This window comes from Lagopus muta, chromosome 1 (assembly GCF_023343835.1).
Source record: "Lagopus muta isolate bLagMut1 chromosome 1, bLagMut1 primary, whole genome shotgun sequence".
NCBI classification, from domain to species: domain Eukaryota; kingdom Metazoa; phylum Chordata; class Aves; order Galliformes; family Phasianidae; genus Lagopus; species Lagopus muta.
In genome coordinates, this window is record NC_064433.1 from 141,289,289 (window position 1) to 141,417,083 (window position 127,795).

Sequence of the window (127,795 nt, forward strand, 5' to 3'; positions counted from 1 at the left end):
TAATTCTAGTACTTTAAAGAGGTTATAGTAGTAAATAGTTTTTAACTTGATAATACTTTTTGAGAAAGAATATTCAAATAAAATGCACAAAAGATGAAGTCTAACATTTAATGTATAACTAGTATACACCTTGGTACATAAAAAAAATAGTATTAAAAAAGAGAAAATATGCCAGATTCAACCTAAATTTTCCACTGTTATGAAGAAGAAATCAGTGTGACTGTGTTCAGATGCAAACCTCCATCTGCTGCATCAGTTTATGCTTCTGCCTCCCTGTAGTCTCCGCATCACACACAAAAATACCATATGTGACAGAGATGGATCTTCTTATGTAGCCATCTAGTTTTCAGCAAAAAAGAGAGCCACGTGACTAAACATCTGCAGATTTATTCTGCAGATTTTGTCACTTGTTTTAAAACTTGCATAGGGGTGCATGAAACATTAGACAGGAGAAAAATGGACATGGTACAAACTCCTCCTCATTCTGGAAAATCACTTTCAAAATGAAAATGATGGAAAGATTTCCCACCACCTACTTTCAGGCACTCACTTGGAGTTTATATCCAACCTCGGTTTTCCTAAGCTCCCTGTGCACACAATGGGGAGGAGTGATATTGCCACACTAAAGCTCTGCCAGTTTCACTCCAGAGCCCAAATATGCAGGAGTAACACCATGAGAGAATCAAACTGTAGTATGTGACCTCAGAGCACTGAAAATTGTATTTCTGCTTTAAATTACCTCCACAGCAGCCTGTCTCTCTCTAAATGGAGTCTATATTTAGTCTGAGAGGAGAGGCTGCCTGCTCACTTAGGCTGAAGCTTCAGTATCCAGTTAGAAAGCATGAATCCTCCTTTCAGTTTCAAGAAATGTTTTCATGTTGCCTTCTCAGAAATTACACTGAGAAAGTACAGCATAAATTTTAAACTTCATTTAACAGAATTATTCTGTACTTCTTCTTACTTGTTCCTTTCACAAATGCATGAAAAGAAGGAATAGATTTTGTAACAGATTTCTGCTGTTCACTTTAAGGGTATGGTGTTAAGCTAATCATTACATGAGTTCCAGCAATACTGCCTACACTGTACAATCCTGATTTCATCAACTGTTAACTCCATAAAATCTAGAAGGATAAAGTTCAAGATAACCACAGATAAATGAGTACTGCATCATGAAATAAAATAGTCCTGTAGCTACTGTTCATTGGATTTTAGAGAATTTGCAAGTCAGAACTGCCCGAGGTTTACATTCTCAGATACGTTATAGGCATTGCCTTTTTGAGCCAGATAACATCCTAAGGACGGTATCAGTTCATACCACTCGCAGTTTTGAGTACTTAAAGAACATATATGAATATTATTTGAACTTTAATGCACATCATATTGTTACCAGCACCACAACCCAACTGTTATCCTCACAAAATGCTTTAAACAAACTGCAGAAACACAAGCAGTTCCTCCTTATTTGTTGTAAGTGCATGGCTTTCACTCGTATGGGATCTAGAGCTTGACTTATCAGTCCCAGGGACAAGAGCTATCAGTTTGTTATATGAATTAGCTTTGTTCCATGTGACACCTAGGTCAGGTTGCTTCACGGCAAGGAAAAAGGAGATGGACTGTGGATTCTAGGGTAACCACAGTTCATCTAATTGCAGGCACAATGGTATATAGAAAGAACAGCTAAATACAGTATTAAAAAATGAGTGAGAAGGTCAATATCCTACAATTCTGTGATTCTGTGTGAATATTGTGTAAGGGTCATATAAAACGATATGACAGTTTTACAGTCATTGCCTATTGGCTCTGGTCCTTAGCTGAGAAGCTGGTAGGTGTAGAAGTAAGTTTCAAAACACCTTCAAAATGAAAAATCAGACTTTGGATTACATTTCAGATTTCAGAGAGATCTCTACTTTACAGAGTGTCCAATTCATTCTGATGTGCTTATGAGACAGGACTTTGAGTTTTCCTTTGCACTAGTGTGAACAACAGCTTCAAGGTATTTCAGAAACATCTCTCTTCCTTAGAGGGTCTTAATATATGTGCTGTCTTCCTGTATTTCTCTTGACATTTACTTTGAACCCAGATGCTCACGCAGTAGTTTTAAGCAATAAGACGTATTTCTCTGTACTTCAGCTCTGAATCTCCTTTAAATCTCTTTGAAAACTTTTAAAAGCATAGTAAGGATCTCCAACTGTAATGAATGCCTATTAGATACTCCTTGTTAGCCAGTACAGAGAACTGTGGTCCCTACAAATTATACATATACTCATCTGGGTACTATGAATATTTATTTGCTTTTATCATGCGAAACATTGGAATGGGAAGCCTAGGAAAATGGCCCTGTCTTCTTCTCCAGAAATGCTTAAAAGATTGCTTGATATGGTGCTTAGGGACATGGCTTAGTGCAAGAATTAGCAGTTACTGGTTGGACTTGATGAACTCAGAACACTTTTTCAACCTAAACTCTTCTATGATTCTATTCTACGTTATGTAAATGTAATGGGCAACAGAACTTAAACGCTTTGTAACATGATGAAGGCAGTCAGACACAAAGAGCAACCATCTAACTTTAAATATATAAGCAATGAGATCACCGCAGAGACAAGGAAAGATGATTCTTGCTCTATGTAGGATGGATGTTAGTGACAAAAGGCTGGTAGACAAAGGACAAGAAAAACCCAAGGGATCACAGCTGGCAAATGCACAAGAAGGACAACTGGCAAAATCAAAACCCAGATGAACAGAATAAAGAGCAGAGGAGGCCATTTCATGGAGAGAGGAAGAGGGGTAATAGCAGAAGAAAAAAAAAAAAAAAAAAAAAAAAAGGAGAAATAAAGAAATAAAGAAAAGAAAAAGCAGAAGAAGAAGAAGCAAGGTAAAATAAAAAGAAATAAAAAGCCCTCGACAGTCACAACATCTTTCATGGATGAGTTTTCAAAGCACTTCAGCCTTTTTGACAGAGGACCATCAGCAACTGTAGCAATCTGTGCTATCTGGCATCAGTTCCATGGTACTGCATACTCACAGCTAATTAAGAATACGTGTTAAAGACTAACAGGTTTGTATATGCAGTGGTGATGATTAATACTGTGTAAGTCTTGGCCAATGTCAAAAAGCGTGCTGTTAATAAATGAGTTTAGTAAGGTTACATTTTAAAGTTAAAATCTGATGTTTCTAAACACTCCTGCCACAGTGACTGTTAATTCCCTAATGGATATGTATTCATTTGCAGTGTTGTCTTTGGCTTTGCCCTATCCCATGAAGTGGGCAGGAATTATACCATTAAATTAAATGAAAGCAGATCGAGACAGAGATTGTGCTTTTGGATACTAGGCAATATTCACTTCTTGCACACTGTCACTGTTTTTTTTTCTCTCTATCTCTTATGTATCAGTATGAGAGATTTCTCATGCTTTTTTCTTCTCCCTTTTAAAAAGGATGTGCTTTTTCTACCACTCAACCAAAATTATCCTCTGTTTCTTCTTTTTTTTTTTTTCTTTTTCTTGTGACAATTTATTCTACATGAAAATCTACAGAAGAGTCACCCCATACACACGTGTGCACCAATATCTTTTATTTAATCACAAATCCCATAGGGAACAGGCAGGTGAAGTATTTGCCCCACACAGGATGTTTAAAGCAGCTGAGAGACGAATCACATTGTGAAGGTTGCTATTTCTCTTCATCAACAGGAAAGGGAGTCCAGGCATTTAACTCTGAGGTGATTCAAGTTAGTGAAACAAGCACTGTTCAGAGAAAAGGCCTGATGAGCACTGTGTCATAATGCTGTTAGGAGTTCAAGGTTCTTGTTTAAGTGCAGAATAAAGCAGGAATTGAAGCAAGCTGCATAGGCTCACAATGGATCTCTTTATTTCCTCCTCAAGCTTCTTGTCAAGAAATGCTCTAGACTTGAGCTTTGGAGTCCTGACATAACAGGTGATGGAAAATATGAGATGAGGAAAACTATAGATTGCATGGTGTAGATGAAGCAACATTTTTTTCTTATTGGGTGAAACCGTACCAATATCTTGTATGTGACAAAAGCTGGCTGGGCCACATAATTTTTCTCTCACTGCTACATAAATTCATCTGAATTGCTTTCATATTCTTCTGCTTTTTGTAAGAAAGACATTGGTGAACTCCAGCAGAATGGCATTTCTTTGTAGCAGAAGTATTCAAACTTCCTAGTGGGGTAGTGTATTGCCTCATCTAATTACATTTTTGTAGCTTGCTGTAAGCTCACTTTTCATCTGACCTAACAACAATGTTTCACAAGATTCAACTCTTCCTTTCCTCTAAGGATGTGAAAACATACACCTAATTCAGAAAAGCATCACAGCTCAGCACTTATGTACCTGATAAACAAGAAAAAGACGAACAAATTTATCTTATTCTCCTTTAACATAGTGATTTTGGTACATGTTTTTCAGTGAAATGCTAAACCATCTCATATATCATGACCCTCAGTTTTGCATAAAGTATGCTCTATAAAGCAAGCTTTTGCTGATAAACACTTCTGGAAACATAATGAAATGAAATTCTGTACTGTATGTTCAGTTCTCTCCTCAAGAAAAGTGACAAATGTTAGTCACTTCTTTGAATGCATTAAGGGACAGCAGTGGAGCTGTACATTTGTTTAGTTGAAGCAGATTCAGAGCAGGAAAGCTACATGCCTCCTTACCTCTGCAGAAAGTAAAGGGCCAGATGCAAATAACTTTGAGGACTGATTAAAAATGCCTAGTGCAACAAGAATTGCTGTAAGGTACATACTCTGAAAAATGAGAATTCATCTACAGAGACACCTGAGCTACAACCTTCCCAGATTTTCCAGCATCTGCTATTTACAACTAAGCTGATCATTTCAAGTGTCTAGTTAGTGGATGCATTTTCAGACATAGTTTGCCTGGCCTGTGTTTGACACCTCAGTTAGGATGAGTCGACTTGCAGCCTGGCCATGCTTGTACCTTCCCCTTGGCTGGATAAGGAATTTGACTCAAGACTCAGACTTAGAAGTCTTCACAGTCCACATCTATACTTCATTCTCTCTTGGTAGAGAGTTTAAGACAGCCTATACATTTTGGTTTTTAATTCTTGCCTTCTTACAGACAGCATTCTTGAAATCATAAAATCATAGAATCACAAGGTTGGAAAGGACTTACAAGATCATCTAGTCCAACCATCCTCTCATCACCATTACTACCACTACAATAATTTGAGAGGGCATTTTGTTTTGGAGCATGGATAGTAATTTGCCAGTGATACATTCTGTCAGTGCAGCATGTTTCACAGGATCATAGATCTTATCTTTATATATACTGCTCTCTAAGGACGGTGAGCGATCCAGAGCTCAATGACTCTTACCATATGTTCATTCATTGTAAAGTTCAGAATAACCATAAAACTGTCCATCCCTCTTAGGTATTACCACAGAGCTGAAATTAGTGCTGAGATTTGTCTTCTTCGCAAACATGTAAATATTTATACATACTTCATCAGCATTTTTATCCAATTGAAATTTTCTCTAAATGGCTTTTAGGTAACTTTTAAATAAGATGTTCCATTTCAAGGGCTGTCTCATATTAGTAACACATTAGCAAACAATCTGAATGCTGTCTCTGTTTCATGTCTACTAGGTGAGAATTGATTTATTAATACACAATCCATGAAGCCTAATTTGACTTTTAATTTGATTTGTTCCTTAACAGGTAGGAGAGCAGAACTCTGAAAGTGCTTGCTAATCAATGTATTTTATGTTCACTGACAAAAACAAGAGTGCATATGAATGAGAAATTCTTCAGTCTCTAGAATCAGTGCAAAAATCTCCAAACCTCTAGGCTCTGACTGAAAGTTGGTTTGTAGACCCAAAACTCATGATTTACTTTGATCAACAGTCATTATCTCTTCCTTTTTATGCACTCCAGTGGCCCAGGTGGCCTTTTCCTCAGTTCACCTTTGTTTCTTTTTTTAATGAAGAGACTTATGATCTGAAGAAGCTCTCTGTATTTTACATAAGTTACAGTGTCTAAAGTCCCAAGAGGGAATAGAATGCCAAAAGTTAATTTATGGGAGTTCATTGGCCCAACGTTTCTTCCTCTCTTTTATGTACTACTGACATTTCCTGAAGCTGGCTTAATGCTCACCTGGCCTCCTGTCACTAACTCCTGGATTTTCTGGATTTTCATGCTGCAGCTGTATTTTTCTCTGTGTTTCTTATTCTAAAAGCAGACTCACCTCCTGCATTAAACTCACAAGCAGTGTCTTAGCACAGAAAGGTAAAGTATGAACATTGGGTTGTCAAGTCAAGATGATAACTGCTTGCAGTTCTGCAGCAGAGGCCAGATGTGTGGGTAGCAGGTAAGGCCTATTGCTCTTTATTTTGAGATCATGTCAGGTGAGGGCAAGGCTTTGACCCCTGAATGCTGCAGTCACAAGGAACCTGCTTGCTAGAGCACAGCAAGGGGTTTCCTTTCTCAGGAGACAGTGATAAAGGAGCATTAATTTACATGTGTCTCTTGATTATTGCGCAGACATGTTAGAATTGTGGTTTCATGATGGCCAATGGCACTGTAGTTAAAGATACTTTCAACTTAGAGAGAGAAACATTACAAAAGTGCTCAAAGTCCTGAAGGGAGAATGCAAAGAGAATGGCATCAGGCTCTTCTGAGTGGTGCCCAGTGCCAGGACAAGAGGCAGCGGACACAAACTGCAACCTAGAAGGTTCTCTCCGAACACCAGGAGCAGTGCTGCACTGTGTGCACTGCAGGTGCCGGAGCACTGGCACAGGCTGCCCAGAGGCTGTGGGGTCTCCTCCCTGCAGCTCTCCAGAAGTCGCCTGGCTGTGGACCTGGGCACCCTGCTCTGGGTGGTGCTGCTGGAGCAGGGGCTGGGATGCAGGGACACAGAGGGCCCTGCTCGCCTCAACCAGATTGGGGTGCTGTGAAATAAAAGTATGTTTATATTATGAGTCACAAGGAAACAGCTTATAACTGGAATACATCAACTCTGCATATCTGTGGCAACATACAGCTTCAGGGCTTCACTAAGCGAGCTTGCACTAGCTCAAGGTTCACCAGAAAGGCTGTTGTAATGGTGGTAATTTATCCCAGGCATATCCTAAAAGACAAGGATGTAAAATTTTCAAAAGCTAGGATACTCAAAAGGTGGCAATCTAGACCTGCTCATATAAAGTGATCTTTATACAGTTTTGCAAGGGATTTTTCTGTGAATCCATATCTAAATTTTCCACAGTTCAGTAGATAGGGGGAAGAAAAAAAAAAAGAGGCAGAAGTTCCTTGGCAAAAAAGAAACTTTGTTTAAAAAATGACAGCAGTGCATGGTAGGGATGTTTTTCTCTTCACACTCCATTCCCTCTTTCACACCAATTTCTCACACATGCTTATCAATTTATGTCTAAAGTTATATAGTAAATGGCGCATATCATAACTTTCCATATTTTTAAGTACCTGTCACTCTGAACTCAAGTGTCCGTAGTTGCTAATAATGCTATGTAACTGATAATGAGTTAATGAACAAATTTCTTGTGTTTTCTTTTTATTGAAATATTGATATTTAAATATCTGATTATTCTTTAATTAGAACAACCTTCAGATAGCTATTTTAACTTTCCACCAAAGTGAAATATAGTATCCACAACTTTGAATATAAATGTCTGCATTTTATAATTCAAGTTATTTTTATCCATTAATAATGAAACTAGCACAAACATAATTCAAAGCAGAAAAATTTCACAGGTACTGGTAAGGTGTTTCTTAGTGATAATATATAATTCACATCAAAATTAATGAGGAAATTGTTAATATATAGTTATAAACAGATGTGTACATCAAAGTTAGTAGCTAATAGACTAGAAATTATTGAACATCTAAAATTAAAATGCCAAAGCTGGATCAGCTAAATAATGAGAAACTGATTGCCTCAATTACCTCCAAGGAAATGAGTTCAGCACTATAAAAACAAGCAACTGGGTCGATGGGTATCAAACAGAATATTTTATAGATTTTTGAAGAGAGCCAGCAGTCTTTCAGATGAGAAGTATATTGCGGAGCAATGCATGGCCAATGAGATGAACACCTACAGCTGTGATTCCTGAAATGAATAAGATAGAACTTCATTCAGAGTGACAACGTTTGTCTTGTTTAATTAATTAATTGTGCTTCAAAATCCTATCAGGTAGCTTAAAACAGGTCACAGATAAACTAATTCATAGAGATCAGGTTGATTTACTCCATGGCAAATTTATGGCTGGTAATTTGTGTAAATTATCTAATTTAATATGGCAAGTAAATAAATTAAACATCCCCTCTACAGCAATCCCAGATGACACACAGAAAATCTGTAAAAGGCAATTTAGTCACATTCCCCAGTGAACTGATTCCCTAAGGTCTCTTACTAATATTTTATTACTGTATTTTAATGTCACTATCTGCCTTTTGCTAGCATTTGCTTATGTGTATACTAAAGGTGCGGGAAGAGTATTTGGCCCTCCGTCCCCAGATGTTAACCTTGTAACAGAATCAGCACTGATGGAAGCAGTCCTTCTCCCCCAGAGAAACTCTTTATTCCCTGAGTAGTTAATGGAGATCACTAGGTGCTATGAAAGCTTCAGCAACACTGGCTGCTTAGGCTGAGATACCTTGGGTTACCTCTGCCTTCTGTGAGTGTGGCTTGAAAGCTTTGCAATGAGTGCTACTCATTATTTCACACACAGTGACACTGCTGGGGATGGAGCCATGCAGTGAGCCAATCCTTGTCAAAACAAACCAGCAAAAAAATACTCCTGAAAAAATGTGCTGTCACCCTGACATTTGCTTTCCAGAGGAAAACAGGGAAAGGAAATGAAAACAAGTGGTCAGGCTTGCAAACCTGCTGAAGGAGAGAGCAGGCCTTCAGTGTGACAGGCACACAACTCACACAAGGGCTACATGTTTCACCCAGGAGGGATTGACAGGAGAGCTTCCTAGTAAGTGGGCTACTGACTGTTCTCGGTAGGCTACAACCATTCCTGCTGATCTCCATTTGCTTTTTGTAATATTCTAATACTAAAAGTTGAACTAGAATGACTTTAAGGCTCAGTAAGAGAAAAGTTCCAACATCAATTTAGCAAGTCCTCCTTGGCTGAAATGCACAAAGGCAGCAGCTTCAGCAGAGGAGGCTGGGGAAACACAGTCAAATGATCTTTGTGCATACTGCAGAACCCCAGGAAGAAGAGTAACAATCTTTAGGCAGGGAAAGAAGGTGTACCTTTGTCGGCAATATCCTGCAAGAAGCAGAGATACAGACCCAGCTCAGAGACCAGCCCCACCTCCAGTGAGCGACATCTGCTCCAAGGCAGCAAGAATAAAAACAAATCAGCAGTAGAAACAGTGTTAAGTTGCAAAATGTACTGCAGCTTTGGTAACTCACCACTGTGTAGGACTAGGAAGCTTCACATCAGGATTTGAAGGAGAATAAAGAGAGTAAGACGTTAAATGATTAGGAGATAGCAAGCTGAAGAAGTACGAGGAAGAAGAGGCAGCACATCTCTTCTGGAAATCTGGTGGTTGTCCTTTTTTTGCTCTGATCAATATGGGAACCTCACACAGTCAACAAATGTGAGAAACAACCATTTTAAAAATAAGTCTGACTAAACTCTGCCTTTCCTCTACAGCTTGCTGTCATTTTTATGTAAGCTAGTCTCTCAGCAAAACTGAGACAAATGCCATGAATTATTTTCAGCCAGCTTGAATCTCTAGGTTGTTTTTTTGGTGGTTTTTTTTTTTTTTCTTTTTGTAAATATGTTATTCAGAGAGAAACACTTTGCCTCGGTCTAATCAGAAACTAATTAAAATCAGCATATGCTTTTCTGCAGTTACTGTGTCATCTGCAGCAGCTAGATATACAAACCCAGACCTAATCAAACTGAAATGCTTAGCATTAGGAACATTATCAACTGAAGAGTCTTCTACAGTTGACAGAAAAAGAAATAGCAGTGTGATTCAACTTACTCAAAATCTGAACCATCCTATAATAGTCATTATTGGTCCCCCTTGACTATTGAGGAGTCTGAGAGCGTGATTTAGCTGCCTGAGAATTGGTAGCCAGGGCTATTTTGGGTGCCCCAGAGTACCCACCTGGCCTCCACCTGCCTCTTTGGAAAAGCATTGATCTATCATATGTCCTGTGCCATATCTGCCAGGTGTCTCAAGTGTCCTGTAGAATCCCAGAAGGCTTCAGACATGTATGGGCTGCACCTGAACAAGTTTTGTGTGCTTCAGATAAGGCCTGAAACTGTAAAAGTCAAGTCTGGGTCTCTGAAGCACTGCTGTAGCCATGAGTGAGGGATAACAGAAGTGGCAAATGCTAAAGCCATGAAAGAGAGTCAAACACTCAGCTATCACTGAGTGAACTGTAAGTATGGAGCTCAGGTTGATCTTAAATGAGACACTTGTAATGCTAGCAAGTAATTGTTCAGACATTGGAGCTACAAAGCTTGTATTTCAAATTATTTGCGTGAAATTTTTCCTAACATATATGAAGTCATAAAGCATTGCAATTGTGCACAAAATCCCTTGTCTGCAGCATTTTTCTTTCTATACCTATTGACACTGGTAGTTACACAGTTTGCACTTAATGGGAGACAGGTAACCAAAACAAAAATGCAGTATTTGCAAAACTATCATTTTTGGTCACCACAAAATTCTTCTCTCTCGAATTTTTCTACCCATTTGCTGAACTTCTCCCTTACAGTTCTGGGGTTTTCTTTTGAATAGAGCTAAATGTTTTCCTGTAGCATAAAAAATTCTTCATTTTTATCATTAATCATAGAACTAAGACATTCACATGAAATAATTCATTTCATGGCAACATACAAGGCTTTTAAAAGGAGATATGAGAGGTTTTTCATCTTACAAGAATCAATGTCATTGTACAAAAAAGAGCAATTTCTGTCCATTTTTCAAGCCACCCAAAGTCTCATGTATTGAAGAAAAATCATTCAGCAAATATAGTTTCGACTCAAGTAGCAAGTTACGATTCTATATGACTGCAATGACATTTGTAACAGTGGCCACCAAGTTTATCAGCAAGACTTTGCCAAGAAAAATGCAACGGTCTGTCACTACAATTGCAGGTTTTCATTTAAACAAATGTGTGAGATTAGACAGATTATTTTCATGACTGACAACTGTTCATCTGATTTACACTCAGTAGATAATAACATATCTTTAAGCACGTTTAACAACTGAACAATTTCAAAGCATACAGTCAGCTGCTCCATCCTGCTGCAACACAGTACACTTTAAGGAACTGAGGGCAGATTCCTGAGCTGGAAAACAGGTACATCTGCACAGCTAAGCTGCCTCTTACCTTCACAGGCAGTAACTTAGTCACGTACATTAAATAGCTAAAGTTAGATCTCGGGTTAACCCCTTGTCCCGTGGAATTGGGAGGCTGATTAAGACTGGATGGAAGTGTTAATATTGAAAGACCTGTAGGAAATGGCTGGGTAGCTGTAAGCAAGCAAGGATATAAATAATTTGAAAGCATGCACTGTGTCAGGATACCTCAGGATACCAGATAATAAAATCTCAAGATGCAGAAATCTGTGCTGATAACCTTCAAACCCTTTTTTGAGACCGATCTGATTAGGAATCGAGACAATAGAAGTTTAATTTATTCAATTAATATACCTGATGCAAACATACTATTGTTTCCTCTGTGTTCAGCAATACCAAAATATCACCCACGTGTAGTGTGTTTAAATCGGCTCAATTAATCGGCGTATGCTCCAGCATGTTTTAGTTGCTACAATCATTATGAAGCTGGTGAAGGTGAATGTGCTTTGTTTACAAGCTGCACAGAAGATCATTTGTGCATGATATTGAACAAGTGGAAAGAAGATCGTTTGTGCATTGACCAGACGCAATCTATGGAATCAGCCAAAGTACAATGGGTCTGTAGAGGTCCGGTCACTCCAACCTTCAGCATGTGGTACAAGAAACAGCTGCGGTGCATGACTGGTCTTAAAAAAAGACGTCATAGATGGGGCTAAGAAAAAGCTTTGCCCTTTATGAAGATGAGAGTGAGAAATTGCTCAGAAGTCTCAGAATGAGCAGCACAGTTGGAGGCCAAAAAAGAGGACATGATGTAAATGTCCAAAGACATCAGACTGTATAATCTGAAAAAAAAAAAAGAAGAGTATTCACAAATATTCTCTGTATTTGCATCAAAAACCATACAGACACATTGGACAGAAGCCCAGCTTCACACCCCAAGACTTTGGCTGGCCACCAAGAAGTGCTGTGGGCAACTGCTAAGGTTAACTGCTGAGACCAAGAGAAAGTATGAAAGAATGCATAAGTATTTCCCCACAAAGAAGTTTCAGCTGATGGGAAAACTGATACTCTTCCTCTTGTAGCAGCCACACCTGAGTAAAACAAAATAGCTACTAAGAAATAGCATTCTGATAAATATTTATACATATATACATATGTATGTGTATATATATATATATATATATATAAAAAAATGTCTAATGTACCTTAATTCTACTGAATATTTGTGCATATGAGATAGTCTGAACAGATTTTCTTTTTAAATGCTCATAAATTTATTCTGAAGCTTGTCCCTTAAACAAACAGAAACTGAACAGAAATAAAGCAAGGTCAATCCAAAGCTAACAAGATCAGGAAAAAAAAAATCCTTTGACTAGACCTTGAAGCAGAGTGATATGCTGGAGCTACTTACTAGTGAGATATGCAGTGCGTGCACTTGGTGGCAATAATAATGCTGCTATCAATGTGGAAATGCTGGATTTAAACTTAATCTTTTCCCTGATAAACTCTCCCTTCATCCAGCCCAAGGATTTATAGCCTCGACTTCTAAAATCATTTCAGAGTCAAACCGAGGACCAAACTGTGCATCTGTTTGTCCCAGTTTCTGTAGGGATTGGAAGACAGAGCATTTTAAAGACAAATACTTAAATTCCAGAAGCCAGGAGGAGAGCAGCACAGCCAAAAGAGCTGAGGAAATCTTTAGGGAGCCATGCTGTCTGCACAAAACAAATGCAGCCGCCTGTGCTGAGATCTGGCCGTGGGCTGAGCTCCAGGAATCTCAGGCTACTGGAAAGCGAGGGGAGGTCACAAAGGTAGGGACAGCAGGATCCACCCAGCTGCAGCAAAATAGGGGAAATAAAGACAATAAGAAGGCACTTGATGGCCTCACAATGTTTCTATGCTTGTAAGGAAAGTAAAATCCTTAGATTAAAAATAGCAAACACAGACTTTTAATTTTTATTTTTTCAGAAATATGAGAAAGGTGTCTTCTCTCTTCCCGATGCTCTAAGATTCATATTAATTTTGAAAAGTACATGTAACAAATACATACATGTTTCAAGTGTTTACAGTGCTGGGAACATTTTTGTTTAAGAACTATTATTGCAATCAGCTATAGACAGATCATTCTACTTTTATTGATGCAGGATATATTCAAAATAGCTGGAAAACAAAAAGGTGATTTCTGTACACATCATTTTGGGAGATTTTCCATCATTTCAGAGTATTCCTGTGCTTACCAAAGGGACAGACTCATATGACAAAAAGAGTTATTGCCATGGGGTGAAAAAAGTCTCAGAGGTGAGTCAGAGCTACAGGAGACACAGGAATAGACACAGCTCTGCTTTCCATAAATGGAGAGATTCAGTCACTAGGGATCTGTTAATTATGTGCAGTGGGCATCAAGGCCTCAGTATACGCTTTGCACATAAGTATGTAGATACACAGAGACTTGTCAAATGCCCTGGAAAAGTAATGGCAATGCCTTTCTTGTTGCTCCTGATTAGCATGAAATGAGGGGGAAATTTAGTATGAAACATCTAAAGAGCAAAATTCATATTCTTATGGGAATAGCAGAACGTAAAAATCATTGCTTGAGTTTTGTGGTTGGTTTCCTAGTGGTAACATTTTGGTTGCAACATAAAGCTTTATAATACAATAAACTTTACTTTGTTTAATATCTTTTATTAAAAACTGTCTCCCACGTTGCTTTGCTAAATAATGGGCTCGTTTCAGTTAAACAATAAATGCAGTAACAGGAGAAGAGAGCAGTTCAGAGCTGTAGGCAAGGAAAACAGTATTTCAGTGCTGTGAGGACCAAGGAGGATTTTTATTCTTCCTATGTTATAAGTGAGGTCTCTTTTCAGTACATTCATGGCCACTGGCAAGCAATTAGAATATGTTCATCGGGATAAAAAGAGTTCTCCAAGGAGACTTTTGCTCTCTATGACATTTAATTTGCTTTTTGTCAAAACAGCAGCTGTCGGGTCATCTTCCACATAACCTGGTGCAGGACAGTCCAAGGAGGACAAGGAGGAGTTCAAACCCCATGGCAGAGGACAGTAAACCTTAGACTGCACATTCCTTGCCCACAGTGCAACAGGGCAAGGGGGAAGGGCTGTTGCTCTCACACTTTAGTGCTTCTTAGTGGTCTCACCAAGTGCCCATGATCTGGGATATTTGGTCTTTAGGCCAGAAAGTTCAAATCTGTATCTTCTCTGCTCTTCTACCTAGAAGGGGAAAAACTGAACACAATCCCTTATCTGTGCTTATGGAAACAGAACTTTAGCCAAAAGGGGAGAAAGAGCATAAGTGACACATCTCTTAAAAAAAAAAAAAAAAAAAGAACAAAACTCCCCTGAAGCAGTGCACATTTCTACAAGTAAAAAATATAGAAATATAAAACGTACTCATGGACAGGTTTGCAGATGTATTATCATCAAATAAATCAAAGACTTTCACTCTTACTCTCAAATTTATTTTATAATATATCCAGATATACATGCAAAATTTCACTGTGCATTTTCAAATTAAAGTAGAATCCCTACTGCCACGAGTGCCAGTCATCTCAATATTAATTACTGTTATGCTAACACAGGAAACATCACACCCCTCTCTGCTTATGTGATAAGAAACACATCTGCACAAGAAGTCGGTCATTGTCGCTAGGAGCTCATCATCAAGGTAGTGAAAGACAAATGTAGGCAGCAAATGGCAGGGACTGAGAAATGCAACAAAGGAAGAGGCCCTCTTTCGATGAGTATAAAGTTCTGCACCCAGAGCCTTAGAGTAACCGTTTTTGCTTTAAAACCACATCCTCCCAGGTGTACTTCCTCCCTACATCTTCTCTCAGGGAAAAGAGACCTTCTTTCACATTTGCTTGTGGTTCCTTACAAGGGCCCTTTACCATGCTCCTAGCTATGAACATACTTGTAAGCATGTTCTCAGAAGAGATTTGGCATCAAGAATTAAAAGGTAACATTCAAAAGAGACAGCATGGGAGGAAAAAAATAAGTAATGTCACGTCTGTCACAGAATGATACATTTTCAATGAGCTTAGAGAAATACAGGCAATTTTTCCATTCAAGGCCATTCTTTTTAAGAGATTCTAACCTGTGGTTTTCGTGTATGTGTGTGTGTGTCTGTGTGTTTTGGTTTAGTTCTTTTTTTCCTTGGAGACAGAGCCAAGACAAAATGTAATAGAGCATAGCTTAGTTTTATTTGCAGTGTGTACTGCTAACAGGAGCCCATAACAAGCATTTCTTGTTCCATTTCCCCTTATAGGAATGCTCTTGACACATCCTATAGAACTGCATTAAAAACAAACTGTAAACAGTATGTATGTCATCAACAGAGTACTGTTTCTACATTATTGGACACCAAGGAATTCTTTATAACCAGGCTCAATATTTGAGACTGTTTACTAGCGTTTCTCATTTTTCCCTTTTTATTAAAAATAATATAAATTAATGTATTGATTGGGAACTGCTAAGGTGAGTGAAATTAAGCATTTGCACTAACAGCCAAAAAAGCAAGACCTTAGACTGTGAAGTCCTTGGACACATGCTGAGCTCTGAAAAGTCAAATATTACTGACAACCAAGCTGCTCGTGATTCCCTCCACTAAAGCTAGCCTGCGTTTTCTGATGCCAACCACAGCAAAATAAGAACTTACAGTAATAATAAATGGCTAACATTGGAGGATGGATTAATAGTTCTGTGGCACTTTGAAGTCTCGATCCAAGAGTGAAAATGAAGTGCAGTCAGACTCTGAATATCATGGAAGTCACCAAACATAATTCTTTCCCAGTTCTCTTCAAAAGCGAGTTTAAAAGTTGAAGTAGGGAATTAGCTTCAGACTGGAGGCCTGTATTTAGACCTAGCAAGAAATCACTTAAAAGAAAGAATGGCAGCCCTGAGACACAAGTGAAATGAACTGCCAAGCAAATTTTTCACAGTCATGATAATTATTTTTGAAATCTCACAGCTTCCTTTTCTCCAAGTATAAAGCAATTCTCCTCACCATTCTCTTTCATGACAACTTGGGCATCAGCTCTCTCAAAACTGATTTTCACATGCAGTGGTATTGTTAATTATTATAATAAGGTATGCAAGAATCTAAGGCTTAAAAAAAAAATACAAAAAAACAGATACGGTACCTTATTGTCTATTTAATTAGAACACAATGAAGTATAGAATTTATCCTTTTTTATGTTTTGCAGGCAATTTTCACACATGTAGTATGTCTGTTCGAAATTTCATGCATAGTTAGCTTTAACGCTTCCCTGATGTTTGTCAGATACAGCTGAAGCAGTGATTTTGTGTTGTAGATATAATTAGGTGGCATATTGCCATGAGCTCCCTTTTTTTCCCCTCTTCTTTTCACAGCTCAGATGTCAAAGCAAATTATTGATCAGCTGTGAGATGTGAGGGGAGGAGGGTGACTGTAGGAAAGAAAAAATAAGGTTACATTTTATTCTGTTTTTCATTGAAATCTGAATGTTTCCTAAGCATGTTCTTATCTAGATGGACAATGTCCCCTGTTCTGCCCCTGTCATTCTCTAATTCTAACACAGCTTGTCATTGAAATGTTCTCACCTGGGAAATGATTATTTGTTTTAAGTTCTCAGGACTGTGTGTCCTCACAAGAACAATCACCCTGGTTGTTCTTTTTGGATTCTCTTGACAACAGAAAAGCCAAGAATTGAAAGAACAAGAAATATTCCTGCACTGTTTTTGTGAGCTGGCTTACAGCCATGTGAAACCAAGAGCCAAAGTCCCTGCAGGCAGAAGCTGCCTAGGGACAAGTGAAGGGCACCCCAGTGAGCAGAGCAGACCCATCTGAGGGCAGCTCAGCTCCAGGACCCAACCACACGGAGTCTGCAGCCTGTGAGCCAGAAAGCCAATTGCAGGGCCAAGGCACATATTGTGCTAGCAAATGCTCTCAGAGCCCCTTGTCAATGACTGTGCAAACATGGCTGGAGAAATTATCCCAGAACTCCAGTCTGACTGAGCTGTGCAGGGCCTTCTGTGTCCGTGTGTCCCAGCCCCTGCTCCAGCAGCACCACCCAGAGCAGGGTGCCCAGGTCCATGGCCAGGCGACTTCTGGAGAGCTGCAGGGAGGAGACCCCACAGCCTCTGGGCAGCCTGTGCCAGTGCTGCCAGTGCTCCGGCACCTGAACTGCACAGGAGCGCTTCCTGAAAAATTAACCTCCCTCTTCTTTCCTTCTGCACAGCTTTTAGAAACAAAGGGCAAGAGAAAATGGTAGGGTACTTTGGGAAATGTTGTGCTGTCATTTTCAACTATATCTGCTGTGTGGGCACTCAGAAGATAGAAAGAGTGGGTTTTCCTGAGCCTGCTGTGTCGTTCCCTTTCCAGTCACGAGAAAGAAGCAGACACCCTCTGGAACATGGTTCCCATCATCCACAGGTGGGCAGTTAAAGCAAGATCGTTGAACTATGTTTCCAAGCATCTATTTTAAGGACTTGGGAAGTCTGCTCCCTAGCAGAAAATGTAGAAAATGATAATGTAAAAGTGTGAAACTCAGCAAGATAAATCCCAGTCCAGGTCCACAGGTAGTAATCTAATCCTTTCCTGCAGAGCATTCCATAATGGCAGACATTAAATGGAAGTGAAAGGTAATTTACCCTTGTTTTTGTTTTAAATCCATTTGTTGTGCTGCTTAAAACCTTGTTTCTTTCATGAAGAAGGTGAATTTCCCTGATGATACAATCAATGTAATTCTTTACATGTAATTCAACACAGGAATTTTGCATTCCTTTTAATACTTACATATGAAAATCCAAGTGTTGTTTAATATCTAAATGATATTGCATACTGTAAAAGATTTATTCCTATATTAAGATCACATGTAATGTTGAATAATAACAACTCTCTTAGTAACACATGCATTTCTGATTTCCTGCTCGGAGTTCAAATTCTTAAGCTATTCTGCTTGCACCTCCATTGTTTGAACAGTTACAGTACGGATAATTTGAGGATCTCTGCAGTGCTAAATCAAGTCCTCAGAATCTTAAGACTTGTCTGATAAACAAGAACAGTGGCACCTCTTGTTTCCTGTTTTTGAGTGTATCGACTCAGATTTGAGCTGTTTCAAGCTGCACTGAGCCAAACTAATCCTGATGTCCTTGCAGTACCCTATCTCCCAGTGCAACTGCACCAACCAAATGTCATGCCCATTTTGCAAGGTGAAGAGCAGTGGTGAATAAATCCTAAAGGAAAATCTAATCACAGAGTTATATGATATTTAAGCAGTTGCAGAGTGACAACACCACCTCCCTCAGCTGCAGCTGTTATTCCTTGCTCTGAACAGCAAGTAATGATTTTTCTCCTTACCTATTTCTTCGTACATCTGCAGCTTTCCAGTGAATCCTGTAATGTTTCTTACATTACAGCCTTCTTGCCCTCAGTCTCCTGCCGAACATCATGTCAGTAGCTGGCAGCCTATGGCTCATTAAGGCAGTTCTATGGTGTTAAATTCAGAGCAGAGTCTGGATTTACAGCTTTTTCAGTGGACAATTCATTATTTGAATGCCTTTTTCCCTTGTCTGCTATACTGGGAATGATGGAGTCTAGCAGTAATGTGTCTAAATCCAAATTTTACTGCAAATTGCCCAACTGTATGTTTTCTAAACTGTGATCCAGGGTCAGACAATATTGTTCACCATGTACAGTGTATATTAAAAGATGGGCTGGATATGTATAAGCATGTGTTTCTGTAGTATCTGCTGTGGACAAATGAGCATAGCAGTCCAGAATACAGCCCTCAGCAATCTTTTTTAACCAAACAGAAAGATTTGTTTGTTTTTTGAGAAAAATCAGTACAGAAGATGTAATTCTAGTGGGGTCTTTTAATGCCAAGAGAGAGTATTTTGGAAGCACATCCAAAATCATTCATGCTGCAACCAGAATTCCAACCACTAGAATTAAGCCCTGCTAATTGCCCACCCTCTGTGCCTTGACCATACACACTATAAGCCACCAGAGAGTATCTCCACTGCTCTCAGAAGATGGGCAAACCAGAGAAGTGAGTGTTATCAATGAGCTATGCGCAGCATAGGTATATGAATCACTGAAAGTATTTTTCAGTTTTTACCCTCTTTCCAAGCCTTTGTAACACTTGTGATCGAATCCTGTTAAATTGAGGGAGTGGAGATCAAATGTCCCAACTGATGGCAAGATCAAAAGTAAAAATTGTCCATTTGGAGATGGTTTTGTTTTGCTGTAGTTTGATAACGTTAAAGATAAGAAAGTTCAACTTGCAATGGAAAATTGCCACATCTTCAAGATTATGACAGAAAAAAAGTAACCAGCAGAGCAATGTCCAAGTACAAAAGAGCATTTGCTGGCTGAAAGAAATCCCAGCCATTCAGGACAGCCCTAGCAGCCAGGAAAGAAGTCTGAGAATCTATCCCAGCAGTAAGGGAGCCAGGCTTGGAGGCACGTTTTTTCTTTCTCTGTCTGGTACACGGATACTCTAACAGAAAGACAGGACAGTCCTTCCACCTTTGCATGAAACATGGAAACAACTCCACTCCTCACAGAAGCATCCTGGTAAAGAGTATTACAATGTTCCTGCAGTTGCTGGCAATGTTTTGGGCATCTGCAGCAGCCATCAGCTCACACAAGAAGAGAACATCACACAGCCTTGTGTGGCAGTGGAATCTGACATCTGGAGCAAAGCTGGGATCTGACCATCACCTCTCCTACAGAAAAGAGAAACCCTCCTCAACCTGCTTGTATTTCAGGGTTGTCCTTGTTGGAGACAGCAAGCCCTCATAAGGTTAGAAAGGAATAAAAGGTAATAACAAAACAAGGACTGAACCTACTAAAGGGGAAAGCCTGAGAAAGCCTGAGACCAGTTTTTTCCTCTGAAAGCAACCTCATATTAAGGAACTAAGACAGAACATAGTGACACTGAAGACATGAGTTGACACATCCAGTTTGCACCATAACCCTGTCTCTTATGTCTCATGGTCCATAAAAGCTCAAGGTTTTTGCTGAGCAGGGCTCATGAGTGTATGCAAAGATTGCTTGCTTTAATCTGCTCGTCTCCATCAGCTAAAGGTTAGGTAGAGGTTACAGCTACTATTTCAATAGGATTTGTATTGACAGAAAGTGCAGAAGAACATGAACAGCTTGAAAATACAGATCAGGAAGTTTGGGTTTTGCTCTCAGATGTGCCACCATGGTGAACATAGGGCCATGTAAAACAGGAGGTGCATATAGAATGAGACTCGTAATAGATTCCTTAGGACAGTATGCAAGGGGAAGGCAGCTTATGCCATGGCTGTCAGATAACCCAAACACATGGTAACAGCTCAAGCAACAGTTCTTTGAGAAGAAAAAAAAAAAAAAGGAAAGAACTGTTAAAAAAAGACTGGAAAAACTGGAATGCCTTAGAAAATTTAGCACTCAGCAGGAAAACAATATTGGATCAGAAGACAGATGCAGGAAGGAAGACGTTTGCTCAGAATCAATCAATCAGTTACAAATAATAAGCAAAGTCAAGCTCAAGGTATGACACTCTGCATTTGGCCCTGCTTCTCCTGGAGAGTCTCATGTGGTGTTAAAGACACCGATTGATAATGTCTTTAAGGTATTAGAGCTTCTGTTTAAAGCAAGGCTGCTCTTTATACAGGAGTCAGCCACACTTCCTAATCAGCAGCTAGAGAGCTGATTTTCCAAATTATACCGAGGTCAAGATCAAATGTTAGCCATTATAAAAAATTTCCCTTAACACATTGTTCTACAGTGAAATCTTTTTAGTGAATCCCTTGAAAACTATCTTCTCTTCCTCCAAAATCTTTTTTTTTTTTTTCCTGATATGCAAATTGATTTGTAGGAAAAGATTGCATGCACAAAACATTCTGAAAACAGCCAATTTGGCTGCTGAGTTATATTTAATATAACTATATTATACTATAACTATATTAACTATAACTATATATTATATAATAATATAATTATTATCATGCACTTAACTCATGCATGAATCCCGTATTGTCTCTGAAGAAGAATGAATGTGATTCCTCAATATTGAGAAAGCACACCAGCAGTCACCTTTCTTCAGGACTTTCTTAAATGCCTGGTGCTGCCCTTCTGCTGCCTGGTGCTGCCTCATGGCTTCTTTGTCCCTTCTTCTCCAGGTCTGATCTAGAAACCCAAGTACAGCATCCAAGCTTACTCCATATTCAACTCAGACTCCTCCTCCTGAAAACTGCCCCTCTGCTTGACTTTTATAGGATTCAAATGTAGGTAAGGGAATTGCAGCCTCAAATAAGTTCCCACGTTTGATTTTCAAAGAGACAAGCTCAGAAAGCTAGAAAATCAGATCAACCTTCAAAGTCAGCATTTAAGCCTTGCCAGTTATTTCCAGCTGGAAGCAGCAGAGCTCATACCTTGACCCTCACATGGTGTCCTTTGCACCAGCCTCTCCCTTCTGTCTATAATCCTGTTGAGACAAGACTTGCAACAGGGAGGAATTTGTGCCTCCTCCTTTGCGCCAAAGGATCCTTATGGCTTGTGGTACCATCGCCCAGCAATGATACGAGCCTTACACTCATCCCTCTATTTTTCCATTTTCACCTGATGCCTTCTAAAGCATTTTTACACTACCTTTTGTGCAGGGGACACATGCAATGAACTGTCTATCTTCCTTCAAGCTCTAGCTCAGGACTCAATTCTAATGATGTATCGATCACATTTACGCACATAGTGAAGTCAAGTATGTCAATTTTAATGTCGTAACAGATTCTTACGAGTTCCCCAAAGACACCGAAAAACTCTAACAGATAACTTCAGCCTTAAAAATGTGTAGTCTACAGGGCAATACTCTTAAGGGAATGGTCAATGAAACACTCATGAAATCCCCATTAATAATCATTCCGAGTGTTTCTAAATAAAGAGGCTTAATCACTTTGTGGACATTCTTTCATCAGGAAAAATCAGACAGTGCATGTTTTAAAAGGAAATGTCAAAATCTCAAGCTCAAGTTCTTTGCCTCTTTGTTGAGATATAGTGTGTTGCAGACATAAAACCAGCAGCTGCAGCATAGTAACAGAGTCCACACCTACACTAGATACCTTGAAGGGTTGTTGTGCTTTGCACCAGTCCATTACAACTCCAATTTTTACTGACTGCATGAAGACTAAATATCTATGCAGACAGATGAACTTACAGACTTTCACTCTAGGATTTGATTGCCTTTTATCTTAACTCACAGCACACTCATCTTCAAAACATATAAGCTACAACTTGTATTAACAGTGTCCAGAGATGGACATGAGGGTTATTTGCATAGATTATCAAACAGATGTCAAGGTATGTATAAACAGCAGATCTTAAAGCTCAGATGGATTTTTTCTCTATTAAACTGGCTTGTTATGACCTCCCTCGGAAGAAGGTAATTGAGGGACCCTGGCTTCTCTCTGAGACACACCACATTTGTGACCTTTCCTGCCATTTTTTTGCCACATTATGAAAGGAAATTAAAGCAACCAGGCTTGTAGCTTAGGTAGGGTGAGCCCAAACCTCAGTGCTTTCCATAGAAGTGTATCGGTAGATAGAGATGTATGTCAGTCTCTCTGCATTTTTCCTCACTTGCACTTTTCACATGCTGTTTATCTTTAGCTGAAGGCTTTTTGGAGGCAAGATCTGTGCCTTACTGTAAAACAGCTCTAAGGAATAGCTATTAGAGTACAAGAGATGAGATATTTCGTAAGCACTCTGGTATAAGAACTCAACAGATTCTACATCTTTTAAAAAGTTTTTATGTCCTCCAATTCTTATGCTCCATTTGATGTCAGGGACACATAGCTAAGTCTGAGCATGAGCATATGCTAAAGTGTTCTGCAGCAGAAAAGCACTTTATGTATTACCACCAACACTTCAGCATTCCTGAGCTGGCTTCAAGCTGGCAGCTCAACTGCTGACAGCACTGCCACTGCAGCAGCAGCCACTGCATTGGGTGTCAGAACAGTGTGAAGGCCAGACAGTCTAACCATCTATTCAGACAGGTTTTTGCAGCCTTACCTGGTGCCCCTGTTATACACGCAGGTAACAAATTTAAGTCAGGAAGGTTTAGTGACAGAATAGCTATAGCCAGTTTAGTCTCTTGTTTATGTGTCAGTGACCAAGAGTAGCAAAAGCTGCTCTTTGGTCTTGCTCCAGGAGGGTGGGTGCCCAAGGGAGTGTTCAGCTGTGAGCTGAGCATATCATATGTCTTCTGAAGGGCAGATGGTGCACTTCACTGTAGAGAAGGAAAAATGCAAAATTTCAGAAAATCCCCCCAGTACAGTAATCTATTTTCCTACATCCTCAGCTGTGGGATCTCCCAGAGAGATGGTCAGCTAAGAGAAGCAGAGCAGTAACAAATACTCCTTCATAGGAAATTTCCTTCTTTACGCAAAGATGAGAAAACGGGCTCTAGCATAGACCACCTCCTGCGCACCAAACACTTGAAATTTCCATAGCACATAGGAAAGGAACATGTGGGAAGTGGACTCCTACACTATTTGCTCAAAATAAACCTTAAATATGCACAATTTGGGAAGGAAAAAAAAAAAAGTCACATTCTGCAAAAGGATTTTATTGTTTTTATCACACGATTTTCACACCGTAAACATACATATTCCAGAACACTCTGTCTCCAAATCCTTTCCTAGTCAGTCGTTAATTAGTGGTTCTCTCCTTTTTGTAGAGCTACAGTGACCTCCAGAGGCCAGTATGAGATTTTTACTATTCTAAACTTGTAGGAATGAAGTAACTCCCTGAGTACAGTCCACATGTGGCAGGTGGGTCTGGAAATGGAGACAGATCCATGTACTCTTGGATAAAAACTGAAGATTAACTATGTCATCTCGAATTAAGAAGCAAGAAAGAAGTAATGAAGTCATAACGTTGCCACTTTTTTAGCAGGTAAGCCTTTAATCTGACAAAGTTTATTTAACTATAATCTATAAATCTCCCTAGAAGCATCTCGTAGAGTTTTGTGAGACAAATTTCATATTTCCTTATCAAAGATGAAAAACATCAAAAGTTATCAAATAAATCTTGAAACTATAAACCAGGGAGAAGAAAAGTTCAAGTTAAAAGAATGTGCAGCTAATACATGCCAAAAGAATAATGCAGACAAGTCTATGTTAGTACATATTCAGTATCTTTAGATTTAGAAAGTGTTTTGAAAAGTATTTTGTATTTCAACTTCTGATGAGTGCAGCAGCTTTACTCAGATGCAGAAACTTTCCCATGTGGGAGAACAGGAAAAACACAGCCCATTATAAAGACCACTGTATGACAAATTCTATTCTGCTAATAGCCTCTGCCATTTAGAGTCACATAGCTGAACACACATTGCCAAGGCAGCAGGTTCAACCTCGTCAAATTTGGCCTGAGATGACAGCTATTATCTAACTCAACATCCATTTTTCTAGGTAGCTCTCATCATGGTTTCCACATCACTCAAATGTTACTGTCAGGCTAGTGGTTTCCAAGGAGATTTATTGATACAGATAGGAAACTAATTGTTGACAGGCATTAATGAAAAATAAAACGTAGTTTTAAGAAGATATCAAACCATACATAAGCAGTTCTACATGATTTTTATTTATGTATGTGCTATGGAGTTCACAAACATGATCACAAGAAGTGACAGGAATGTTTCTCTTTTGCAATACATATAGGGGCATACAAAGGCTCTAACTTCACAAAATTGCATGCAGTCAGGAGAGTGTTATTTCATGTCCCTCCATCTCAATCTCATATTTCCAGGATATCTTACCAGGCCTCAATAAGACAGATAGGAGAAGCTGCAAAGCACCTACAGAGAAAACACAGAATCTTTAAAAGGGATAAATATTGTTTCTTTCTGATTGCCAACAGGTGCATCCATTGTGCAGGTGACTCCCAGCAGCACACACACCTGAGAAATGAAAGAGATCCTGGATGAATAAAGCACTAAAGGACAAATAAAAGAGAGACAGCATCAAACAGAAATTTTGATGTTGCCATAAAGCTCCAAGTAGTAGTTTGTAAATCTCCAAAATGTAAGCAGCAAAGTTGTTCAGATTGTGACAGAATCCACCTCTAAATCTCACAGCTGATTCTGTTCTTTATAGTTTCCAAAGGATTTTATCTAACCTTTGTCCCAAAATGATAAATCCTCTAGACCATTTAGCTGTAGAGTAGTACAAGCAGAGTCTTCCTGGACAGTCTTGTCCTATCATTACTAAACACCCATGTTACATTCAGTATATATTAGATGCTCTGACACTCTTTGCCTTCATGGGGTCCCTTCCAACCCACATCGTTCTATGATTCTATGATTCATCACTGAAGTAATTTTCACCAGTCAGTATTGTGCCTAACAGCTTTGGGAAAGTGTATTGAGGACAGATATGTACACTGATATCTGACTTCTTTGAGAGAAGTGTCTTGTCCTAGATTTCAAGGAAGGTGAATTTTCTGTATCCTGAGATGTGCCTCTCCTAGTCAGCAAGTGGAGGCTACCATGAGGAACTCATCCAAGACTCAGGGGAATACTACACAGCAATTTATCGAGAGCTTTCTTAACAACAACAACTACTACTTGGAGGTAAAATTGGATAATCAGCTAACTACAATTAATAAGCATTACAGGTAAGACAACTTTAGGCACCAGCTACTACAAAGAGTAAAAGAATAGAAGATAAAGAGAAAGGATAGAAAATGGGCAAAGAGAGACAGACAGACAGACACAAACACAGCAAAGCAAAGTGGTTCAACATTCCCTGATCCAGTGACATCTTGGTATCAGGTACTGATCTTTAGCAGTGGTGGATCATCTTAGCTTGTATTGTTCAGTTGAAAACAACTAATGATGACAGCACTATTACTTATAGTCTGAAGTAGCCTAGCCAGCTCATTTGGAGTGTCAGCTTCTGGCTTTGGGATCTCAGCAGGAACTTCTTCCAGGCCTTGCAAATCTAAGTTAGTAGATAAAAGGAAGAAGGGAGACGCCAACTTGCATCTTGCTTTCAAAGGATACAGCAGTATCATCTCCAAGTCTTCTGTACCAATCTGGTTTCATTTACTCCCAGGCCAATTCTTCAGCCAGTAAACATTCCTGAGCCTTCCCTTTTGAAGGCAAACAACTCCAAAAAGATGCTTCCAAATTTAAAATTATCCACAAAGATAAGTCAGTTGCCTCATGTTAATTTGAGACACTCTTTACCAGTCTCAGACAGGAAGGAGTCATAGAATGATTTGAGTTGGAAGAGAACTTAAAGATCATCCAGTCCCAAATGCTGCAGTGGTCAGGATTGCCACCCATTAGACCTGGCTGCCCAGGGCGCCATTCAAACTGTCCTTGAAGACCTCCAGGGATGGAGCATCCACAGCTTCTCTGCACTGCTTGTGCCAGTGCTTCATCACCCTTTGAATAAAAAATTTCCACCTAATATCTAAAATAAATCTCTCTTCTTTTAGTTTAAAACCATTCCCCCTCATCCTATCACTATCAGTCCATGTAAAAAGTTGGTGCTTAGAAACTCTCTTCAAACACTGGCGGGCAAATACTTCAATACATGAAGTCTCCCCAGAGCCTTCTCTTCTCCAAGATCAATAAGCCCAACTCCCTCAACCTTTCTTCATACGAGAGGTGCTCCAGACTTCTGATCATCTTCATGGCTCTACTCTGGACCTGCTACAACAGCTTCACATCCCTCCTGTATTGGGTGTCACACTACTCCAGATGGGACTTCACAAGGGCAGGGTAGAGGGGGACAGTCACCTCCTTCTCCCTGCTGGCTATCGCTCCTTCAATGCAGTCCAGGACACTGTTGGCCTTCCAGACAACAGTTTCAAGCTTTGAAGAGAGTAGATTTAGGTTAGATATAAGGAAAAATCTTCTACACTGAGGGAGGTGAGGTGCTGGAACAGGTTGCCCAGAATAGTGGGTGCCTCATCCCTGGAGATTTTCAAGGTGAGGCTGGATCAGGCCCTGGGCAAACTGATCCAGCTGTGGATTTCCCTGTTAATTGCAGGGGAGTGGGACTAGATGGCCTTAAGAAGTCCCTTCCAACTCTAAGGATACTGTGATTCTATAATTCTGCGACTGCAAGTGCACACTGATGTCTCATGTTCAGCTTTTTGTCCACCAGAACTCCCAAATTCTTCCCTGCTGGGCTGTTCACTGGGAGTTCTTCTCTCAGTTTGTATAGCTCACAGCACAGTGGTGTTGTGTATCTCTGTTGACACAAATTGGTCCTGAACCTTTAAAAAGATGACCCTGCTCCCATCTTTTACTTCCCAGTGTTTCAGCACATTTATGTGGGGATCATACTTCATGGGAAAGTAGAAGCCATTAGCTGTCTGGGAGCAACTTTCTGGCTGAAGAGAAAGAGTCATCTAGCACTGTCAGCCTAAATAGCAAGGAGTAGCAGAAGAGTGGCATGAAGTCCAAATACTGAGACAAGATTGCATGAGGTTTTTTGCACACCAAGGGACACATTGCCCTTTTGTTGGAGAGAACTCTCAGAAGAAGAATCCCTGCAAAAAGACAGTGAGGAAGAAGGTTTGGGGTTCAGCAGAGACACAAATAAATAGCGCTGTGCAACACTGAGATACTACCAGTTGATAGTACCAACTGTGCCTTTTGTCTATGATAAATAACTTTCAGGCAAAGGAAAACACAGACATTTGCACGTTGAAAAAATGTATCATAGAGGTTTCTGTTGTCAGGAAGGAGGTGAGAAGATAATATTCACAGCTCATGATATGTTGAAGTGTTTGATTTGATTCAGATTACTTGTTGCTCAGGCAAAACACCAGTTTGAGTTTCTGTGGTAACTTTATAGTTTGAGGAAGACAAACATTAGGAAGCGTAAAGAAAAAAGATGGTCAAGGAATCAGGTCAGCTGGAATGAAATAAGAATAACTGGAGATACAGACATTGAGTGGAAGTTTTCTATGCAGCACAAGCCTTCTTTATGTGAAAATTCAATGAAAAAGGAGTGCTTATCTTCACACTTTCCCTTGGAAGACATGAAGTACCCAGATAAGAAATATTTTAACTATCACAGTAAGAGAAAATATGTGTAATGAAGGTGTTGGCTGCATTTATGGAGCTTGTAACACTGTATGTGATACTAGTTAATCAGCAGTTGACAAACATACAAAGCCTATATGCTATGCAGTGAAAGACTGACAAACACTGTTTAGTAGTCAAAACAATTGTCTCTATGCTAAGAAAAAAAAAAAGAACTGTGTTAATATGAGGAGCATTAGCTGCCAAATGTAAATCAGGTTTCAAGCATGATTTAACAGCAGAGTTGTTGGTATCTCTATCTTTCTAGGATAGACACAGCTTCAAGAGATGATGCTTGTCTGCATAAGGAATCTGCATCTCCTGTGGCAAACTGGTCTAGAGGTTGCAGTGCTTCCTTGAGAAGATAAAGGATGGAAGATCAAGTTCTCATCCTGGAGCTAGTTAGTGGGAACAATCTCCACTTTCTTTCTGAGTTTGTACTGCTCCAGGTTTGGGAATACAGGAGTCACAGGATCAGTGATCCCACAGACCCAAGAGTAAGCTTAACCTTGAATGGATTAAAATAAAAGGGGCTCCAGGTCACTCTTCAAGTGCATATACATTTTACATCAAACTATTTTGAAATGGAGGAAAATGGACAATGCCACATGCATGACAAAGAATCCCAGACCTATTAGTTCCCCCTTTCCTAAACTCTGTTTGCCACAACCGTTACAATAGGTGAGAAAAATAAAATTTGGGGACCAAATGCGTTTGTGAGAAAGGGTAGAAGCAGAATTTCTGTTCTTGATGTGAGAACAATGATGAAAGACACACAGTAGATATTTTTGTTTTCCATGACTAGATCATAGTGACACCGTGGATAGCCTATACCTTTTCCATACAAGTAGCATAGAAATTACAAATGGGGATTCTTACATACTTATTAAAAGGCAGATTTCTCTTCACACGAAGTATCAGACAGTTTTTCTTATATGATCTTTCTCCTGCCTGTATTATTCAGTTGTTTATGGCCTGGTATAAAGACTACCTACTGGGAGCTTACTGAAAACTGGGCAGTAGTCTGAAAAAAAGCAGTGAATACTGTTGTGTTATTTTACATGGCTTAGCAATAATTTCCATGTGATTTCTTATCTCTCCAGTCTCTTGCACAACTTGTTCAACAGGTTCCTTCCCATTGAAATTTCCAAACTAGAATTAGCGAGGAATCATCTGACAAACCTATTTTGCAGTACAAAACACAGCTTCTATAGAATATCTCAGTTACAATGAGTGTACTACGAAATTATTTATTTACCTGTTGTGCTGCAAGAAAAAACAGATTTCAAAAGTTAACGATTCCCCATCCAGTTTGTATAAAGTTTTTCAAGCACCTGTGCTACAGCACTGGGTACAGGGCTCCTCAGGCATTCACTATCATCTAGTGATATACCCAGACTCCAAATGATTTGGGTGAACCTGGAAGACTTTTCATCTTAATTCAGATTAAAACGCTTCCCAAAAGTTACCTTTCTTTGATGAAGCACTTCAATCTGGAAGGGAGCAGACTGTCTTGAAGGTGTGCACTTTGAAATATTTTGAAGCCATCCATATCAGGTAGAAGTAGGCAAGAAAGTGCTCTGTCAGATTACAGTTGCTGTGATCTTCTAAATCAGATTTACCATCTACCTCTATCTGTTTTCTCACATTGTAAATCAAAGCAGTGCTGTTCAAAGTTCAATAAACTGGAAGGGAGATGTGTGATTTTCTTAGTTTTTACAGCAGCATGACTGCAGAGTCTTTTGGGATTTCATTTTCAGGGCACTGAGAGCAACTTCTGTGATTGCTCACAATTGTTCCCCAGTTGGAGGATATTGCTAACATTTTTATTTTGATAGATCAGTAGAATAAATCATGAGAAACCATGTGTTCCTAATAAAAATGGTATCATCCACTGTCAAAAAAATCCATTTTGTTACCCTGAGTGTCCATGCACTTCTAATGCTACTATAATCTGATGAACTTCTAGCAGGAACACAGCCAATATCTAATGATACTTTTACTCTGCTGCCAAGGCTGAAAGAAGCAGATATTGTCTCTCACACAGGGGTGTAATAATCACAGGCATCATGAGAGCAACAGCCTCTTCTGATTTCATGAACTGTCTTCAAGCCTGAAAGGAATGTGAGTGGATTCAGTAGCATAGAGGACAGATGACCTATGGCTAATAACAACAATCCGATAACATATAATCCGGATAATCCAATAATGCAATAATCTGACAGTGGAGATTAATCATCTGTAATAGTCAGTGAGTAATGTTCTGTAGAAAAGTTCTGTAACTACAGACCTCTTGGGACATGAGAGCTCAGGATTTCAGAGCATCCAAACCTTATGTCTGGGTAGCAATAGAAACTCTCTGGAATCTCATGCCTTGATTTACTTGTCTCTCAATTTCCAACTAATAATCTTCCCTGAGATAGAAAAAGAGTCATACAGGTATATTGTAGAGCCTTTTCTCCCAGATAAACAGCATAAATGCAATGCTTTTGCTAATAGATCTTAAAGGACAGGAAGAGAGGATGAGGGGTTATGTTCTAACTCTGTGAGACAGTGCACCTGGAATGGGGTTTGAAAATCCTGAGAAGAGTGAGGAAGGCACACAGTGGGATAAAAACATTAGCTGAGGGCTACAGTCCAGTCTGCTTCATCTCAGTTCCTGGAAAGACTGCAATGAACCCACCTGGAAGACATTTCCAGGTACGTATGTCTGCAAACTACGAGGTGACTTCCTACCTGGACGATTCCAGCATTTCATTGTAGCTGCTGCATTCCATGTATTATTACATGGTTGGCTGGAATAACTACATGAAATCTGAGTGCTTACATTCCCTATGTTTTTCTTATTTATTTACAGAGATGCATGGGGTCTTATTTTAGGAAATAATGAATTTAGTTTAAATTTTCCATTGCTGCCATGTGAGCAAATTCTAACAAGAAAAAAAAACCACAGGAAATATTGTTTTTACTGTGAAATAACTTTTTACTGTACTTCGTACTGTGACTATGGTTACATCACTTGACATTTAGCTCAGTTCCCTCTTTGCTCTATAACTGTGTCACCATATTTCCCTTACGTCACAGAGCTATTATGAGCATGAACATATCGATTTCTGAAGTACATCACTGGAGCAATGACATCTCAACAGCCACTATTTTCCTCTCACTGAATTTATTTCAGGTCACCTCATAGTTACCAGTGTAGTATCAGAAATTATGAACAGAAAAGTATCTTATACCTTTCAGATCTCCAAAATTTGAAGGGTTCAGTTCAATGTTTCTACTCCCATCCTGTTCTCAGGATCCTCTATTCTTTGCTTATAAAATGCAGTATTTTTTCAGGTGATAGTCACATCTATCAATGCACTCAATAGATCTTCAGTATCAATCACGATTAAAGACACCCACGGCAGCTAGAGTCTTTGTTGCTCACCTAATACTGACAAGTGATTGTGCAATTAATCAACTGCCATTTATGCCATGGATACTTATTTGGATATTCCCCGGCTGTTGTATTTCATAGTCTGGGCCACTCTTACTACTTCTAAATGAAAATGAGATTTGCTCAAACAATCTGTACTGTCACATGAATGATTTTTCAATGGCTATAGCTTTTTCTTACAGCTGTTATAAGAGGCAAAAGCACAAATCAGTGAATTTAATAACGAAAATGCAATCCAGTCACCCAGAGCTGCAATATCACAATTCAACGAGACAGAAACAAAAATTCAGTATGGTTATATAGAAAAAATACAATGCTGAAAATTTTTGCTACTTTAATGTTTAGAAGCAAAAAGTATGATTTATAAAGACTTTGATTGAGATATTATATGATTAACAGCAAAAGAAATTTATTTAATCTTTTTATATATATACACAGGTAATAATAATAATAATGATAATAATAAATATTAGCATGTGAAAGTTGTGTGGTTAGTAAAACATTTGTGGAAAACCTAGAAAATGCTGTCCAGTTGCTTATGCATGTTGTTGGTATTGTTGTTCAATAAGTTACTGATAGAGGAGAGTACGGAAAACCAAGGAATTGACTGTAATACATACATACATACATACATACATAAGTAACACATACATAAGTCATGTATTACCTAAGTAATGCATGACTTATATCTTCAATTAATATCATTAGCATAACATTCCATAATATAATGTAAAAGCCTGTAAGACTACACAGTCTCTCTAGCGTTCATATAGGTGGAATTCTTTCACGCATAGTTTTATGCCAATGCCATGTGCTCTGCATAACAACTTGAGTTTTGTTTGAAGTTTTAGACCAAAGGGTACGTGATTACTAGAACTATAACCGACTTTAGGAAAATGCAATATCTGACAGTCATCTGAGAGACCTGTTCTCAAAGAGCAGAAATAAACTCCACAGGCAAATGCCACATATAACCTCCACCACCCGTTGGTCATGGCTAATAACCTGCCTATCATAACAGAGGACAAAAGGCCTCCATACAATAGAGCAGCTAGGCTCTGGAGCTTTCCCAGGAAACTTCACACAGTGTTGCTTAGACCAACTTGTGAGAAAGGGGAGCAGTTTTAGATTACACTAAACATTACCATGCTGTCAGGCCTGAAGAGCCCAATTCTGAATCTGCTCTACAAACACAGCTCCTGTTGACTTCAGCAGGAGCTCAGTGGGGGACAGCCTCAGACAAAATAGAAGGGCTCATTGGTATTAAAAGTGATCTCACTTTACTACTTTGCTGGATTCTCTCTTTTCATCCTTAGCCTGCGTTGCTTTGTAGTTCACAGGATATTTTCACTGGAGGATTTTGGTGCAAGCAGAGCTGTCTTGCTCATTATCCAGTGCCAATCCATTTATCTGTGAAATATTTGTAAACAGAGATGCTTTTTAGGATGAAAGGATTTTAGTTTCAATTGCAGTGGATTGGATGGTTGCAAGTAATTGCTGTTACAGAGAATGTCCCCTTTCAATCAGTGGATCCAACATTTTGAAGTTAGTGTCACTGTTGCAACCTCTTCTCTTTCTTCATCTCACCTTTTCACCACATCCACCTTTTTTCCACAACCCTCCTACATCCAGATCCCTCCTGCCAAATACTCACCTATCCTCCCACTACTTCCTTTCAGTTTTAGGGTCCCCAAATCCCACTGGAAAATCTTGGCAGCTTGGATTCTGCTGTCTGCACCACTTCATGTCTAGCGGTAGAAAGTTTTATCTCAGAAAACCAAATTTTATGCTGGGAATAAGAACAAAGGAAAAAATTATGTGCTTAAGTACACTAATCTGATCACTAAAACTGGGAACACATGTTAACTAGGAGAGGCTAGGAGAAAAATGCTCCATTTGCCCTTGCAAAAAGTCTAGTCTGTCCATGTCTCAGCCACACTGTGACAAGCAGGTTTCATTTTCTACCTCCAGCTGCCACCAGCTGACGCTGCAGAATACTTATCCTGATGCCACTGTTGTTTTTCCATTGTTCCCTGAGGTGCAAATACCAGTCTATTTCTGAATGGGCACATAGCCAAAAATTTAAGGTCTTTGCAATGGGGACCTGTGAATGTGATGTACTATTCTTATTCCAGACCTTTGTTCAAGTAACAAAATATTTAACTCCCTGTTGCCTCACATGTGCAGCTGTCTGTTGAAGAATCCCTGAATCTAAATAAAAAGTGGAAGGGAAAGAAATGGCTTTAAACAGGAAGAGGGTAGATTTAGACTATATATTAGGAAGAAATTCACTACTGTGAGGGTGGTGAGACACTGGAACAGGTTGCCCAGAGAGGGTGTGGATGCTCCTATGCTGGAGGCATTCAAGGCCGGGCTGGATGGGGCTTTGAGCAACCTGGTCTGGAGGGAAGTGTCCCTGCCTATTGCAGGGGGGTTGGAACTAGTTGATCATAAAGATCCCTTCCCACATAAACCATTCTATGATTCTATGAAAACACAATCACTAAATCAAGGAGTAACTAATAGTCTCTCTCCCTTTATTGTGATACTATATCTCCCATTTTTCCTTTCAGTTAATGTCCTGTAAAGGGCCATTTGAAGGAAGGATTTGAACGCTATGGTGGGAATGAAGAAAAATAGATTTAACATCACACCTGTTAAATACAAAATGTAAGACTGTAGTAAATCTTTGAAAGATTGGTTAATCTCATAAGACACTGTTTAAAACTGCATTTGAAAGGAAATATTCATTGCACATCCCATAAAAAGAATATTGAGAATTATGAAAGTTATTAGTTTTGTCAATTTAGCACATGAAAGCCAAGAAAACATCAGAAATACATTTCTTCCATGTATAAAACTTTCAGCAAATTGAACTCAGGAATTCCATAGGGATGCACTGGAAAACCAATGTTTTGTTCTAACTTGCTTAAAAAAGGCCATTTGTAAAGATGCAGGCAACTACTTATGTAGAAATTATTAAAAAGAGAACTAGCTACAAACCATCTGAAATGATCACCCCCATATATCTCTTTTTCAGACAGACAATTTGGAAGGTCTGACTTTCATCCTGCCTTTCCTCATTGCCTTATACAGGGTTATGTTCAAACTAGGGAAATTAGAAATCACCTCTAAATCAAAGAGTGTCTGAAATCTGTCCACAAATTGGTTCTCATTGTCCAGCCTAAACTTCATAGCCCACATAATGACAGTATCATTCTTGCACAAGTGGTCAAAAGTTAGTAGGAGCTCATCCAGGAAGGGATGGTGGTAAACTACATCAGCAGCCATAATGTAGTCAAAGTGATATGAAGCTCTGGGAAAGTTTTTTTCCAGATCAATTCCCCAGGACAACTCCTTGACACAGGGCTGGTGCTTGCATTTCAGTTTTGTATTTTGGAGAACATTGTGCTGAAGGTTTCCCAGCAGTTCTGGCAAATCAGTGGCAGTCACAAGTGCACCTGTGACAGGAAGAAAACAAAAACAATCTTTCAATATACTTCAAGACTTAAGTAAAAGCCCACTTGCAAAAGCCACTGCACAAGGAACCGATTTTAGCAAATTTTCTGTCTAGGGGAATCGAACACTGTTATTGCTCCCAGTAGTTATTACTCATTGTACTTAAATATTTGGTAACTGGCAGCAGTTCTGCTGCACAGACTGCAATCTAAAGACAGCTGGGCTTGGGTGGGGATAAATCAAATACCACATCTTGATGTAATTTTCAATGAAAGCACAGTGAGAGATTGGGAATTGAAGAGTAACAGTTACTAATTGCAGAAAATCAACACTAGATTTAGGCATGGCCTCAGGTTCTTTCCTTTTAACATATCAACAAGCTTTCTCAGACTGCAGAAAGCTAAATTCTGTTCAAATACAGGGGTTACTGATTTGAATTACTCTTGAGGAAGGGCAGGCTGTCATGATAGAAAACAAGTTTCTGTAGCACAAAAGTCAAGGATCCGTTGCTGAAAGAAAAGGCTGAACTCAAGTTTGAAGGAAGTGACCTGCATCCAAGAGGTATTTATTTGATCAATGGAAGATGATGTGTTGGTCATGCCTGCGTCTGACTTTACCCTATTGCCACTGACATCCTCTTAGACACTAATTTCTTGTTTGTTGGTCCCCTGTTTAACACTGCTAATGGTAACAACATCCACAGGGACCTTCTTTATTGCATCTACACCTTTGTGTTCACAGTTTGAGAGAGAGAAAAAAAACTAAACAAATTTCTAAGAAACCCTGTTGGAACTCACTTCTTCTTTCTCTTAGAAAATGTCAAACTGTCAAATAACTGTATTTTAGAAGTACTAACATACTTCCTTTGCTTTCCAGTATACTTTTCCAAAAGTATAGGAGCAGTGGTATGTACTCACCCAGTAAACTGGCTACTATAGAGACCAATCCAGTTCCAGCTCCAATTTCAATCACATTTTTGTCGACCAAATTGTACTGTTTAGAATTGGTTTCCAAAAAATAACACAAAACGAGAGCCTGCAGGAGAGGGAATCCATGAATATACTGAATAAATAAATTAAATAAAAACCTTCACTCAATACACATTGTCATTTACAAGCATGCAAAAAAAAAATGTTTTATAATTTCATGTCTGTTTAAATGAGCAATATCCATTCAAACACTGTCCTGAAAGGAACATGACTCACTATCTTTGAGCTCTACAGGCTGACAAAACAAATGCCACCACATGCTTCGATATGGTCTTGCAAAGCATTGCAGCCAGAAGGAATGACTGCAATTATCTAATCTGTCACACTGCATAACATGAGCTGTAAAATTCCAGTCAGCAATTCCCACACTTATTTCTGGTTGAGTTAAAACATGTCTGTCACAAAGACATCTTGATATACAGACTGCATGTGAGAGAAAACCCACAACTCCTGCTAGTTTCTTGCAGTAATTATTTAAAATAATAATTAATGATCATAATGATTCAAAAAGATCCAATAAATTCACCCCTTTACTTTTAGTTCAGTTTCTTTCTAGTTTTAATGTCCATACCTTGTTACATAGCCCTCTACAATTGACTCCTTATGTATACATTTATAAACTATGACTTAAGAAACTTCTCCAGCTTTTCTGTCCTATCTCACACTGACCAGTGTTCTTTAGATCACTCTAGAAACACAAATGGCTATTTTTACTCCTCTCACAAAGACAGTTCCCAGCCTGTCTCCTGTATTATTTCCCACACTTAGAAAATCATATAGTCTACACTGACAAATACATATATCGGTTGCTACAGTATCTTATCTTGCAGTACAGATTACCATTTGGGAAAATAATTAGAAATGATTCAGTTTGGCTCTGCAAAATTTTATTCTTGGTTTCACTTCAACAGATTAAAATATAGAAGGAACGGAGGAGGACTGTTGACTTTGTAAGAGATAGAAAGTCAGTGTTTTTGCTTTCAACCTCTTAAATCAGAGCAAAAAGAACAAGATTTTTCATATGAACACACAGATATCTCAATCAACAAAACTTAAAAATAGAAAGTTTGTGCACGCTGTATTAATAAAAGCCAGGTTCTTTAAGACTGCGCATGATATTGAACTGACTTTCTAAAACAAATCCTATCCTTTTAGCTCCATTCATTCCCATCATTTCGTCCCTTGGTGTCTTGACATGTTCTGCTGTTGAAACCAGCTGGCAGGCTCAAAACTTCTGTGACTTAAATTAGGGAACCTTTGAAACTCAGCTTCCTTTCCATGCAGAAGCTTAACTTCTCTTAAATTTTCAGCATTCTTGACAAATGTGACTGATATTTTTCAGAAGATTTCAAGTATTGCAGGTTGGAACAGAAGGGAGAATATAGAGACACAGTGGAGGTTTCCTTCCTTTCACAGAAAAATTGACTAAACCTCCACAGAAAAAAAATGTGCATTTCAGTGTAGCCCTTGATTTGTGAGAATAATTAACAGCCAGCCAACCTTGACTTGAAGACATTCACTGAGGCTGCTAAGAGATACAGTGTAAACAACTTCTCCAGTTCTGCTAAGGAAAAGTGTTTGGCATCCAAAGCAGTAGAGTACACTAACCCTCCTCAGCTGGATTATGGTCATGCTTCTTAAAAACAGCACAGGAAGCTGATATTGGGACAACAATGGAGCCTCTTGGCTTTTAGTCTTCTTGATTCTATAAGAGAATCTTATAATTCTATAAGATTCTTCTTGGAAATCCATCTATTTTAGAGAGATTCTTTGAGCAATGCAAGTGTCAGTGGTTCATTGTGGCACCTATCCACCCGCAGCAGTGTTTTTTCACTCTTAATTATTTCAAAACAGTCCATTAGCTGCATTGCACAAACTCAAAAGACTGAAGAAAGTTCTTTGCATGGTGGATACGTTGCTAGTTCTTATATTTTTGAGATCCTTCCCAGTCTGAACCATCCTGTGATTCTGTAATATCAAGAGCCAAGAATGATGGTTCCTGAGAGCATGGATTCACTTCCACACATGTTTCTGTCTTTTTAAGAAACTGGAAGTCCTATGTGAATCTTCTCCCATGACTGCATATTTACATGCTAAATTTTTCTCTTGAGTAGCTTAAGTAGCATCTATGAGTGTCAGCACCTTATTGAGTTCTTTCTGAATCTGCTTTCTCTAGGGTCATTTATTTATAACACGTACAGTAACGTAATTTTCATATAAGACCCACATTTCCTTTAAAATTGGCTTCTAATTGGCCAATAGGACCAGAAAGTTTCAACAGGAGAGGAGAAGGCATCACATCATACATGCTGTGTGAAGGGGCACAAACAAGAAATACGAGAGCTGCTCCAAAAGTAATGCCTTCTGTTTTATTATGTTGGCCTAGGACATCAGAGATGGATTTTGGTGGTATGGCAGTAGAGGTTGAACCTTTCCCCAATACTCTGTTACATTTTGTTGCTGTGTGATGATTGGCAGCAGAGGGACAGTTTGACAAAATGACTTCTGACATGGAAGTGCATATGAAGAAATGATGAGTTTAATTTCTCAATGAACAAAAAATTGCATCCCTTGATATTCATTGATGCTTCCTGAACATTTATAGGGACCAACCAGTGGATGGGAGCACAGTGAGGTGGTAGGAAGTGTGTTGCAATAGTGGCAATGACAACACGAAAGGCAAGCTGAATTCCAGACAGCCATGCACAACTGCTACACCTCAAAATAGAGAGTCTCAATCGGCTCATCCACACGAATCAGCAGATAATAACCACAGAACTGTGTATGGAGCTGGATATCAGCTTCAATGCGTTGAAAACGGTAGCAACGCTGGAACATCACAAGGTTTATGGCAGGTGGTCCTCACAAATTCTCACACATGAACAGAAAGAGCACCATACTCAACTTTGTCAAGTTTGTATGAGGCTAAAGGTGACAGTATTCTGGATCACATCATTAGCAGTGACAAGATGTGGTGTCATCACTATAAGCCAAAGTTAAACAGCAGTCCACAGAGTGGTGACATATGAATTCTCCATCAAACAAAAAAGTTCAGGGTGTAGCCCTCAGCAGATAAAGTGATATGCAGTCTTTTGGCATAAGTGGTGATCTTTCAGGATTTCCTGGAAACCTGAAAAACCATTAAATCTGACTGCTGCATCATGACACTGACTGAGCTGAAGGTTCAAACTTCCAAATAAACAGCAGAGAAGACGACAGCCTTTTTCTTGCAACACAATAGCACCAGGTCCCATACCAGTTTGAAGACTGTGGAGCACACTGCCAATCTTGGATGGTCTGCTCTACCACATAGTGCTGGATTTAGTGCCTTCTGAATTCCATTTTTTTGTGCTGATGAAAGATGGACTGCACAGGCAATGTTTTCCTAACACTGACGTTGTCATGGCAGTTGTGAAACAATGGGTCACCTCTGCTGCTGGAGATTTTTCTGAGCTCATCATACAGGCAAGTTCATCACTGGCAAAAATGCATAGCTAACCATGGTGACTATACTGAAAAAGTCTTTTTAACTGAGAATGTGCTCTATCAAACAGTGCCACTGTACTCTTTGTATCTGTTGTGGATTGCATAGAAATAAATAAGAGGCAATATCTTTGGAGTGACCTGCATATCATTTAAGCTTTGAGAACCAGGAAGCCATAGGAAAACTAGGCAAAATTCAGGTTTGGGAACTGTAGAATGGAGAAAGTATAGAATATTATCCTTAACTTCACAACACACAATAAAAAATATTTATCACTAAAAAAACAACTAAACGTGTTAAAAGACTCCAAAACTGAAAGTAACAATATTATGTAAATATTGTACCGATGGCCAGACAACTGCCCCATAACAATCAGTGGCTTCTGTAATCCTTATCTCATGGCCAGCAAAGTGAAAGCCTTCCCAAGCCTTATAAGTTATAACATCAGGAAAAAAACGTCTTCTCATGATTTCAGTAACTATTTGTTCTTCTTCTTTTTCCCCTGGAAGTAAGAATATAAAAAGTTAAATAAGCTGAGAGGGCAGACGATGAAATCACCAATTTATGTTGAAATGCTGATCTGAAGCAGGAATTGGAATGATGTTTGTGACCTAAAATGCATTTTACCATTAATGGTAAAATAAATAAAATATATAATATATAATGGCATGATATATAGAAAGTCTCCTGAATTCTAATAGAAGTTTTCACTTTACGACTATATAAAGTAATTTTTTCCACTTTACTGGAAAAATGAAGTTTAAAAAAAGGGGAATGTTACCATATATTACTTTTCATTTCACCAAACCAACAGAAAATTATTTTTCACTTCAAGAACAGCTGCTCTCATATTTATTCTCATGGTCTTTTGCGCCTCGACTTTTTATTGTTTTCCATGTTCTTTTAATGTTCACTTTCCCCATGTAAATAAAAGGAATCACAATATCATATATAAGTCTGTCACAAAACTTGTGAAGCAGATCCTAGCAACGCAAATTATGACAGACAGGAGAGAAAGCACTACTGTTGTCAAGAAAGCTTATCCACCCACACCAACAGAGCCTTGTAAAAGGGATTCTTTCCAGCTGGCTTGACATCCTGAATGCCATCCTTGCTGCTATGTGAAGGATATTTATGATAGCTAACATAATCCAGGGCAACCCTTCTACAAGAAAGGATTCATTCGTTTAGCTGAATACCAAGCCAGTGTCACTTTTGCAATCATCACACAAAGCCGCACCACAGTGTTGCAGATAACATGTAAATGAAGCTTTCCAGAGCATTTTCTCTGCAAAATCAAGAATCATTCCGAGTTTGCATGGTAAATTTGCTTTCACAGCCAGACACAACCTCTTGGCAAATTAGCTAAAGCAAAACATGTTTACAAGCTATACCTCCTAAAAAGCATGTTAAAGTTGTGGTAACTGGGTTACCATCTTTTCCAAAGCAGAATTCCTCTATCAAGCCTGCAGTTGCCATCCAAATCACAGGCAGATACATCAAGATGGCACAGAATGACACACAACTGGATGACACAGCACAGAAACTGCAGTGGTCATTAGAAATGAATATACTTGACTACCATCCTTCAGTAAATCTATATAAAGAGAACAGCAGCTGTTGGCAATATAGAAGAGTCTACATTTTCTTCCCCTCCAAGCCACTGCTCTTCGGTATGCATTGGTATTTTTATTGCCATAACCTATCAAGAGAGGCAACTCTCTCTCCTTTCCTGGAACTACAAACAAACAAAATAATAATAATAATTAAAAATAAGGATGGTATCTCACAAATCGATTGGAAAAAAAATAAAATACTAGTCGTGAGCCAGCAGTGTGCCCATGCAGCTCAGAAGGCAAAGGGGAAAAGGGGAAATGGTTTTAAGTTGAGGGAGGGCAGATTCAGGCTGGATGTCAGGGGGAAGTTCTTTACTATGAAAGTGGTGAGGTGCTGGAACAGGCTGCCCAGAGAGGTTGTGGATGCTCCATCCTTGGAGGTGTTCAAGGCCAGATTGGATGGGATCCTGGGCAACTTGGTCTAGAGTTAGATATGGAGGTTGGCAGCCCTGTCTGAGGCAGGGGGGTTGGAGCTTCATGATCCTTGAGGTCCTTTCCAATCCAAGTCATTCTATGATTCTATGATTATATGACACAACTAAATTAAAAATAAAATAATATATATACACCACTAGAAAGAAAGTTAAATAGTATAATTTATTAAAGGTAACATAAATAGAAAAATCTTAACGTTAAAATTATGATATTTTAAAATATCAGATGCTAAGTCATAGCGTACAGTCAGCACATAACACTAGAGGCTTGCAGGAGTTGTAAAGTTGAGAGAAGGCACATATGTCACTGAGCCCATGAGCAGGAAACTCTAAACAAACAGAAGTTACGTATGATAGAAATGCTGCTTTGAGGCCATAGTAATTTTTTCCTATGAAAAAATAATATGAGGATTTCTTATCACAGATGTTGTAAAGTGTATTTAATTTATCATCCTGTGTCTAAGTGTACTAGATCTAGACTGCTTTTAATCTTCTCAGACCGCTTACAGCAGTCTGATCTCATTCTGTGATTAGCACTAGCTGTCAAAATAAAAAGCTATTCCTTCTATTACTTCTCAATTACAGCCATTTTTCTCTTCTTCTTCTTCTTTTGATAACTGCTTTGGATCCAATTTTGATGAAAAGCCCTAACTTATAAAGTCTTAACTTACAAAGCTTCAGCCAAAAGATCTATAAAACTCCAGAAGTATTACAGCTACCCCTCTCATGTTCAATAAACATTTCCCACTTACTTTTTTATATTGTCAGTAATCTTTCTACTCAAGGCTTGTGTTGTACCTGCACTATTAAACTTTGTAGGCCACTGCTCCCTGCCTAGGATAAATTATCCATACTTCTGAAAGAGGAGATCTAAATCTACTAGTTAATACCACTTAAATCACTGGCCCTCTTACTCCTTCAGTAATCCCATAGGTGGGATACATGAAGAAGATGACATAACACAATCTTCTCTTTGTTTCACTATATGTCTATGAAAGACAGGCTTCAAAACTCACCTTAGTGAGAAATTTAATCAGGACCAAGAAACTAATGACAAAGTAAAGACCACAAACCTTTAGCCAGACATGCTTACTTCCACATAAATCTTTCCTTACAATCCAAAAAGCACTCTTCTATTTTCTACTTTATATTGTTCAGAATAACTAAACTCCGTGTGTGACTGAGATAAACACAAAAACAAAAATAAAGCAAAAAAATTTTTTTTCTGCTACAGTCTTCAGAGCAGTCAGAACAGAAAAATAACAAACAAGTAGAAAATCTATAATGCAAGAAGAATATTGTTATCTGTGTAAGCAAAGCCCAAGTGAAATAAAGTCTTCAAATACCTGCTAAAGTATTAAAGTTCTGCTAGTTATGCTTTGATCAAAATCTTCTCTCTTGATACCAGATATAAAAAGCTGATAGGAAGTTATTCTCCTATAAGTGTTCAACTCTGTGTTAGTCCTTATTCAAGTTGCAATGTTGAGTTACAACTCAGTGAAAGAATTTCAGTGATATTTAAAGATAGAAAGACCCATCACTAATAAAGGGTCAGACAAGGGAAGAGGAAGCTTCACTGACCTGAATCAGTTCTTGCAAGAATGGAATTTCATATTGGGTATTTCCAGCAATATTACTCAAGCACACACAGCAAACCATCAGAACATAAAGGTCTGCTAGAACTGGTTCCTCCCTTCTTCATTTACCTGAGTTTAATGAAGTGGGCTATCACTTTCTCTTCCTTCATGTTTTGGAGAGACACAGAAGTATATCTACATACATAGACATTATATACATAGGAATGTACGTACAGTTTATTCATCGCTTTGCATTTGCATGCAAACACAGAAACTACTGGAATTTCATGTGCTAAAACATATTTACATCAAGAAGGGATAGTTTGACCCTATCCACTTAGCATATAGAGACTCAGATAATTTTTGTTAATAAAACAGCACTCCTCTGGCCTTGAATTGTTGATCTTGATCACAAACACATTTCTGTCTATAGATGTCATAAATCCTTCCTGAAATAGAATTTGAATTTACGTAACTTTCGTAAGATTTTCTGTCTAACAGGTTAATGACTTGGAGAGTCCTTTGAAATAAAAACTCTTCTCCAGAGGGCTGCTGGGCACTGGAACATGTTCCCCACAGCAGTGGTCAGAGCACTGAACTGCGTTTGGACAATGCTCTCAAACAGAGGGTTTGAATTTTGGGGAGGTCCTGTGTGGAGACCTGGGTTGGATTCAATCAGTGATCCTTGTGGGTCTCTTCCATATCAGGATATTCTGTGTTTCTGCGATGCCAGGTAAAGTTTCATTTATCATAAAAACCTAATGTTGTTGGGGCATACTCTTTGAATTCCTTTGATTTTCAGTTAATACAAGGGCAGAAGGACAGTCTTGTATGTTGATACAATTTTGCACTATACCAAAGACATAATTAACAAAGCAATGAAAATGTGAAAACATCACTCTCACCGGCAAAGCAATTACAATTATTATTATTAATAAAAAAAAAAAAACCCAAAAACAACAAAAAACCACCAAGAACATAGTTTTCCAAAGAGAGATAATAAATGATGTGGAAGATTGGTGTCCTGAAGTTAGTGGCAAGCTGATTACGGAAATGTATGACAAGCTGCAGAATCTCATTTAGAGAACTAGAGGTTTTTGCTGATGCATTTAAACATCAAGCAGAATGTTTTATACGAGAACAAAACCTTAAGAAAGAAAAGGACCTGAGTGCTACTGAGACAGAGCTAGGGAGGTGAGGAGGGGAAGGCAGAGCAAGATAATACGTAGAATACGTTGGGATAAAACAAGCTACAAATTACAACATCTTTAACAATAAGGGAAACAACAAAAATGGGCCTTAGGCTAACATTATCTGCATGCTGGTGGGTTTTTTTTTGCTAGGAAAGAAATAGAATAGTATGTTTTGAAACATTCTACATAATTGTTTATTCTGTTTGCACCAGGAGTTACATAAAAATTGTACTTGGGTAGTACACAGCTCCACCAGGAAACAGTAATCTTAAAATTCACTTGGGTACTGTGCATCAGTAATTAGCATGCCAATTATCTGAACACACACCTATTGATATTTCCTATGTTAATGCATTTTTCACCAAACTGATAAAGAACAAGCACTGCTAAACAGCACTTAAAATGCAGGAAAAGTGACAAAGACAAGGATTGTGAATTAAAATTAAAATATACTGATAATTTATCCTGATAACAGAACTATGATGTGACTAAGATAAAGGAAGAAAACAACCCCTGTACATGGAATCTATGAAGAATATACCTGTAGTCAATATCTACATTTTCTGACTCACCCACAATCAGCAGATTGAGTAACAAAACATCCTTCAAGTATTTTGCTAATGCATTTGCGGTTGAACTTGGTGATCTTTAAGGTCTTCTCCAATCTGAGTAATTCTATGACTCTATGATTAATACATAAAAATGTAGTTTTACCCAGTGATTTATGGGGAGCAGGGGAAGGGGGAGAAGGGGAATCATAGATTAGTCTCTTTCAAGTGCTGGGCTAACTCTATTTAATTTTCTAAGGTCAAATAGTGTAACAGAACAAGGTGATAAGGGAGCATGCAAAAGAAATAAGACCCAACCATCTTCTATGTCTCTCCTGCATTCATGGATTTTCTCCAATTGGCAAAAAGAATGAAATCCAAGCCTTCAGCTTGGAACTCGACCTGACAAAGTTCAGACCTACAGCAAACACATTCTCTCTTCTTCAGAAGCAACATACTCTCACCTGAAGAGTTTAGTTATAAGACATACACAGGGGGTGGCAGAGATCTCAGGAGATCATCTAGTCCAAACCCCCTTCTAAAGCAGGTTCTCTGCTTTAAAGTAGGTTACAAAGGAAAGTCTCCAGGCAAGTTTGAAATATCTCCATAAAAGGAGACTCCACAACCTCTTCGGGCAGCTTGTTACAGTGCTCTGTAAACCTCACAGTAAAGAATCACAGAAGACTTACCATTTTGATCTGTACTTAGAAATATTTTTACAACTACACATGATAGATATTACAGATGTAATAGCAATGTATATCCATGCATACCAATGCTGACAAGAAACCCACAGAAAGATCTGTAAGGGAGCAGATTTGCAACTGGTTCTGTAACTGTAAAAGCTTACTGGATAAAAGCTACATTACTATACTGGTGGAAAACCTCAAAATGTAGCCCTGCAAATTCATCTAGGTATTTCGAAGGGCCCAGAAGAACTTCATCCCAGAACTACATTAGCCTGTACTTCTCAGGGACACTGAAGCCTCATAATTTCTATTGAGTTACTGATGTCTCGCAGTCAGAGTCCTCGTCTTGTAAACATTACAGATAGCTCCATGGAAACATATTCAATCTTGAATCACAGAACAGTCCCCAAATTCCAGGTGACATCACTTCAGTATTTCATTTCCATCCATCTATTTCTATTTCATTCCAATCCACTGCAGCCTAAGGACCCTGAAAGGAAGGGAACAGGAGGGAAATTTAACCATCCCCTTGACCTTCCAAACCTGCACCTTTCTAAGAACATAAATCAAAATATCAATCAAGAAAAATCACTAATCTAAACTACCCAGTTAATTTTTCCTGTCTTCATGCTTACATATGAGGGTGGTGATGACCATTCACTCCAGGCTGTACCCGCTGAAGTGATGGCAAGGACAAGTTATATTATATAGATTAATCTGATTTATTACATCAGTGTAATATAACGCTTGGAACTTCATACTTGGAAATGTAGAAATACAAAACTGTAACCCACGAGCAGCCTAATTTCAGCCAAGAGGCAAAATGCCCTTAGTACAGAGTGCGAGGAGATGAGAACAGGCTATGCTCTCCAGTAATGGATTTATCCAGGTTTTAGAGGTGCATTCTCAACATGAAACTCATGTCACTGATATTGCAGCCTCATATAAGTCACGGGTCATCTAAAACCATTAGAAAGCTGAAAATAGAAGTACTGTGGTCAGACTACCTCATGAACATATAATAAATTCAAATGTACCCATTACTTATTACATAACCATGTTTGTCTGTCATTGAAAATATCTGCAGGCCTGTGCTCAGCACCTATAATAATTTCTAATAATAACTAAATGATTTCCTTTTGACTGCAAAAGTAGGCTTTTTTCTATGTTATGTGCTCTGCTCTGCATTATAAAAGGGTGACTGAAAATTTTCTGATAGATTAGGAGTAATCTGGATGAGTAACTTAGTATTGACTAACATCATCTTCCACATTTCTTACCTTGCCTGGTCAAAAAGGCCTTGTGTCATTGGAAGTTCATATTTTCTTCTAACAGTATGCCAGAAGAATCCATGTAACAGTGCAACAGAAGTAACTCCAACATAATGTCTGCCAATTTTCCCTATCAATATTTTCAAGTTTCTAAAATATTTCTTTGAAGAAAGGACCTGAAAGTTACCCAACAACATCAATCCATGACAATATTTGAGCTTTTTGTGAGGTCACAGAGAAATAGTTCATTAATTGTTGAAATTTAGCTATGTCAGCTATGAGGAATAAAATCTGAGTTCTGATATTTTGGTTTGATCCTGCAGCAAAGCCGAAGAATATTGTTAACTAATGACATGACTTCCAAACGTACTGCTTTTACATCTTTTTAAAATATTTTTGAGATAACAGTTAATGGAAAAAAGTTTTTTTGTTTCTGTTTGTGTTTTGTATTTTTTTAATTGCTGTTGTTTTAGGGTTTTGTTTTTTGTTTTGATTTCTTTAAGATAGAAACATAACTCAAACTAAGGGGAAAAAAAAACAAATCACAGAATCACAGAATTGAAGGGGTTAGAAAGGATCTCTGGGGATCATCAACCCTTCTACTAAAGCAGGTTCCCTACAGTAGGTTGCATAGGAAAGATTTCAGGTGAGTCTCGAGTATCTCCAGAGATTACACAGAGTCTCTGGGTAGCTTTTTTTTGGTGTTTTGTAAGCCTCAAAGTAAAGAACCCTTTCCTCATGCTTTCTACGTTTGTCACATCCCATCTGGTCCTTAACAGTGTTCCAGTTTGTCTGCTCCCCCTTGTTCAGAAGTTCCCTGTCTTTCTCAAACAGAGAAGCCCAGAACTGAACAAAGTACTCCAGATGTGGCTTCACCAGGGCAGAGCAGAGTGGGAGGATCACCTTCTTTGACCTGCTTTGACCACTGATGTTCTTGGTCACCAGGCCCTACTGCTGGCTCATGGCCAATGTGTAGCCCATCTGAACACCCAGGCCCTTCTCTACAGAGCTCCTCTTTATCCTCTCCATCTCCATCCTCTGTACTGATGTGTGTAGTTTTTCCTCCCCAGGTGTAGGATTTTACACTTGCCTTCATAAGGTTCCACTCTACACAACTTCCCAGCCTGCCCAGGTCAAAGATGAGAGAAGGGAACACAGGTGGCAGTAATAGAAGTAAGTTGGCTTTTTAACCAGCTCTGCTAATTGCAACGTCTACTATAAAGAATCTTTAAGCATTTTAAGCACTCAGAGAGCAGAGAAATTGAGTTTTGGGCCTTCTTTAGAAAAAGTCAAATTCACTTCTTGCACACATCTATCAATTCTACAGAATTAAGTGGATCCCCTCCTTTCCACCACCATTGAAGATGGGTCATAAGGAAATAAGAATTATGAGATTTGTGTCCAGAAGAATAACAAGCAAGGAAAAGCCAAGCTAGAAACTGGACACTCAGTTGTGAATAGTCCGACTTGGGCTCTATAGTCCAGTCCAAGGATTTTTTTTCCTTTCTAGAAAAGTCTTTGAAGTCAGGGGAAAAGGGTCTGCAGCAAAAGGAGAAGATGAAGGTAAGAAGCGTCCTTAGAAGTAACCCAGGAAATGGAAATAAGACACTAAGTCACTCCCTCATCCCAGCTTAACTTCTTAACTTCTAAGTTACAGGGTTAGGCTGGTTCTCACTTGCCTCAATTCCAACCATGTCCCATTTAAGGTATCTTTCTGGACTTCACCCAGACTTGAAATGATGACAGGAATCACCATCAATGAGGACATCTGTTGAGCAGGGGAAGAGAAGGAGCATGACTGTTATAAAGCTCTGGAAGATATGTGAAGGTTACCAGGTCAGCATTTTCTCAGATATTTCTGGATTAAAAACTGGGCCCCAGCCAAGTAAAGTGAGACGATGAAGTGTCAAGGACAAGTTGCAAACTTGCTCTTCTCCTTTTGTCTCAGAGATAAAATTATTTTGGGGTGAATGTAAATAATGTAAAACTTGCAAAGTAATTTCAGGTCCTAAGAAACAAAGGCAGCAGTGGTACAGTCTGATCTCAGAAAAAGTTCAGCAAAGGAGAGTAAAAGCTAGTGAAAAAGAGAAGTCATGAGAGGAAAGAAAAGAGATATTAATGATGCAGGTGTGCTGGAGAACTGATTGGATAAAGGGACTAGGAAAGATCAGACCAGGTGAGGATCTACTTGTAAATTGGAACCTGGTAGTAATGGTAATCATGAGCTGTGATAAGGAGTTCTAATCTAAGGAACTTGTGACAAGCCAGTGGAGATAACAGAACCTTGTGAAGGAATGACAGTGAATAAAAGGAGAACAGGGTGGTGGAACAGCAAATACAAAGAGCTCAGACACTGAAACGGAGCAAGAATCCTAAGAAACAGAGATTGAGTCTGGATGGACAAAGTGAATAAAATGGGAATGGAGAATGTGGCAGAGGAAAATGAGGACAAGGAAGGTACAGGCTGAGGGCACTGAAGCAGTAATTCTCCATGCAGTAGGTTCAACACACTTGCCTCCAGAATATGAAATGGAACTAAAGCCTGATGCTGATAAACTGTGAAACTCCAAAGATGTGCCATTTTCTATTGGTGTCTCTTCGTCCTCTTTAAGTAGAGTTACTAGAAAGAAGTGAGCAACCTGCTATCAAGTTTGTTGGCTAAAAGGAATATATTTCTGTATTTAAGGATCCTGTGCTACCTACTAATTTTGCATAAATCAATCTTATGTCCCAGAATTCAATTTATTTTAAAAATTCAAAAGCTTAAGTAATTACATGCAGACCCACTGCTCCCTGCCCTAAATCCTGCATGAAGAAAGTATCAGTATTAGAAAGCCGAACTTGCAGAAGCATAGCAATGCCTGTGCAACTGGAACTCAGCCTTCTTATGTACAGTGTAATAAGAGTCATCAATATTTCAGTCTTTAATGGCTTGGTATTTAATATTAATACTTCTAAATATTTCTTACCCCAATCATGCCTCATCACACGTGGGATCAACTTGAGCTTTTCATTGAAGTCAGGATTACATAATAGGAAAGGGAAATGTATTAAAGAAATTCTCCAGATTAGGGCATGCAAAACAGGGACTTTGTAACTGCAATCGATACCAAACTCTATCAGCTGCTTTCTTGTGTGATATCAGCTTTCTAGAGAAGATTATGATTTTAGGTGCTTAATTTTCTTAGCCCTTCAGTTGTAATGTATATGATGACTTAGAAAAAGGGAAACAAAAAGCCCCTCCAGACACTAACAGAAAGCTTCTGAAAGAAAGGGATTCCCCTCTTGCTCCTCTGCCCTTCCCAGTCTTTTCAGACTTAATACAAGAAATTTAAAAGCAATGTGCATGCATAGTTGTTCTGGCAACACTAATGTTTTGGGGGCATTTTTGCTTTAAATCTCAGTTCAATCAAATCTCTTCTATTCCTGATGTTTCTGGATCTTGAAAATGAGCAGCTTAAGATCTACTTAGGAAAAAAAAAAACTAAAGTTGCTAACAGTCCTTGTTAAGATCAGCTGTGAGGCTGTCTATACAGAAACTGGGCTTGTAATAACTGATCCTGCCTAAGTGTCACTCCACAAACAAACTTATTCTGAATAGCTCAATCATAGCCACAGCTTCATTCCCTGGAACTAGTCACAGGCAAATAGCTGCAGCAAGTTGGCAGACACTGGTAGGAAATCACCATACCAAAGACTGCTGGCATAGCAGTTATTTACTACATAGCTAGAATATTACAACAGCGCTATCTATTGCATTTTCTCTACAAGTGCCATAAACACAATTCTTCAGGAGAAATAAGTAAGATAGCTCACTGTCAGCAAGGTGCCTTGTTCCTTCTACTTAACAGAATTCCTGAGCATAACAAGGAAACAATAATACACACTTTACCTGCTTGTCTTTCTAATTTTCTTCTCTGTTCATTATTCAGATGATTATGTTGTGACGATGTCAAATCCATACTAAGCCAGAAGACCACCGACAGATAAGCACAAGCCTGCCTACCTGCTAAAAATGGATAAAATTGCTTTACATCCTCTTTCCCAATGCAACATCTAAACAACATGCAGAGTTTGCATTTGTTATGCTATGTTACTTGTATTAAGATGTACAAATATGAATATCAGAGCATTTAAGAGTCAGAAGTAGCAAGCAAGTTTAGCTGTTCTACTCTCAAAGAGGGAAAAATATATATTGGGGAAAAAAAAAAGAAAAAGAATGCTTTGATAAATGTTTAAAATTATTTTATGAGTGGTTAAAAATTAGAATCAATTCAAATCAAGATTAGAAGGCTTACGATTATTTGAATGGGAAGGTAGCAGCTAATTTCTGAAGGAAAAGAAAAATTGTACCAGCTCATGTAGTTTGATTTAGCCTGAAAAGGAAGGGAATAACCAATTAGCAAAAGTGGTACACAAGTAGGAAGCAGGACCTATTAACAATACACAAAACAGAACTTGTATGTGCAAATGTACAGATACAGAACATACACAGAAAAATGTAATAGGGAAAGCATGACTGGGCAAAGTTTAAACAAGAAGCTGCAGCATAGTGTGATATAAAAAGAAAAAGAACAACTCAATGTTCAGCATCTGCAGAAAATCAGACAACCAGTGTTCTCAAATTCTTGGTGCTTTATTATCAAAAAAGGATTCACTCATAGGATGAGTGAATAGCACAGAACAACCCTGTCTTGTTAGAAAGCATACATGATACACTGCTAATGTTACACTACAAAAGGCAGAGGGGTTAAAACTTTTCACAGCAGTGCCAGCAGGCATTAACCTATTTCAAGGTGAAAAGTAAATTAGCTGGCTTTTATACAGTACTGCAGCATGTTCAACAAAAATACTGCTACTGCATTTATGTTTATCTATGAACTTTGCAATAGTAACAACATTATGTGGGAAACAGAGAAGGTAGGCTGAGTAGAACTGAAAATCATTGGGTCTATATTCAGAACACTAAGGAGCATTAGAAACGAGTGTGAAGCAGTGTTACAGACATTCATCAGCTTATCATCTACTTCAGAAGTATGAAAAAGACAACTTTTCTTCCTATTTAGAAGATGAAAGTAATGGGTTGATTATCAGTCCTTCAGTATTCTGAAGTACAAGCAATGCTGTACTGTAAGATCAATCAGTCTTAAAGGAAATTTTTTATTTTATGTATTTATTTATTTTAGTTCTGTGCACTCTTTTCCCCTTCTAAAAATACTCTAAGTTATACAGAACTACACAACCCGTCTGACTTCAGCATATTAATTCAGTAGTACTACCAGCAGCTAAAAACACACAGGTGCAGAACAGTTCAGTTACTGACTTACAGAGTGAAAGGCAAATGATAGAAAATAATTGGAGTAAAACACACAGCAAGCAACATTGACTGTGTTTCAGTTAACATTACCTAAATCTCTGCTTCTATCTTCCCGATGACCACACTCAACAAAAATCCTTGTTTGTCAAATTGTTTGCTTCGCAGTTAGCTGCCAGGCAGTTCCAGATAGAAAAGTTCTGAAGTGTGCATTACATATTGCCAACATCCCCACACCAGCAGCAGTAATAAATCCTGACAGCTGCAGCAGGAACCCAAAGTAGGCACAAGGCACCATGGCTATTTTATGTAAGGGTACAGAAGATCTCATAACAGCAGTAGGTACCTAGTTAGGGGAGCTCCAACCAAAAAAGTAACCAATTTCCAAACAGTTTTGGCAGTAACAAGACAGTAGCAAGGTTGTTTTAGTAACTTCTCATTGTCACTAAAAAGTAACTGAAGAACAAAAAGTAATTCTTCACAGACAAAGGCTTCTTCCAAGCACAAAGGGCCACTTTACCAAACAGGAGTGCATTTTGTGCATATGCAAACACATACTCATAAAAAAATGCAGAGCAGCAGCAAGGTACAAAACCTACAGTTGAATATTCAATTCAGACAGCTGTCAATGTACATAAATACAAATGCATCACTCCTCTTTTCACATAAACAAGATGTAGATTTCCTCAACAGACTGCAATCACTTAGTGCCACTGGAACAAATGGAGGTAACTTTAAGACCTCTCTTTGTTTAGAATACAATCTATTCAGGATAGAAACTACCTCTTTACTTCACCACTTTTCAGCCAAATTTTAACCTCAGCTCATGTTTCTTGGTGACACAGAATAATAATTTATTATACAAGAATACTGAACAAGCCTTACAGAAATCAAAGATGTATCTTATCATATTTCTATATCTAGAAGCTATTAAACAAAACAAGGCCTGATCTACCCTTTAAAGTTAAAACAGCAACACTCAAGTAATCTGCAAAATAAAGCTGTAAACTGGCTGTCCAGACTGAGAATATACTTATAATGTGACAATCTTTTACGAAAGTACTATTTTTCACCCAGAAAAAGGGATATTTTTCACCCAGAAAACACTCCATTATACATTAGACTTTGCAGCTAGAAGGACCAAATCCTACCTAGTGAACCTCAACCCTTCATCCTTCCAGGAAAGGCTGATGTTTCACAACTTAGCTGCATGGACTTTGACTTTCAGGCAATGAAACAGTGAGAAATTCCAAAAAAATAATAACTGAGAGATCAAAAAGCAAAAAGGATTAAAATGTAATGTAAGAACATGTGTGTGATTGGCAGCAATCGCTGTTTTTCCATCTTAACCCACAGGAGCTATAAATAAATTCTATAATCAGAGAGAGAGGTGAGAGAAAAAGAAAGTCTGGATCTAGCAAATTATTTATCTCATAAAATAACCTGACAAGAGTGCTGCAACCAGTGAATCTGTATGCCGGGTTGTTGAAGCACTAGCAAGAAAGTAGTTTTCCAGGAAGAATCCCCTGCACTTTTAATAAAAACCTCCCCAAGGATGAAACTAAAGCAAGGGTGGGCAGGGAAGTGCTGGGTAGGGGGTGGGGTGCAGGCTGACAGAATCCTGCTGTGTGGAGATACAAGGATAAAGAAAAAAATCTGGCTTGAATTAAGACAGTTTCAGAAGGAGCAACTGATATGCCAAAGGGTTTGGGCAGGAAAGCAAATGGAAATATTTCACACACGCCCACATAAATGCTCTAAGGCAAAATCTAAGGGACTTGTAAGAAAAACTCCATACTACTTCTGAGCATCACTTTTGGAAACAAATGCTGTCTGTGGCTATGCTCAAATAATTCCACGTCTAACATGTAATTTACATTCAGAACATACAATCTATAATTGCTTATCAAATTTACTCTACTGTACTATTTTCCATGACATATTATGAGGGTTAATGTTGTACCATAAATGATTCAATAATCAACTTTATACTTTGAGCAGGCATGATGCAGAGAATAAGGGAACCAAGACTAATAGAACTTATTTTCTTTCTCTCAATACCTAGAAATAAATTAAGTCATTAAGGTTTTATATAAGTGTGAAGTTCAGGGTGCAACAGGTTGCATGTGATTTTAATAGCTATTTTATCTCAGTGAGAATGCAAATGAATAGATACAATTTTGGGCCTAAACTTATAGTTACATGAAGTCCAGCATACAGCTTTTATGAGCAATTGTGATGAAAGTATTTTTTTTTTCTTGTTTAAAATCCCTATTTAAATTCTGGACACAAAGACAATTCATGACAAATGCATGATTAATAAGGATAATTTATTGCTTTTATACCAAAAAATCATTAGAATACTTACAGAGTTTAAGTAATAAAGCCCATTTACATAGTCTGCTTTTTTATGACTTCTTTCCTTTAAGACCTCCTCTTCTTTCTTCCTCCCATACTCCGTGATTTTTGTTTTCTGCCCTTAAATACAGGTTTGGCAGTCACCAAAATCATGTTTCCCAGTTCTTCATCCTCACCACTTGAGCTACTGTAGCTCTTTTTGTGGTCTGCTGTCTCTGTTTTAGAGGCAATTTTCCTTCTTTTGTCTAAATCTCTTTTTTCTGATTCTTCTGCTGAGGAGTCACTAGAAGTTTCTGAAAGATGCAAACTCCCAACAAAACCACCTCCAAATAAATGCACTTTTCTGGAATCTGAATGCTTTCTTTTCTTTCCAGTTTGAACTTCTGTCACTATGCCTTGATGATCTGTGCAGCCTGAAGCACTTTCCCCTTTCTTTTCCTTGTGCTGACTAAGTTCTTCCTCCATAGCAGCAGTAGCCTCTGAAACTTCATCATTTTCCTTTCTCTTTAGACAACTCACAGCTCTGCGTAGTCTCTGACTTTTAATAGCTTGTTTTTCATGTTGTTCTAATCTGAAGAATGAATCAATTCGAAGCTGAGTCTATTAAAAAACAAAACAACAACAACAAAAACAGTGAAACAGCTTTGGATGCTTTTGTGACAGAAAGTTAGTTGTTACCTAAGTTATAGTACAAAGCATTATAAATTAAAGCAGGATAAAGACTAACGAAATCAGAATGCACACAGATAATAAGATGTATGATTCCAGTAATAACTGCACATTATTATAAATTATGCAATGAGAACTTTGATAGAAACTAAATAATGGGCAAAATGAGTGAACTTTTTAATTAACATTGCGCATGTGATTTTACGTAGAAACACAGTTCTATTTTAAAACCTGATACAGAGAATCTCTGTAGTGTTCTTCAGTATATCCTTGCAAAAAAGTGCTAAGCTGCAAGCTGTTAAAACAACAGAATGTTTATTAAGGGGATACTGTTAGTGCACTTTGTATCTGCATACGCTACTGCAACAAAATGCTGTCATTTGAATGGAATTGTATCACGTGCTGCTACAGATTTGAGAGTAGAACTAAAAGTAGTCAAACACAATGGATCTACGTTAGCTACAACTAGGCTTGCTGTACAGACTATGCTGGTCTTCTATATTATCCATAAAACTGGCTAAGAGACAGATGCTTCCACAGGTTGCTCTAGTCAGTCTGAAAGTATATGGATTTAACCTGTTTTGTGGTACTTTTCACTCCTTTGACTGACAGAGAGAGCCTAAAAGATTGGTGTAGACTATATCTCATTGATAGCAGAAGAAAAGAATACGAGTAAACCATTTTATCACTGACTTTCAGAGTATCACAGCATGCATCACTATTCACTTTTAAGTTGTATGAAAGTTCACAGCACATTTATTGGTGAAGAACAATAATATTATAAAGGGGCTCTTGATAAATGCTTCATTCCGCACTTCTCCTTACAGAATGAGTGTGGTATTCAATGGTCCATTCCACTTAAAATCTTCACTAAAATCTTACGGGCATTCTTATGAATCATTTTAAGATTCAATATAGTGTCTTTTAAAAGCACTAAATGTACTGGAGGTACTTGTAGTTCTATTTATGTCCTGCAACCTGGATTTGAGGTAGGTACGTGATAAAGCTTTATATCAACTATGAAAATTGCAACCACTGAAATTAAGTAGAATGCCTCACAATAAACCCGATCATAAAGAAATAAAATCTAGAGAATCATTTAAAGATTTTAAAATATAAATATACATTAAGATATAAAATGTCCAAATCCCAGTTTCTGAGAAACATATAGCCTTGCTGTTCATTTCAAAATGATTCTTACATTTTTCCAGCTAGCCTTAAGGTATACATTGCTCTGTACCATACCTGTTGCAAGTTCAGCTGTTTTATCACAGGCAAAAGGATGTCATCTGTCTTTGCCCTAGTCCAGCCAAAGTGATCTTTACAGAATATGCAGAAAGCTAAGGAACATTACAAAATGGATATTGCTACTATTTTGTAAACACAAAAATAGAAATTCTGCAAATAACCAATGCCTAGAGGAAAGTTTCTTCAGAGATTTTACTACTACAAAAACAGAAAATATCTTAAGTTATTAAAGCCAAGTTATGTGGATGATTCTAATGTTACGCTATGTATTTCCATCATGACATTACATCTCTGTTAGGTACAGAACTCTAACATCAGCATTTCCAAAAGCATGTCTTCATAAAGAAAAAGTGCATTTTGGATATGCAGCATTGTCATAAAACACAACATCTATAAATAAACCTTATTTTTACACTTACAAACACTGGAATTTTGGTTTACTGTTTAAAACACTATTAACTCTGTATGCGTTGCCATCACTTTTCAACAATTCACTGCAGCTCAAGCTACAACTGTTGCAAGAAATGGCATTATTGCAAAGAATGTGGTGAATAAACAGGTTTTGAAATCTACTTGTGACAGTACAGTTATAGAATTATAATGTCACAAGTTAGTCAGTTCAGCAGTAAGACCCTGCATTCAGAGTGAAGCAGAAGGGCAGCACGGCCTCAAATGCCATGTACATATATCTACATTTTTTTTCAATTCCAGAGTTAGTATCAGTGTAGGAATGTACATTTAGATGGGGGTAAGGAGGTCCGTCACACCAGTGAGATGCTAAGAATTTGACACTCTGTTACTGAGGCACTAGCTAGCTATACGAACTTTAACCTGAGTACTTTTAGCTAGCAATTCCTGTCTTATAGCAAAAGGATATTCTCTAATCTGCTCTACATCAGGCTTTCCCCACGTGAATGAGCCCCTTGTCTCATCCACCACAGGCTTCAGGTATGCTTCTGCCACTGCTGGATTTGGGAAACCTGAAGAAAGCTGCAGCTCCCGCAATTTCTTCTTGACTTTGGTATCACGTGGATTAGGTCTGATTTTCTTATTCTTCTGAGCCTCGTTCCACCACTCACTGAAAAACAGAGAAAAGTATTCACTTGTTCCCATAAAATGTAACTTGAATTGCCAACAGCCACTTTGCTATCTTAAATGGCTTTAATCAGACTCCCTACTTCAGCTACTGCAAGATATGAGATAAGAGATTTTCGAATGATAATGGCCAAAAGGGCATAAGAATCTGAAAGTAAAAAGGACAAAACATACAGTAAACACAGCCATTGTCAGCCAAGGTAGCAAACATTACCTGGATTCCACTTTAGAAGCCAAAGGGAAGGACACCCCACATGTAACAATCATTCTTTGGAGTTTTTTTGGTATAAAAACCAGAGATCAAAAAAACAAACATACAAACTTTTAACCACTCTGAGCAACCTGGTTTAGTGGCATCACAGATTCATAGAATGGCCTGGGTTGAAAAGGACCTCAAAGGTCATTTAGTTTCAACCCCCCTGCTATGTGCAGGGCCACCAACGACTAGACCAGGCTGCCCAGAGCCACATCCAGCTTGGCCCTGAATGTCTCCAGGGATGGAAGGTGCTTCTGTGTACAGCAGAGGAGTTGGATCTGGATTATCTTTAAGGTCCCTTCCAACAAAAAGATTCTATGAGTCTGTGATTCTCACAACTGCCAATACAATTGGCTTGGCACACTCCAAACTTTGTTCTTCCCCACAGCCTACCTGTCTGTCTCTTTCCAGGTCATCAAGTCTCTTTTCTCTATGGGAAAGCTACAGCACCTTCTCACATGCTCAGGGAGAAACAACCTTGACTCCACTAGGGATCCAGCTCTGCAATGAACTTGGAGGCAGTTGCACAGTTTTAAAGCTGTTCTATTGTCTTCACTAGTCTTGCTGTAACTGCTGCATCAACACATCGTTTTGATTACCTGCCATTTCAAGTACCGATACAACGGATTACATATTTTATAGTTCAGTTAGCCTCCTTGATGATGGTCACACATTTTGTTGTATACTTAAGAGCAAAAAGTATATTGACCAGAAAATACAGAAAAATATGAAAGAAAAACAATAAAATTCAGCAAAGCATACGCAAATTTTAGAAGAGGTTCCAATCCATGTCCAGGAAATTCATTTAAGATCTCCATCGCTGTTACAAAGCCAACATTTGGGATTCCCTCAGTGTAGTCACTTCCAAGCAAGTATGCCAAATTAATTAACTTGTTTCGATCTAACCCTGTAAAAGAAAGAGTGTAAACCAAATACAGCCACCGCATTCCTCATATGTTCCCTTACAAATTAAAAATACTGTATTTTCTGAAAGACAAACAACAAAAGAAATATACATGCATTAACATCCAGATTTGCTAAATCATATTCTAGAGCAGTGTTAATAAACTACTGCTACCTCAAGCACCATAGCTGCATTTGCTAATTAAGCACAGTTTGCTATTTTACTCTTCTCAAGTAAACTACAGTGGCATATCTAAGATAAGTAACAATAAGTAAAATAATAGCCTTCTCTTTGTTGAGAAAAGAAAACAGAGATACATTTTCCACTGCACGCTGAATTTCCCATACTGAAGGTATTAATATGATTTCAAAGATCATAGAGTGATCTTTCAAAGATCAGAGTGACTTTAAAAAGAGTTACAGGTTGTTTTTTTATTATTATTATTGTCTCGTTTATGCAGAACTAGTTCATATTTTCTTCAATATGCTACATAACATTAAAGCTCAACAGTTCATCATAATTAGCAAGAATCTGATTAGGAAGTTCAAGAACAATAAGAAGAAACAGCTGTCAATATTAACTGAAAAACCTTCTTACATAGTACATAGGATCCCTTTTTAATTGTTATGTGTCAACATATCCAAAATAAATTTCCATCTGGCAATAAAAACAGCAATCCAACTGAATGTCTTTAGAGACTTTCCAAAGAACGCTGCATTTTATGCATGTGTTATCTGTTTCTGTAGGAAATCCAACTTCAGAAAGATACATGGCAAAAAAAAAAAGTGTCTTATCAAAGATTGTATCTACAGTCACTGGCCCTTACCCAGCTGGTTTTGAAAATCAACATACTGGTAATATTCCACATATTTGTTTTGACTGAAGAAATTTTTATAAACATGCCGTGCACCAAATAACCAAACATCACTATCATCAGTGATTGTTCCAGAGGTCTGATCAGTGAGGTCCAATACAGCACACTGTGCCTCTGCTTCCATAGGAGCTTCAATGTACGGAATGCCGAATAGGCGGAGAAGCTCCTGTAGGATGAAGACAAAACAGTTAATACTTCATCTGAAAAATGGATTGTAATATACTAATACGTGACTCAAAAAAAGCCAATTTCACAGTTAGGAGGTAATTAATATTTCAGAGCAAATCCTAATTTCCACTAAAAAGTACTAGACACAGAGACTGAGAATCTCCTATTTTAATTATACAAAAAAATTAAGTAGGAAGAAAAGGAAAACATTTGACTGTAGGGGTGGGAGGGCATGTCTTATATTGTATCAAACTGAAATGATTCAGTGAATTACCTGGCTTTCCAAGAACATTTGCCCCGTTACAGAAGAAGCAACACGCTCCTGCTGTTGTTTTTGAGACTGAAGCATTTCCTGTTCAGCAGAAAGGTCATTTTCTAATTCTTCTAGATCTTCCTGAAAAATAAAACAAGTTTTTGGTCATTTCAACCATTTTATACTTTATCTAATAATACCTATGTCCACAACTAGTAGTATAAGCTCCATTAATTCATGTCAGGAAACAGTCATAGCTTCTCTTATGCAGTAAATTATAAGGTCATACCTAAGTCTCCTCATCAGGAGGACACTTCTCCTGATTTCAGGTATTGTTTAATTGTCATCTTTAAAAAAATGCCCCTACAGAATTTAAATAAATATATTACAGTTATGAAAAAGTCCCCTGATGGTTTTCCTTCAAAAGTATTTCGCGACATAGCACTTAACTATCAGCTTAAGACAAGTATCAAAGTTACCAAACTGATGTCTTGCCACTCATCTCCTGCATCTCTAATATTATCTTCTTTTTCAGCATTCTGACTGCTTGCCAGTTGCACTTCATCAGAATCATTCAGCAAGTTCTGTGTGACTATATCATGTCCATCTTCCTCCCTTTCCGAAAGTGCTGTTTTATCACCCAGTCTCTCATCATATTCAGTAGAAAATTCATCCTCGTTACTGATCACATCATCCACTTCAATGAAGCTTCCTATAAGGGGAGAACAAAGAGTTCAGCTTCTTGCTGTTTGTTTAAAAAAAGATGTGTTTCAACTTATTTTTTAGTGGGGCAGTGGGTTGGTTTGTTTTTTGTTTTGTTTTGAGGTTGGGTTTGCTGGCTTGGTTGTTCTTTTGCTTTTGCTATATGAAATAAACAGATAAAAGAACTGTGAAACAAACAAACAAAGTAGTTAACCATCCACATCTAAGTTAATCGAGTTCAAGGTATAGAAAAACAATCTTTCCTGCTTTTCCATATTGTGTACCCAGGCACGGCACTATAGGGAAAATATAGCTCAGATTTTCTTCCCAATTCCAGTGTATGTAGGAATAGATCTGTTTAAAAGCATTTCTTACAAGGTTAAGGTTAAATTCAATTGATTTCAAATACAGTAAGGCTTTATCTTTTTATCTTTTTATCAATTAAAATGCACATACCATCAGAATCACTGTCTTCAGACTGTAATGTCCCTTCTCTTCCCTCCTTAGGACCATCTGTTGGTGGAAGAATTTCAGTTTCCTTTTGTACCTCAGACACACTCTCTTCTGTTTGTGAATGAACTTCCTCTGTAATTTCACAGATTTTCAAGTTTTCCTCGGTTTTAGAAAATCCTGCTGTTTCACTGTGAACCAAAGGCCCTGTACTAGCTTGTGAAGAGGAACAGCTTGGCTTCTGAATGCACAAGTTCACATCCTTGTCTTCCAAATAGGTTGAGTCTGTTTTTGAACCATTTAATTCTGTGTCTACAACTTCTTTCCCTTTTTCAGTATCATCAACACAAGAGTAATTTTTATCTGTGGACATACTGGTGCCCTTGGGTGTAATACAATTTTTTCCCAACTCCTGACTCTTTTGTTCAAATTCAATATCCTGCACAATTGCTTGGTTTGATGAATGAATTGTAGATATAAGTATTTCTTTATCCTCTTTCACTTCAGGAATCTGATCTTCCTCATCTGAGCTACTAAGAAGAAAATCCTTCGCTTTTGACCTTTCTGTTTGCACTCTATCAGCTCTAACAGTAACAACTTCTTCCTTTTCATCATCATCATTCAGAGCATGCTGAATTGCCCGCAGTGTTCTTGGAGACACACTGCCTTCTTCCATTACAGACTGAGTCAGGTTTAGTCGTTCTTTATCTTCATTTCCCAGTTCTTCTTCTGAGCTGCTTTCCACCATTGCTGCCTGGATAGCAAGCAATGTTTGGGGAGAGGGTGGTGCTGTGACTACGCTGTTATCTTTGTCTGTCTGCAACTTGTCAGATGCAATTAACTCTGCATTAGCTGGAGATTCATTTATTTTATTCAATTCAGACCTTTCTGATGAGGGTCCTGCAGTAGCTTCCAAGTCTTTACTAGCATCTTCTTTTGCTTGAAAACCTGAAAAAAATAGGTTTTTTTTAAGATAAAATGCTGTTTTATACTAGCATTCCACACTACATAAGAAAAAAAAAAACAACCATCATTTGAAGATTAATAAGCCAGTTTTCTACATTTGCCAATCATAGTCAATTATGTCTAACAGTACAGTAAATTTCACTACATACACCTGTAAACAATATTCAGGTCTTTTCTTAAAATTAAAAGCTGCAGACTGCACACAGTGAATAAAAGGTTCTATAAAGTGAAGACCTGACATACCTTTTATTAAGATATAGTGAGAAGAGTCTTCAGAGATTATCCTCCTAGATTCCATTTCTTTCACAAAACCACCTTCATTGTCATATTGTGTTTGGATTTGACCCGAGTGCTGCTGATTCAACTCTTTTTGTACATTTTCTATGCACCGACTGAGGTGACTCTTCTTAAGCAAACCCCTAAGCTGGTACTGGGAAAAGTCACTGGAGTCCTTAATCAAAAAAAAAGAATCCAAGTCAATTTTTCAAAAAATGACACTAACTGCACCTTTAAAGCAAGCACAATTACCATGCTCTGGAAAGCCTTTTAATAGAAGTATTTTCTTATTTCCTTTAAGTAGGCAACATTTGGCATTTACTGACTGCTGCACTCACAAGTGACAGTGCTATTACTGCTGCAATACACAACAGAATTCTAAAAGATACCATTAAGGAGTTCTGAGTGCTGGTTAAACACAATGAGATCTAAATGATGTGATCAACAAAAGCGAGCTGGCTAACAGAACTAGTCCCCATCTTAACAACAATGCAATTATAACAGAATCCACATGTGGGTGGTTTTTAAGATGCTGTCCACCACAAAATGGTGCTTAGCTTGCACTGAGGCACAAGCTATCATTTCATCTGATACTGTAATTTAAAAATATTTGTGCTCCAGAAAGCCATTCTACAAGTAGCACTGTAGGATTCCCCACTCATCTCAGAATGGCTTTGGTATCACATATAAGTTACAAACATGCAGGTCTTTTTGCAGTTGTGAGCTCCCCTAACAATCTGGGGGTTTGTAATCCAAGCTGCACTCATTCTGCCTGACTTATCCGCATTAGCAGCAGGTTCCTTGTAACTGAAACATTGGGCATAATGCTGCTGAGGGATGACACACAGCATGCTTTTTTCATTCTTGCCAAACCAAATTAGCAATTTTAGTAGAAACCAAGAGATAGGACACTGAATGCACACATAGGAAGGATCTGTTAGGAGTCATTACTTGCTTGCTTTTCCTCCCCCCTTATCATAACGTTTCTCATTAAATAGAGTATGTGAGTAAAGCTCTCCTGATGTGATTCATCTGTAATAGAACCACCACAATGGCTTGACACTATTTTAAATATTACCTCTGGCATTGCTTCAAATAATGTTCTGTTTCGTTTAGTAAGTTCCTTCATATCAGACAAGATCTCATGCTTTACTTCCGGAGGCAGCTTGTTAAAATCTTCTGAATCTATATCTATAGCATGAGGGTTTTCAAATAATTGTTCCTATTAAAAAAACAGGAAAAATATATACATTAATTTTGTATGACAGCCTAAAAACAGTGAAATATTTTCATCATCCTTTCAAATTAAAAAAAAAATAAAAAAAATAAAAAACAACTATAAAATCTTTGTTACCATTTCCTATACTGTTTGATGCACTCCATATAAACTACAACTTTAAAACTTGGTTTCATTCTTTCCATAAAAATATATTCAGCATGAATCACAGAAGACAGTCTTAGAGCCTCAGCAAGCCTGGTTTTATCCTTCCAAAGAGGTTTGGTTGTTTTGGTTTTTTTTTGCAAACTACCTCCAACACTGACAAGTGTTTCCAAGAGAGTTTATTTAATGTTGGTTTTGTTTGTTTGTTTGTTTTTGAAAGAAAAAATAATTTTACAATTCATTACACATTCTGCTTAGCTGACGTGTTTCTTTTCTCCTCTTCCTCTAAGATCAGCGCATCAGAAAGGAATACAGAGTTTGTCTATGAAAACTCAAGGACCAATGCATTTCAATGTCACTCTGTACTCAGGTAAGTATGCAAATTCTGTTCAATATGCTGCTTATCTGCACATATACACGTGAAAAAATGCACACATTTCATTTTTTGATATTACAGAAGACACACTCTTATTCCAGAGAAAGTAGTTTGAAGACATAAAAATTCCTATTCTGCTGTGTTCAAGTGAAGAAAATTCCTTTTATGTTTTTAGATTTGTAGGAAATCATGGCATTCTTAAAATCACCTTGCTTACTTGGTCAGTAATGCTATAGTAACACCTATACCATCAAACTCAAACTTTTTTTTTTATTTAAAGAAGTATAGCATTTAAATGACGGGATAGTTCACAATAACAAGGGAATTAGGACGTATTTACCTGCAGTAGCTTTTTCTGGGTCATTCTTATTTCCCATTCTTTTTCTTCTTCCTCCTCTGAGCTAAAAATCACAGCAAGAAAAAAGACATTTCCTCAGGTAAATGAAATGTGTATTTTAAGCAAAAGGATATTAGCCTTCCCTCCCTGACACTTGGAAAAAAAAACAAAAAAAAAACAAAAAAACCCCCACACAACAGCAAAGTACGCACACACAAATAAAATAGATTAGACTGAAGAGGACTTCAGAGATCATCTAGTTACAATCCCACAGCTGTGGGCGGCGTTGCCACCCACTAGGCTGCCCAGGATCCTATCCAAACTGGTCTCAAACACCTCCTCAGATAAGACAACCTGCCCAGGCATCCTGTTCCTGTACATCACCATCCTCTGCATAAAAAATTTCTTCTTAACATCTAACCTAGGTCCCCTTTGGATTTAAAGCCACGCCTCTTATCCTGTTACTATCAAATCATTTAAAAAGTCAGCCCCCTCCTGCTTGTAAGCTCTCCTCAAGTACTGGAAGGCCACAATTAGGTCCCTCCAGAGCCTTCTCCAAGCTAAAGAAGCCCAGCTCCTTCAAACCTTCTTCACAGGATAGGTGCTCCAGCACTCTGATCATCTTTGTGGCCCTCCTCTAGATCCACTCCAACAGCTCCACATCCCTCCTGTACTGGGGACCCCAGGCCTGGACACAGTACTCCAGATGGGGCTTCACACAGGCAAAGCAGTGGTGGTCAATCATCTCCCTTGCCCTTACTTAAGATGTCACATATTTGACAAATACGTCTACTTCTGCTTGGTGCATCTACACCACTGGATGAGGGGACAATAACCAGCATCCAGCTGTCACACACCAGCTACCCACTTGAACAGTCAGGTTCATTTACTCTCATAGATGTAGACACAGAAAGCGAGGGAGCACTTTCTGCCCTCAACAAGAATTCAGGGTAGAAATCTAATCTACAGGCTGAAAGCTTGTTCTATTAGTTACCCTAAAATAACTAGAAGGCCCCTGGATCCAAGCTACAATCCAATCTGTCCAAAAAGAAATTGAAATGAAACACAAACTGAAGATATGCTACATATTAAGGAATCATATGGATCAAAAATCTTCCAACAACTTCAAAAACAGTATCTTATATTCTTATCTCATTTTACTATAATCATTTAAGCTATTTTTCTTAACTCTACCTACCTGTTTTTCTCTTCATCCTCTAAAGAGGGCAGTACATAAATATCATCAATTTCTTCTCTTCGAACTTGTGAAATACTGGGATAAACTTCATTGCTTAGGGAAAAAAAAGAGGACAACAATGATTTTTAGCTACATAAAACTTAGCTGCCACATATAAACAAAGGCAAAATAATTTTTATTCCTGCCTTTTGCCAGAAAGAGCAGCTTTGATAGCTTGTCTCTTCAGAAATGTTTTCAGGAGTTTCTCTGCAGTTTTCCTGGAATCACTGACGGCCAATTCTTTTCTGTGCCTTCGCTTTGCCTGTGAACAAAAAACACCAGTTAATTTTGCTGGATGCTGAAGATATGCATTGAGCGAACAACACTTATAATTCTGCATGCTAAGCCTAATGAGCAACTCCTAACTCACTCTACATAGACATAGCCTTCAAATCCTCTAAGTCTGGGTCAGTGGCCTCTGTGGGACTGCAGTGTTTTTCAGGTTCTGGATACAAATGCTTGTAAGAGTCATGTTCAGATCCATTCTGAAGTAGAAGTCAGTCTTTTGCCATCATCCACCTCTCTACAATCTGGCAGGTGTGAAAATCAAACCTGAAAATATATCAATCAAAAGGGAGAAGCTGCATGCTCCAAAAGCTGACAAAGACTGGGATTATGAAGAACGTCTGGACAACAGTGTGCTTCAAGCCCTCCCACCCTCATGGCTGAGAAGTATAAACAGAATCCAAGGAATTTTAAAATGGCTACTCAGTATCAACAGACATGCACCATATTTTATATTGCAGTGACTCAGAAAAGGTACATACCAAGGTCTGTCTCTTCAGAAGTGGTGCCTCCCCATCAAAAACAAAGACAGGCCGAATTCGAAAGAACAGCAACTTGCAGAGTCGATTAAAAAGAGTGAGGAGATGAGCATTTTGTATAGTATTACCATGACGATCTCTGACTCCCTTTATTGCCTGGTTCAACCAAATACTGATATCTTAAAGAATGGTTAAGAGGAGATAATATGATATAGACACAAGATTGCATGTTAACAGTTTCTATAAAGTGCAAATTTGACGAAGTGGCGTGCTGTTCCATGCTTGGCCTACTGAACCCACTGTTATCCATATATTTGTGAACTTCAGAGAAGAATAAATCCTGCTTCTCTTGCCCTGGACAAAAAGTAAAATTGAAACTGCTGTGCAGCAAGCATTATTTTCTCAGTAATGTTTATAAATAAAAGAAGGATAACTTATTTCCACATCTTTCTAACGTTTTTCCAGTATTTAACCAAGTTTATATGATAGGAAAGCTCATACAGAAGTTACAAACGATTAGCAAAGAGTAATTTGAGTTGGAAGGAACCTTTAAAGGTCACCTAGTCCAACTCCTTGCAAGGAACAGGGACACTTACAGTAGGTCAGGCTGCTCAGAGCCCTTTCCAAATTGATCTTGAATGTTTCCAGGGATGAGGCATCCACCACCTCTCTGGGCAACCTATTCCACTGCTTCACTCACTACCCTTATCATAAAAACTTTTTTCTTTATTTCCAACCTAAATCCCACTGAAAATGGTTTTAGTTTGAAACCATTTCCCCTTGTCCTGTCACAGGAGACACTGCTAAAGTCTATCTCTTTCCTTCTTATAGCCTCCCTAAAGAGCTGCTTTCAGGTCTCCCTGGAGCCTTCTTTTCACGAACATGAACAGTTCCAGCTCTCTCAGCCTGTCCTCACAGGAGAGGCGTCCCACCCCTTGATTCATTTTCATGGTGCTCCTCTGGATGTACTCGAGCAGGTCCATATCTCTCCTGTGCTGAGGACTCCACATTTGGACAGAGTACTCCAGGTGAGGCCTCAACAGTACATAGTAGAAGGGCAAAATATCAAAGTATTGTCACAATTTAAAATAATTAAAAAAACAAAACAAAACAAACTTGTTTATATAGAATTAAGTGAAGTGGTTTGAACAAATTCTCTTACAAATTCAGCTCCTCAGCCTTACTTTAAAGGATACCAACAGCAAGAATTTTTCCTTCCAGTATTTGTGGGTTTATAGGTCTTCCAGTGCACTCCAGCAGTTTCCAAAGCCCTTGAACTCCCATTGTCCTTTCTTAGCTATCTTGAGAGAGAAGAGACCATGAGGCACAAAGTATAAAACCCAAGAACCGTATGAACCGCTGGAGTTTTACCACCGAAAACTCAAGAACATTGTTACCACAAATAACCCAAAGCCGCTAACACCGTCCCGTCGCTTCGGATGGCTCCCTCAGGGTTTAACACCAGAGAACCCCCAGATGTCGGTCAAGCGCGACACGGGTCTGCGCTCCCCGCGGCCGCCCGGTACCGCCCAACCGGTCTGACCCCAGCGAGAGACCGAGCCGCCCTACGGACGATCTTCAGGGCGCGCAGCACCGCTCACCTGGCGGCGCAGGAAGAGTCTGGGGGCGGAGTCCGACGCGAGAGGGGAACACGATCCAAGCCGAGAAACCCCCACACAGTCTCCCGGCCTCCCTCTGCGGAGTGCGCATGCGTGCTCACCGCCCTACCGCGCTGCCCGCCGGGAAGGGCAGCCGGCGGGGTGGAGCAGGGCGCTGCGATAGGCGGGGCGGCACCGCCCTATACGGCTCTCGCTAGGACAGGGAGCTCAACCTTTTAAAGCGTTAAATTCCCCGTCTAAATTCAGCTTGCACAAGTTTTCACCTGGAAAGCGCCTACGTTTTCAAGAGCTTTGTTCAACCATCAGCTTGAAAGCTGTAGGATGCTAAGTAGCAGAAGGGTATGCAGCCTTCTGAGTATGCAAAGCAGTCCTGACCCCAGGGTTAGTCAGCTAAACAGGCTGGAAAGAAGGAATAAACTCTTAGGAAGAGTGCTGAGGTGCAGGCACAGTCTGCCCTGGGAGGTGGTGGAATCACCGTCCCTGGAGGCGCTCAAGAACTGTGTGTGTCTCCGAGCCTGCAAGCTGATGGTTGGATTTCATGATCTTGCAAGTCTTTTCCAACCTTAATGATTCTGTATGCTAATCCAGTCCTTCATTCACCTATTTTCCTGAAAGTCTTCCATCAACGTATCTTACCAAGATAAAAGAAACAAGAAAAAATAGAAAACAAATTTTATTGAATGAACAGAAGTCCGAAAGTCTCCCTCCCATTTTTGGTTAACAATAGCATCAACCTACAAAAACCCTGCATTACGTGACAAATCATTTTATGTAAAAAATAAAAATCCTTGAGCAGGTATGAATGTCTGCACACAAAGTTACAACCATTGAGATGCATTTGGGCGAACAATTGAATAAACCAGAAAGAAAAGGAAAAAAAAAAAAAAAAAAAAAAAAAAAAGAAACACTGCACGTGGACACCCAAAAAGACATGGATTGTTTGCTGGCATAGAGGTATATCATAAGGGCTGCCAGCAGTTTTGGGCACTTGCATCACCTTCATACAAAATTAAGAGAGCAGCACAAAAACAGCAGCAGTTTTAAGACTGAACAAGGAAAAGAATTGCCAGCAGAACACTCTGTTCAGCCAGCTCATTGGGCTCAGGTTAAATGCAGCTTTATAAAACTGATTTTCACAAGTTTGTGTTACGCAGTCACTGCTCACCAGAGCTCACAGGATAGGAAACCTGCTACTGTATCCACAGAGCAAAAGCAGTAAATGACCCTCTTCAAACTTTCCTTGCCACCAGCAATTCTTCTCAGTCTAAAACAGGTATCTCACTATGGGAAAAGTAACTGGGATCTACCTACAAAACACCATTATCTGACTCAGAGAATTCTACTGACAACTAGATTGAGAATATACATTCATTTTGTTAATCTGACAAGGTTTTCTAACCTATGTAATTTCTTTCTTTTCACTGGATATCAGCAGCCTTAACAAAATGGAATGCTAAAAAGGAAGGCAAATGTTTACTTTTATCCTTATACCATATGCAGTATAAGCCTTTTTATAAAGTCATATAGTACATTTTCATGCTTCTGAATATCAAGTATTTTCAATGAAATCTGTTGCACTGGCTAATTTCAATCTGCTGTTTTATTCTCACAGATCAGGATATAATATAGTCATTTCAAAGTAAGTGATTGATTTAGCTGTCATATCTGCTTTTGATTACAAAAGTACAATAATCTGTGCTTATCTGTCAGTTCATGTATCAGATGCCATCCACTGCAACCGTATAATTCATAACTGATCTAAGGATTACAAAGCTGTATTTTATACCATATTTTCTATTCATATGTATCCTAGGACTAATAAACCCCTACTCTGTGTTGATTAAAACTGACTTTGATGTATAAACTCTATTACCTGAAGTTCATTCTAATCATCTCCATCATAATCATTATAGCTCTGATACCCGCTGTTCCTTCTCTCACGAAGACTAGATTTTTTCCACGTAGACTCTGGATGGAAACCAGCACTGAAAGATCGACCCAGTCGTCCATGTTGTTTTTTAGAGATATTGTCTTCACTTTCAGATTTGGCAATACCTTGTCCTTGTGTTAGGGATTGCTTATCCTGTCTGACACTTCCAAATGGAATATTCCAAGGACCAAATCTTTGCCAGTTAAGTCTCTGAAAGGCGATGATGCAATGAAGATTTCCTCCAACCTAACAAAATTTAAAAAGTTCTTTGTTATAAATTACAAATGTGCTTTCGTGCTTAAGTAGATATTTGAAATAAAGATATTCTCAGGTAACAGAATTCTTTAAAAATAAATAAATCAATCAGCAACAAACAAGCCAACAACTATAGCAACACAAAAGCATACCCACAAAACAAAAAACTTTGCTCAATCAATTCTGATAATTTCCCAGAGGTCTTGGAATGGGCAGTTGAGTCACCATCCCTGGAAGTGTTCAAGAAATGTTTAGACGTATTACTGTTTTAGTGCCAAAATATTGGTGGTAGGTGGACAGTTGGACTAGATGATCCTGGAGGTGTATTCCAGCCTTGGTCAGTCTATGATTCATCTGTTTTCTTTCTTATCTTTTTAAATAATCCACTTTATTCTTCATGGTTTAGTACAAACTATTGCTAACACAACCTATGTTCTGTTAGTGTTTTTATTTTCCAGCCATCTTCACACAAATTGTCTGTTCTGGTCTCTTGTCATCATGCTGACACCATCTTCCATATCACCACATTTCAAGTAATCTCTCCAGCACATTATGTCAGACTTTCAACCTGCAAATTAAAAATAGAGTCCCCTCTCCCACACACAAGATAGAAGCTTATCTATAGAAAGAAATACAGTAATATATATAGTTACGATACATAAATAATACATAACAATAAATAAAGTTAACAGATGCGCATGCATTCTTCTGTCTGATACTCTACCGTATTTTCTTTCCAGACTACATGTAGCATCAAGAGGATTCAGAGGATCAGTCTATAATTTATCTGTAGAATATTTCCATACTTGCTGCAGCTTCATTTTAAGCCAACAAAGGTTAAATATTTTTACCAAATATATGGTATAGGCAAACAGCCTAGCATATGCCAGGTTACTGTTAAATCATGTCTTGTTCTGCAAGTAAACATTCATGACTGCATGTGAGTACACACACTTGACTTTTTCCTTCTGCAATCACTTCATAAAAAGTTTTTAACTGCTTAAGTATGAACAGGTTTGCCAAAATTTATCACAAATTTTCTTCCTTCTAAATAGCATTTACCTTACCTTCTTTGTTTTCCGATGCTGCAGTCCTCTCTCTAGGTGTCGAATATCTAGGTACTCTGGATTTTGGGTGTTTAGGTCAGTGACAATATCTGCCCACCTACAAAATAAGATTACTACTCTGCTGAGAATTTGAAGCCTCAAAACCATGCACCTCCTTTACACACAGAAGAATAGAAATCTGAGGTTTTAAACAGTCTTACAAGAAATTTAAAGATAAACAAATGTGTAAAATATAAACACCTCTGTATTGGAGACATCAAGTTAGATATAAAAACTTAATTTTTTTAAATTGAAGCATTCACAGATATTGTATTGCTCTTAGTTAATAGCTTCCAAAACGAACAATTGCATCAAAAGTCATTTGTTGTGTTGCTTGCCAACTCACCAACTTTTGAAAGGAAGAAGCTAAATGTACTTTTGGCAAAGAGAAAAGTTCCTTTTACTGTACCATACCTTTTGCTGTTGCATTGCATTTCAGTCAAATCCTTGTTTTCCTCATCCATTAAATGTTTCTACTAGACAGTTTTACCCATAACCCACACTTCCATTCTGTTCAAGTCCCACCTCTAATTCAATAATTCCCCATCTACTCAGCTCTTCACAATTTCATAGCTCTTTCTAGACCAGTGCAAATAACTATCCCTGTATTTTACACATCTTTGTGTCTATATATCACTTTTTCAGTTCTTCAAACGGCAAATTACACATTTCTCTTTTATATCACCTTCCAAGTTCAGAAAACAGATTTCTGTCCCAACCTTTTTCCCCATCCTACCTAATACACAGAACTTTTTGCTAGCTCTTGGTGGGACTGAGGAATTACTGGTTTTTTACCATGGTGACATCTATTGTATTAAATGAGTTTGCATTTCCCATTTGTAGTTCATACACCACAGGACAATGTTTGTCAGCAGGATGCATAGGATTATGCTTCTCAATAAAGGAAACACATACATAGTGTGATTTTTTGTTTTATTGCACTTAATCTCAGCAGTCCAAAACATGCAGCTATTCACAGTTGTGGACAGTCACATCACAAACCAAGTCTGTCTATATCAGATAAGCTCTTTCAAAATAATTGAGAGAATAAAGAAAAGAAAAAGTAGTTCTGTGACTTTCTTGCCCTCCCAGCAACTCTTTTCCTAATTTATTAAATAAACCCTACTGCATAATAAACTGGCCTGCATGACAGAGCATATTTGTTAAAATTTTTGTTTTGGCTAAGGAACTTCTTTCCTGAGAAATAGTATTCTTTTGCACTGTTCTCTCCTTCCAGATATTAATACTAAGCTCTACTAAATAGAACATCAAATAAAGCTGAGAAAACTGTTTAACAGTTACATTTGCCATGATAAATTAAATCAAGAAAACTTCAATACAGAACCCTCTAGCTGTCCTAGACTGTGCAACTAGTTTACTCACCAACTTCTTACAAACAAGACCTCACCATGAATATATTAGTTTTATGTATGCATAAACTAATGATGCAGCAGATTACAGGCTTTACCTACATCTAAACTAGATCTTGAGACATCCAGTGCTCAGTCAAGGTTCACACAGCCTATAAATCACATCTGATATGATTGCAGGCACATTACGTGTCTTCTCTGCCTGACTAATATGCTGTCACATCTAAGAGAAACAGACTTGGGTTTTCCTCTGTCCTGCCACATCTAAAATTGCAAAGCTAGCCCTGAAGTCAAGATGAAGCTTCCCATTAAAGCAACTGCTTCTCTTAAAACTACAGCATATTCATTCAGTAGAAATGAATTCAGCAGACAAGTCTGTTAGTGGCCCTTAGGAGATACATACAAATTGCTTGCTCTTTAAAAATGCCTAACTTAAAAATTCTTATGAAATAACATACCTTTTACAGTGTATTGTTGGATGTTTTCTGCTCGGCTCTCCAATTAAGATCCAGTATTCTACTTCTTGCTGCAAAACACGACCTCTGTTCAATAGAAGATATAATGCTAGTAAGACTTACTGTGCATACTAAAAAGGAAGAAAGATTAAAATATCCATATAAATTACAAAGATGTTATATATATCTAAGCAAGACAGAAATACTACTGCTTACTATTCAGAGAAAAGACAGATCTTCAAAATTGCTTTACTTAGTTGAAAGGCAATCTAGGGTAAGATCTAAATATAAACATACGTACAAGAATACAAGTAAGAGTTGTGAAGAGCCATGTGAGAGGGGAACAAACACTTTACCCCCCAGTTTTGACAGAGCCATCAATTAGCTCCTTCCACCATTTTTAAACTACAGCCCCTCTAACAGTTATTATTAAAAGAAATAGGGCAACATATAGGAAAATAACTCCTAATGTTAGTCACTTTATCCTGAACACCTAACCTATAAAAACAAAGCAAACCAAGCCATCAACTGATACTAATTCACATTTGCGAGCAACTTTCCAGAAATTCATGGCCTGTAGTAACTGTTTCAGGAAAAGTTCGTGACAGGCATTAGGGCAGACAGGTCACATACATAGCCCTGTGACTTCCCCGTGTGTAATTATCCAATGAAAAGCTACTTCAGTTTCAACAGTAACAAAAGCTGACATTTTTCCTGCCTAGGTAATAAACAGTATATGGCCTTACTGCTTGCAACTATTTCTTACTTATTCCTAACATTCCCTGTAAAGTAACAATGTACTCCATCATCCCACACTTGGTAAACTAAGACACAGGATAGATTGACTTACCTAAAATCACAACGGAAGTCTGTGGTTGAACTGGGAACCGAACCCAGGTCTCCCGAGTCCAAATCCAGCAACCTAAGATCATAGGAAGTCTATGGTTGACCTAAGAACTGTCTTCTAAGCTCAGCCTAGCAATCTATCTACCCATTTCACTTGAAGCTTAAAGGTCTCTTAGTATTACAGTTAATCAAAAGTTTTTCTATAACCAGAAAAACCTTTTCTAGTTATATAACTAGCAAAAAGTATACAAGAATTACTACCAAATCTAATGCCAGCACCTCCGGGGTACTAACATGATTTTTCAGAGCAAGATGTTAGAAGACAGAAAGAAAACAGGATGCTCCTATGGTTTGAGCCCCAGCCTAAAATAAGACTGTAAAAGCTCCTTGAATTCATTACTTCATATTACATCTTTAGGAGAGATCTGTTGTTAAGAAAAAGAAACCCAATATTGACTTAAAAATAATAACAGTAGTGACTGAGAATCCATTTCAATCATGGGTAAAATACTATAATCACTGCTTTTGTTCACTACTAAGCAACGTAAATTCAAACTAGATTTACAAGGCATCAGAAATTTCCACTCACTGGATCACACCACTTTTTTTTTTTTTTTTTAACTGCACTTTCAATCTAATTTGCACATTTTATTTATTACTTTAACTCCTTTGTTCTTCCAGTGCGTACTCTTAGTAAGTGATGGAGTAAGCAAGTCATTAACTGTTTAGTAATCTTAAGTAGATTAATGTGCTGAACTTCAAACTGGGCCACCCTTGTCACCACATAGCATGTCAGTGTATTAAACCTCAATTCAAAAAAAATAAAAATAAAAGCATGGAAAAAAACCCACAACCACCTTATATGTTCTTTTGTTCATATACTGATGAGGGAATTGAATGCAACCTTAGAAAGCCTGCAAATGGCAGCAAGTTGGGAGGAAGTGTTGATCTACCCGAGAACATGAAGGCCCTACAGAGGAATCTAGAAATGCAGGATCAACAGGCTGAGGCTAATTGTATGAGCTTCAACATGACCGTGTGCTGGGTCCTGCACTTTGGTCACAGCAACCCCCTGCAACGCTCTGGGCTTGGGGCAGAGTGGCTGGAAGGCTGTGTGGAAGAAATGGACCTGGGGGTGTTGATAGCCAGATGAACATGAGCCAGAAGTGTTCCCAGGTGGCCAAGAAGGCCTACAGCATCCTGGCTTGCATCAGAAATAGATAAGCCAGCAAGACTAGGGAGGTGGCTGTCCCTCTCTACTCAGCATTACTGAAGCTACACCTCGAGTGCTACGTTCAGTTTTGGGTCCCTCACTACAAGGAAGACATCTGAGACCCCAGAGTACGACCAGAGAAGGGCAATGAAGCTGTGAAGGGTACAGAGATCAAGACTCAAAAGGAACATGTGTGGGAATCGGGATTGTTATTCTGGAGGAGGCTCAGGGGAGACACCATCACTCTATAAAGTTACCTGACAGGAGGGTGTAGCAAGATGGGGATTGGCCTCTTCTCCTAGGTAACAGTGATAGAATGAGAAGTAATGGCCTCAAGTTACACCAAGGAAGTTTCAGGTTGGATACTGGGAGAAATTTATTCTCCAAAGAAGTGGAGAGCCATTGGAACAGGCTGCCCTGGGTAGTGGTGGAATCACCATCCCTGAGGCACATGGTTTAGAGGACGTGATGGTGATGGGTCACCAGTCGAACTAGATGATCTCGGTGGTCTTTTTCAGCTCTATGACTATAGAAATTTTCATTAATCCCTTGGTTACAGCCTTACACTGGGAACAGATTAGATTCAGGTGATTATGCTTTATTGCACCCATACAGCTACCACTCTAAATTCTAAAAGCACAGTTAACATTTCTTCATTTCCTGACGTGACACTACATATTTCAACACAGCCAAATCACAGACTGGCTGGTAAGCAAAGTACAAGACTGAGGCTCACCTCACACCAGTGACTTACACTCTTCATTACATCTTATTTCCTGCTATTGGGATCTGTTAATTTTGTCAGAGATTGTTTTCTCATGCCCATTGATACCATTACTAAATACTGATCAGCAGATGAACCTTGCTAAAGTGCATCAAGAAAACCTCTGACACATACTGTTCACAACCTGAGACAACCACAACTTAGAGACAGGAATAACAATTTGAGTATGATTCCGCAAATGATGCACAAAGAAGAAAAACTACTCTCAGTATATCATAAAGTAGCAAGTTAATAACATTACAGAGTCTCAGATGAAGTTTGCTAGGGCTGAAAAATGTCAATCTTGAGGAAATTTGTGGTTTTACACAGAATTTAACCTAATGTAAGTATGAATTTCAATGCCATCATTTTCCATTTAAACCTATATATAACTGAAACTCATACTGACTGTTCCACTATTTTATCCTGAGCAATGTCAAATTACTGACAAATCTGAAATTAAAATCATATTTTTATTCTAAAACAATTGTCATATTACATTTTCCCTTCTCTTCAAGAAGTGTTTCAGCACTACAGTAGTCATTTATAAAAGCCAAACATACTATGACAGAAATTTCTTCAAGCTTCTCACCATCCCTCTTTTCAAGATTCTCGGTAACAAATTATTCAGAAAGTTTTACTTATTTTTCTAAGTTTTACACTCTAATTTTGTCACTGTTCTTAGTCAACACTGCAAACATACATAAGCACAATAGTGCAGTACTACAAGATCCCCTGTTCTCAAAATAAACAAATACTTGTTTCAGCATTTGCAGATTTCATCATGTCTGCTCCACAATGGATTAGCACTTCAAAGCTTTTTACTTCTAGTCCCTAAGTCATATATGCACTTTCACCTTGCTTTTAAGTCTGGTTTGTTTTTGTTTTTTTTCCAGACTTGCTAATTGTCCTTCCTGTAAATAACTACTCCATACAAATAGACATCTTTAAGTGATTCTAACTACCACTGATGGGTTTTGTTTAAGTTCTCTCAGTCTAGCTTGCTCAGTTGTTTTTAGCTTTAAATCATTTATTTAAGAATACAGAGTGTTTTGCTAGTTCGGACACAAATGTTTTCACAACATACACAATACCATTAAAGGAGAAAACTGGTATCAACTTGCAGTAAGTTTTTCTGTACATTTCTCCACTAAAATAAGTATAAGCATCCAATCTCACCTATATGCTTTACTAGCTTTTACTGGGGTTGCTTCAAATCCAATTGGACAAAAATAGTGGTTTTGGCAATGGTAGATGTAGGCCATTGATTCATCTTTCAGTCCACGCGTTAGCTTTGCAAGGGCCCCCACAGCTACAAAAGAAAGTTGATGTAACAGCTCAGAGTGCTTTCGATCCAGCATAGCATATTCAGCAACAACAAAGTTGTACTTCCTACTACAAAATAGTTACATCACTTATTTTTTTAAATTAGAGTATGTGCTCTGACAGGGACATGCAAAATAACGATTCAAAACTTTTGACCTAGTGTTTTATTGCTGTCTTGGCACAAAAAAGTTAACATCTGCCACAGACTGTGCTAAGGAAATGGAATATAAAGTCTGTAAATACATCAAAATCATACCACCTCTCAGAGTGAAAAACCTCTTCAGAATATCTAACCTAAATTTCCAATGTCTTAGTTTAAAACAATTCGCCCTTGTCCTATCATTATCATGGTATACAACCATCACTATCAATGAATACAACTTCAGAAAATTATTTTTAGAAGTACAAAACGTTTAATTATTATATTAATACTCTGATGCTGTACATTCTAAATCTTTATACAGAGATTTCTAAAATGTTGAAATAATAATTAAAAAATTGCTGCTTCTCCAGTATTACAGAAAACACAGCCAGGAAACCTGGCTACTTTAAAATTCTACAGACAGGATATTTGAAGCTTACCTGAAACAGAAGCACTAAATAATTTGCACTGCCAAATGCAGTACATTGCAGACTTTTTTCAATTTAGATACAGTAAGGTGAATGCTTTAGGATTAGCTACTTACCAGTTTCTCCAGCTGTCTTGTTCTTTCCATGAGGTTTATAAAGAACATATGAGCAACCCTTGATATGGAAGTGATCATTTATTTGCCTAAACCATCTGAAACAATAAGTTTAAAGATTGCAGTAACTCAAGAGTTATTAAATGCAATTTTATTTTTTCCTCACTTCCCTGCTTGACAGTTTAGAAAAGAAGTTAAAGGGTGCTACTAAGTACCTGTAACACTAGTATATGGACTGCAAATTACCACAACACAAACAAATCATTCTAGGAAGGTAAATAAATACTGAGAGCTTTCTTCTTTGCTTTTTCAGACCCTTTATGGAACGCATAATTAGCAAAGCATTGGATTTAGGAATGTTAGCCCTATTCTGTTCATGCCAGTTGCACCTAATTTTCAGTTATTCAGCCTTCAGAAAGGCCCAACCTCTGTATTGCCAAGTTCCAGCCATGATTTGTAAGGCACGCAGTGGGAATCTTCTAAAACATTAGAAGACAAGAGACTTCAGTAGGACTTCTTGCATATCACACTGGGCTTCTGTCATGTTCCCAAAGCATTACATGAGCCCAGTGCCAGAACTCCTCACAACAGCAAGTGACAGCAGGTCTGTCTCAGATATTCACTTCATCTTGCAACGCTAGAGGATTCAAATTCATATTTCCCCAAGATAATATCTCAATCATAAAATTATGTTAGGATGGGTTTGTCTCTCAGCCCTCCTGTTTTCCAGTCAGCCATATGTTTAAAAATTATTTGTCTAGGAAAAAAACACTAAAAAAGTGCTTTTCTGTAGCATTTAGGGCACTCACAGGCAAAAAGAAAGAAGAACGCCAAGTTATACTTTCTGCTGTACAGACTGTTAAGATAAAGTGGCAGAATGTACTATAAGCTTGTTCTGTAAGGATTGACATATTCCTAAGAGATTAAAAAAAAAAAAAAAACAACTGGGTCTGAGTCTTCTCAGTCAGAGAAGGAAGTTCACACGACACTTCAATAATCTAGACAGTATGCCACTATTTAAGAACAGACTGCTGCCACGTTTTCAAATCCAGCACCCACAGTCTGTGACAAATCATACACACTGCCTGTAAAGAATATCAACTAGATGAAATATGATTCACAGACCTATTAAGAAAACTGCAAAATTTTTCAATCTTACACAAAAATTTTTCAGTCTTTGGCATGTGGGTAACACACTAAGGCCTTTTCAAGACGTTCAAATCTCATAGTCTTATTTAATTGTAAAAGATTTTCTGAGTTCCATAAAACAAAGAAAGGGCATAGATTTTAGACCTTACTCCTCAAGATCAGAAAGCAGCAGAGCAGAAATAAGAGAACTTAAAAGTCCAGGACTTCTGTGACTTCAGCCCTATCTTTCCCCCTCAAACTCATCCTGAAGAGTTCTGCTGCAGCAAAGGAACAAATTAACTCAGCTCATTTTGAAGTCTCAATTTTATTTTTTTACATAAAGCTACTATTAAAACAAGTGTCATTTCAGGCTGTTTTAATGATACCAATAAGCACTTAACAAGCATTTTCAAAAACAGGAAAATGAGAGCCAATAAATTTCCTAACCAGGGAATTGTATTCACTGAAGCGCATCCACTAATCAAACTGAATTAAAAAAATTAAACATTTTAATTTATGTTCTCATGATCTGTGTAACATCACATCATAGATAACAGCTATTACAAAAACTCTTCACACATTCTCAGAGCACCCATGTATGCTCTGCTGCTCTACGATCTAACATACGCCAGTCACAACTTCTTTCCTTTCTTAATAAATGAATTGCTTCTATATCTTTAGGTGTTTTATGATTTAGTTTATACCATGTTAGTTTTCCATGTAATAACTATTTGGCTGCATCAAAAGAACTGAGCATACCTCATTAAAGTCGTATTTCCAGTGAAGGGACCAAACCTAATCTCCTCAAATGGGGGTTGAAAACCCAATATATGCAAAGCTTCTTCTTGAGTAATAGGTGGTAAACTGAGGAAAAAAAAAAAAAAAAAGTTTTATTTAATAAAGTAATTGGCACCACATTTTAGATTCTCTAGAGGAAAATGGGTGTCCATGTGTGACTCACCTGCCAGCCCCCAGTGTACTATACAAGAAATTCCAGCAAGACACTAATGAAGAAATTCCACAAGAAGTCTTGTACTGAGGTCGACTAATACAATACCTAAATCAACAGCAACAACAAATGCATCAGTAAACATTCTTGATCCAGTTACACATATGAGCAACGTGAACTTCTTTGCTTTGTGCCATGCCATTGAGGGACTAGGCTATACTAAATCTTTTACTTCACTTCTACAGAAAAGCACATCCTTTCAGGAAGAAAAAAAAAAAAAAAAAAAAAAAAAAAAAACTAATAAATTCACTAATGCTTGTCAGGTATTACTACCCCATCTCATAAAAAGCAGCTAAATTTCTAACAGCCCTACAGAAGTTCTGTACAAATGATCCTGTAAGATATACAACAGGTTCTATACACATGTTTTCTAAAGATACAAATTTTTAATAAACTGCATTTCCAACCATTTGCCAGTAAATGACATTCTGGGTTGCAGATTCTCTAGTCTAATTCCAACTCCCTGATGTAAGAGACCAGATGAATTCATTATATTAACTGTGTTCACACAGTATACAAAGACTGTATAGAATTGACAGATTTTTACCTAGCATTTCAAACTTAAAAGAAAAATAAGTACTATACTTGAAGTTAGTTTTTGCCTGACCTTGCCAGTGAACCTGCATTGTTTTAAGCACTTAACTTCCACATAAATTGATTCCACATTAAAACAAAAAGTTGTTTACAGAAATGAGAAAAGCTTTAGGATTTCTGCAGATGAGAAGCTCTCATTCTTTCCTTCTTTCAGAAAGTATGAGATTTAGAGTACACATGCTTAGCGCACACAGTCTATGCAGTCTTTCTGGTAAAATACAATTAAGAAATTTTTAAGATGTTTTAGATAATAAGCAACAGTGTTTACCAACAAACTGCATGAGGATAATCTTAAACACATGTCATAAATACTACCATCTTCGAAGGTCCAACACTTTCCTTTCCTTCACATCTTCAAGAGCAGAGAGCTGAGGGCACTCCTTGTACTGTTTGCTTTTTTTGTCCGAGGACTTTTTCTTTGCCACTTGTTTCTTCATGTTGCCTGTGAAGAAGATTTCAGAAACAAATTAATACCTTGCTTACCTTTTATATCTTATTCCTTAAGTACTGTTAGAAATAGCACGCACCTCAAACAACAGATGCTGCCTGTGTAATTGCAAACTGGGACTAAACGCTTTGATGAAGGGTCAAATAGCCAATCAAGACTTTCAAAGGGCCTGTAAATACTGAAGAACCCATTTGCTACATAAGAAACTTTTTTTTTTTTTTTTTTTAAGAGAATTAAAAATGATCTGCTCAACTAATCTGAGAAAGCAGTCAATCTGATTACTCTCTGAGTTACATCAGCTGTCCCAGAAACACATTCTCTGAAAGCTGAAAATATGTTGCCAGACTAACAGACAGCCTAACACAAACTTCCCATCACATAACATTAAATGTATAGGAAAATATAATTAAACATTTGCTTTTCACAGCCAATCTATATCTCTATATCTCTATATAAGTATATATATTTTTTATTTTACTTTTCACAACCAGCTACTCTTTCTGATGAAAGCTTACAGGCAAAGTCAGAGAGAATAATACATCCTGTTCAAGCCACTAAGGTAGTGGAACAGCAATTTCCACCATAAAAGCCACCATATCCAAATAAAGCATACTACATGTATTTTATTTTTGGCTAAATTAACCATCTGGCAAGATGTAATCATTGCTTCTTAATTTTATTTGATGATACTATTTGTACACATTAAAATACAACAGAAATTTGCTAAAAATGTTCACGTTTTGCTAAACTGTGGATATCCAAAATGAGGTGGATAATACAGCTATTTAACTAGCTAGTCATCAGAACAAAAAAATAAACAGAAGGAAAAAAAAAGAAGCTACAGGCAGCTGTAGGTAAGCAGAGGGATTACAAAACAAAGAAAACCATGCAGATATGGGTGCTTGATTCACAGCTGCAATCTGAGAGAAAGAACACAGGTGGCAGTAAAGCCAGTTGTAATGGAACTGGCTCCTTAACACCATATACATACAGAGAATCAAAACATATACAATTTTGTTACAGAAACAAACTGCTCTCCTAGATACCTATAATGATCTCATTTACTTCTTATAATGAATAAAGCACACCTTTAATTTCCAAGCATACCTCTGCAGTACCTGGCAACAATTCAAGTGACAAAACTGTATTTAACAGGCAAAAATAAACACTGCAAAATTCATCAGATTCTACTAACCAGAGCCACCAAAGCCACCACACACAGTTAAGAACAATCCAGTCTTGTTTGATGGCCACTTACATTTGGCTTTCACTCCTCCTACCTCACTCTCTTTTGCTGATGAGCAAGTTGTTTGAAATGACGTACAGGCTCTCCTGTAGCACTCCATCAAGAAATACATGTTTCAACCATGCCCCTTCACAAGCAAGTTCTGAAAAGCAACTCTTCCTCTACTACTCACACATCACCATCTCACCTGCTTTGTTTTTATGATTCGCAGTCACGCTGTTGAATTCTGATTTGTCAATTTCCCATGCCAGCGGAAGCTTTCCAAGGCTGCCAGACAAGGTTTCCAAGTTAGCATCTTCACTGTAGATTATCTCTGAAGCACCAGTTTGAATGCCCAGCAAGCTAGGTGTGTTATTTCCAACATTTAAGGCAGCACTGCCTGACAGGCAGGCACTAACTGAAGCACTTGGGCTTTTACAAATAGATGTTACTCTGTTTAAAAAAGCATAGTCTGAGCAAATGGTATAAAATTTCTCTCGTGTATGAGTCACAGGACATCCCCATGGGTAATGTCCATCTCCCCTGGACACCAAAGAAACAGTTGAGGCATCTGAGATGCAGTACGACTTTATAGGATCACGAAGAGAAGCTTCTGAGGATTCTTTCCCAGGTTTCTTTTCAGTGTTTCCATTGTTTCCAGAACCATTCTCCTTTTCATCTTCTGAGATGTGAGGCATTGAATAATATTGGAAGTGTCTTGTACTGCAAGGAATGGTTTTGTCTATTTTTAATTACCACATAGTTTGCAACGCTGCCTCCATTGCTACTGCAAGCTGAGGTATCTGAAAGAAAACAAGAGGTCTCAGTCAACTTAAAAATGCACACCAGGCTTATTTCTAAACACATATCCCAACAAACCTGAAACATCTTTCAAGATACACCCAAACACACATCATGTCTTCTCCTAAACATCTCCAGAATTCTAGAAATTGTACTTTATTTTTTATATTATTGCTGAAGCATCAACTGCACATGCTATAGTGATGCTATGATGACAACATCATGAGTAAACACACATATAATTGTGCCTGATCATTTCTGCTCCTTTTAGGGCACAATATCTCTCATGGATATAGAGTAAAACAACTTAAACAAATGGACAAATCACAAACAAACATAAGGTCACTGAATTTGGAAGAATTCTGCATAGTTCTCAGGCAAGCAAAGCTTAAGCTTACATGGCCGATCACCTCTGCTTATTGCAAACTGCCAGCACCGGAACCAGCCTGTTCACTGCTTTTCTTATACAACTACGAAGGGCTCCCTTTTATTTTCAGCGTGCCTCTCATTCTTCATAAAGTGCAGAAGAAAAGTGCCAGGTTTTGTTGATAGCTAAGAATTCTCAAAACCTAATTTATCAGGCTTTTGATTATCAGTCTTTAACAAGCAAGTCGGTTGTATTTGCTATGCATCATGTCAGCAACTCGCACGTATGAGCACAAACACGCTCCACAGATGGAAACCCTGCATCAGGCAGGAGCTGAGCTCCGCTCCGCACCCCCACGTCTGGTTACGGAGCGCAGCCGACAGCGTTCGAGCCCTCCCGTGCCACAAAACGCGCCCGCAAACAACCGCCGGCGCTGCCCTGCAGAAGGCAGTGACACAACCGCAGCGAGGCCGCGCCGCCTCCACTCGGCTCCAGAGCTAACAGCCGCGAGCGGAAAAGGACGGGCCCACCGCGGGGTCGGGGCTCGCCGGAAACGCCCGCTGCACAGAGGACAGAGGGCCAAAGAGGGGAAAGGCCGTGCGGCTGCGGCAGTGCGGCCCCGGCCCGTTACCTGCGCGGCGCCCGCCGGAAACAAACGCAATGCGCGACGCGGAGGAGGGGGGGAGAAACCACGGCGAGCGCTCACCTGCGCCCCCGCCGCCCCTCGCCTCCTCGCACCGCCGCCGCCGCCGTAGGGCAGCACCACCTGCCGCATCACGCCGGGGGGGCAGATTGCGGCGTCATCGCTGCTGATGCCGCGAGCTTTTGAGGCTAGCACGGCTGAGCCGCCCGCGTGTTTCCCGGAGGAGCATCGGCAGAGCCTCGGTGCCGGAGAGAAGCGCTTCCGCAGCTCCGGTTTCCCCGCGCCGTCCCCCGGGTTTGCGCCCTCGTGGTCTCGTCCGGTGGAGGCCGCTCGCCTGTGCTTGAGCTCAGAAGTTGGGTTGCGGCCTCGCGGCCTCCTGCTGCCCTAAGACAGCATCGGTTTGAAGTGCAGCATGGTGATGGCGAGCCCTTGTCTCAGTCTTACAAAGCAGCCAAATCTTTACATCTCAAAGTGTAGGAGCATAAACCAGCCGTGGGTTCCTGCTGTGAACCAGGTGCAGACGTCCAAGTCTGTCCTTTTGTTCCAAGCTCCTGCTAGTTCTCTCTGGCTGCAGTGAGATTAGCGCAGCACAAATGTGTCTGCAGTGCCTTGAGAAAACTGTACAAAAGATTTTCAGAAAGCGGTGTCTGGAGGTGCTGGAAATATTTCACATAACAGAATTGCAGGGGTAGAATGGACGAGACCCTACAAAGAGGTGGGCAATCAACTCTTTGAAATGGTTGATAACTGCAGAAGAAGGGGAAATGTTTTTAAGTTGAGGGAGGGAAGATTTAGGTTGGATGTCAGGGGGAAGTTCTTTATAGAGGGAGTGGTGAGGTGCTGGAACAGGCTGCCCAGAGAGGTTGTGGATGCCCCGTCCCTGGAGGTGTTCAAGGCCAGGTTGGATGCGGCCCTGGGCAGCCTGGTCTAGTATTAAATGGGGAGGTTGGTGGCCTTGCCTGTGGCAGGGGGGTTGGAGATTCATCATCCTTGAGGTTCCTTTCAACCCTGTGATTCTGTGATTATATGACATATGGAGATCATCAAGTCCAACGCAGTGCTAAAGCAGTTCCCTACAGCAGGTCACACAGGAAAGCATCTGGGTGGGTCTTGACTTATCTCCAGAGAAGGACACTCCACCACCATTCTGTTCCAATGCTCTGTCATCCTCACAGTAAAGTTTTTCCCCGTATTCTTATGGAAATTCCTGTATTTCAGCTTGTGCCGATTGCCCCTTGTTCTGTTGCTGCACACCACTGAAAAGAGTCCAGTCCTGTCCACTTGACTGCTGCTCTTCAGATATTTATCAACAGTTATAAGATCCCTTCTCAGTCTCCTACAGGCTGAGCAGTCCCAGGTCTCTCAGCCTTTCCTCATAAGAGAGATACTTAAGGCCCATCTTTGTGACCCTCCACTGGACTCTCTCCAGAAGTTCCTTATCTTTCTTTCACTGAGGAGCCCGGAACTGGATACAGCACTCTGGATGTTGACTCACCAGCGCAGGGTAGAGGGGGAGAATCACCTCCCTTAATTTAATTCCTTTTTTTTGTGCAACCCAGGATACCTCTGGTCTTCTTGGCAGTTACTGTATTTTCAACATACAGTGACTCTGAATTCAGGGGGAGGGAAGCAGAAAATGGGGCACTGCCACAACTACTTTAAAATTATCTATACTACAATAATATTAGTACCATTAAATGATCACTTACATGGCTTACTATGTACTAGAATAATTAAAAAACAAAAAAACCAAAACAATAACAAAAAAAAAAAACAGAAAGATCATAAGTTACAGCATTTTGCTGAGACAAGATTCAGTGCTACTACAACATAGTGCCCCCAAACCACAGAGCCCTAACGCATGCAGTAGCTTCTGTGAGCAATGCTGCAAATAACTGAACTAAGAATCAAATCTCCAACGCTAGAGTTAATTGGTGGTTTTCAGTTATTAATTAGAGCAAAGTGGCAGAAGTCTTATAATGTTTGCTGGCAGATCCAAGTTTGCAACAAAACCCGTATCAAATTCAGGATTTTATGTGGCAGAAGCAATGTACCTCGATTGGAGAACAGAATCCCTTGTGTCCTTGCCAGCTGGAAGCCTGTTGAGCCCCAGTTGGCCAACTGCTTTTGAAGGAGTTAAACAATTCTGCCTCCAAAACATTTTTCTCTGAGCCAAATTACAGGCATTAGTATATGGATAGCAGCAGTGTTGGCTTTGCCAGCCAGAACTAAAATTAGCTTGTGTGATTTATTTTACAGCTTGTTTGGGTGCTGACAAATAGTGTCAGATCTGCACACAGACTCCCTGAGCTGTATTTGTATGGAGGAAGAAAAACTGGAGGAGAGAAAGATGGAGGGGGAGGGGAGGGGGCAGGGAGGGAAGAGATAAAGTGTGTCACCTTTACTACATTGCTGCTGTGCTTTCCTTAATGTGCCAGTACCTCCTTACAAGAAGAGGCAGTACATTGATTTTTACAGTTATGAAATGTATTTTAAAATAAATATAAGGCTGTTAGCTTTTTTCACACAACAGAGCATAAGCTGAGGAGGAGTGTGATTTCTGTCTGCAAAATGCATCAGGAAGGTAAAGATAGGTAAGAGGGAGGAGCTAAATGGCTGCAGGCATAAAATGCAACCTGCATCAATTTTTAGATTAGGGGTTGGAAGTCTTTGGCTGCTGATGGAATGCAATCCTGAGAAGTCATGCCAATAGGAACAACAGGAAGTAAAAATTATATTTTTAAAGCTTGACAATTTTCTAAGGCATCTTTTGATGAAGATGCTCATTAAAAATTATTAAAATCATGGTCTGTGATTTCCTCAAAGCAACTGATTTATTATGTATGGGTTTTTTTATATACAAAGATATTTGGAGTATTTCAAAAGGTAAAATTTCTTCAAAATTCAAGACTCTGATGATAAGGTTCAGTGTTCTGTATTGCTTGCCTTAAGACAAGAAAAACTATGAAGATAAATTGTAAGTATCTCTTGTGACTGAAGCTCTTCCACAAAGCTTTCATTCTGAGAATATTACTGTGGTTAGATGACAAAAGAAAAAAAGCATTTTAGTATATGTGTATACATATGCAGTTATATATGTATATATAAAATGACAGTGTCTCGTGCTTTCTTTCTGGCTCTTCTGTGCAAATGGAGCTGCTCTGCATTCAGTCTGGTATTAGCTATGAGCGTTTTCAAGAAACAGAGGATTATTTTTAAACCTCTCGAGCCTCATTTCAAGCCCTAAAAAAAAACTTCTCTGATAGGCTAAATACCCTGTTAACCTTTTCCATGGTGTCTTCCTAATTTGGAAATCCAGGTTTTCCTTACTCAATGTTTGTTTAGAAATATTCTAAAGAATCATAGGATCACAGAATGACTTGGATTGGAAGGGATTTTAAAGAATATGCAGTTCCATCCTCCTCTTGAGGACAGGGTTGCCACCAACTGGATCAGGATGACTATGATCCCAGCCAGCCAGGCCTTGAACACCTCCAGAGGCAAAAATGGACAAGGTACTGTTCAGACATGGAGAATGTGATAAGTCCTCTCTGTTTAGCTGTTCATACTGATAAACTTGTGGATCCAGATCATGGAGGACACAGTCAGCAGTCAGGTAAGCAGTACATGCCACATCCACAATTCCTATGAAACCCAAACATGGGATCCACCGGGATCTCATTCGTTCTAGTCCTACTTGTGGCTCATTACTGTGTTATGAAGTATGGGGTAGGGTCTAATATTAAATGTGGAGGTTGGTGGCCCTGCCTGTGCTGGGAGGGCTGGAGATTCATGATCCTTGAGGTCCCTTCCAACTTGTGCCGTTCTATGACTCTGTGACTTTCTCTGGCACAGCTGTCCTTATACACAGTGGACATACACAGTGCCTGGTGCCTTAGCAGTGCTTACACCTTTGCACTACCATCTTACCAATGCTTGTCTGATCCACCAGCTCATCCATTTGGAGAAATTTCGACTTTTTCCTCTGTTGCTCAGTCTTCATTGCCCAGGTTAAGTCAGATTCAATGATCTCCAGAGTGGCCTCCAATCCCTACAATCCTGTGCGAATCTGTGACTCCATAACCATACGGTCCTTAGCTGTGCCCGGTTATAGGACGCTAAACTTTTTCACTTCTCACACCGCAGCCAGATAGCCAGCACAAACTCTGGGCGACTTCGATATGTCATGCCGAGAACCTACCGCAAAAAGCAGAGACAAAGCCGGCTCGTTCCGCTGAGACGACCTTTGGGGACACGGCAGAGCTGCTCAGCCGCTCGGGGCGCTGTGGGTCTGCGGGACCTTCGGGTTACCCCGGCTCGGTCCGCCGCCGCCCCGCAGGACTACATCTCCCAGCAGCGCCGCTCAGGGAAGTGCTGCCCGCCCGCGGCTCGGGTGGCCGCCGGAGGAGGCGGGAGTCCGCCCCCCTCCCTCTCTCCTTCGCTCACTGCGGGATGCTGCGCTGAGCAGAGCCGGCCGGCCGCTCTCGCAGCCACTCGCGCGGGGACCAGGAGCCGCGCGTCCCGCTCCCTCCCCGCCCCCATGCGGAACTCCCCGGTGCGGCGGTGAGGGAAGGACGAGGGTCCCGGCCTTCCCGGCTGCTTCCCCTCGTCGCTGCGCTCCCCCGGCTCCTCGGCGGTGCGGCTCGGTCGGGGGTAGACCTGTAAATGTGTAGCATTTGGCGGTGGTGCGTGGCGCTGGGGGTCCTCGCGCTGGGCGCTGCCGTGGGCGGCGGGGGCCGGCTGAGCGCCGAGCGCAGCGCCGTATGGGGGCCCGGGCTGCGAGCCGAGGCCGTGCTACCCGCGCGCTACTTCTACCTGCAGGCCGTGGACACCGAGGGGCGGAGGTAAGTGCGGCTGTTGTTCCCCGCAGACTTTGCTCTTCGCTGATGGGAGGAAAAGCGAGAGAGATGGGTCGAAAAGTTACTTTGTTACCTCGGAGGAGTCGTCCGCCTTCCCGCTGCCGGTCAAGATAATGAAATAAATTACGAGGAGGGAAAAACTGGGTTTTTCTGTTTGCCCTCTTCCAGCGTTTACCTCCCCACACCAGGCGTGTGGCGGTGTGACCTTCCCCAAGCTAAGCAGCTTCTGATGTGTTTGCATGTATACTAGCAATGGGATGAGATGAAAAAACCTAAAATGCTAAACAGTGTATCCTTGGTCCAGGCAACAGTTTACGATTTAATCAGCTTTATCAAACACAGCAGTAACTGGGGTGTTTAATTTACAATTTAGCTATGTGAGCGTCCTGCCCATCCCACTGTGATATATATGACTGTTTCTCTCACACAGAGTGGCTCCAGATCAGTAGAGTCATTTAGGGTGTATGCTGTAGATCATTAGGTGACTTCATGGTGGTGGATGCTCTGTCCTGGGAGACATTGAAGGTCAGGCTGGACAGGGCTCTGAGCAACCTGATCAAGCTGAAGGTATCCCTGTGCATTGCAAGCGAGTTGGACTAAATGGACTTTAAGACTCCCTCCAACTCGAACAATTCTATGATTCACAGGAATTAAATAGGTAAACTTAGTGTTCAGAAGAAACATGTGGCTTTCCATTTCATTGGTGTACCTTCTCATTTTCTTCCTAAGCAGGGCTGCGTGGCTTTATCCAGGTATCCTTACAGGAATGGACTCCACATTACTCTGATTCCATAGTGATTGCTCCAAGACTTCTCAATCCCTAGGTCTAGAGAGATGCCTCAGCCACATCTCAGCCCAGTATTGGGATGTGACAAGGTTCTCCATACCTCTTCTGCAGCTTCCAGCAGGAGATAAGTCCTGACCTCACAAGCCTGGCAGCTGTCAATTCAACTTATCTTGGACAGCAAATATTTCCAATTGAACTGGCAGCTCTCTTGTAGGTCTGGACAAGTACATACTTGAATGATGTGGTCCTGCTACAGTATTTTTTTCCTTACCAAAATACCAGCATTTGTGAATATCCCTTTCTTCCCCTCACAACCTTCCATAAAGATGAAGGATTGCAAATTTTGTTAGATGTTTAACTTCATTCTTTACTTCTCTAAGTAATATCTGGAAAAGGAATAAACTGGAATTAGTTGTATGGGGAAAAAAAAAAAAAAAAACAAAAAAAAACCAACAAAACCAGTACTGCTAAGCTGGTAAAATGAAACTTGTTCTGATATATATATTATATATATATATTATTATATCCACCAAGATCCATTTATTTCTGTGCTTTCTACCTTCTTATTTTACATTTGAACTATTACTAACCAAGAGCTCCACTCTCCACTGGATTTTTAAAGGTACTCTGTTCCCAAGTATTCAAAGCAAAGACCAGTATTTCCAACACTGTTCAGTATGTAGAGCACCAAGTAGTTTTCAAGATATGTTCATGACTATCTGAGTGGAAATGTTTTGATACCTGTTGTTTCTAAAAAGCATGACTCATTTGAGGTAACCTGACAAAAATTATCTTCAGGAAAATCATGCCTGCTTTGCAAACATTAGGATGTGCTGATAAAGACTTACTAGTGCTCAGTGAAGTCACTGGAAACCCGTCAACTTTAAAAATAATGGAGAAAAATAAGAAAACTGTTGTGTGTTTGCTTCTTATTTAAGCTCTTGCTTATTTTCTTGGTAGGTTCACTTCATCACCAGGTGAAAATGCATTCCAGGTGAAGATCACTGCTCCTGATGAACAGTTCACTCGGGTTGGTGTTCAAGTTTTGGACAGGAAAGATGGTTCCTTCATTGTGAGATATAGGATGTATGCAAGCTACAAAAGCCTGAAGATAGAAGTCAAAACCAAAGATAAACACGTTGCAAAGTCTCCATATATTTTAAAAGGTAAGAAGCAGCATACTGCTTAGATTTCATATTGTGGCTTTTTCTCAGAAACTATCTCCTCGAGTGTTTTCAAGGACATAGAATTGTGCAGGGCCTCAGCACTTCTCTGGAAATGTTGAGGACTATCAAATCCTATTGGAATTATAGACTATTTGTAAGTGTCCTATGTGTACTATTCACTATAGTAAAAAGGAACAAATGCTGTGAATCTAATTCCAAGCAAGTATATGTGGGGGGTTCATATAGAGGCTGATGTAGATAGGCATGACTCCATTGTAGTAGGAAAAAAAAAAAAAAAAAAAAAAAAAAAGCCAACAACCCATGTCTATTTAGAGTTGCTGAAGATTTGGCCCTAAAGTACTAGCACCCAGTGCCTGACTCTCTTTTCTGATCTCAGTGGCTTTATACTGTGACTTACTGAAAAAAACCTGTTAAATGTGTTCCTAACAGGACCGGTTTACCATGAAAACTGTGACTGTCCTCAGGAAGAGAGCAGTGTATGGCTGGAAGAGATGAACTGTCCCCAGGTCTTTCCACAGATTCAAAGAGACCTAGCAAATTTTCCTGTTGTTGATCCAGATAAGATTGCAGTAGAAATCCCACAGAGGTTTGGACAAAGACAGAGCTTGTGTCATTACACCATCAAAGACAATGAGGTACAGTATGGGTTGATCTGAGGTACTTGTGAGGATTTGGTGGCAAGTGATGCAATCAGGCATTTTGGCTGTTTCCAGCTGAAAGGCCTCTTGTTATCTGTTCTTTAAGAAACTTACTTTGATGGCTCTTCTGTCCTTGCAGTTTGTATATAAGTTATTAATATATGTTCTGCTTTGCAAAATGCTTTTTGTCCATGTTACAACTAAAGCAATTGAAGCACAGTGAAGGCAGATTATTTTCTGAGCAATCAGTATGAGTAGTGGGAACAGAACTTTAAGTCTCTTAAACAGTAGTTCCGTTGTCTGTTCTCTGTAATTAACGTGGAGTGTCATGATCATCCATCAGTGGACTACATTGTGCATAACTCTGAGATGAAGAAATACCACCTAGCTCAACTGAGATCGGAGCTACAATTCTCTGTAATAAAACTCTACTTACTTCAGTAGTTTGTTATGGATGTGAAAACAATAGAATACAATTGAAACCAGCAACTAGTTTCTGTTTCCATGAGACAGATCTAAAATGTCTACAAAAACAAGAAAAACATTCCACCCCACTCCTTTCCCATCGTGAATTAGAGAGAGATTTGTAAAGTGTCCCAGCTGATTAATAAATCTATCAACTGTACAGTCTGACTAGTTAACTAAGTTACTAAAAGAGCTATAAGTTGTGTCAGACATTCTCTGATGTTGAAAACATCAGATCAGTAAAATATTTGGGTTATTTTCAGGTTTATATAAAGACGTATGGGGAACATGTTGGCTTCAGAATTTTCATGGATGCTATACTTCTTTCTTTGACAAGAAAAGTGAGTATATTGATATAGTCCTTTATTCTGTATGTTCTAGTTTATTAGACTTTTGCTCAACAAATATACTTCAATATAATTTGTTGCTGTTTCCCTTAAAAAGCTCTTATTTTGTTGATAATGGAAAGATCAGATTAATTTTCCTTTAAGTTGGAAAGCACTAAAATCCCATTAGTGGCATGTGGAGAAACTCAAGCAAAAAGCACTGCACAGACTCTTTTCTAGGAAATATCTGGAAAAAAAAAAAAATTAAGTACATACTAACAAAATATGGTAGAGCTGAAGTTTCAGCACACAGAAATGTGGGTAGCAACAGCAATGTCAAGATATCAGAGTTGAGCAGTATCTATTATTTTTGACTGTAAAAAGACAAAGCACTTGTCTTTAAAGGGAAAGAAATAGACAGGAGCTACTGAAATAGAGTTGTTCACCTAAAATTAATCATTACAAGTATATTCAGAAGTAATAAACATTTTCAAAAGCATCTTGAAAGATAAGACAATTGGTATGGAACAACTTGGGCTTATCATCCAAAAATCAAGTATGTTTCTTTCAAGTTGTGTAATTTTCTTTTATGACAAATATACACATTAGCAGACTAAATAAATGAAAGAAATGTAATTTTTTCTATATGCTCAGAACTAGTATTCTATTAGTGCCACTGAAAGGCAGTAAATCTATTGTGCTAAAGATTTAGCCTGTTGAATGGTTCTGTCACTGACCATTCCTCAGGGATCGGTGCTGGGACCGGTGCTACTGAACATCTTTGTAGGCAACATGGACAGTGGGATTGAGTGCACCCTCAGCAGTTTTGCAGATGACACCAAGCTGAGTGGTGCAGTTGACACTCTAGAGGGAAGGGATGCTATCCAGAGGGACCTGAACAGGTTTGAAAGATGGGCCCATACCAACCTCATAAAGTTCAACAAGGCCAAGTGCAAGGTTGTGCATTTGAGTCAGGGCAATCCCAAGTGCAGATACAAGTTGGGAGGAGAATGGCTTGAGAGCAGCCATTGCTGCTCTGAAGAGAAGGACTTGGGGGTGTCAGTTGATGAAAGATTCAATGACTCTATGATGTAGATGAAATGTAACGCATCGCTTTTCTATGGCCGTTATAACCATTAGATGGCACTGTACTAATGAAGTTAAGAGCTGAGGATTAGAAAGTATAGCCAACCCCGTTTGAAATGAAGGCATGCAAAACCTTTTCTGTCAGGATGTGTACTGAAGACAAGAAGTATTGTTCTGGGTCTTTGTCTTTAGAATTTCTGGATGTCTCTGCTAAGTCATTAGAGAAAAATATCAATCATTTCAAGGGTTTTTATATTCAACACACAATTAATTTCTCTGTAAATTTAATAAGAAAATTAATGAAACTTATTCTAGTCAAAGAAGAATTTTGAAATGTTAGACTGTAACCAGCCACTGTGCATTGAAGAACATGGGTATTTTTTGAGGAGAAATGCTTTGAGATATTTATATGTGGTGGGGAGCGAGCAGTAGGTGTTAATTCTATTTTTACATGTGTATGTGTATTTTGAGAATTTGTACCTCCTTTACTTTTGTCTAGGTGAAAATGCCAGATGTGGAGTTTTTTGTTAACTTGGGGGATTGGCCTCTGGAGAAAAAGAAACCCCCACAGAACCTGCACCCTATATTCTCATGGTGTGGGTCAAGTGAATCAAAAGACATTGTCATGCCAACATATGACTTAACAGATTCGGTTTTGGAGACTATGGGACGGTAAGAAATCTTTTAAGTTGTTCACAAAGCTCATAGTGAATGATCTTCCAGAAAGATCTTTTCAGTAAATTAACTGTTTTATTTATTCATTGAGACATTGGCACACTGTAGTTAGGCAGTAGCTATGTAGTCAGTTACCTTAGCATTAATCAATTTGTGCATTATATAACATATAAATTACATGGATGAAACCATTCTCTTTTACTCAAAAAATGTTATTATTACACTTTTATTTCAAAAATAACCATTTGTCTAGATGTGTTCAAGTCACTGTGGACAGCACTTAGAGTGCATTTTTAAGGGTAGATACTTTGTTTGCTTCCTTTGTTTCACCTCAGTGAACACGCTGACCAGTGGCCAGGACTCTTTCTCCCTGATTTTTCTAGAACACTGTGTCTTTTATAGTTCTTTGTAGCCAGAAGTGATCTGTTATCTCCTGCTCTGATTACTGATGGTAACTGGCCATCACAACAATCCTGTTGTTGTCTTGGAACACTATGAAGTTAGCTTCTAAGATATTTTCATTAGTCATTTTTAGCCTTTTTATCACAGCAGTGCATTAAGATTGGGTTTCTAACCTTTGCTTACTTCCAACCCCCACAGTTTTTGTGCTTTAATTCAGCGGGGTTTTTAAGTAATTTATTTATATTCTATTTAGCTAGTCACATACAAACTTTGCTTTGGACTAATCATGGCTGCCTCGTCACCATTATCAGTTACTGCATTACCCTTCCTCACCCATCTGTCTGGCAATCATATCCACTTCTAGCCACATTTTCCATGGCAGCTGATGGGTCTTCTTTCCACGCACAGTGTTGTCATTGGTGTTGTCTTGGATACCATCTTGGGACAAAGCTGTGAACTTGGTGGCCAGCAGGAAGAGAGGGAGGTGATTGCTTGTGAGACTCCATCTGGAGTACAGCATCCAGGCCTCAGGCCCCCAGCAAAAGAAAGATGCCAAGCTCTTGAAACAAGTCCAGAGGAGGGCCACTAAGATGTTCAGAAGGCTGGAGCACCTCTCCTATGAGGAAAGGTTGAGGGAATAGGCTTGTTTAGCTTGGAGAGTAGAAGGCTCCAGGGAGACCTCACTGTGGCCTTCCGGTACTTGAAGAGAGCATAAGAACAGGAGGGGGAACAACTGTACACATGGGTGGATAGTGATAGGACAAGGGGGAATAGTTTTAAACTGAGACAGGGGAGGTTTAGGTTAGATATTAGGAGGAAGTTCTTCTCACAGAGGGTGGTGACGCACTGGAACAGGTTGCCCAAGGAGGTTGTGGATGCCCCATCCCTGGAGACATTCAAGGCCAGGCTGGATGTGGCTCTGGGCAGCCTGATCTGGTGGTTGGCAGCACTGCACATAGCAGAGGGATTGAAACTACATGATCATTGGGGTCCTTTTCAACCCAGGCCATTCTATGACGATTCTATGAACTTTACATTCCTTACCTTTTTTATCACTGTAAGAATTACTGATACAATACACGTATGGGTGTACTTACGACTTATTTAAATGTTTGGTATTTACCTATTAGTACTCCTAAGTTATTTCAAGTAACTGCACTTAAATAAATTAAAATCACATGTAAAATAATTCCAGAGGCATCACCATTAAATCATTTATTTCTCCTTCAGAGTCAGTCTGGATATGATGTCAGTTCAAGCAAATACTGGCCCATCATGGGAAGACAAGAATACCACAGCATTCTGGAGAGGACGTGACAGCCGCAAAGAGAGGCTTGAACTTGTAAAGCTCAGTAGAAAATATCCAGAGATTATAGATGCTGCTTTCACAAACTTCTTTTTTTTTAAACACGATGAGAACCTTTATGGCCCCATTGTCAAGCACATTTCATTTTTTGATTTTTTTAAGGTAAGCCACTAATCATTTTTGTAGAATTAGGTTCTCAGTGTTTCCCATTATCAAATAACTTTGTAAATATTAGTTATAATACAATGATTTTATTTTTTCAGCACAACACCAATGACAAGCATGAATAGGCATCCCTCCACTGGGATTAACTGATGTGTAGCTCTTAAGATTGCAAATAATTATATTTGATTTACATCTGAAGGTTCTGTAGGTTCTGAAGGTTCTAATAACTCCAAGTTCCTTCTTATTTCTTTTTCCTGATTCAGCGATCAGGACTACTAACATAACTAACATAGTGGGAAAATCAGTGGATGAAGTGGCACATCTACCCTCACATCCGAGGATGAGCGTCCAAGAATTCTGGAGAACTTAACTGATGAAGAGGGCATCTCTGTGTACCCTGCACTGTGATGAATTCCAAACTAAATAACAAAAGCTACTTAAAAACTGGTGCTTGCCTAGCCAATCCTACCTTTCTCAATCTCGGCAAGTCAGTAATACCAGTGCCCTCAGATTAATACACTCTAACCAAGCTACTTGAGTCTTGTCTGTTAATAACATATGGTCATTTTTTTTCCAGTACAAATACCAAATTAATATTGATGGCACAGTGGCAGCATATAGATTGCCTTACCTACTAGCAGGAAACAGTGTAGTGCTAAAGCAAGACTCCATCTACTATGAGCATTTTTATAATGAGCTGCAGCCATGGAAACACTACATTCCATTTAAAAGTGACCTGAGCGATCTACTAGAAAAACTACAGTGGGCAAAAGAGCATGATGAAGAGGTAAAATACACGTTTAGAAGTACTCAGCAATGTTTGTTGACAAAATAAAGGAAGTAAAAGTGCATTTATTTTTTTAAAAGCCCTATTGTTTCCTTCTGAAACGACATCAGAATAAGTGTCATCAACTGCACAAAAGTACTTTTTAAAGGTACATAATACTGCACTTAGTTTGGAAACTATACTGTATTTTGGAGACTTCCTTACTTATGAAGTTAAGAATGCATAAATTTCTGATGCTTTCCATTCATCAGTAAGAGATTTACATTTATAATTTCATGGACAATTCAGAGCAGGGACTTTTAAACATTAGATAAATACCAATGATAAGTTACCCTAAACCGCCAACGCTATACATGACTCTGGAATCAATGCAAGAGCCCCGAAAGAACTATTTTTACAGAATTGTTTAAAAACAAAAACAAAAAAAGAGAAACCTTTGTTATCTTTGACAGGCAAAAAAGATTGCAAAATCTGGACAAGAATTTGCAAGAAACAATCTCATGGGAGATCACATCTTTTGCTACTATTTCAAACTTTTCCAGGTAAGTATATTTTTAACTGCTACCACTACAAAAATAGAAATCCCAGAAAGAGAATTCACACAACACAGCTGCTGGAAATTGGCCAATGCAGTACTTGAAGCCATAAGGCACGCAGCAACAATTAAGAACTTCAGTTGGTGTATAAACATTGTTTGCAGTTGTTTCCTACGAAGCTCCTTAAGCTTTGGCATGATGTGAGAGAAGCAATCAGATCCTATAAATCTTGATGTAATCTGCAATAATGTGTTGCTCACAATGATCAAAGAATTCCACATCAGACGCACACTCCATGAGCCACAGCTGAAAATATCTGTGCATTAGCACCAAGATACTGAAACTGCAGCGAGGCACCCAAAGGGGTTCCTGTCAACAGTTAAGTATCTGCTTACTCTTTCTGTGTCACAGTGTGGATGGAGTAACAAACTGTGGAGCTCTGGAATTTTTGTGGAATTATTCAGCCAAGCTGTTGCATTATTTACAACTGAGTATATAATGTAGTAAGTTTATGAATTGATGTCACTTTTCTTTCTAAAACTTAGGAATACTCCAGTTTGCAAGTGAGCGAGCCAAAAATCAGAGATGGCATGGAGAAAGTGCAGCAGCCTGAGGATGACCTTTTTCCTTGCACTTGCCACAGAAAAAAGGTACAACACATAAATTGTTAAATATACAGTGTTGAATGTATTTAGTTCAGATTCAACCAGACTGGAACAATCATTGCTCGATATCACATAGTATCTATCAGTTTCCAGGCTGTTAATGTGTTAGAAACATTTATTACTGCATTTTCAGGACTAGGCAATTGAAATTTGAGTTTCCAATTAACTGAAAAATGTTTATTCTTTTTTGATTACAGACCAAAGACGAACTCTGACAGAAAGTTTTGTGGGTTTTTTTTTTTTTTGAGTATTTACCTACATTCAAAATCACTTCTTAAGGAAAGAAGGAAAAATTTAATTAAAACCTCAGTGGATATTATGAAGTTTACTCTGTCGTGATCTACGTATGGAAGAAAACCAGTCACCACCTATTTCCTTTTTATCATGCAATAGTGATGGAGCCTTGTTAAAAAAAAAACACTATAATTTTTATATTTTTTTTAAATAAAAGCCATGTTTATAACAGCCATTTGTTACGCTTCTGAAATACTTTTCAAGTAGATACTCTCAATAAACTGAGACAGAATATTCAGTATAGTGAGGTTAGTTACAAATATGTTCTGCGAAAACGTCCAGATGAAACCTGCAAATCTACTCCCCACTGTATGTATCCAAAGTGGTCTTTCTCAGTCTACCATTTTGTCCCTTCTGAGAGAGGCAATATTCCCAAAGGCAATGATTGTGGGGTTTGTAATGTATTTTTTAATCTGAAGGAAAAATACAGCCCTTTAGAACACTACATGCATATTAGATCCAAAAATTAAGTTCCATGATTTTTCAAAGATGCTTCCACAATGTAAAAAAAAAAAGTAGTAATATGGAGTACTGACTAGCAAAAATAAACCAGAGTCCCCACAGGAGCAGCCTCAGACTGCAGCCCATGGAGAGAAGCCTTCAGTGGGGCAGGAGCTGCCATCTGTGGGGACACATGCTGACGCAGACCACGCCTGCAGGGTGGGCCCCATGCTATGGAGCTGTGTTGGAACAGTGCCTGGAGAGCTGCAGCCTGTGGGAAACCCACTCAGGATCAGTTTGGGAAGTATGGCATCCCATGGGAGGGACCCTACATGGAGCAAGGGCAGAGAGAAACCGTGGTAAAGCCAAAGGGACAAAATGTTAGGGTCTAATGACAGTCTCCATAACATGCTCTCCTGACTCACTTGGAAGAGGATATAGAAGGGGGTGAATGGGAGATAGATACTTAGATTCAGCTTTGGGGTCCCCAACATAAGGACAAGGAGCAAGTGCTGGAGGACCACGAAGATGATCAGAGGGCTGGAGCACCCCTCCTACAGAAAATGGCCAAGGGAGCTGTTTTTCCACAGATATTAAGGAGCTCAACTTATGAACATACCAACCTCATCTCCAAATTCTGTTCTAACAGACGTAAAGTCGAGTTTAAATTCATCCAGTTCTCAAGTTTGAACACAACTTCCCCATCAAAAGTGAGGATTTATTTTCTCTGTAACATTGCCACCTTCAAACCTGTAAGGCTATTTTATGTTCCTTTAGAAGTCGGCTGTAAACATCCAGATATGTACCATCTTACTGCATGTTATTGTTGGGATATCAGCATTCTTGAGGCATTCTGTGATAGAAGTCTATTATAGCTGATTCACATGCTTAACTTTCATCTGCCTGTAAGAACCTCCAGGTTAGAACTGCCAGTTCACACAGTTCACAGCCAGTCACACTATAGCAGCAAGCTGAAAGCCATAACAATGCTGCACAACCAGAGGAGTTTTGGGGAACTCTTAGCAATGGGGTTGAGACAACCACAGCATCAAGATGCTTTTCTCAGGACCAACCAGCCATTTCAGCTCACAGGTATTAATTCAGCTGATAAAGGCATCAAAAGATTTGGTATCAAAATAATATTTGAATATATAAAAGGCACCAACAATATTTACTTGGTAATGCAGAACATTAAATATTAAATACTTTTCAAATGGAGTTACTAAAAACAGTACTGTCCAGATAGATTTTCCATCTTTCCTTTAAAATGTTCTTTATTGTCTTGTATATTTTTTACATTCATAAAAAAATATTTACATTTTAGTCCTTGGAAAACATTTGCTTTCAAAAACACATCTCCAGCTGACGTGTTGCATTTTAGAAAAGCCAACTGAAGATATTACTCAACCACTGCAATTCATTTGTGTTCCAGTCCAATATTCTCTCTAAGCCAAGAAAAAACTTGTACATTTATTTCTTCCATGACATCATCTTCTGTTCGGCCTTTAACTGCCATCCCATGGTTTGCCTTATCAATCCAATGGATTTTTTTAGGGGCTTTCATTTTGCTTGCCACACTTTCTAACAATTGCTACAGGGCAAATAAGAATGAGAAATTTAGAAAATTAGCTGCTATTAATTGTAGAATGCACTCATCCCTCACTTAGCCTATGCAAAACATAGTAGGCAGCTTTTAAAAACAAAATGGTTTTGCATGTACATTACACACTGTCCCGAATTCAAGCTGAAGTATTCAAGAACAAAAGATATTTACCTTGCAAGAAATCAAGACAGAAAAACACTGCATTCTGATCACTACACGCCTGTTCTCAACAAAAATACTATCATAAATGGCTGACATGTGGGTAGAACTGCTTTGCTAGAAGAATGTCATGAAAATGTGACTAAGGCAGATTAGTACAATAGCAGCACTCAGTTGCAGTGACTTGAAATGGTGGAAATAGAACAGGAAATTACTTGTCCCTTCCACGTGCAGCTTAATTTGTAAAATCTATCATACTAAAAAAGGACAAAACATTAAAATCAGAATTATTTATTTACAAAACGGTAAGTTTCCTAAAGCAGATGATCAAGCATGATCCAGACATGCTAAAGTTAAAAGAAATCAGCTCAGGTTTCTCAAAATCTGATGAAGTTTTCTACCTAAATCTTCCATCAGAGATGTATATTTAGAGAAGATTGCTAATCAAAGTTACAGCTGTGGATATCACTACAAACATCACTCAGATTCATTCCTGTTCTTCCACACTATGCTGTCATGGAGAGATTTACAAGGATACTCACTTTTTCACACATCTCATCTGCTGATCCTGAGACAAACAGCACTGGGCACCTGATAAATAATAAATCTTCATCCCGGAGCTTGGACTGCAGTTTTGGTCGATGCAAAGGGTACGATAAGCAAACCAGACCCTGAATGAAGTCATCATTATTACCATCCTGGCTAAGCTGATGTATCACAGAGGCAGCAGCTCGTGAACCCATGGAACGGCCTTTCTCCCATGTTAAAATAAAGGAAAAAAGTATATTCACCATCACCTCATCTGCATTCTCAGTATTAACAACTTATAAAACCAATCAAAATGAATGTATTTTAGTGAACTGGTAGTACAAAATGCTAGGTATACTTATCTACTCTATACAAATTATAAATTTAACATACTTCTGCTGAAGACAATTGTCTGGTTGTAGTATGATTTCATTTTAAAAAGAAATTAAAAAAAAAAAAAAAAAAGATAAATGGACAGGGATCCTTTGTAATACTGAGAAGAACAGCAACCCTTCCTATTGGTGGAGGAGAGGGAGAGAAAGAGGTCCTACGCTACAGACCCCTGGAATTTCAAACAACAATGCAATTACCTTCCACTGATTTTTTTTTCAAACAGCCTTAAATATCATAGAACAAAACAAAGTTTTATTCTCCTTATTACCAAAACTAGTCCAACAAGTGTCTATGCACACAACAAATTTCAACTTAAATGCAAAAAGGATTAAAAAATAAAAATAAAGAATGAACTTGTAAACATGAGGTCAGTTAATAACACTGAGTGGATATCAAAATATCTCCTCAAAGAAGCAGCATACGAGCTGACAATGCTCTATAATTGAGTGTCAGAAGTGGTTGATTCCAGTGGGATTAACTTGCATCAGGGCAGATTTGGTTTCGCTTAGTCGGACAACATTCTAAGTTTCCAGTATCAAGTTATTCCTAGTTACCCCCATCTATTTCCCTTTTTCACACAATGTAGTTGATATTCTACCTGCCACTAGAATTATACATCAAAATCTGCTTTGGGAAAACAGCTGTTTACCAGTTAACTAGGATTCTTCAAGAAGTTTAATTAGGAAAGTCCATGGGGATCATCAGAGAACTCAGAGTTCTATCAGAGAACAGCCTTGCAAGTTACAAGAGATAAGCAAGTTTTCTCCCAAACTATCTGCAAAACATAGTCTTCTGAATTTTTCCTTATCCTTCTAAGAAATCTCCAGTATCATGAGGACAGTGAATAGATCCAGATGATCACACTTTCTTGTGAAAGTATTCTTTAAAAGGATAAGGCTAGATATTCCCACCTGTGATCCAAGAAGCAGTGTTCAAACCAGCCGTGAGACAAGCTAAGCTGTACACCCACTGGGCTCATGCATCAGTTAAAGAGCTTCTAGGACACCAAAATCCAGACTGCTAAATGACCTTGGCATATGTGTCCCCACTGCAATCAGTGGACTTGTAGTCAATTTACAAAGATTACAGAGCATTCAATTCTCTGTGAAGATGCTCCTAGCTGAACTGCTCTGCCTAAGCAATACTGACCAGGCAGTTTTTTCAGCTTGCGCCTGTGTTAGACACCGAGTGCCTCCTGAAAACTGAAAACTGTCACCCACTTCTGTTCTTTCACTTCTTACCAAAGCAGGACAGACTCCAAGAATGGAGGAATTACAGATCATTTTCATTACAGTCAGTATACAAGAAAATTACGGATAACAAAAACCATACCTGCAAGGAAGACACCTGAAAGCTTATAATCATCAGAAAGCTTTAAGTATTCCTAAAAAAATGCGACAGGAAAGAAATATTACAGTAAAAATTAAGACAGCTAAGAGGTTGAGCATTTTTGTTTGTTTGCAGACACTAAAACACAAAAATGGCAAGCACTTTCAGCACTGCAGATTAAGCAAGGAACAGTTATTAGAAGTTACTTGTTTTTTTTTCCCCATAAAAATCACCTCATTATATTTTGCAGTAAAAATATAACAAGCAATTTCACACTAGCTCTCAGCAAAAGATTTCAAACAGCTCTCAGCAAAATTTCAGACACATCATCAAGTTACCAAAATGTTAAGTGATTCAAGTATTAGGTGTATCAGCTTACCTACCTACATACTCTTAGTCCAGCAAAATGCAAAAAAAAAAAAATGAGGTAATACAAATATCCAACCCTGAGGCTTAACATATTTCCAACAACAAAAAAAAAAAAAACATTTAAGATAGTCAGAACAGAAAAAATTAAGCGACAATTTTTTCTGTTTTCAAGTGATAACTAATTGGATGTTATCTTAATAGAGGTCCTTTAATTACCTTTACACATCAGCATTAAACTCAACAACAACACCTTGTTTACACACACACACACAAAAATAATAATAGAAAACAGACCCACATTAAAGCTAGCAAAGTCCAACTTCAAGGTAACATATAACCGTGTAATATAATTACAATGACATCATGCAAATTAATTCCTTAATTGAACTTAGTTCTACAACGGAAGCGTCTGATGCCAGATACAATGTGCCCACGCTACCTTCTTACGCCCTAGCAAAAGTAGCTAGATAATCAGGGGAGCATTTCCACTCCCTCCTCCACGCTCCAGAACAAGAGACTCTAGGCTGATATAAATACAGCAAAATATTGTTCATTTTTAACAAAATCTAGGTATAGAAAAACATTTTAAATAATGTAGTAGCAGCAGAAAGAGATGAACATGGCCATGTAACAATTTAAATTGATTTGGAAATCAAAGACTACTTAGATTTTAGGGATTTCATATGCTACACTCAACTACACCCAACCTCTTGCCTCAAATTCTCCTGCACATCCCTCCTCCTTTTCCCTACACATCCATCCTCCTGCATATGTCTCCTTGAAGTCTTCTTCTCTCATTCCCAAACCTTCAGAGATCCAGAATACTCAGCTCAGCTTCCTTCCTCTGAAAAGCCTCTCCTAAAGCCATATATTTTCATTTACTCTCCTCTTCAACCAAACCTTTCTGTAATATCTACCTCCCATTTCCACCCTAATCAGTTTTTTTTCATTTTTCCCACAGAACATCTTCGCTCTCTTCAAATACTTTTCTCAAGCTCGTCTTTCTCTCCTTGAGCTCATATGAGAATTGTCCCTGCTCTTTTTGCACATTGTCACTGCTCCATTTAGCTAACTGTACCAGCTATCACTTCTCATTTTCTCATTGTTACTTGACTAATTTCTCCTGGTAACTTAAGAAACTCAGAATCAGAAAGAATGTAAATATATTTATATATTTAAATATATGTGTAAACTCTTTACATCCATGGATCTTTGGCAGAATTTGGTCTTTTCTTACCACAACTGTTTTGTAAGCTTTAGTCCTATAAGCAATGTTAAGGCCTTTACAAGTAAACCGCAGGCACAGAATTCCCTGTGATGCAAGGTAGGCTGCCAAAGAGACTAACTGAGGGAAATTCATATCTCCTCCAGCACCATGGGTAAGAATCACTCCATATCTTAATTTCTTCTCTGGGACATTAAAGATAGCATCAAGTTGTTTGTTTCCAAAAGGTATTTTCACTTTAACCTACAAATGAAACAGAAAAAAAAAGTTCAATAAGAAGTAAAAATTATGTTTCCAGTCTGCACATTGTGATGATGCACTGGAACAGGTTGCCCAAGGAGGCTGTGGATGCCCCATCCCTGGAGGCATTCAAGGCCAGGCAGGATATGGCTCTGGGCAGCCTGGTTTGGTGGTTGGCAACCCTGCATACAGCAGGTGGGTTGAAACTAGATGATCACTGTGGTCCTTTTCAACCCAGGCTATTCTCTGATTCTGTGATATGAAAGGCCAGCTGGTAAAAAGGGGAGTGGTGACCACCTGCTGCTTCACAGTGCTGTGACCCACGTGGCTTCCTCATCACCTGAACGCATACACAGCATGCCAGTGGAGGGCAGGCCGCATGAACTGCATGGTTGTCAGTCGTCACGTTCGTATACACAGACAGCGACAGAGGTCTGAACGCCCAGCGCTTCTGCTGGGACGTTGCTCCCAAAGCTCCTGCACACGCGAGCCTGACACCGCTCCTTTCAATTTTTTCCACCAATTTCAAAGGGTCAAGGCAAGAGCCACAAGGGCCTTAGGCGCTGGAGAGGAGAGGGAGGAGGGCCGGCCATACCTCTGCGTGCCCGCTCATTCCTCTCCGATGGGGGAAAGCAGGAGAGTCCAACCTACAGCACAGACACGAACCCGCACACAGCAGCACAACGGCCCTGCGCGGCAACAGCACGCGCCAACGGCCGCACGTCTGAAGCGGTAAGAGCGCATGCGCGCGCGCGCGCGCAGCAGTCCCTGAGGTGATCCCGCCCCACGTTGAGTGACAGCTCGCCTCCCCCATCACCGTCCCCACCGGTGGTTCTGTGGTGTTTGATTGGCCCGCGGGCAGGAACGGCCCCCCGTAGTTTTTTTTCGTGTTGAAAGAAAGCGCCAATGCTTTCAACGCAACGTTTGTGGTATTTTATGTATTAAGTATTTCACGGATATGTTCAAAACAGTGTTCTAAAATTGCCTGGTAAGTTAGAGATCATTGGTCAGTTTGCTTTCATTAGCACTGTACAAGATGCGTGTGGGCTAGGACACCTTCTCAGCTGTTCAGGCACTGTTCAGCTGCCATCCCAACTGGGTCCACGTTCACCTGTTAGAAAGCAAACGTGGTGTGCCTTGGGTGCTGAGTATTTCTTCTCAGAAAGAGCTGTGAGGGAGTGGCATGGGCTGTCCAGGAAGGTGGTGCAGTCACCGTCCCTTGCAGGAGCTCAAGAATGTGCGTGTGTGGCACTGATGGACACAGCCAGTGGGCATGGGCTGATGGTTGGATTTCATGATCTTAGAGGGTTTTTCCAGCCTTAACACTTCTGTGATTCTACACCGCTGCTGTGCTGCCAGCTGGGTGTTACTAAACGTTGAGCCAGGTATTTAGTCCTCATGAGAAGTCCACCTGTAACTGCAGGCAGGAAGCCTGACTGGTCTAAGCTTCTCAGTCCACCTACCTTATTTAACCCTGCTTTTGATAATTCAACTTTCTGTTTTTAGAGCAGTCCTCGTGGAACACTAATCGCGTTAAGTCTCTCCACGTTTAACTCCTTCCCACTGGAAAACTGTTTTCTTGTGCTTTCCATATCTGGTATATGATTACTTCTATTTTCGCCATCATTTTCTTAACCCCATCTTCATTACAGTACTTAAAACTCTTCTCTGCATATACACAATGCTCAAGGTAGGCTAGCTTATTATCCAGTACAGACTCGAGCTGAGGAAGGAGGGCTGCTGCTATTCTGTAGCCTCTGGTCCTTGGGAGTACAGTCATCCTGAGCTGGTTTTGCTGCACTTTTTTCTGTAATTGCTTTCCTTCTGAAAGATAAGGATCCTTCACTATGACACAAGGGTTGATAATATTTCAGAGGCTAGGAACTTGAATCAGAACTATGTATATCGGATTCATACTTGCGAATATGTATTTATAATGGGTGCTTTCTGTATTCATGAATTTCTGGATATTTAATGAATATGTTGATTAGATTTACATTCACATGTAAGAATTTTAATGGTTTTGTTTTGTTTTAAATTAAATTTTGTGCCATAAGGCAACTCTTCCTCATCTAGCTACTCAAGATCAGGTTCCAGTGTTTTTAGGGGAACATGTTAGCAGATTCTGGTTGATTTTCAAGTATGCAGAGTAATTCCTCTGAAATCTAAGTGTTCACATCCAGGGGTCTTTAAAATTAGACTATTTTTCTTTACATGCTTAAATATGAATTTCATTTCATAACTTTAACCTTACATCACTTCTGGAAATAGAAGTTTATTCTCAAAACAATGTATGATGCACAATAATATAAGTTTATCATCAAACATGAAAATTATTTCAGATACATGGTTTGACATGTGTCACTGAGAATGTATGTTGTGTGTTATAATAACATATACACAGCTGTAGGAACCTGTGACAGGTTTGATGTGCCAAGGACAGCTGGGTTTGAAGAAACAGTGGCTGTTTATCAAAGAATGATATTATCCAGAATCTAAACCTGGGACTTGTTAAATTTTGTGACTGCATCACACAGATGCTCATCTTCTGCAGTTAGTAATGTCATCTGCCAACAAAGTCAGTAAGCTTCTTGTTTAGAGCTTCATTTGAGACTAATCTGAAGATGAATTACTCAAGCTGAACTTAAATCTTTTCTACTAGTGGTAATTTTGTAAGTAATAAAGAAGCTGTTGTGCTTACTGGATGATTTGTTCATTAAACACTGATACATCACTGTTTTATTGTTTTTGTTTTTATTGCGATCTCAGCTTACTCATTGCATCCATCATTAATTAGCCACACCAAACTCTTGGGGAAGACTTTTGGCTTTGTAAGTGTAATGCTAAACAGAGGGTCTATGCTTTGAGTAGAGATGTGCCATCAAAATATGTGCTTCTGGAATCGCAAATTTTGGACCCTATACCTTTCTCTTGGTCTTTTTGAGGGATTTTGTGTTCTTTCATTATTTTTTGATAAATGCAACCACTTTGTTTTCAAGTAGCAGCTACTACAATTCATTGGTACACTGAGCTGGGGATTGCTGGCAGAAAGTAGTCCTGGCTATTCTTTCCTTGGCTGTCAGTAAACTGACCTGGCTAGGAAACAGTGGAACAAACTTATCTGCTCCCACTGCTGCATCAGAAGAATTAATACTTTTGGCATGCTCATGTAATCTGCAAATGCTAAACTCTGTTCCATATGTGTTTTCATTCTGAAATTTCACTCCGTTTCTATCTATTGCTCTTAATCAGATAAATAAGCACATTTAGGAATGGTAACAAGCACTATTGTCACTACTAGGATTACCTTTATTTGAACATTATAAGAACATCAAGATATAAGACCCTTGAACATTTAATTTTCACTAAAAACAAAAATCTAATACCCCCTGCAGTCTTACCATCAGCAATCTAAATGAGTTACCTATTTAGATGTTATTGCTACTTATAATTTTTAGCAGTGTTACAGACCCTAAACATGAGAACTCAGTACATTTTTTTCCCCACTGTATGTTCCTAGGCCATTTTCATTTCCATTAATAAACTGATTCATTCTAAGATACAGAAAATGACAGTATGACTCTCTACCTTTAACTCACACAAAATCACTTAGATTAGAATATAAAGCCTTTTATTTATTCCTCAATTGTCAGAGCATAGGCAACGGCTGTGTAATCCTGAGCATGCTACAGATGTCTATCATATCTTCTACAGTTACCATTTCTCCAGATCATTTATTTCATTTATGAAAACCATTGAATTCCAACCCTGTTATCCAAAGTACTCTATCAACCCTCTCAGTATCATGTCACCTGTCAACTCTACCATCAACTTGGTTCTTACAAGCGTGCTTCACATTTTTCAACAGCTACTTGCAAAGCAATAGTATGGCGTCAATGATCACTGCTCCACTTCTTTGTGTTCTGTAGTTTTAGTTGCAAAATTTATGAAAGAGGTGAGTAGAAATTTGAATAACATATGGTAACCAGTCCAAGATGCTCCTTAGGTAAGGCTGAAACGCGTCATCTGACAGTGCTGTTTCTATCTTGTACTGGCGTCAATCAGCTAGAACTCAGCTGGGATTAATGGGTCAAAGCAGATATAAAATTGTATAGAAATGGCTTTTAAAGCAACTTCAAAGTCTTTGGTGGTCTGGAAGAGGATATTTCGGAATGCTGCAGATAGCAATACATTGTAGGTGTGGATCATTTATAATCAACAAGTTTGAAGAGGAGAGGGCAGAGAGCAGAAGAGAAAGTAGAATATGACTACCTTCTCCAACAGTATTCTTGTAGTGTCATGAACCACAGGATCACTGAGGCTGAAAGGGACCCCAGGAGGTCCAACCTCCTGCTCAGAGCAGGGCCAGCTGCAAGATTAGGCCAGGTTGCTCAAGGCTTTGTCCAGCCAGGTTTTGAAAACTCCCAGGGACGGAACTTGCACAACCTCTCTGACCAAACTTTTCCAATACTTAATTATTCTCCCTGTGAAATTACCTCCCCATATATCTGTGGTCTTATAACCTCGAAATTGCACTGTGTTTTGTCTTAGGCCACAGGCTGTGTGTTAATTTACTGGCACAGGACTCAAGGCTTGTCAGGGCTTTGTCTAGACTTCTCTTCACCTTTCCTAGACATTCGTTTTAGCTTGTAGCAACAAGCATAAAGCAAATAAGTGATCATTAACCTACCTTGTTTTAGCCTTTTATAAGCTTTGTAAATTTGTGTTGTGTAAATTTGTTGCCACATAGCTTTGTGCTAATATAGCAATGATAAGCAATTGTTTTGCATAGGTTGAGCTATGATTTTATTAAAGTATGGGAGTGCAGAACTGACAGCAGGGGCCTTCAGAACACAGACAGGAGAATGCTGGAGGCGCCAGGGCTATAAACAACTCACAGATGGCAATTACTGGGCATCAGAGAAATGCAGTTATATCAAACTTAGAGATATCAAAGGCAACAAAGGCATAGATAAAACACACCATATGTGGTAAATGTAGGTGTACTGGGCCTTATGAAGAGAGTGTACAGTGTGTTAGCAAACCTATAAAAATAACTTTGAGTGGATCCCAAAGTGAGAAAGGAGGCATCAACAACACTCTGAATGATTTGTGATAGTGACCTCTCATGATATCACTCTTGACTGAGCATATGCTTTCACTTAATAAACAAACATTGCCTCTTTTTAGGATTTGTATACCTCTGTTTGCTGGCACAAGTGCAGGTTGGGGCACTATCTCATAGCAATAAATGTTTTATATCTCTATTGTATCAAGTTACTTTTGCAGGCCTCTTTGCTGCTGAAGTGATCACACAGAACTGCAACAAAAATACATCTTGCAAAAATGTGTCATCAGATTCTGGGGTGCTATTCACAGATGCTATTTGTCCGCCTACAAAGTTCAGAACAGCAAAAAAAAAAGACCATCTTTGGCTCTCAGAAAACTGCCCAATGACCACTCCCATCTCATTACTGGCATTTTCCAATATCCTTATTCCCATGAATATACTTTTGGGATCTATTTTTCAACACGAATATAATTTTGTTGCTTTTAGACTACTTTACTACCCCTTCTAAATCCTCCTTATCATTTCCTACTGTGCATTCGTTTTTTTCCCCATATTCTCCGTCTCAGCAAACCAGAGATATAATATGCAGTGTATATTATCTCATCTCTCAAGTAAGGAAAGACTCTACATAAAGCTAAGCCTGATAACAGTTTCTCTGATACAACACTGAATGTGTCCTGACCTATTTATTTTTTAAGCTTATTGCTCTGTGAAATCAATCATGTCAGGTATTCTGACTTCTACTTTAAGTAATAGGATGCATGTCAAAAAATCTGCCTTCCTTTTACAAGGCTTAGTGCCAAGTGGTATTAATCGCTTCCATGAAATTCTGCAGGGGCAGAATCCACATGACAACTTTCAGCTTCAGAAATGCTTGGTGCTTCTTTTCCCCAGTACTTATAAATTAATAGATTATATGACGTGAATGCTTAGAAGAAAGACGAAACAGGACTTCATCCACAGTGAATACTTCAAAGATCCAAGAAGTATCACACAGGTTTTATATATGAGGGACCAGTCATCCTACTTTTAAGTGGACAAGCAGCCTTACCTTGTTCACCTTGTTACTTTAGCTAAGCCCAATCTCTGGAGACTGTATAAAAGATCACAGGTCCCTCACGTCTGTTCTGCAATTAATCTCATTAGATGAAAAACAACTCAAAAAAAGTTCATTGCACTTTAGCCTTTTGTGAAAATGCTAAAGATAGTAACATTACACTTTGAAGTTAAGAGAACATATTGCCACAGGAAATTTGTATGTCTTTGCCAATGGCAACAAATCAGAGGATGCCTGAGCAATGACATCAGGCACAATGACCCTGAAGTCAAGAGGCAAGCTTGATAAAATCAGAAGGAGGCAGGCTTGGCAAACTGCATCATGCCTGTGCCAACTTGGTCTGGTGCACGCAGCAAGGCTTTGGCCTTCTGCTTTATAGCATGATGGACAGGAGCAGAACTGATGAAAGGGGTGGTGAAAAGGGGACCTGGAAAAAGATCGTATACAGGTTGGAATTTATAGTGCTATTTATTTTGTAGTTTAATTGCTGCTTTCAGTCATTCCATTTTTATATACTCCAAAGGAAGTATTTTCTCCCCATGTTTTTATTTCTTATTTTTATTTTTATTTTGCTCATTTTCCAAAGTGAGTAAGTGGAAAGTTTCTAGGCAGCGAGTATAGAATTTTGCCCCTTAAGATAGCAAGTCACTTCCAGATTAAGGGAGACTTATCAGACCTCAGTTTCGACTGAGGTCAGGTAGACCAGTGTTGTACTATTTCAAAATTGGCCTTAGGATCCAGTGGTGTCAGATTGTACTTGTAAACTTTTTATTCTTTTGTATGCTAGATTCGCTTTGAACTCTTGACCCCATCTAAATTCTGGTTTGAGATTATGGGCCCTCATATGGATTGTACTCAATCCAAACCAGAAGTCATATAACAATTTTTGTCAGCACAGAATGAGATCAGATTAGTGAACTGGTGAGATCTGTCAAAGCTGTGTTGTCAAAGAAGAGTTGAAAAAAATGAATGCTTTTCTGTCACTTTTCCACCAATGCATCATTCTGTTAAAACTTTTACAATTTTTATTTCAGTTTGCTTTAATGGGAACCATGCAAGGAGATGCAGCATAGCTTTATCTCAGTAGATGCTTTGACACACCAAAAGGCTGTGCTGTCATTCAGCAAGATCTGGACAAGAGAGATGGACAGAGATGAACACTATGAGGTTTAAGAAAAGAATATGTTAAGTTCTGCACCTGGGGAGGAATAACCGCATGCAGCAGTACAGGTTGGGGGCTGATGTGCTGGAGAGAAGCTCTGCAGAGAAGGACCTGAGTATTCCGGTGGGCAATAGGTTGGTCACGAGCCAGCAGTTTGTTCTTGTTACCAAGAAGGCCAGTGGCATCTTGGAGTGCTTTAAAATGAGCGTGGGCAGCAGCAGATTGAGGGAGGTAATCATCACCCTCTCCCCGTCTTGATGAGGTCTCATCTGGAATACTGTGTCCAGTTCAAGAAAGATAGGGAACTTCTAGAGAGGGGCCTGGAGAGCATATTCCTTATGGAGAAAAACTCAGAGAACTAGGTCTGTTCAGCCTGGAGAAGACTGAGAGGGGATCTTATCAGTGCTTATAAATATCTAATGGGTGAGAGTCAAGTGGGCAGTGAACACAAACTAGAACTAGGAAGTTTCATCTAAACATGAGGCAAAGCTTCTTTACTTTGAAGGTTACAGAGCCCTGAAACAAGCTGCCCAGGGATGTTGTGGAGTCTCCTCTGGAAATATTCAAAACATGGTGGAAGGAAGGGATGCTATTCAGAGGGACATCAATAGGCTAGAAAGGTGGGCCTGGGTGAACCTGATGAGGTTCAACACACCAAAGTGCAAGGTTTTGCACTTGGGCTGGAGGAATCCCAGGCATCCATACAGACTGGAAGGAGCAGTCCTTGAGAGCAGCCCTGCAGAGAAGGACCTGGGGGTCCTGATGGATGAAAAACTTAACATTAGCCAGTAGTGTCCTCTTGCAGCTCAGAAAGCAAATGGTATCCTGGGCTCCATCAGAAGAGGGGTGGCCATCAGGGACAGAGAGGTGATTTTCCCTCTCTACTCTGCTCTTGTGAGGCCCCATCGGGAGTACTGGTCCAGGTCTGGAGCCCCCAGTACAAGAAATGCAGGGAACTGTTGGAGAGGGTCCAGAGGAGAGTCACAAAGATGATCAGGGGGCTGGAGCACCACCCCTATGAAGACAGGCTGAGGGAGCAGGGCTTGTTCAGCCTGGAGAAAAGAAGGCTATGGGGTGACCTCATTGTAGCCTTTCAGTACCTAAAAAGAGCCTACGAACAGGATGAGGGGAATCAATGGTTTTAAGTTGAGGGAGGGAAGATTTAGTTTGGATGTCAGGGGGAAATTCTTTACAGAGAGAGTGGTGTGGTGCTGGAACAGGCTGCCCAGAGGGGTTGTGGATGCCCCGTCCCTGGAGGTGTTCAAGGCCAGGTTGGATGGGGCCCTGGGCAGCCTGGTTTAGCATTAAATGTGGAGGTTGGTGGCCTTGCATGTGGCAGGAGGTTGTAGATTCATGATCCTTGAGGTCCCTTCCAACCCTGGCCACTCTGTGATTCTGTGATTCTGTGATGATGCCATTTCTACAGCATATTACCAGATTTTGTGTGTGATAATCAGGTACCTTGATAATTATACTTTGCTGCAATGCTCTGCTGGCATCTCTGTTATTTCAGAGGATTAAAACCACACTTTTCACACCTCCAGAGATCTCATCAGAGAGCTGTGACATTATTAGCTATGAACATCTTGTGGACTACGCATCATCTAAATCCTAAATAGGACTTTTTTTCATCCACTGCTAAACATAACAGCATATCAGATGTGGCACATTCCATGGCTGCTTCCTTTCTACCATTTACTGTTTCCATAGTCAAAATGGGCACAGCAGACTTCTCTCTGGAAAGTATTTGCATGCCCCTCTTTGTACCAGATGTGTTGAGACCTATGAGATGCATGGCACTAGGAAGAAATGGGAGTGGAGAATCACCTTTATACAATGCCAACAAGAATGTGGAGAGGGCCCCTGCTGCTGTCATGGCACATATATTCAACTGAAGGAAAGTTTGGTGCTCTGCACTAACTTCAAACCACGCTGTACCACAGCATGCTTGTTCACTCTTGCACTGATCAAGTCAACTTGTTGTTTTTACATATTTCATGTAAAAATATGGAAGAACAAGGGCTGTAAACTGAAGCGTTGTAAAGACACTCTCAAATAAAGTCATCAAAGAATTACATCTCTTTTGAAATAAAATTGGTGACTATTTAAATACTTTGACCTCAACACATTGTAGCATGGTAACACAGAGAATACAGAGAACTCACACAATAGGTCTATTTAAATAATTCCTTATATCCTGAGCTATATCTGTATCAGGGAATGAGGCAATACCAGTGTTTACCCTCAAGCTGACAATCATTCTCACTATTTAACTGTTGGTATGAGCCTTGGCACAGTTCTGGCTAATGCCAGCTAGCCTTCTTCCAGTCATAACTTGGGACATAGCATGAGGATGAGGTTATCTTGCTTTTTGCAGAGAAAGAGATGAATGTCATAGTTGTTTTCCATATAATTTCATCTATCTTTTGAACCAAAGCCCAAGCCTTTTATTTACCAGATTGGACATAATCACTGATGAGGTAATTTGTCATTTCTGTTCTGTTGATGTCTGACATGCACTCTAGTATCTGTGGAGCAGTTCATTATGACAGCAGTAGTCATGCTTGCAGAAACACAGCTCCAAACAGGGGAAGGAAGAGACTGTGCCAGTTCAAACAAACTATGTAATCTGTTAAGTCCTTTCAGCCCTCTCCCTCCCCGTAAGCTTGAAGAGCATCATTAATACAATATTTGTTTCCCCTTACCAAGGGGAAGTGTGCAACTTTGTGTCTTCTTTTGAAATTGGTTGTTTTTCAGTTGCACATGCAGCGCAGTTTATTACATATTTATTTTTGTGTTTGTATGCTGAAGTATTTATGGGCCAAGTTTCAGTCACAGGGCTTGTCTGCATAGTACTGAATAGTGTCTAATAAAGTTTAATACTGGCTTATATTTTAGTTCCATTCTGAGTTTGAGAAATGTCCCAAGGAAATTAATTGCATGGAGTCAGCAACCAAACTATCCGGCAGCCCTCTTCATTGGGTACACTGACAACTGTGTGGAACCAGCAATGACTTGCAGGTCTTGCCAAGAGGTTTCTCTAGCCCTTTGGTCAAACACCTCAAGACTCTGGGAAGGTGAAGGTTTCACAGTTTTATGGAGATTTACTCCTTTAAGTTCTTGTGCTTATGGCTCCTTTGTTCTGGCCACTTTTTATAATAATACTTCAAGTGTGCCACCAAAGTGGCAGCCATGCTACTAAAGCAAATAGATGTTACAAGTTTTGTGTTCATATAGAAAGCCTATTGCTGAATCTGGACGCGGGAGCACATGGACATCCTAGATCCTATGGAGTTACTGTCTTAGCCAGAATTGCAGGAGTGTAATATATGTAGTCTGCATCTTAGAGAGAGGGAGAAACTGCTGATAAAAGCAAAGGAACAAAATGACTGAAATGTTAATAAAAAGGTTTTCCCTTTACCAGTTTACTTTTCCCAATTTCAACGGAGCTGTAAAAATAAGACCACATGTTTGGAAGAAACGTACATTTATATATCAGCAGATCTCTCAGCGAATGATAGAAGGATTTTCCAAGATGCAAGGATTTGTTAGAACAACTTGAGCATCACAGCACCACAGGCATCATTGGAAATGTTTTCTACACTGCCCAGTGTGTGACTACAGATGGAGACTAGCAATGCACACCAATTGACGGGTGATGTTTGCATTCAGGGAGCCTCCTGTTCTTCATTTGCAGTGCTAATATCATATTTATTGGAGACAATGAAACATAGCAGAAAAAGAAAAGGAAAACAACAACAACAACAAAACAAACACCTCCTTTCGTGCTTATATTTCTACCATTTATTTTTGGCCAAATTATTTATGGGGTACATTTTCAAATATCAGGACATGGGGACATCCACAGATATATGCACATATGCTTACATGCATATAAAAATAAATTTTGGGGGTTTTAAGGATATTTTTAAAAAACAAATTAAAAAAAACTTATACAACTGTTGCTTTCAAATTCATGATGTTAAGCCTGTAGAAAGATATTAACTTCCCCTTATTTAAGAATAGAATTTAAGTACCATTAATGCCCTATTTTGAGAGTTTAAATAGCACTAGAAGTTGCAAGGGGGGGAGGAAGAGTTCATTCACTGTGAAGTAATGCTGGTGTTAATAGTTACAGGTGGAGTGACCAGGAATCCACGTCTGGAAGTGTGTGATCTTGCTGATTTCGGTGCCCTCTCTGGAATGCTTTGAAAAATCTCACATGACGGCTTTGAGGATTGCTATATCTCTTGCTGGTCAGCTGCTCATTTTAGAAAATTATTCTTCAGGTACTTCCTGGGAGGCAGAAAACTCCATCAAAATAGCATTTAGAAGTGAAGGAGCAGAAGGTGCTGCAAAAACAGACGGAGGTGTGTCTGTAGCATCCTCATTTCAGATCAACCCATAAGAAGCACCTCCAGGTTAATAGCATAAAAACAGCAGTATGCTTCATGGGACATGGAGCTCAGCTTGCGTTGTTTTGTTCATTTGTGGGGTAGGTTTTAAAGCCCAAGTTGAACTCGTGATGCCATGGGTAGCCTAGCCAACAGTGCTTAGTGTAATGAGCTTGAATCTGTGTTCACAGGACAGAAACACATCCAATATCTCCCTGGTATTCCTGCCTTTGGGATCAATCGGTCAGTAATATATAAATAGATGTCTTTGTGCAAGGGACACCAGTTTTACAAAAGGCATCTAAGTGTGTGACTTAGTAAAAATGTGTATTCCAAATCCCGAGAATGCAGCCACGGCACGTCCTCTCATGCACTGCAAGTTTTCCAAGTAACCTTGGAAAATGCCTGCATCTTGGCAGGGCTGAACGTGGCAGTAGTTGTAGTAGTAGTAGTAGTAGTAGTTGTTGTAGCATTAGTAGTAGGTGTGAGCATTCAGAAGCTGAAAGTTGTGTGTTCACTGGGGAATATGCTTTTTTAGATATACTCCTCAGATCACTCTTAATATAGATAGCATTGGTAGCCTTGTGAGCACAAGGTGGGCAGACCAAAGAATTTGCACTGTTGATGTCAAATAATATCTGAGGCTATAGTTGAGGTAACAGCAGTGTAGATGTAGCACAACTCTCTTCTGTGCCCTCAAGGCCCACTTCCCTAATTGCTTGTAATGTCTAGATGTGGAGGGGCCTCCCAAACTGTCACGTCAGTATCCCAAATCATAGTTTGATGGTACCTGACCCAGTAGAATAGTGAATTTTGAAATGATTCCAGAGTATGATCAAGAAATTGCAGGAAGGGCAAGCAAAGCATTGCTGAGTACAACTGCAGAAGAGAAAGTCAAGAGCACAAGATGACCTCTATCATAGCTGTGCCTAAGTGTCCCCCAGGCAGCTGAGGTATCCATAGAAGCCCAGCTGGATTGTGTTCCATATCTCTGGTTCCCTGGCTGGATCCTTCTTTCCTTGGTGAATGAGCACGTATTGTCACGTGCACATCAGCCTTAAGTGTTGCTACCAGTAGGTCAGGACCATAGCCAGGCACTTTTCCCTTGTCAGGTAATTTTAAGGTTTGATCCAGCAGCTGCCCATTCTTTCTTTATCCTTTCTTCTGTGTTTAGTTCTCTTCTGTATGTTGAATATAAATTGGTTCAGAGGGCTTCCAGGTGGCCCCAGCTATCAAGATTTTTCCTAATCACAATAAGACTTAAGTGAGAGTTTGTGCTTATGTGGAGGTCTGACAGAACAAGGCTCAACTGTTGTGGATGGAATAAGTCTTTGAAATTTCAGTTTCCATTTTCTTCTGACTTTTTGGCCCATGATGAGACAAGATGCCTGTATCATATTGTAAGGTGGAAATGTAAGGTTATCATCCCTTCAGTTTGACTGCCTCTGTGAATGCCTATTTGAGCCTCTTCCTGCTTTCTTCTGTATTTCTAAAATGTGTTGCTTTGAGGTGTTCCTGTAGGAAGTCTTGCTGAATTCAGGGAACCAAATGGGCAAAAAGCTAGAGAAGAGTATGACTTTTTCTGCCCCATGGGAGTAGTTTTCTGCCCAGTCTGTTTTCTACATCATCTCATTGTGGTGCCACAGAAGCAGATGGGAGCAGTGGGAGCAGCCTAGCCTCACAGGTGACAGTTCCCAAATGGACAGCACAGCTTCCATCTACCTTAGGTTGCACACGTGAACACAACACAAGGCACAACATCTCCCACTTTCTCCCAGGGTAAAGGAAGGAACTGCAGCTCAGCTGACTTCTCAGTGAGGCAGAGACCCCAGACTTCTATTAGACAGTGAAGAAAGCAGCTATGTTTGCATGTGCCCATAGCAGATTTTGTTTCATTGCTGCTTATTTTGGAAAGTTGGGAAGTGGACTGTCCCCAGGATATTTTTGACCGTGAAGGCTTTCTAACTCACCAGTAACTTAATCACCACAGAGGCAGGGAGATCCTAAATACCAGTCTGCAAATCTGTTGCCATTCTTTACTCAGCCATTTTAGCTCACGTAACGTAGTTCACCACGAATCCTGAAAACTGCAAGTAGAAAAAAAACTTGCCAAAAATATGTCAAATGAACACAGTAAAAAATGGAGAAAGAGAAATTTTGTTGTCAAACCTTAGTGAGTCCCAGATATTGATTAAGATCATTTTAGCTTTTTTCATAAGTACCAAACAGTCTAATTTCCTTATTCTCATTCAATAGCAAAACGTTCCTATGCACATTATCCCTTGTTCTTTGGAAGAATATCTGCACAATGGAAACAAACAAACAAACAAAAAAAAAGAACAGCAAAAACCAAGCAGTTTTTAATTAAATGGAAAACACACTACATCTCTCAGTAATTTTATTTATAGTATAGTTAACAAAACCGCCCTTCCCCCAGGAGCAAATATCTCTCCTAATAATGGAAAGGCAGCCTTCACTTTTTCCTTGGTTGCAAACCTCATTTTTTCCTGTAATCAGATGTTAGGTTCTCTGACACTGTGACAGGTATCACAGATGACATCCTGGCACCATTCTGACTGATCTCCAGTACAGCCTATGGCAACGCTTTAACTCGTGCTTCTAACTTCAGGTGTCAGTTTCCTGAGGAAGGACCATGCCAGTGTATTTCCTCTTTGAACTAAGGTGTGGGGAGAAAAATCAGATGAGAGTTGGCCTGATGGTCTCTGGCCAGGTCAGGTAGCTAAATTCTGTGTGCTTCCTGCTGCTGTGGTGTCTCTGCTGCTAAGTTAAAAATCTAGATCGGTTTTGGGGCTGCCTGAGCTGAGCCTGAATATTCACCTGCATTCAAAGATCACTGCAAATTTTTAAATAGATATATTTCAAATGCTTTTCAAAGTGTTTTATATATATATATAAATACTGTTTGTGCTTGCATATATGTGCGTAGACTCCAAGTACACATAAGCATACACATATTTCAACCTAAACTTCTTTTAAGCATATGTAGAGACAGGAAGGTTAACTATGATGTCAGGGTTATTCCAGGAGTATGATACATCTTAATTGCATCAACATAAGGAAGAAGATTAATCCCAATGCTTTCAAGACCCTTATATACAATGAAGTCAAAGGATTTTAGAAAAAGCTGTTCAAGAAGACAAAATAATCAGATGAAAACTTCTGAAATGCTGCACTCTGATACAAATAAGTATTCCCACATTCTTATAAAATGAGAAGTAAGGTAGTAAACAGCTGTTTTCCAGATGATACTGAACTGAAGAAGGGATTTCATACAACTAGATCATATCCACTTCAGAACTCAGGGAGTTTGCTTCTAGGGATTAAGGTCAAACACAAGCTTTTAAGCTCTTGCATCACTTCAGCATACCACGTGTTGCTTGATTCTTGCTACTATACGTGCCCAAGTGATAAGTCATACCTGTGTCACCACAAATTTTGCTGAGTTAAAATTTGGGGTCCAGGTTTAGTGAAATGAAACCATTGGCTTTGTAGGCTCAGTTTTTGTAGTAAACTTTATTCTAGCAGGATTGTGTTTCCGTTCCAAGATGAATGGGTCCCATTACACTGGGCTACTTTGAATCAGAAAGATGATGCTGCCTGTATATTGAATTCTGGCATTCAGAGGGTTTATCACCTCCCTATCCTCCTTCCCCGGGTCTGAAGGAGGAGAGGAAATCCCCATCCTGATGGGAGTCTGCAACTGCATGAGATGAAAAGACACCTTGCCAGCCTTCCTGACACAAATGGGAAGGATAACTGTTCATGAAGGCTCCTCTTCATCATGGTGGCACTTCTCCTAATGTTTTCCGGATTAAGGGGAAATCACTTTTCTATTTCAGATGCCTACAGTGGCTAGAAAGCAAGATGAACTAAGATACACAGGGATGCATATCTGTGGTATTATGATAGCAATATGCACTGCGGCCTGAGCGTACTCATCTGCTGTTTTTTGTTTGTTTTGTTTTCACTCTAGGATTGGAAAGGTCTCTTGTAAACTAATGCGCAAGGGTTGGGCTCAATAAGTGACTGCAAACACAAAAGCTTTTCAAAGAGCAATGCATGTGCTTAGATGAAAGTGTTACACGGTGATATCTTGTGTTGAATAAAGATTTCCATGCATAAAATCCATGATTTGTAAAATCTGAGTCTGCTCCCTTAAAATCATAGATGAAGGTGCCTTTAGCCCTTGTTTTATGTTTCCAGGACTCTTTTCAGAAAAGATTTGAGAGATTAAAAAAATAAACAAACAACAAAACCTATTATAAACTACTATACAATAGAGCATGTTGGTAAATAACAGCTCCATGAACATGCTTAATTAAGTTTCTGTATGTTTGTTTCTGGCTACCAACTATCAGAAGTGAAACTGGAGCTCACTACCTTGTCTGAGGGGATGAGGTGGAAGTAGTCCTAGTTTTTTTCTAAGCAGCTGCACAAAATGGAGTTAGGTAGATTCCTTATGCTGTCTAAGCACAAGCTCCTATGCAGGTAGAGGCCAGGAAGCCTCTTCCTTGAGGTAGCAGCTACATCTGTGAATTACTGCAGGAATAGCTATTATGCTATAATAGCATAAATGGATTTATTTTTCCCATCCAGTGCCTTAGCACAATAGCATATTTGTCTGTTTACTGCTTTTTGCTTGTAGATGATGCATAGTGAGTTGTTTTATTGAGTTCCGTTGGAGTGGTTTCTTCACAAGTATACATGATGTGGTGGTCATCTCCAGCTCTTGGTTCATATCCAGTCTGATGTCCACAATGCCTTCTGATGTTGCTTGTGGGGACAAAAATGGAAAACAACTTAAAACCAGAGCCAAATGGGGAGTGGAGTATGTGGAGTATTACTGATATTGTCAACCATGGAAAGATCACTGTACTAAGTGTTAGCAGGCAAACAGATATGGTCCCACACTGGGAAACTCAACAGTAGATTTGAGTCAATAAGAGAAAGTAACTGACAGTAGAAAGATGAACATAAATAAAGCAATTGCTTAGAATCATAGAATCATAGAATCACCAAGGTTGGAAAAGACCTAAAAGATTATCCAGTCCAACCGTTCACCCATTACCAATAGCTCCCACTAAACCATGTCCCTCAACACAACATCCAGCCTTTCCTTGAACACCCCCAGGGTTGGTGACTCCACCACCTCCCTGGGCAGTCCATTCCAGTGCCTGACCACCCTTTCTGAAAAGTAATACTTCCTAATGTCCAGCTTGAATCTACCCTGCCGTAGCTTGAAACCATTCCCTCTGGTCCTATCACTACTGATAGGTACCAATTCAGCAAGCTTACAAGGACCAAAGTCTGCTCTCATCTGCTGAGGCCATGCTGCATGTTATGTGCAGTGAGAAGAGCAGTTGGGCAGCTTATGTTAAATTTTGATTAGTTCTTGGCTGGGGCTTTCCAGCACTGACTCCTTGTTCAAAATAGGGAAAAATGATTGTGGTGGCTGCATTCTCCAATTTTTTGACATGGTCAAAACACGGCACCAAGTTTGGGTGTTGTGTCTGCATGTCTAATGGATTATATGAGAAGTCTTGGTCCAGCAGTCCAGAAGAAAAGGTAGTGTGATTTATTTGCTGCCCTAGAAATGCAGTAGCAGCCATAACTGACTTGGCACATAGTCAGAGGTATAGGTGCAAGTCTCTAAAACAGGGAGAGGACAAGATTAGGTAATATGTTTCTGTGGAGTAAGTGTTTAAAAATGCAGAATTATGCCAGTGAACTTTTTTAGCCAAGCCAGGAGTGTGTTCCGAAAACACAACAGAGTGAGGGGGATGATGGGGAAAAATGGGTGAGGGAGATGACTCCCTAATATCCTTATTGCTTTCCATGTACATTAATGTGTTGGATCCATGTACTCCTGAATCCGTTTGGAGAAAGGCCTGCTGAAGCCTTTCTGCAAAACACAAATAAGGCTTTCAAAACACAGAGTTCATTTCCAGTGCATGAGTGTCCCATTTAATTGATTTAAATGAGTCAGCTGCAGGGCTCTTGGCAAGACCTGTATGCCAGCACAGGATGGTGAATGGAAGCAACAGGCGGTTGTGGAAAACAAAAGAGGGAAGATGTGGCTTTTCTTCCTCCTTTACTTCTGCTCTTCTTCACTCTGTTTCCCACCACACAGTCCTGCTTTTTGCTTGCCCATGCTCAAGTGCCCTCTGACCGCTGTAGCACATGTGAACCTGCTCCTGTGGAGAGAGGGTTAGAAAGCTGGGCGATATCACAGGCAACCACATGCTGGGCAGGAGCTGACTGGGGAGGCAGGCCTAGATGTGGGGAGCCTGACCTCCTCCACGAGAAGGTTCTGGATAGGGTAGTGACTGGTGCTATGAGCCCTGACCTTCTGACATACCCTCAACCTCCAGTGCCGAGCCACTGGTAACAAGCTCAGTCATCTGTGGACGTTCTTTTCTCATGCTCCACGATGGATTTAGCAGGCCAGATCTAGAAATGAGAGAACTGAACTGAATCTGCTGCTCCAAGCAAAAGCTGCTAAATTTGTGCTAATTTGCTCAAAACTCATCTGGGTTTCTCCCTGCCTGAGCCTGGCTTATCTGCAAAGGAATCATGGAAACATACGTTTAACATGGTTTAATTCCATGTTCTGAGCTAAATTTAGCTGTGGAAGTAAGGCCAGGCTGTGTTAGCATCATCCTTCCTACGACCAGCAGTAGCTGATGAGGTGGGGCAGCTCCTGGCCCTGTCTTTGTTTCTTGGTCTTGATCAGTTCTACAGAGCTCAAGTTGAAATGAAGGGACCTAGCTGGAGATAGGTGTCACCAATCATTTAAATGCATCCTGTAAATATATAAGAATTTTTTCTTTTAATGGAAATACTTAATACCACATTCGTATTCAGAGATCAGAGCAATGGAATGAGCACAAAACTGTTTTCTTAAGCAGGCCATCAGACCAGTGTTATAATTAGTATTAAATACATGACATATAAAGTACTTTATAATGTCTACTATATATTACGATAGAAAAATTATTAAAAACATAAACATTGGGTATCATTATTATATTTCATTACACAAACATCGGTGTTTCCCTTTCATACGCAAAAGATTGGTTTTGATTTTTCTTCTTCTGGATGTGGCAAGCTGTTGCTATCGTGCTATCTTTACAATTTCCAACTTGGCTTCTGCAATGAAATCAAAAACCAGTCATCAGTTTGCAAACATGTGGTCATGCTTTTTAAATGAAACTGTGTGATGCGCGGAGTATCAGGGCTGTAATTCAAGTTGCTGATCACAATGTGTCCAAGTCATTTTTCTTTCAGGATATTGCTTTGCACTCAACCTGAAGATTAGCTTACAACTTATTGGGCCACCCAGGATATCTGTTATGGCAAAGAAGAGTGATTAGCAAATACCAGCAAGGCATCCTCCTAAATAATGTTAGTTTTGGTGAGCTTAAATGAAAAGATATTACAAGCAACAAATTTCGCTGTATGTGTGTTTTTCCTTTGTTTATTAATTATTACTTAGAAGCAAATAAGAATTTGGATGTTTTGTTAGTGGTGATTTAAAACCAGCAAATCAAAGAACCTGTTTCAAGGAGCTCCTTGAGCACAGCAGCAAGTCTTCAGAGCAGTGCAGAAGTAAACATTTAGAACCCCGTGACTTAAGCAGTATGTTTGCGAAAATTGTCCCCTTCAACTGAGGTTGTATTTGCTTTTTCAGTTATTTAAAAGAATAATAATTGAAAGTGGTATTCTCTGAAAGGATTTCATGTTGTTTTTGCTGCTTCCTGTTGACTGATAATCTTACTCTTGCCATTCTGGTCCCAGATAACAGTGACTGAAAAGATCTGTGCTGCAATGCTCCTGAAGTTGTGCCAGCATTGATGTTCGAAAATATATTCTATCACCCTGGAATTTTCTGTTCCCAATTTCTTCTGCCAGTAGAGCAGCAGGGAAACATTTTCGTGGTCAGGTAAGATACAAACCAGTGATATGGAGAACGGATCTTTGAGGCAGATGCCAGAGAATGCTCTCAGAGAAGTCTTTTTTTTTGCTTTTATAAGCACACTACAATACATCCCATGCTTTAGACTGTAGCCTTCAGAAAAGACCACTTTGCAGTTTGTTATTGAAGGGGAAGGCTTGAAATGATGGAATAGCCTGAATGTGTCTGGGGGAGTTGACGTGAGGGAATGGAAGCAACCTTACCCTCATTAGCAACATCTTAAACCAGAGAATGTCCTTTCTCATGTTTCCTGCACAGATGCTGGAGATAATCCTGAGTCTATAAAACTTTGCTGGATATAGCACTGTTTGCAGAGTCTCCTTCCAAGACTGAAGAGTGAGCACATTCTTGTCCGGTCTTCAGAGCTGCAGTTTGGAAAAAAACACAACTTGCCAATGTTTGCTGCCACGCGGTCTTCTGACAGCATAGATGTCTGCAGTGGTAGGCAACATATACACTTTTTAGTTTAGAAATAGGGTGCAGTTTATAAACAGAGTGGGAAATGTGAATAGAATAGTGTATCTATCTATCCACGTCATTTGTTCTGTTTAAATGAATATTTTCTATATAATACTGCTAAGAAGCACTATTTAACACAGAGGACATTCAACACTTACCATCCCCTGTGAAGCTTGTTGGCTTATTAGGTGTAGGAAATACTTGCCACATCCTTTTGGATCTAGCAAGGCTAGATATCAAGGCTAGTGACATGATAAGGTGGCAAGCTGCATATCTGTAGCTGTCATTCAGCAAAGTAGTAACACATATTTTTCAATTTAATTTTATGAAATTTAATTAGATTTGGAATGCCCTTAATTACTGTGTTACAGCTGAGTGATCTTCTGATGTAGAGCTTCAACCAGGCGTTGTACAACACTTTCCAAACTTGATCTGACCCTTACACCTGTAACGCACTGTTTATCGTAGACCCCAATAAAATGAAGACTAAGTCGTATTGAAGAGTGGTTTCTTCTGCCTTAGGCTGGAAGAATGTCTTTCTACATGCAATTGCAACCCAATTTGCTGTGGTTTCTAGGAAATTACACTACATAGTGGTTATACTGTTACATGAATGACAAGTACAGCTACTACTTAGCAGTCATAATTATGCAGATTTTTCTGAAGCTCTTCAGACTTTCAAAGTTTCTCTAGATACCTTCTCCAAGAAGAGAAGACTGCAGGAATGAGAATTGTTTTTTTTTTATCTATTGATTGATAAAACTTTCTTTCTCTTTTTACCTGTAACCTCTCCCAAGGGTTGTCTCCTAGACAGAAAAAAAAGTCTAAAGCAAAAATGGCAATTTTAAGTACCACTTGGGCAGCTAAATCCGGAATGTATATCCTGTGAGTTGTGCTCTAAGCTGCCTATTTCATTTAGCAAAATCTACCGTGTAGCTCCATTTCCACGTGTCTCTGTTTCATCAGCGTGGGCCATAGTTACAATTATTCAAATACAAATATTCTATCTGAACACAAGACCCACAGGTTTCCTAAAGAAATGCTTTGCCAGCTATTGCACATTTGAAGACCTATTTTTAAGCCTAACCTTTGTTTATGTCATGCTTCTCTCTGGCTTCCTGGTTGAACACGTGCTGTGGCACCCACCTCTAGCCCACAGGGGATGCTTGAGCCTCTTCATACCAGGGCTTTTGTTACATCAGGGCAGACTATGAAAAACTGACTTAAAAATAATGATCAGCCTGAAAACTGGACAACCAGTTTGGAAGATAAGAGAAAGGCAGTATAGAGACACTTCCTTAGCATAGGCTCCTTGATGCTATTTGGTACTCCAGGATGTCAGACATCTGCACAGGGTATGCAAGGGTATGCAGGGTGTCCCAACAGGATCCCAGCCACTGCTAAGAAGGCTGTGGGTCATCATGCTCAGCATCAGAGCAGCCTGAATGTCTTTGGAATGGGAAGGGCAGCTTTTATCCTGCACCAGTGTGCTGGTTTCATGCAGAAGTCTTTCGTCATGCCTGCTGCCTGGGCTGGCTTGACTGTCTCTCCATGCTGATTTTGTGCCATTTACACCACTCTCTACTTTAAAAAGCATACTGGAGGCTGATACTGAAAATTCAATTTTCCATTTTTTTGTTGTTGTTTTTTAAACCTAGTGATCTTTGCAAAAGTGGCTTTATTAATACTGTAACAAAAGAAACAGAGGATGTAAAAATAACAGGGGTCAACCCTGGGCGAGCAGGGAGAGCAGAAACGGTTCACCCTAGTTTACTGTTATTCATAGTACGTCTTCACCAACTTTCCAGTGAGATTTACTTGGCAAATACACACAATTTTCTTTGCATATAAGCACTCATCCATATTCTTGTTTATGAGCATGTCTTTCCATTGTGATAGTAGCTCACACAGCTCTGATCCCTTATTTTATCTCACCAAGCAGGTGAGAGGATAACAAATTCACTCCAACAAAGCCCTTAATGCTGTGTTGCTGTTTCATGTCAGGCAAGGGGATAAAAGGCAATCTCAGTGCTGAGGTGATGAAAACTTTCCATTGACAGATCCAGGCATGACCATTTGAGCAGTATGGGATTGTAAAGACAACAACTGAGCTGGGACCAGTGTGGAGAAATCTGAGAACCTTGGCTCCCATCCCAGCTGCTTCAAAAATGGAAGCTTTCAATTAACACTTTGCACCGTGACAGACAATGGACGTGGCAAGTATTTTCCTATTTGCAGATAAAAGTGAACTGATCTTCTGTATCACTAAAACAATCAATTAACTAAAAGGAATAAACCTTTCAGCTGCAACATGGCATTTAATTCAAAGGACTTTATGACATCAGACTTCAGAAGCATCATTTAAAAACAAACAAACAAAAAAATACAACCAAAAGGAAAAGTTCTAGTGCAAACTAGGAGGATGCAAGCACAAAAACATCCTGTTTATACTCAGGGTTTCTGGGACAGCAAATTGTTTTTCCTTTTGCACTTGGTTCATTTAAACCAAACCACAATTTATCACCACCTGGGAGAAGAAAGAAGAAGCAACTCCTTCAGAAAGAAATCCCTTAATTCGGTGTTTCAGAAGATTTCAGCAACAAGGCATCCTTTATGCCTTGTGTTGGTGACTCTTCATTACAGGCTTAGGAAATGAGAGCACCATAT

The 127,795-nt window shown here is 39.2% G+C and overlaps 5 protein-coding genes across 11 annotated transcripts; 1 reads left to right on the top strand and 4 right to left on the bottom strand.

Annotated features, from left to right (window-relative positions):
- Nucleotides 1–32,481: 32,481 nt before the first annotated feature.
- Nucleotides 32,482–51,308, bottom strand: LOC125688228 (protein-lysine methyltransferase METTL21E-like). The gene is made up of 4 exons (XM_048933979.1): nucleotides 51,008–51,308; nucleotides 40,132–40,289; nucleotides 36,232–36,349; nucleotides 32,482–35,316 (listed from the first exon to the last, which is right to left on the bottom strand). Exons 1-4 carry the CDS (start codon nucleotides 51,180–51,182, stop codon nucleotides 34,892–34,894), a joined length of 876 nt encoding a protein of 291 aa, XP_048789936.1. The 5' UTR covers nucleotides 51,183–51,308; the 3' UTR covers nucleotides 32,482–34,891.
- Nucleotides 51,309–51,391: 83 nt separating this feature from the next.
- On the bottom strand, nucleotides 51,392–68,478 carry ERCC5 (ERCC excision repair 5, endonuclease). 3 transcript variants are annotated; one of them, XR_007374646.1, is made up of 18 exons: nucleotides 68,345–68,478; nucleotides 67,940–68,044; nucleotides 66,747–66,922; nucleotides 66,126–66,241; nucleotides 65,941–66,033; nucleotides 64,746–64,806; nucleotides 63,727–63,870; nucleotides 62,616–62,823; nucleotides 61,413–62,354; nucleotides 60,734–60,966; nucleotides 60,276–60,395; nucleotides 59,786–59,999; nucleotides 58,818–58,962; nucleotides 57,580–57,782; nucleotides 56,702–56,784; nucleotides 54,798–55,387; nucleotides 52,523–52,601; nucleotides 51,392–51,491 (listed from the first exon to the last, which is right to left on the bottom strand). XR_007374646.1 is itself a non-coding variant. In XM_048933909.1 (16 exons), exons 2-16 carry the CDS (start codon nucleotides 68,025–68,027, stop codon nucleotides 54,854–54,856), a joined length of 3,360 nt encoding a protein of 1,119 aa, XP_048789866.1. In that variant the 5' UTR covers nucleotides 68,028–68,044; nucleotides 68,345–68,478; the 3' UTR covers nucleotides 54,743–54,853. The 3 variants fall into 3 exon arrangements, 2 of the variants coding, with proteins under 2 accessions (XP_048789866.1, XP_048789873.1); XM_048933909.1 differs by lacking the exons at nucleotides 51,392–51,491; nucleotides 52,523–52,601 and having other exon boundaries at nucleotides 54,743–55,387; XM_048933916.1 differs by lacking the exons at nucleotides 51,392–51,491; nucleotides 52,523–52,601 and having other exon boundaries at nucleotides 54,743–55,387; nucleotides 67,940–68,040; nucleotides 68,345–68,477.
- A 1,469-nt stretch (nucleotides 68,479–69,947) lies between these two features.
- On the bottom strand, nucleotides 69,948–84,794 carry BIVM (basic, immunoglobulin-like variable motif containing). Of its 4 annotated transcripts, none has more exons than XM_048933945.1 (11): nucleotides 84,588–84,794; nucleotides 82,922–83,516; nucleotides 81,356–81,482; nucleotides 80,399–80,494; nucleotides 80,197–80,301; nucleotides 78,313–78,407; nucleotides 77,480–77,612; nucleotides 74,329–74,400; nucleotides 73,482–73,565; nucleotides 71,615–71,711; nucleotides 69,948–70,538 (listed from the first exon to the last, which is right to left on the bottom strand). In XM_048933945.1, the coding sequence occupies exons 2-11, from the start codon at nucleotides 83,409–83,411 to the stop codon at nucleotides 70,248–70,250; spliced, it is 1,590 nt and encodes a 529-aa protein (XP_048789902.1). In that variant the 5' UTR covers nucleotides 83,412–83,516; nucleotides 84,588–84,794; the 3' UTR covers nucleotides 69,948–70,247. The 4 variants fall into 4 exon arrangements, with proteins under 4 accessions (XP_048789902.1, XP_048789892.1, XP_048789898.1 ...); XM_048933935.1 differs by having other exon boundaries at nucleotides 84,513–84,794; XM_048933941.1 differs by lacking the exon at nucleotides 84,588–84,794 and adding an exon at nucleotides 83,925–84,482.
- A 4,127-nt stretch (nucleotides 84,795–88,921) lies between these two features.
- Nucleotides 88,922–98,717, top strand: POGLUT2 (protein O-glucosyltransferase 2). 2 transcript variants are annotated; one of them, XM_048929364.1, is made up of 10 exons: nucleotides 88,924–89,368; nucleotides 91,131–91,336; nucleotides 91,787–91,992; nucleotides 92,724–92,801; nucleotides 94,372–94,544; nucleotides 96,180–96,417; nucleotides 96,998–97,207; nucleotides 97,660–97,749; nucleotides 98,289–98,393; nucleotides 98,606–98,717. In XM_048929364.1, the coding sequence occupies exons 1-10, from the start codon at nucleotides 89,190–89,192 to the stop codon at nucleotides 98,621–98,623; spliced, it is 1,503 nt and encodes a 500-aa protein (XP_048785321.1). In that variant the 5' UTR covers nucleotides 88,924–89,189; the 3' UTR covers nucleotides 98,624–98,717. The 2 variants fall into 2 exon arrangements, with proteins under 2 accessions (XP_048785330.1, XP_048785321.1); XM_048929373.1 differs by lacking the exon at nucleotides 96,998–97,207 and having other exon boundaries at nucleotides 88,922–89,368.
- On the bottom strand, nucleotides 98,628–105,737 carry TEX30 (testis expressed 30). Its single transcript, XM_048929489.1, has 5 exons — nucleotides 105,585–105,737; nucleotides 104,762–104,992; nucleotides 103,159–103,210; nucleotides 101,448–101,656; nucleotides 98,628–100,734 (listed from the first exon to the last, which is right to left on the bottom strand). The coding sequence occupies exons 1-5, from the start codon at nucleotides 105,600–105,602 to the stop codon at nucleotides 100,561–100,563; spliced, it is 684 nt and encodes a 227-aa protein (XP_048785446.1). The 5' UTR covers nucleotides 105,603–105,737; the 3' UTR covers nucleotides 98,628–100,560.
- Between the last annotated feature and the right edge of the window lie 22,058 nt (nucleotides 105,738–127,795).

What these genes read in the sequence shown, in the direction of transcription:
- LOC125688228 (XM_048933979.1), bottom strand. Translation starts at nt 51,182, where the DNA reads ATGTTGTTTAGATGTTGCATTGGGAAAGAGGATGTAAAGCAATTTTAT. An exon ending in GGGCAGTTGTCTGGCCATCG is followed by an intron (nt 36,350 to 40,131) that starts GTACAATATTTA and finishes CCTCTCCTGCAG; the next exon opens with GCTCTCGTTTTGTGTTATTT. An exon ending in TATAGTAGCCAGTTTACTGG is followed by an intron (nt 35,317 to 36,231) that starts GTGAGTACATAC and finishes TTCCTGTCACAG; the next exon opens with GTGCACTTGTGACTGCCACT.
- ERCC5 (XM_048933909.1), bottom strand. Translation starts at nt 68,027, where the DNA reads ATGGGAGTTCAAGGGCTTTGGAAACTGCTGGAGTGCACTGGAAGACCT. An exon ending in AGGAAAAATTCTTGCTGTTG is followed by an intron (nt 66,923 to 67,939) that starts GTATCCTTTAAA and finishes CCATTCTTTAAG; the next exon opens with ATATCAGTATTTGGTTGAAC. An exon ending in TATTTGAAGCAATGCCAGAG is followed by an intron (nt 62,824 to 63,726) that starts GTAATATTTAAA and finishes TTTTTGATTAAG; the next exon opens with GACTCCAGTGACTTTTCCCA.
- BIVM (XM_048933945.1), bottom strand. Translation starts at nt 83,411, where the DNA reads ATGCCTCACATCTCAGAAGATGAAAAGGAGAATGGTTCTGGAAACAAT. An exon ending in GACTTCCGTTGTGATTTTAG is followed by an intron (nt 73,566 to 74,328) that starts GTAAGTCAATCT and finishes TCTATTGAACAG; the next exon opens with AGGTCGTGTTTTGCAGCAAG. An exon ending in AGCATCGGAAAACAAAGAAG is followed by an intron (nt 70,539 to 71,614) that starts GTAAGGTAAATG and finishes AAATTTTGTTAG; the next exon opens with GTTGGAGGAAATCTTCATTG.
- POGLUT2 (XM_048929364.1), top strand. Translation starts at nt 89,190, where the DNA reads ATGTGTAGCATTTGGCGGTGGTGCGTGGCGCTGGGGGTCCTCGCGCTG. An exon ending in ACACCATCAAAGACAATGAG is followed by an intron (nt 91,993 to 92,723) that starts GTACAGTATGGG and finishes GGTTATTTTCAG; the next exon opens with GTTTATATAAAGACGTATGG. An exon ending in TTCTTTCTTTGACAAGAAAA is followed by an intron (nt 92,802 to 94,371) that starts GTGAGTATATTG and finishes ACTTTTGTCTAG; the next exon opens with GTGAAAATGCCAGATGTGGA.
- TEX30 (XM_048929489.1), bottom strand. An exon ending in AAGCTTACAAAACAGTTGTG is followed by an intron (nt 103,211 to 104,761) that starts GTAAGAAAAGAC and finishes GCATTTTTTTAG; the next exon opens with GAATACTTAAAGCTTTCTGA. An exon ending in CAGATGAGATGTGTGAAAAA is followed by an intron (nt 100,735 to 101,447) that starts GTGAGTATCCTT and finishes TTTGCCCTGTAG; the next exon opens with CAATTGTTAGAAAGTGTGGC.